The sequence below is a fragment of the Megalopta genalis genome, unplaced genomic scaffold, assembly GCF_051020955.1.
Source record: "Megalopta genalis isolate 19385.01 unplaced genomic scaffold, iyMegGena1_principal scaffold0065, whole genome shotgun sequence".
Classification (NCBI taxonomy): domain Eukaryota; kingdom Metazoa; phylum Arthropoda; class Insecta; order Hymenoptera; family Halictidae; genus Megalopta; species Megalopta genalis.
Window position 1 is genome coordinate 445102 of NW_027476134.1, and position 142227 is coordinate 587328.

Below are 142227 nucleotides of genomic sequence, written 5' to 3' on the forward strand. Positions count from 1 at the left end.
GGCGGGCAATGAAACCAGCATGTTCTGGTACACCTGCCGCCCGCCTACTCTCAGCTGCCCGGGGTTTCTCTGCGTGGGCGCGCATGCCGTCCCCGGGCACGTCGGGCGGGATCGGTTAGCTCCCGATCCCGCTCGGCAGCCTCCTTCCGCGACATAACCTCCTCGCAGAAAGAGATTGCTGCCGCCCACTTCCCCGGGCTCTCCAGCATGGCCCCAACTAGGCTGGAGAGTGCGAGGTCGTGGCCGACTTCTCGTTTTAGGACTCGGCGCAGCGCTGAAAAGGCGGGACATTCCTCCAGCGTGTGCTGCGCCGAGTCTTCCACCGCGCCACAGTGGTGGCACACCGTCGTCGCTTCTCGCCCGATGCGACACAGGTAGACACCGAAGCAGCCATGCCCGGTGAACACCTGCGTCGCTCGGTAGGAGAGCCTGCCATGCCGTCTCTCCCGCCACGAGGTGAAGTGCGGCAGGAGAGCCCCGGGGACGCGCTCGCCGGCGTGGGAGCAAAGCTCGGCACGCCATCTGGCGAGCGCTAGTCTCCGGGCCTGGAGCTCGAAGCCCTCGACCGTCTCTCGCTCCGGCGGGGCCCCTCGAGCACGGCTGGCGATGCTTGTGCGCCCATAAACGTAGGCGCGCACCGCCGCCTGAAGCTCGAAGGGAAGTTCTCCCGCCAGAGCAAGCGCCGCCACGGTAGACGTGGTGCGGTAACCTCTTATGAGGCGGATGGCCATCCGCCTCTGCATCCGGCGCAACAACAGCGTGTTGCGGCGGCTGGTCATCACGTACGGCGCCCAGATTGGGGCACCGTATAAGGCCATAGACCGCACCACGCCCAGGTATAGGCGGCGCACCAAATCTCCCGGTCCCCCGAGGTTGGGCAGCAGGCGGCCCAAAGAGGCCGCCTCCTTTTCGACACGGGGGACGAGACGGTCGAGATGCGCATCGAAGCACCAGTGGCTGTCGAGGATCAGTCCGAGATATTTCAACTCGGACTTCACCTCGACGCAGGCTTCTCCAACCCGGATCCACGATCTGGCCGGTGGCCGAGACCGAGGCCGTCCGTGAAACCAGACAGCCTCGGCCTTCTCCGGGGCTATTTTCAGCCCCAGATCGCGGATCCTCGCGACGACGGCTGCCACCGCAACCTCTGCTCGACGGATGGTCCTCTCGAAGGTACTCCCGACGGCGACCACCAACGTGTCGTCCGCGTAGCAGACGAGGGTGGCACCGTCGGGCAGGGAGGCCTTTTCCAGGACCGCGTTGTAACCTAGGTCCCACAGGAGCGGTCCTAAAACGGACCCCTGCGGGACCCCGCGGTCCACTTCCCTCCGTATCATCCCGCACCGGCCCGGGTATTCAACCCACCTGTCCCGCAGGTAGGCCCCGATCACCCGCCTCAGATAGGGAGGCACCTGGTGATCGACGAGGGCCTCCCTAATGGCGGACCAGGGCAGGGTGTTGAACGCATTGACGATGTCAATGGACACCGCCAAGCACACCCCGCCCCTTGCCACGGCATTGTCCGACAGGGACTTGAGACGGTTGATAGCGTCGACCGTCGATCGCCCCTCCCGGAAGCCAAACTGGCAGTCCGCCAGATCGGGGCCGTCGCGGGACAGGTGTCTGGAGAGGCGGGCAACAATGATCTTCTCGAAGATCTTGCCCGCCTCATCCAGCAGACAAATGGGCCGGTACGCGGAGGGAGAATCCCCCGGCCTCCCATCCTTCCTCAAGAGGACCATCCGACTTTCTCTCCATAGGTCGGGGAACGTCCCCGACCTCAGGAGCCCAGAGTAGAGGCTCCTCAGCCTCTCCCCCAGGACGCTCGCGGCGAGCAACCAGACCCGGCCGGGGATACCGTCCGGCCCCGGGGCGGTATTCTTGCCCCGGAGCCATTTGACGACCCCGGCCATCTCCTCCGGCGCGACCTCAAGATCCGGGGACCACTCATGTTCCTCTGGATCAGGGACGGGCAGAGACGCCTCCCCGCTAACGGGGAATAAAGCGTCCACGACCCGCCCGAGCAGCCCCGGATCCATGCTCTCCGTCACGGGGGGCGCCCAGGGACGCAATCGTCCCAATGCCATCTTGTATGGGCGCCCCCACGGATCTCGGTTCAGAGAGCCGAGGAGATCGCGCCAAGCCTGGTCCTTCGCCCGCCTGATGGCCAGCTGCAGGGCGACCACCTTCTCCCGATATCGCCCGTACAGTTGGGCAGCCAGCACGTCGTCCGTACGTCGTCGTCGACGGGCGCGAGCGTACTGGCGTCGCGCGCGAACGCACTCGGTGCGTAATTCCGCTATCTCGCGCGACCACCAGTACACCGCCTTCCTCGGGAAGACCATGGCCCGTGGCATGGCGACGTCGCAAACCGACGTCATTGCGCCCCGGAACCAATGGGCCTCCCCATTCCCGTCGACTGGCCCGGTCGGTGTTGCTGGCCAGGCCACGACGTGGGCTGCCGCCATCAGAGCGTCCTGGTCGAGGCGCTTCAGCGCCCACCGCGGTCGAGGCGAACCTTCATCGGCGGGGCGACGACGGAGTGTCGACGGTGGGACGGCGGAGAGGTCGAGAACTATGTATCTGTGGTCAGACAACGTCTCGACCCCTTCCGCCACCCTCCACCCCGTAATACGGCGCGCGGCCGGGGGCGTTGCCCACGAAAGGTCAACGATGGACCCCCCGTTATGCCGCACGCACGTGTGGACCGAACCCGTGTTCAGGAGACGGAGCTCCAGTCCCGCCGCCCAATCCAGCACCTCCCGGCCCCTCGAGTCAGTCCCGGGGGAACCCCAAGCCGTGGCCTTGGCATTGAAGTCCCCCAGGACCAGCACCGGACGGGGATGGCAGCGGGAGACGCATCTCCCTACCCCGTCCAGATACTGCTCAAACTCTTCGAGGGACCACCTTGGAGGTGCGTATACCGCCACAACCGCGGTGCCGCCCCAATCAACGGCCACGTATCCCAGGCCGCGCTCGATAAGCGAGCACGGCGGGGACCCCGGCCTCCCAGCCCAAATAATCGCGGCGGAGCCAATCGAGTCTCCCATCCAATGTGGATGTTTGGGGACCCTGTGCGGCTCCGCCACGACTGCCAACCCGGCACCCCGCTCGGCCAGGCATTGAAACAGGAGATCCTGCGCTCTGGCCGAGCAGTTGAGGTTAACTTGTATTATCGGGCCCGGGGGCCCCATTACACAGCCGTGTCCATCGCCGTCACGGCCGCGGATGCGGTGGCGTCAGGGACTTTAGTGGCCCCATTCGCCCCCGCGGGTGCGGCGGTAGCATCAGGCGGTGCCGCCTTTTCGTTGCTGGCTACGGTGGTCGCTGCCTTGGCCATCGTGGTTTCCTTCCCTTTTTTATTGAATCTGGCAGACGACCTTTGGCCGCCTACCTTGCCTCGCCTCGCACTGGCAGGACACGCCCGGCCGCCGAGGCGGTGACCAGACGGCCTGCCCGCGCCCGCACAAAGCGGACAATTGGGCGAGGCCGTACAGGCTGCCACCTTGTGGTCACGACTGCCGCATCTATAACAGCAGTCGGACCTATCCTCGGCAGAGGTGCACCGCTGACTGGTGTGGCCAACACCAAGGCAACGGTAACACTGCAGAGGCCGGGCACTCAGGGCCTCCACGGCTGCCTGGGTCCAGCCGACGGTTATCCGGCCCGCGACAGCAACCTTGCGAGCGGCTGCGGCAGGACATCGGACCCAGAGGGTGCCCAATCCCGAGGGGGAAGACCGGATTTCGCCGGTATTGATGTCCCCCTCGCTGCACCCGCCCACGCGGGCAACAGCCGCAGCGACCTCCGCCGGCGTGGTCGAATCGACCAGGCCGCGCACCCTAAGGTCAGCTTTTTTGACCGGACGCGCGACCTTTACGACGGTGCCTGCCAGCGCTTCTGCCACTTTTGTGGCGAGGACGGTGGCCTTGGCGGCCCCATCGGTGCCAGTGACCTCCAAAATTAACCCCCCAGTCACCGCCCTTCGCGGCCTCAGCGAGGCGATGCCAATTTCTGCCAGGTCCACCTTGGACCTGGCAGTGGCCATCGCCTGCGCGTAAGTAATGTCCACGCCAGACGGAACCGTTATGGTAACCGCTGCTGTGCGTGGCGGTCGAGGAGGCAGGGGTGTCTTCCTGGGGGCCGCCGGGACCACCCGTCCTTTTTTATTATTCGACGCCGCAGTGGCAACCTTGACATAACCTTTTTTTTTTTTTTATTTTACGTGGAGGAAATCTGCTCGCCAGACACCCCCGCCCCGCCCGGGGGAGCGGGACGAGGGTAGTGTGGGGATCGACCCACTAAAACCTCCACGGCGACCTGAGGACGCAGGACCGATCGCTGGCGATTCAACGGGGGAGCCACGGGAACTCTTGAAGAACACTACCGCGGCTCCCCCTCGCCTGGCCGGCCACTAATATGGTAACGATGGCCGGCCGCGTCCCGGTGGGGAGATATAATCCTCCCCCCTAGAATCCATTTAAATTCGGCGGCGCGAGGGGTCGCACCCCGCACCGCCCCGACACGGCGACCGCGCGATAGGTGACCAGGGCCCCCGCCCTGATCACAGCGGCCGCCGGGGGGGGCGACGAGTATATTGGAGGAGGATCACAGTTAACCCTCGCCTCCTTCAGGCGACTCGTCATCCCCCACTCCCAACAGTGGACGTCCTCCTCTGTTGGCGGGCGGCGGGCAATGAAACCAGCATGTTCTGGTACACCCGCCGCCCGCCTACTCTCAGCTGCCCGGGGTTTCTCGGCGTGGGCGCGCACGCCGTCCCCGGGCACGTCGGGCGGGATCTGTAAGCTCCCGATCCCGCTCGGCAGCCTCCTTCCGCGACATAACCTCCTCGCAGAAAGAGATTGCTGCCGCCCACTTCCCCGGGCCCTCCAGCATGGCCCCAACTAGGCTGGAGAGTGCGAGGTCGTGACCGACTTCTCGTTTTAGGACTCGGCGCAGCGCTGAAAAGGCGGGACATTCCTCCAGCGTGTGCTGCGCCGAGTCTTCCTCCGCGCCACAATGGTGGCACACCGTCGTCGCTTCCCGCCCGATGCGACACAGGTAGACACCGAAGCAGCCATGCCCGGTGAACACCTGCGTCGCTCGGTAGGAGAGCCTGCCATGCCGTCTCTCCCGCCACGAGGTGAAGTGCGGCAGGAGAGCCCCGGGGACGCGCTCGCCGGCGTGGGAGCAAAGCTCGGCACGCCATCTTGCGAGCGCTAGTCTCCGGGCCTGGAGCTCGAAGCCCTCGACCGTCTCTCGCTCCGGCGGGGCCCCTCGAGCACGGCTGGCGATGCTTGTGCGCCCATAAACATAGGCGCGCACCGCCGCCTGAAGCTCGAAGGGAAGTTCTCCCGCCAGAGCAAGCGCCGCCACGGTAGACGTGGTGCGGTAACCTCTTATGAGGCGGATGGCCATCCGCCTCTGCAGCCGGCGCAACAACAGCGTGTTGCGCCGGCTGGTCATCACGTACGGCGCCCATATTGGGGCACCGTATAAGGTCATAGACCGCACCACGCCCAGGTATAGGCGGCGCACCAAATCTCCCGGTCCCCCGAGGTTGGGCAGCAGGCGGCCCAAAGAGGCAGCCGCCTTTTCGACTCGGGGGACGAGACGGTCGAGATGCGCATCGAAGCTCCAGCGGCTGTCGAGGATCAGTCCGAGATATTTCAACTCGGACTTCACCTCGACGCAGGCTTCTCCAACCCGGATCCACGATCTGGCCGGTGGCCGAGACCGAGGCCGTCCGTGAAACCAGACAGCCTCGGCCTTCTCCGGGGCTATTTTCAGCCCCAGATCGCGGATCCTCGCGACGACGGCTGCCACCGCAACCTCTGCTCGTCGGATGGTCCTCTCGAAGGTACTCCCGACGGCGACCACCAACGTGTCGTCCGCGTAGCAGACGAGGGTGGCACCGTCGGGCAGGGAGGCCTTCTCCAGGACCGTGTTGTAACCCAGGTCCCACAGGAGCGGTCCTAAAACGGACCCCTGCGGGACCCCGCGGTCCACTTCCCTCCGTATCATCCCGCACCGGCCCGGGTATTCAACCCACCTGTCCCGCAGGTAGGCCCCGATCACCCGCCTCAGATAGGGAGGCACCTGGTGATCGACGAGGGCCTCCCTAATGGCAGACCAGGGCAGGGTGTTGAACGCATTGACGATGTCAATGGACACCGCCAAGCACACCCCGCCCCTTGCCAAGGCATTGTCCGAGAGGGACTTGAGGCGGTCGATTGCGTCGACCGTCGATCGCCCCTCCCGGAAGCCAAACTGGCAGTCCGCCAGATCTGGGCCGTCGCGGGACAGGTGTCTGGAGAGGCGGGCAACAATGATCTTCTCGAAGATCTTGCCCGCCTCATCCAGGAGACAAATGGGCCGGTACGCGGAGGGAGAATCCCCCGGCCTCCCATCCTTCCTCAAGAGGACCATCCGACTTTCTCTCCATAGGTCGGGGAACGTCCCCGACCTCAGGAGCCCAGAGTAGAGGCTCCTCAGCCTCTCCCCCAGGACGCTCGCGGCGAGCAACCAGACCCGGCCGGGGATACCGTCCGGCCCCGGGGCGGTATTCTTGCCCCGGAGCCATTTGACGACCGCGGCCATCTCCGCCGGCGCGACCTCAAGATCCGGGGACCACTCATATTCATCTGGCTCAGGGACGGGCCGGGACGCCTCCCCGCTAACTGGGAACAAAGCGTCCACGACCCGTCCGAGCAGCCCCGGATCCAGGCTCTCCGTCACGGGGGGCGCCCAGGGACGCAATCGTCCCAAAGCCATCTTGTATGGACGCCCCCACGGATCTCGGTTCAGAGAGCCGAGGAGATCGCGCCAGGCCTGGTCCTTCGCTCGCCTGATGGCCAGCTGCAGGGCGACCACCTTCTCCCGATATCGCCCGTACAGCTGGGCAGCCAGCATGTCGTCCGTTCGTCGTCGTCGACGGGCGCGAGCGTACTGGCGTCGCGCGCGAACGCACTCGGTGCGTAATTCCGCTATCTCGCGCGACCACCAGTACACCGCCTTCCTCGGGAAGACCCTGGCCCGTGGCATGGCGACGTCGCAAACCGACGTCATTGCGCCCCGGAACCAATGGGCCTCCCCATTCCCGTCGACTGGCCCGGTCGGTGTTGCTGGCCAGGCCACGACGTGGGCTGCCGCCATCAGAGCGTCCTGGTCGAGGCGCTTCAGCGCCCACCGCGGTCGAGGCGAACCTTCATCGGCGGGGCGACGACGGAGTGTCGACGGTGGGGCGGCGGAGATGTCGAGAACTATGTATCTGTGGTCAGACAACGTCTCGACCCCTTCCGCCACCCTCCACCCCGTAATACGGCGCGCGGCCGGGGGCGTTGCCCACGAAAGGTCAACGATGGACCCCCCGTTATGCCGCACGCACGTATGGACCGAGCCCGTGTTCAGGAGACGGAGCTCGAGTCCCGCCGCCCAATCCAGCACCTCCCGTCCCCTCGAGTCAGTCCCGGGGGAACCCCAAGCCGTGGCCTTGGCATTGAAGTCCCCCAGGACCAGCACCGGACGGGGATGGCAGCGGGAGACGCATCTCCCTACCCCGTCCAGATTCTGCTCAAACTCCTCGAGGGACCACCTTGGAGGTGCGTATATCGCCACAACCGCGGTGCCGCCCCAATCGATGGCCACGTATCCCAGGCCGCGCTCGATAAGCGAGCACGGCGGGGACCCCGACCTCCCAGCCCAAATAATCGCGGCGGAGCCAATCGAATCCCCCATCCAGTGTGGATGTTTGGGGACGTTGTGCGGCTCCGCCACGACTGCCAACTCGGCACCCCGCTCGGCCAGGCATTGAAACAGGAGATCCTGCGCTCTGGCCGAGCAGTTGAGGTTCACTTGTATTATCGGGCCCGGGGGCCCCATTACACAGCCGTGTCCATCGCCGTCACGGCCGCGCATGCGGTGGCGTCTGGGACTATAGTGGCCCCATCCGCCCACGCGGGCGCGGCGGTAGCATCAGGCGATGCTACCTTTTCGTTGCTGGCGACGGTGGTCGCTGCCTTGGCCATCGTGGTTTCCCTCCCCCTTTTATTATACCTGGCAGACGGCCTTTGGCCGCCTCCCCTGCCCCGCCTCGCACTGGCAGGACATGCCCGGCTGCCGAGGCGGTGACCAGACGGCTTGCCCGCGCCCGCACAAAGCGGACAATTGGGCGTGGCCGTACAGGCTGCCACCTTGTGGTCACGACTGCCGCATCTATAACAGCAGTCGGACCTATCCTCGGCAGAAGTGCACCGCTGACTGGTGTGGCCAACACCAAGGCAACGGTAACACTGCAGAGGCCGGGCACTCAGGGCCTCCACGGCTGCCTGGGTCCAGCCGACAGTTATCCGGCCCGCGACAGCAACCCTGCGAGCGGCCGCGGCAGGACATCGGACCCAGAGGGTGCCCAATCCCGAGGGGGAAGACCGGATTTCGCCGGTATTGATGTCCCCCTCGCTGCAACCGCCCACGCGGGCAACAGCCGCAGCGACCTCCGCCGACGTGATCGAATCGACCAGGCCGCGCACCCTAAGGTCAGCTTTTTTGACCGGACGCGCGACCTTTACGCCGGTGCCAGCCAGCGCTTCCGCCACTTTTGTGGCGAGGACGGTGGCCTTGGCGGCCCCATCGGTGCCAGGGACCTCCAAAATTAACCCCCCAGTCACCGCCCTTCGCGGCCTCAGCGAGGCGATGCCAATTTCTGCCAGGTCCACCTTGGACCTGGCAGTGGCCATCGCCTGCGCGTAGGTCATCTCCACGCCAGTCGGGACCGTTATGGTAACCGCTGCTGTGCGTGGCGGTCGTGGAGGCAGGGGTGTCTTCCTGGGGGCCACCGGGACCACACGTCCTCTTTTATTCGCGGCCGCAGTGGCCTTGGCTGCCGCCTTTTTGGCCTTCCGGCCAACCACCTGAGACCACGCCTCCTGGGGTGGAGGCGCGGCGGAGGGTGGGGCCAATTCTGCTCGCGGTCGAGCGGGCTTCGACTGGGCCGCTTTAGCCGCCCCAGCTTTCTCACCTTTCTTTTTCTTCTTCGCCCTCCGCCCCACCCTGTCCGAATACTGTGAGGGGACGGACGGCCCAGGGGCCACCGATCGTAGGGCCGAGTCCGTTCGCGGCGCGAGCTCCTTCCTGAATGACGCCAATTTGGCGTCTATCAGGGCGCCTATTTGCGCCAGAAAATCTGCGGGCGCAGCCGCAGGTGGTGGCGAGGACTTTTCTTGCCCGGAGCGATGGCAATCCCGGGCGTCGACGATCGGCAGCGATACTGAGCCCTTTCCCGGGCCTGGCGGCGGGGGCATTGCAGCAGCAGCCGTTCTCGCCTCCACCACCTGCCGGAGCCGGGCCACCTCCGCCCGCAGTTCCGTCATTTGCCCCCTGAGGACGGCATTCTCGGCCTCCAGGGCACGCGTGGCGTCGGTAGCTGACCTAACCGCAAGCTCGGACACCCCCACCCTGCCGTTTGAGGCGGCCACCCTTAGGGCGCGGGCCAAATTGCCCTTCAGCCCCTTTGACACGCCGGAGATCCTGGCCACTTCATCCAGGCTCTCCAATATAGCGGCCGCGACATCCCGCGTTGGACGGTTGCGGAAATTTTCCGCTATATCCGTCTCGTCCGGGAGCGGGACGCTCGACCGCGATGGTCTCGGCACGGGGGCTCCCGGGTCGAATATCGCCGCCACCTCCCTTGCCTCGGCCTCCAGCTGCGAAGCCTCGGCCAGCCTAAGTTTGGCCTCTGCGAGGCCAACATATTCGCCGGTCGTCGGCGGCCGTCCTCTTTTCCTCGCCGACGACGAGCCCGGGACACTCTGCGATGAGTGGTTTGAGGAGACAGAGAAATCTGACTCCTCCCCCTCATCGCACTCACCAAGGCCCGCTGCGGTCCTCTTTTTGCCGCGTGTTGCAGAATGCCTCCGCGACACCGGCTCTGTACATCTTTGGAGGCGCACGATGGGCCCGCGCACCTCCACCTCACGCTCGTTTCCCCCCTCCCCGGTTATTTGTGAAAAAGAATCCATAATTGGTCCCACGAGTGTGGTCGGAAAGAAGGTCACCCCGGGCAGAGCCGCCATACCCGGGGAAGGCTAATACACCCGGGGGTCGCCAGGTACCCCGGGGTTGTCCGCTAACGATTGGTGCACCCACCAACCATAGCTGGCGCCTACTCCAGCTACGCCCTCTTCACCGCGCAACACTGCTTGGGGCTAGGGATTTTTTAGAGAGGTTGTCATCCTCGCGGCCCGGCCGGTTAAGGCAAGACCCCCGTTCCTGTAAAACATGACCACAGGTTTACGGTATGTGTCCGACTTTAGTTGGCCCCTCAGCTCAAGCCACTCCGGCATGGTAGAACCTGCCAGGGAATAAATTCCCCGCCGGCACAGCCTTGAGGATCATTAGGGCACGAAGACCCCCACCACGACAAGGTAGCGGACACGGGGGGGGGCACGGGGGGGACCTTTTTTTTTTTTTTTTTTTATTTTACGTGGAGGAAATCTGCTTGCCAGACACCCCCGCCCCGCCCGGGGGAGCGGGACGAGGGTAGTGTGGGGTTTGACCCACTAAAACCTCCACGGCGACCTGAGGACGCAGAACCGATCGCTGGCGATTCAACGGGGGAGCCACGGGAACTCTTGAAGAACACTACCGCGGCTCCCCCTCGCCTGGCCGGCCATCAAGATGGTAACGATGGCCGGCCGCGTCCCGGGGGGAAATAAAATAAGTCCTCCCCCCTAAAATCCATTTAAATTCGGCGGCGCGAGGGGTCGCAGCCCGAACCGCCCCGACACGGCGACAGCGCGATAGGTGACCAGGGCCCCCGCCCTGATCACAGCGGCCGCCGGGGGGACGACGAGTATATCGGAGGAGGATCACAGTTAACACTCGCCTCCCTCAGACGACTCGTCATCCCCCACTCCCAACAGTGGAGGTCCTCCTCTGTTGGCGGGCGGCGGGCAATGAAACCAGCATGTTCTGGTACACCCGCCGCCCGCCTACTCTCAGCTGCCCGGGGTTTCTCGGCGCGGGCGCGCACGCCGTCCCCGGGCACGTCGGGCGGGATCTGTAAGCTCCCGATCCCGCTCGGCAGCCTCCTTCCGCGACATAACCTCCTCGCAGAAAGAGATTGCTGCCGCCCACTTCCCCGGGCCCTCCAGCATGGCCCCAACTAGGCTGGAGAGTGCGAGGTCGTGGCCGACTTCCCGTTTTAGGACTCGGCGCAGCGCTGAAAAGGCGGGACATTCCTCCAGCGTGTGCTGCGCCGAGTCTTCCTCCGCGCCACAGTGGTGGCACACCGTCGTCGCTTCCCGCCCGATGCGACACAGGTAGACACCGAAGCAGCCATGCCCGGTGAACACCTGCGTCGCTCGGTAGGAGAGCCTGCCATGCCGTCTCTCCCGCCACGAGGTGAAGTGCGGCAGGAGAGCCCCGGGGACGCGCTCGCCGGCGTGGGAGCAAAGCTCGGCACGCCATCTGGCGAGCGCTAGTCGCCGGGCCTGGAGCTCGAAGCCCCCGACCGTCTCTCGCTCCGGCAGGGCCCCTCGAGCACGGCTGGCGATGCTTGTGCGCCCATAAACATAGGCGCGCACCGCCGCCTGAAGCTCGAAGGGAAGTTCTCCCGCCAGAGCAAGCGCCGCCACGGTAGACGTGGTGCGGTAACCTCTTATGAGGCGGATGGCCATCCGCCTCTGCAGCCGGCGCAACAACAGCGTGTTGCGCCGGCTGGTCATCACGTACGGCGCCCAGATTGGGGCACCGTATAAGGCCATAGACCGCACCACGCCCAGGTATAGGCGGCGCACCAAATCTCCCGGTCCCCCGAGGTTGGGCAGCAGGCGGCCCAAAGAGGCCGCCGCCTTTTCGACTCGGGGGACGAGACGGTCGAGATGCGCATCGAAGCTCCAGCGGCTGTCGAGGATCAGTCCGAGATATTTCAACTGGGACTTCACCTCGACGCAGGCTTCTCCAACCCGGATCCACGATCTGGCCGGTGGCCGAGACCGAGGCCGTCCGTGGAACCAGACAGCCTCGGCCTTCTCCGGGGCTATTTTCAGCCCCAGATCGCGGATCCTCGCGACGACGGCTGCCACCGCAACCTCTGCTCGTCGGATGGTCCTCTCGAAGGTACTTCCGACGGCGACCACCAACGTGTCGTCCGCGTAGCAGACGAGGGTGGCACCGTCGGGCAGGGAGGCCTTTTCCAGGACCGCGTTGTAACCCAGGTCCCACAGGAGCGGTCCTAAAACAGACCCCTGCGGGACCCCGCGGTCCACTTCCCTCCGTATCATCCCGTACCGGCCCGGGTATTCGACCCACCTGTCCCGCAGGTAGGCCCCGATCACCCGCCTCAGATAGGGAGGCACCTGGTGATCGACGAGGGCCCCCCTAATGGCGGACCAGGGCAGGGTGTTGAACGCATTGACGATGTCAATGGACACCGCCAAGCACACCCCGCCCCTTGCCACGGAATTGTCCGAGAGGGACTTGAGACGGACGATAGCGTCGACCGTCGATCGCCCCTCCCGGAAGCCAAACTGGCAGTCCGCCAGATCTGGGCCGTCGCGGGACAGGTGCCTGGAGAGGCGGGCAACAATGATCTTCTCGAAGATCTTGCCCGCCTCATCCAGGAGACAAATGGGCCGGTACGCGGAGGGAGAATCCCCCGGCCTCCCATCCTTCCTCAAGAGGACCATCCGACTTTCTCTCCATAGGTCGGGGAACGTCCCCGACCTCAGGAGCCCAGAGTAGAGGCTCCTCAGCCTCTCCCCCAGGACGCTCGTGGCGAGCAACCAGACCCGGCCGGGGATACCGTCCGGCCCCGGGGCGGTATTCTTGCCCCGGAGCCATTTGACGACCCCGGCCATCTCCTCCGGCGCGACCTCAAGATCCGGGGACCACTCATGTTCCTCTGGCTCAGGGACGGGCCGGGACGGCCCCTCGCTAACGGGGAATAAAGCGTCCACGACCCGCCCGAGCAGCCCCGGATCCAGGCTCTCCGTCACGGGGGGCGCCCAGGGACGCAATCGTCCCAATGCCATCTTGTATGGGCGCCCCCACGGATCTCGGTTTAGAGAGCCGAGGAGATCGCGCCAGGCCTGGTCCTTCGCTCGCCTGATGGCCAGCTGCAGGGCGACCACCTTCTCCCGATATCGCCCGTACAGCTGGGCAGCCAGCACGTCGTCCGTACGTCGTCGTCGACGGGCGCGAGCGTACTGGCGTCGCGCGCGGACGCACTCGGTGCGTAATTCAGCTATCGCACGCGACCACCAGTACACAGCCTTCCTCGGGAAGACCCTGGCCCGGGGCATGGCGACGTCGCAAACCGACGTCATTGCGCCCCGGAACCAACGGGCCTCCCCATTCCCGTCGACTGGCCCGGCCGGTGTTGCTGGCCAGGCCACGACGTGGGCTGCCGCCATCAGAGCGTCCTGGTCGAGGCGCTTCAGCGCCCACCGCGGTTGAGGCGATCCTTCATCAGCGGGGCGACGACGGGGTGTCGATGGTGGGGCGGCGGAGAGGTCGAGAATTATGTATCTGTGGTCAGACAACGTCTCGACCCCTTCCGCCACCCTCCACCCCGTAATACGGCGCGCGGCCGGGGGCGTTGCCCACGAAAGGTCAACGATGGACCCCCCGTTATGCCGCACGCACGTATGGACCGAGCCCGTGTTCAGGAGACGGAGCTCCAGTCCCGCCGCCCAATCCAGCACCTCCCGGCCCCTCGAGTCAGTCCCGGGGGAACCCCAAGCCGTGGCCTTGGCATTGAAGTCCCCCAGGACCAGCACCGGACGGGGATGGCAGCGGGAGACGCATCTCCCTACCCCGTCCAGATACTGCTCAAACTCTTCGAGGGACCACCTTGGAGGTGCGTATATCGCCACAACCGCGGTTCCGCCCCAATCAACGGCCACGTATCCCAGGCCGCGCTCGATAACCGAGCACGGTGGGGACCCCGGCCTCCCAGCCCAAATAATCGCGGCGGTGCCAATCGAGTCCCCCATCCAGTGTGGATGTTTGGGGACCCTGTGCGGCTCCGCCACGACTGCCAACCCGGCACCCCGCTCGGCCATGCATTGAAACAGGAGATCCTGCGCTCTGGCCGAGCAGTTGAGGTTAACTTGTATTATCGGGCCCGGGGGCCCCATTACACAGCCGTGTCCATCGCCGTCACGGCCGCGGATGCGGTGGCGTCTGGGACTTTAATGGCCCCATCCGCCCCAGCGGGCGCGGCGGTAGCATCAGGCGATGCTGCCTTTCCGTTGCTGGCCACGGTGGTTGCTGCCTTGGCCATCGTGGTTTCCTTCCCTTTTTTATTGAATCTGGCAGACGACCTTTGGCCGCCTACCTTGCCTCGCCTCGCACTGGCAGGACACGCCCGGCCGCCGAGGCGGTGACCAGACGGCCTGCCCGCGCCCGCACAAAGCGGACAATGGGGCGTGGCCGTACAGGCTGCCACCTTATGGTCCCGACTGCCGCATCTATAGCAGCAGTCGGACCTATCCTCGGCAGAAGTGCACCCCTGACTGGTGTGGCCAACACCAAGGCAACGGTAACACTGCAGAGGCCGGGCACTCAGGGCCTCCACGGCTGCCTGGGTCCAGCCGACGGTTATCCGGCCCGCGACAGCAACCTTGCGAGCGGCCGCGGCAGGACATCGGACCCAGAGGGTGCCCAATCCCGAGGGGGAAGACCGGATTTCGCCGGTATTGATGTCCCCCTCGCTGCACCCGCCCACGCGGGCAACAGCCGCAGCGACCTCCGCCGGCGTGGTCGAATCGACCAGGCCGCGCACCCTAAGGTCAGCTTTTTTGACCGGACGCGCGACCTTTACGCCGGTGCCTGCCAGTGCTTCCGCCACTTTTGTGGCGAGGACGGTGGCCTTGGCGGCCCCATCGGTGCCAGGGACCTCCAAAATTAACCCCCCAGTCACCGCCCTCCGCGGCCTCAGCGAGGCGATGCCAATTTCTGCCAGGTCCACCTTGGACCTGGCAGTGGCCATCGCCTGCGCGTAAGTAATGTCCACGCCAGACGGAACCGTTATGGTAACCGCTGCTGTGCGTGGCGGTCGAGGAGGCAGGGGTGTCTTCCTGGGGGCCGCCGGGACCACCCGTCCTTTTTTATTCGCGGCCGCAGTGGCCTTGGCAGCCGCCTTTTTGGCCTTCCGGCCAACCACCTGGGACCACGCCTCCTGGGGTGGAGGCGCGGCGGAGGGTAGCGCCGATTCTGATCGCGGTCGAGCGGGCTCCGTCTGGGCCGCTATAGCCGCCCCAGCTTTCCCACCTTTCTTCTTCTTCTTCGCCCTGCGCCCCACCCTGTCCGAAGACTGTGAGGGGACGGACGGCCCAGGGGCCACCGATCGCAGGGCCGAGTCCGTTCGCGGCGCGAGCTCCCTCCTGAATGACGCCAATTTGGCGTCTATCAGGGCGCCTATTTGCGCCAGAAAATCTGCGGGCGCAGCCGCAGGTGGTGGCGAGGACTTTTCTTGCCCGGAGCGATGGCAATCCCGAGCGCCGACGAACGGCGGCGATACTGAGCCCTCTCCCGGGCGTGGCGGCGGAGGCATTGCGGCAGCAGCCGTTCTCGCCTCCACCACCTGCCGGAGCCGGGCCACCTCCGCCTGCAGCTCCGTCATTTGCCCCCTGAGGACGGCATTCTCGGCCTCCAGGACACGCGTGGCGTCGGTAGCCGACCTCACTGCCAGCTCGGACACCCCCACCCTGCCGTTTAAGGCGGCCACCCTCAGGGCGCGGGCCAAGTTGCCCTTCAGCCCCTTTGACACGCCGGAGATCCTGGCCACCTCATCCAGGCTCTCCAATATAGCGGCCGCGACATCCCGCGTCGGACGGTTGCGGAAATTTTCCGCGATATCCGTCTCGTCCGGGAGCGGGACGCTCGACCGCGATGGTCTCGGCACGGGGGCACCCGGGTCGAATATCGCCGCCACCTCCCTTGCCTCGGCCTCCAACTGCGAGGCCTCGGCCAGCCTAAGTTTGGCCTCTGCGAGGCCAACATATTCGCCGGTCGTCGGCGGCCGTCCTCTCTTCCTCGCTGACGACGAGCCCGGAACACTCTGCGATGAGTGGTGGGAGGAGACAGAGAAATCTGACTCCTCCCCCTCATCGCACTCACCAAGGCCCGCTGCGGTCCTCTTTTTGCCGCGTGTCGCCGAATGCCTCCGCGACACCGGCTCTGTGCATCTTTTGAGGCGCACGATAGGCCCGCGCACCTCCCCCACACGCTCGTTTCCCCCCTCCCCGGTTGTTTGTGAAAAAGTAGACTCCATACTTAATCCCACGAGTGTGGTCGGAAAGGAGGTCACCCCGGGTAGAGCCGCCATACCCGGGGAAGGCTAATACGCCCGGGGGGTCGCCAGGTACCCCGGGGTTGTCCGCTAACGATTGGTGCACCCACCAACCATAGCTGGCGCTTACTCCAGCTACGCTCTCTTCACCGCGCAACACTGCTTGGGGCTAGGGATTTTTTAGAGAGGTTGTCATCCTCGCGGCCCGGCCGGTTAAGGCAAGACCCCCGTTCCTGTAAAACATGACCACAGGTTTACGGTATGTGTCCGACTTTAGTTGGCCCCTCACCTCAAGCCACTCCGGCATGGTAGAACCTGCCAGGGAATAAATTCCCCGCCGGCACAGCCTTGAGGATCATTAGGGCACGAAGCCCCCCCACCACGACAAGGTAGCGGACACGGGGGGGGAACCTTGACATAACCTTTTTTTTTTTTTTTTTTTTTTTTTTTTTTTTTATTTTACGTGGAGGAAATCTGCTCGCCAGACACCCCCGCCCCGCCCGGGGGAGCGGGACGAGGGTAGTGTGGGGTTTGACCCACTAAAACCTCCACGGCGACCTGAGGACGCAGGATCGATCGCTGGCGATTCAACGGGGGAGCCACGGGAACTCTTGAAGAACACTACCGCGGCTCCCCCTCGCCTGGCCGGCCATCAGGATGGTAACGATGGCCGGCCGCGTCCCGGGGGGAAATAAAATAAATCCTCCCCCCTAAAATCCATTTAAATTCGGCGGCGCGAGGGGTCGCTCCCCGCACCGCCCCGACACGGCGACCGCGCGATAGGTGACCAGGACCCCCGCCCTGATCACAGCGGACGCCGGGTGGACGACGAGTATATTGGAGGAGGATTACAGTTAACCCTCGCCTCCTTCAGGCGACTCGTCATCCCCCACTCCCAACAGTGGAGGTCCTCCTCTGTTGGCGGGCGGCGGGCAATGAAACCAGCTTGTTCTGGTACACCCGCCGCCCGCCTACTCTCAGCTGCCCGGGGTTTCTCGGCGCGGGCGCGCACGCCGTCCCCGCGCACGTCGGGCGGGATCTGTAAGCTCCCGATCCCGCTCGGCAGCCTCCTTCCGCGACATAACCTCCTCGCAGAAAGAGATTGCTGCCGCCCACTTCCCCGGGCCCTCCAGCATGGCCCCAACTAGGCTGGAGAGTGCGAGGTCGTGGCCGACTTCCCGTTTTAGGACTCGGCGCAGCGCTGAAAAGGCGGGACATTCCTCCAGCGTGTGCTGCGCCGAGTCTTCCTCCGCGCCACAGTGGTGGCACACCGTCGTCGCTTCCCGCCCGATGCGACACAGGTAGACACCGAAGCAGCCATGCCCGGTGAACACCTGCGTCGCTCGGTAGGAGAGCCTGCCATGCCGTCTCTCCCGCCACGAGGTGAAGTGCGGCAGGAGAGCCCCGGGGACGCGCTCGCCGGCGTGGGAGCAAAGCTCGGCACGCCATCTGGCGAGCGCTAGTCGCCGGGCCTGGAGCTCGAAGCCCCCGACCGTCTCTCGCTCCGGCAGGGCCCCTCGAGCACGGCTGGCGATGCTTGTGCGCCCATAAACATAGGCGCGCACCGCCGCCTGAAGCTCGAAGGGAAGTTCTCCCGCCAGAGCAAGCGCCGCCACGGTAGACGTGGTGCGGTAACCTCTTATGAGGCGGATGGCCATCCGCCTCTGCAGCCGGCGCAACAACAGCGTGTTGCGCCGGCTGGTCATCACGTACGGCGCCCAGATTGGGGCACCGTATAAGGCCATAGACCGCACCACGCCCAGGTATAGGCGGCGCACCAAATCTCCCGGTCCCCCGAGGTTGGGCAGCAGGCGGCCCAAAGAGGCCGCCGCCTTTTCGACTCGGGGGACGAGACGGTCGAGATGCGCATCGAAGCTCCAGCGGCTGTCGAGGATCAGTCCGAGATATTTCAACTGGGACTTCACCTCGACGCAGGCTTCTCCAACCCGGATCCACGATCTGGCCGGTGGCCGAGACCGAGGCCGTCCGTGGAACCAGACAGCCTCGGCCTTCTCCGGGGCTATTTTCAGCCCCAGATCGCGGATCCTCGCGACGACGGCTGCCACCGCAACCTCTGCTCGTCGGATGGTCCTCTCGAAGGTACTTCCGACGGCGACCACCAACGTGTCGTCCGCGTAGCAGACGAGGGTGGCACCGTCGGGCAGGGAGGCCTTTTCCAGGACCGCGTTGTAACCCAGGTCCCACAGGAGCGGTCCTAAAACAGACCCCTGCGGGACCCCGCGGTCCACTTCCCTCCGTATCATCCCGTACCGGCCCGGGTATTCGACCCACCTGTCCCGCAGGTAGGCCCCGATCACCCGCCTCAGATAGGGAGGCACCTGGTGATCGATGAGGGCCTCCCTAATGGCGGACCAGGGCAGGGTGTTGAACGCATTGACGATGTCAATGGACACCGCCAAGCACACCCCGCCCCTTGCCACGGCATTGTCCGAGAGGGACTTGAGACGGACGATAGCGTCGACCGTCGATCGCCCCTCCCGGAAGCCAAACTGGCAGTCCGCCAGATCTGGGCCGTCGCGGGACAGGTGTCTGGAGAGGCGGGCAACAATGATCTTCTCGAAGATCTTGCCCGCCTCATCCAGGAGACAAATGGGCCGGTACGCGGAGGGAGAATCCCCCGGCCTCCCATCCTTCCTCAAGAGGACCATCCGACTTTCCCTCCATAGGTCGGGGAACGTCCCCGACCTCAGGAGCCCAGAGTAGAGGCTCCTCAGCCTCTCCACCAGGACGCCCGTGGCGAGCAACCAGACCCGGCCGGGGATACCGTCCGGCCCCGGGGCGGTATTCTTGCCCCGGAGCCATTTGACGACCCCGGCCATCTCCTCCGGCGCGACCTCAAGATCCGGGGACCACTCATGTTCCTCTGGCTCAGGGATGGGCCGGGATACCTCCCCGCTAACGGGGAATAAAGCGTCCACGACCCGCCCGAGCAGCCCCGGATCCAGGCTCTCCGTCACGGGTGGCGCCCAGGGACGTAATCGCCCCAATGCCATCTTGTATGGGCGCCCCCACGGATCTCGGTTCAGAGAGCCGAGGAGATCGCGCCAGGCTTGGTCCTTCGCTCGCCGACCTTGACATAACCTTGACATAACCTTTTTTTTTTTTTTTTTTTTTATTTTACGTGGAGGAAATCTGCCCGCCAGACACCCCCGCCCCACCCGGGGGAGCGGGACGAGGGTAGTGTGGGGTTTGACCCACTAAAACCTCCACGGCGACCTGAGGACGCAGGACCGATCGCTGGCGATTCAACGGGGGAGCCACGGGAACTCTTGAAGAACACTACCGCGGCTCCCCCTCGCCTGGCCGGCCATCATGATGGTAACGATGGCCGGCAGCGTCCCGGGGGGAGATAAATCCTCCCCCCTAAAATCCATTTAAATTCGGCGGCGCGAGGGGTTGCACCCCGCACCGCCCCGACTCGGTGACCGCGCGACAGGTGACCAGGGCCCCCGCCCTGATCACAGCGGCCGCCGGGGGGACGACGAGTATATTGGAGGAGGATCACAGTTAACCCTCGCCTCCCTCAGGCGACTCGTCATCCCCCACTCCCAACAGTGGACGTCATCCTCTGTTGGCGGGCGGCGGGCAATGAAACCAGCATATTCTGGTACACCCGCCGCCCGCCTACTCTCAGCTGCCCGGGGTTTCTCGGCGTGGGCGCGCACGCCGTCCCCGGGCACGTCGGGCGGGATCTGTAAGCTCCCGATCCCGCTCGGCAGCCTCCTTCCGCGACATAACCTCCTCGCAGAAAGAGATTGCTGCCGCCCACTTCCCCGGGCCCTCCAGCATGGCCCCAACTAGGCTGGAGAGTGCGAGGTCGTGGCCGACTTCTCGTTTTAGGACTCGGCGCAGCGCTGAAAAGGCGGGACATTCCTCCAGCGTGTGCTGCGCCGAGTCTTTCTCCGCGCCACAATGGTGGCACACCGTCGTCGCTTCCCGCCCGATGCGACACAGGTAGACACCGAAGCAGCCATGCCCGGTGAACACCTGCGTCGCTCGGTAGGAGAGCCTGCCATGCCGTCTCTCCCGCCACGAGGTGAAGTGCGGCAGGAGAGCCCCGGGGACGCGCTCGCCGGCGCGAGAGCAAAGCTCGGCACGCCATCTGGCGAGCGCTAGTCGCCGGGCTTGGAGCTCGAAGCTCTCGACCGTCTCTCGCTCCGGCGGGGCCCCTCGAGCACGGCTGGCGATGCTTGTGCGCCTATAAACATAGGCGCGCACCGCCGCCTGAAGCTCGAAGGGAAGTTCTCCCGCCAGAGCAAGCGCCGCCACGGTAGACGTGGTGCGGTAACCTCTTATGAGGCGGATGGCCATCCGCCTCTGCAGCCGGCGCAACAACAGCGTGTTGCGTCGACCGGACATCACGTACGGCGCCCATATTGGGGCACCGTATAAGGCCATAGACCGCACCACGCCCAGGTATAGGCGGCGCACCAAATCTCCCGGTCCCCCGAGGTTGGGCAGCAGGCGGCCCAAAGAGGCCGCCGCCTTTTCGACTCGGGGGACGAGACGGTCGAGATGCGCACCGAAGCTCCAGCGGCTGTCGAGGATCAGTCCGAGATATTTCAACTCGGACTTCACCTCTACGCAGGCTTCTCCAACCCGGATCCACGATCTGGCCGGTGGCCGAGACCGAGGCCGTCCGTGGAACCAGACAGCCTCGGCCTTCTCCGGGGCTATTTTCAGCCCCAGATCGCGGATCCTCGCGACGACGGCTGCCACCGCAACCTCTGCTCGTCGGATGGTCCTCTCGAAGGTACTCCCGACGGCGACCACCAACGTGTCGTCCGCGTAGCAGACGAGGGTGGCACCGTCGGGCAGGGAGGCCTTTTCCAGGACCGCGTTGTAACCCAGGTCCCACAGGAGTGGTCCTAAAACGGACCCCTGCGGGACCCCGCAGTCCACTTCCCTCCGTATCATCCCGTACCGGCCCGGGTATTCGACCCACCTGTCCCGCAGGTAGGCCCCGATCACCCGCCTCAGATAGGGAGGCACCTGGTGATCGACGAGGGCCTCCCTAATGGCGGACCAGGGCAGGGTGTTGAACGCATTGACGATGTCAATGGACACCGCCAAGCACACCCCGCCCCTTGCCACGGCATTGTCCGAGAGGGACTTGAGACGGTCGATAGCGTCGACCGCCGATCGCCCCTCCCGGAAGCCAAACTGGCAGTCCGCCAGATATGGGCCGTCGCGGGACAGGTGTCTGGAGAGGCGGGCAACAATGATCTTCTCGAAGATCTTGCCAGCCTCATCCAGGAGACAAATGGGCCGGTACGCGGAGGGAGATTCCCCCGGCCCCCCATCCTTCCTCAAGAGGACCATCCGACTTTCTCTCCATAGGTCGGGGAACGTCCCCGCCCTCAGGAGCCCAGAGTAGAGGCTCCTCAGCCTCTCCCCCAGGACGCTCGCGGCGAGCAACCAGACCCGGCCGGGGATACCGTCCGGCCCCGGGGCGGTATTCTTGCCCCGGAGCCATCTGACGACCGCGGCCATCTCCTCCGGCGCGACCTCAAGATCCGGGGACCACTCATGTTCCTCTGGCTCAGGGACGGGCCGGGACGCCTCCCCGCTAACGGGGAATAAAGCGTCCACGACCCGCCCGAGCAGTCCGGGATCCAGGCTCTCCGTCACGGGGGGCGCCCAGGGACGTAATCGTCCCAAAGCCATCTTGTATGGGCGCCCCCACGGATCTCGGTTCAGAGAGCCGAGGAGATCGCGCCAGGCCTGGTCCTTTGCCCGCCTGATGGCCAGCTGCAGGGCGACCACCTTCTCCCGATATAGCCCGTATAGCTGGGCAGCCAGCACGTCGTCTGTTCGTCGTCGTCGACGGGCGCGAGCGTACCGGCGTCGCGCGCGAACGCACTCGGTGCGTAATTCCGCTATCTCGCGCGACCACCAGTACACCGCCTTCCTCGGGAAGACCCTGGCCCGGGGCATGGCGACGTCGCAAACCGATGTCATTGCGCCCCGGAACCAACGGGCCTCCCCATTCCCGTCGACTGGCCCGGCCGGTGTTGCTGGCCAGGCCACGACGTGTGCTGCCGCCATCAGAGCGTCCTGGTCGAGGCGCTTCAGCGCCCACCGCGGTCGAGGCGAACCTTCATCGGCGGTGCTACGACGGGGTGTAGATGGTGGGGCGGCGGAGAGGTCGAGAACTATGTATCTGTGGTCAGACAACGTCTCGACTCCTTCCGCCACCCTCCACCCCGTAATACGGCGCGCGGCCGGGGGCGTTGCCCACGAAAGGTCAACGATGGACCCCCCGTTATGCCGCACGCACGTATGGACCGAGCCCGTGTTCAGGAGACGGAGCTCCAGTCCCGCCGCCCAATCCAGCACCTCCCGGCCCCTCGAATCAGTCCCGGGGGAACCCCAAGCCGTGGCCTTGGCATTAAAGTCCCCCAGGACCAGCACCGGACGGGGATGGCAGCGGGAGACGCATCTCCCTACCCCGTCCAGATACTGCTCAAACTCTTCGAGGGACCACCTTGGAGGTGCGTATATCGCCACAACCGCGGTTCCGCCCCAATCAACGGCCACGTATCCCAGGCCGCGCTCGATAAGCGAGCACGGCGGGGACCCCGGCCTCCCAGCCCAAATAATCGCGGCGGAGCCAATCGAGTCCCCCATCCAGTGTGGATGTTTGGGGACCCTGTGCGGCTCCGCCACGACTGCCAACCCGGCACCCCGCTCGGCCAGGCATTGAAACAGGAGATCCTGCGCTCTGGCCGAGCAGTTGAGGTTAACTTGTATTATCGGGCCCGGGGGCCCCATTACACAGCCGTGTCCATCGCCGTCACGGCCGCGGATGTGGTGGCGTCAGGGACTTTAGTGACCCCATTCGCCACCGCGGGTGCGGCGGTAGCATCAGGCGGTGCCGACTTTTCGTTGCGGGCCACGGTGGTCGCTGCCTTGGCCATCGTGGTTTCCCTCCCCTTTTTATTATACCTGGCAGACGGCCTTTGGCCGCCTCCCCTGCCCCGCCCCGCACTGGCAGGGCATGCCCGGCTGCAGAGGCGGTGACCAGACGGCTTGCCGGCGCCCGCACAAAGCGGACAATTGGGCGTGGCCGTACCGGCTGCCACCTTATGGTCCCTACTGCCGCATCTATAGCAGCAGTCGGACCTATCCTCGGCAGAAGTGCACCGCTGACTGGTGTGGCCAACACCAAGGCAACGGTAACACTGAAGAGGCCGGGCACTCAGGGCCTCCACGGCTGCCTGGGTCCAGCCGACGGTTATCCGGCCCGCGACAGCAACCTTGCGAGCGGCCGCGGCAGGACAACCTTTTTTTTTTTTTTTTTTTTTTTATTTTACGTGGAGGAAATCTGCTCGCCAGACACCCCCGCCCCGCCCGGGGGAGCGGGACGAGGGTAGTGTGGGGATTGACCCACTAAAACCTCCACGGCGACCTGAGGACGCAGGACCGATCGCTGGCGATTCAACGGGGGGGAAGCCACGGGAACTCTTGAAGAACACTACCGCGGCTCCCCCTCGCCTGGCCGGCCATCAACATGGTAACGATGGCCGGCCGCGTCCCGGGGGGAGATAAATCCTCCCCCCTAAAATCCATTTAAATTCGGCGGCGCGAGGGGTCGCACCCCGCACCGCCCCGACACGGCGACCGCGCGATAGGTGACCAGGGCCCCCGCCCTGATCACAGCGGCCGCCGGGGGGACGACGAGTATATTGGAGGAGGATTACAGTTAACCCTCGCCTCCTTCAGGCGACTCGTCATCCCCCACTCCCAACAGTGGAGGTCCTCCTCTGTTGGCGGGCGGCGGGCAATGAAACCAGCATGTTCTGGTACACCCGCCGCCCGCCTACTCTCAGCTGCCCGGGGTTTCTCGGCGTGGGCGCGCACGCCGTCCCCGGGCACGTCGGGCGGGATCTGTAAGCTCCCGATCCCGCTCGGCAGCCTCCTTCCGCGACATAACCTCCTCGCAGAAAGAGATTGCTGCCGCCCACTTCCCCGGGCCCTCCAGCATGGCCCCAACTAGGCTGGAGAGTGCGAGGTCGTGGCCGACTTCTCGTTTTAGGACTCGGCGCAGCGCTGAAAAGGCGGGACATTCCTCCAGCGTGTGCTGCGCCGAGTCTTCCTCCGCGCCACAGTGGTGGCACACCGTCGTCGCTTCCCGCCCGATGCGACACAGGTAGACACCGAAGCAGCCATGCCCGGTGAACACCTGCGTCGCTCGGTAGGAGAGCCTGCCATGCCGTCTCTCCCGCCACGAGGTGAAGTGCGGCAGGAGAGCCCCGGGGACGCGCTCGCCGGCGTGGGAGAAAAGCTCGGCACGCCATCTGGCGAGCGCTAGTCGCCGGGCCTGGAGCTCGAAGCCCTCGACCGTCTCACGCTCCGGCGGGGCCCCTCGAGCACGGCTGGCGATGCTAGTGCGCCTATAAACATAGGAGCGAACCGCCGCCTGAAGCTCGAAGGGAAGTTCTCCCGCCAGAGCAAGCGCCGCCACGGTAGACGTGGTGCGGTAACCTCTTATGAGGCGGATGGCCATCCGCCTCTGCAGCCGGCGCAACAACAGCGTGCTGCGCCGGCTGGTCATCACGTACGGCGCCCATATTGGGGCACCGTATAAGGCCATAGACCGCACCACGCCCAGGTATAGGCGGCGCACCAAATCTCCCGGTCCCCCGAGGTTGGGCAGCAGGCGGCCCAAAGAGGCCGCCGCCTTTTCGACTCGGGGGACGAGACGGTCGAGATGCGCATCGAAGCTCCAGCGGCTGTCGAGGAACAGTCCGAGATATTTCAACTCGGACTTCACCTCTACGCAGGCTTCTCCAACCCGGATCCACGATCTGGCCGGTGGCCGTGACCGAGGCCGGCCGTGAAACCAGACAGCCTCGGCCTTCTCCGGGGCTATTTTCAGCCCCAGATCGCGGATCCTCGCGACGACGGCTGCCACCGCAACCTCTGCTCGCCGGATGGTCCTCTCGAAGGTACTCCCGACGGCGACCACCAACGTGTCGTCCGCGTAGCAGACGAGGGTGGCACCGTCGGGCAGGGAGGCCTTCTCCAGGACCGCGTTGTAACCCAGGTCCCACAGGAGCGGTCCTAAAACGGACCCCTGCGGGACCCCGCGGTCCACTTCCCTCCGTATCATCCCGCACCGGCCCGGGTATTCAACCCACCTGTCCCGCAGGTAGGCCCCGATCACCCGCCTCAGATAGGGAGGCACCTGGTGATCGACGAGGGCCTCCCTAATGGCGGACCAGGGCAGGGTGTTGAACGCATTGACGATGTCAATGGACACCGCCAAGCACACCCCGCCCCTTGCCACGGCATTGTCCGAGAGGGACTTGAGACGGTCGATAGCGTCGACCGTCGATCGCCCCTCCCGGAAGCCAAACTGGCAGTCCGCCAGATCTGGGCCGTCGCGGGACAGGTGTCTGGAGAGGCGGGCAACAATGATCTTCTCGAAGATCTTGCCCGCCTCATCCAGGAGACAAATGGGCCGGTACGCGGAGGGAGAATCCCCCGGCCTCCCATCCTTCCTCAAGAGGACCATCCGACTTTCTCTCCATAGGTCGGGGAACGTCCCCGTCCTCAAGAGCCCAGAGTAGAGGCTCCTCAGCCTCTCCCCCAGGACGCTCGTGGCGAGCAACCAGACCCGGCCGGGGATACCGTCTGGCCCCGGGGCGGTATTCTTGCCCCGGAGCCATTTGACGACCCCGGCCATCTCCTCCGGCGCGACCTCAAGATCCGGGGACCACCCATGTTCCTCTGGCTCAGGGACGAGCCGGGACGCCTCCCCGCTAACGGGGAATAAAGCGCCCACGACCCGCCCGAGCAGCCCCGGATCCAGGCTCTCCGTCACGGGGGGCGCCCAGGGACGTAATCGTCCCAATGCCATCTTGTATGGGCGCCCCCACGGATCTCGGTTCAGAGAGCCGAGGAGATCGCGCCAGGCCTGGTCCTTTGCCCGCCTGATGGCCAGCTGCAGGGCGACCACCTTCTCCCGATATAGCCCGTACAGCTGGGCAGCCAGCACGTCGTCCGTTCGTCGTCGTCGACGGGCGCGAGCGTACTGGCGTCGCGCGCGAACGCACTCGGTGCGTAATTCCGCTATCTCGCGCGACCACCAGTACACCGCCTTCCTCGGGAAGACCCTGGCCCGGGGCATGGCGACGTCGCAAATCGACGTCATTGCGCACCGGAACCAATGGGCCTCCCCATTCCCGTCGACTGGCCCGGCCGGTGTTGCTGGCCAGACCACGACGTGGGCCGCCGCCATCAGAGCGTCCTGGTCGAGGCGCTTCAGCGCCCACCGCGGTTGAGGCGAACCCTCATCGGCGGGACGACGACGGGGTGTCGATGGTGGGACGGCGGAGAGGTCGAGAACTATGTATCTGTGGTCAGACAACGTCTCGACCCCTTCCGCCACCCTCCACCCCGTAATACGGCGCGCGGCCGGGGGCGTTGCCCACGAAAGGTCAACGATGGACCCCCCGTTATGCCGCACGCACGTATGGACCGAGCCCGTATTCAGGAGACGGAGCTCCAGTCCCGCCGCCCAATCCAGCACCTCCCGGCCCCTCGAGTCAGTCCCGGGGGAACCCCAAGCCGTGGCCTTGGCATTGAAGTCCCCCAGGACCAGCACCGGACGGGGATGGCAGCGGAAGACGCATCTTCCTACCCCGTCCAGATACTGCTCAAACTCTTCAAGGGACCACCTTGGAGGTGCGTATATCGCCACGACCGCGGTGCCGCACCAATCAACGGCCACGTATCCCAAGCCGCGCTCGATAAGCGAGCACGGCGAGGACCCCGGCCTCCCAGCCCAAATAATCGCGGCGGAGCCAATCGAGTCCCCCATCCAGTGTGGATGTTTGGGGACCCTGTGCGGCTCCGCCACGACTGCCAACCCGGCACCCCGCTCGGCCAAGCATTGAAACAGGAGATCCTGCGCTCTGGCCGAGCAGTTGAGGTTCACTTGTATTATCGGGCCCGGGGGCCCCATTACACAGCCGTGTCCATCGCCGTCACGGCCGCGGATGCGGTGGCGTCTGGGACTATAGTGGCCCCATCCGCCTCCGCGGGCGCGGCGGTAGCATCAGGCGGTGCCGCCTTTTCGTTGCTGGCCACGGTGGTCGCTGCCTTGGCCATCGTGGTTTCCCTCCCCTTTTTATTAAACCTGGCAGACGGTCTTTGGCCGCCTCCCTTGCCTCGCCCCGAACTGGCAGGACATGCCCGGCTGCAGAGGCGGTGACCAGACGGCTTGCCCGCGCCCGCACAAAGCGGACAATTGGGCGTGGCCGTACAGGCTGCCACCTTATGGTCCCGACTGCCGCATCTATAGCAGCAGTCGGACCTATCCTCGGCAGAAGTGCACCGCTGACTGGTGTGGCCAACACCAAGGCAACGGTAACACTGCAGAGGCCGGGCACTCAGGGCATCCACGGCTGCCTGGGTCCAGCCGACGGTTATCCGGCCCGCGACAGCAATCTTGCGAGCGGCCGCGGCAGGACATCGGACCCAGAGGGTGCCCAATCCCGAGGGGGAAGACCGGATTTCGCCGGTATTGATGTCCCCCTCGCTGCAACCGCCCACGCGGGCAACAGCCGCAGCGACCTCCGCCGGCGTGGTCGAATCGACCAGGCCGCGCACCCTAAGGTCAGCTTTTTTGACCGGACGCGCGACCTTTACGCCGGTTCCTGCCAGCGCTTCTGCCACTTTTGTGGCGAGGACGGTGGCCTTGGCGGCCCCATCGGTGCCAGGGACCTCCAAAATTAACCCCCCAGTCACCGCCCTTCGCGGCCTCAGCGAGGCGATGCCAATTTCTGCCAGGTCCACCTTGGACCTGGCAGTGGCCATCGCCTGCGCGTAAGTAATGTCCACGCCAGATGGAACCGTTATGGTAACCGCTGCTGTGCGTGGCGGTCGAGGAGGCAGGGGTGTCTTCCTGGGGGCCGCCGGGACCACCCGTCCTTTTCTATTCGAGGCCGCAGTGGCCTTGGCAGCCGCCTTTTTGGCCTTCCGGCCAACCACCTGGGACCACGCCTCCTGGGGTGGAGGCGCGGCGGAGTGTGGGGCCAATTCTGCTCGAGGTCGAGCGGGCTCCGTCTGGGCCACCTTAGCCGCCCCAGCTTTCCCACCTTTCTTCTTCTTCTTCGTCTTCCGCCCCACCCTGTCCGAAGACTGTGAGGGGACGGACGGCCCAGGTGCCACCGATCGCAGGGCCGAGTCCGTTCGCGGCGCGAGCTCCCTCCTGAATGACGCCAATTTGGCGTCTATCAGGGCGCCTATTTGCGCCAGAAAATCTGCGGGCGCAGCCGCAGGTTGTGGCGAGGACTTTTCTTGCCCGGAGCGATGGCAATCCCGGGCGCCGACGAACGGCGGCGATACTGAGCCCTCTCCCGGGCGTGGCGGCGGAGGCATTGCGGCAGCAGCCGTTCTCGCCTCCACCACCTGCCGGAGCCGGGCCACCTCCGCCTGCAGCTCCGTCATTTGCCCCCTGAGGACGGCATTCTCGGCCTCCAGGACACGCGTGGCGTCGGTAGCCGACCTCACTGCCAGCTCGGACACCCCCACCCTGCCGTTTAAGGCGGCCACCCTCAGGGCGCGGGCCAAGTTGCCCTTCAGCCCCTTTGACACGCCGGAGATCCTGGCCACCTCATCCAGGCTCTCCAATATAGCGGCCGCGACATCCCGCGTCGGACGGTTGCGGAAATTTTCCGCGATATCCGTCTCGTCCGGGAGAGGGACGCTCGACCGCGATGGTCTCGGCACGGGGGCACCCGGGTCGAATATCGCCGCCACCTCCCTTGCCTCGGCCTCCAACTGCGAGGCCTCGGCCAGCCTAAGTTTGGCCTCTGCGAGGCCAACATATTCGCCGGTCGTCGGCGGCCGTCCTCTCTTCCTCGCCGACGAAGAGCCCGGGACACTCTGCGATGAGTGGTGGGAGGAGACAGAGAAATCTGACTCCTCCCCGTCATCGCACTCACCAAGGCCCGCTGCGGTCCTCTTTTTACCGCGTGTTGCAGAATGCCTCCGCGACACCGGCTCTGCACATCTTTTGAGGCGCACGATAGGCCCGCGCACCTCCATCTCACGCTCGTTTCCCCCCTCCCCGGTTATTTGTTTAAAAGAATCCATAATTGGTCCCACGCGGCAGGACAACCTTTTTTTTTTATTTTACGTGGAGGAAATCTGCTCGCCAGACACCCCCGCCCCGCCCGGGGGAGCGGGACGAGGGTAGTGTGGGGTTTGACCCACTAAAACCTCCACGGCGACCTGAGGACGCAGGACCGATCGCTGGCGATTCTACGGGGGAGCCACGGGAACTCTTGAAGAACACTACCGCGGCTCCCCCTCGCCTGGCCGGCCATCAGGATGGTAACGATGGCCGGCCGCGTCCCGGGGGGAAATAAAATAAATCCTCACCCCTAAAATCCAATTAAATTCGGCGGCGCGAGGGGTCGCACCCCGCACCGCCCCGACACGGCGACCGCGCGATAGGTGACCAGGGCCCCCGCCCTGATCACAGCGGCCGCCGGGGGGATGACGAGTATATTGGAGGAGGATCACAGTTAAACCTCGCCTCCTTCACGCGACTCGTCATCCCCCACTCCCAACAGTGGACGTCCTCCTCTGTTGGCGAGCGGCGGACAATGAAACCAGCATATTCTGGTACACCCGCCGCCCGCCTACTCTCAGCTGCCCGGGGTTTCTCGGCGTGGGCGCGCACGCCGTCCCCGGGCACGTCGGGCGGGATCTGTAAGCTCCCGATCCCGCTCGGCAGCCTCCTTCCGCGACATAACCTCCTCGCAGGAAGAGATTGCTGCCGCCCACTTCCCCGGGCCCTCCAGCATGGCCCCAACTAGGCTGGAGAGTGCGAGGTCGTGACCGACTTCCCGTTTTAGGACTCGGCGCAGCGCTGAAAAGGCGGGACATTCCTCCAGCGTGTGCTGCGCCGAGTCTTCCTCCGCGCCACAATGGTGGCACACCGTCGTCGCTTCCCGCCCGATGCGACACAGGTAGACACCGAAGCAGCCATGCCCGGTGAACACCTGCGTCGCTCGGTAGGAGAGCCTGCCATGCCGTCTCTCCCGCCACGAGGTGAAGTGCGGCAGGAGAGCCCCGGAGACGCGCTCGCCGGCGTGGGAGCAAAGCTCGGCACGCCATCTGGCGAGCGCTAGTCGCCGGGCCTGGAGCTCGAAGCCCTCGACCGCCTCACGCTCCGGCGGGGCCCCTCGAGCACGGCTGGCGATGCTAGTGCGCCTATAAACATAGGCGCGAACCGCCGCCTGAAGCTCGAAGGGAAGTTCTCCCGCCAGAGCAAGCGCCGCCACGGTAGACGTGGTGCGGTATCCTCTTATGAGGCGGATGGCCATCCGCCTCTGCAGCCGGCGCAACAACAGCGTGCTGCGCCGGCTGGTCATCACGTACGGCGCCCATATTGGGGCACCGTACAAGGCCATAGACCGCACCACGCCCAGGTATAGGCGGCGCACCAAATCTCCCGGTCCCCCGAGGTTGGGCAGCAGGCGGCCCAAAGAGGCCGCCGCCTTTTCGACTCGGGGGACGAGACGGTCGAGATGCGCATCGAAGCTCCAGCGGCTGTCGAGGATCAGTCCGAGATATTTCAACTCGGACTTCACCTCGACGCAGGCTTCTCCAACCCGGATCCACGATCTGGCCGGTGGCCGAGACCGAGGACGTCCGTGAAACCAGACAGCCTCGGCCTTCTCCGGGGCTATTTTCAGCCCCAGATCGCGGATCCTCGCGACGACGGCTGCCACCGCAACCTCTGCTCGTCGGATGGTCCTCTCGAAGGTACTCCCGACGGCGACCACCAACGTGTCGTCCGCGTAGCAGACGAGGGTGGCACCGTCGGGCAGGGAGGCCTTTTCCAGGACCGCGTTGTAACCCAGGTCCCACAGGAGCGGTCCTAAAACGGACCCCTGCGGGACCCCGCGGTACACTTCCCTCCGTATCATCCCGTACCGGCCCGGGTATTCAACCCACCTGTCCCGCAGGTAGGCTCCGATCACCCGCCTTAGATAGGGAGGCACCTGGTGATCGACGAGGGCCTCCCTAATGGCGGACCAGGGCAGGGTGTTGAACGCATTGACGATGTCAATGGACACCGCCAAGCACACCCCGCCCCTTGCCACGGCATTGTCCGAGAGGGACTTGAGACGCTCGATAGCGTCGACCGTCGATCGCCCCTCCCGGAAGCCAAACTGGCAGTCCGCTAGATCGGGGCCGTCGCGGGACAGGTGTCTGGAGAGACGGGCAACAATGATCTTCTCGAAGATCTTGCCCGCCTCATCCAGGAGACAAATGGGCCGGTACGCGGAGGGAGAATCCCCCGGCCTCCCATCCTTCCTCAAGAGGACCATCCGACTTTCTCTCCATAGGTCGGGGAACGTCCCCGACCTCAGGAGCCCAGAGTAGAGGCTCCTCAGCCTCTCCCCCAGGACGCTCGCGGCGAGCAACCAGACCCGGCCGGGGATACCGTCCGGCCCCGGGGCGGTATTCTTGCCCCGGAGCCATTTGACGACCCCGGCCATCTCCTCCGGCGCGACCTCAAGATCCGGGGACCACTCATGTTCCTCTGGCTCAGGGACGGGCCGGGACGCCTCCCCGCTAACGGGGAATAAAGCGTCCACGACCCGCCCGAGCAGCCCCGGATCCAGGCTCTCCGTCACGGGGGGCGCCCAGGGACGCAATCGTCCCAAAGCCATCTTGTATGGGCGCCCCCACGGATCTCGGTTCAGAGAGCCGAGGAGATCGCGCCAGGCCTGGTCCTTCGCTCGCCTGATGGCCAGCTGCAGGGCGACCACCTTCTCCCGATATAGCCCGTACAGCTGGGCAGCCAGCACGTCGTCCGTTCGTCGTCGTCGACGGGCGCGAGCGTACTGGCGTCGCGCGCGAACGCACACGGTGCGTAATTCCGCTATCTCGCGCGACCACCAGTACACCGCCTTCCTCGGGAAGATCCTGGCCCGGGGCATGGCGACGTCGCAAACCGATGTCATTGCGCCCCGGAACCAACGGGCCTCCCCATTCCCGTCGACTGGCCCGGCCGGTGTTGCTGGCCAGGCCACGACGTGGGCCGCCGCCATCAGAGCGTCCTGGTCGAGGCGCTTCAGCGCCCACCGCGGTCGAGGCGAACCTTCATCGGCGGGGCGACGACGGAGTGTCGATGGTGGGGCGGCGGAGAGGTCGAGAACTATGTATCTGTGGTCAGACAACGTCTCGACCCCTTCCGCCACCCTCCACCCCGTAATACGGCGCGCGGCCTGGGGCGTTGCCCACGAAAGGTCAACGATGGACCCCCCGTTATGCCGCACGCACGTATGGACCGAGCCCGTGTTCAGGAGACGGAGCTCCAGTCCCGCCGCCCAATCCAGCACCTCCCGGCCCCTCGAATCAGTCCCGGGGGAACCCCAAGCCGTGGCCTTGGCATTAAAGTCCCCCAGGACCAGCACCGGACGGGGATGGCAGCGGGAGACGCATCTCCCTACCCCGTCCAGATACTGCTCAAACTCTTCGAGGGACCACCTTGGAGGTGCGTATATCGCCACGACCGCGGTGCCGCCCCAATCGACGGCCACGTATCCCAGGCCGCGCTCGATAAGCGAGCACGGCGGGGACCCCGGCCTCCCAGCCCAAATAATCGCGGCGGAGCCAATCGAGTCCCCCATCCAGTGTGGATGTTTGGGGACCCTGTGCGGCTCCGCCACGACTGCCAACCCGGCACCCCGCTCGGCCAGGCATTGAAACAGGAGATCCTGCGCTCTGGCCGAGCAGTTGAGGTTAACTTGTATTATCGGGCCCGGGGGCCCCATTACACAGCCGTGTCCATCGCCGTCACGGCCGCGGATGCGGTGGCGTCTGGGACTATAGTGGCCCCATCCGCCCCCGCGGGCGCGGCGGTAGCATCAGGCGGTGCCGCCTTTTCGTTGCTGGCCACGGTGGTCGCTGCCTTGTCCATCGTGGTTTCCCTTCCCTTTTTATTATACCTGGCAGACGGCCTTTGGCCGCCTACCTTGCCTCGCCTCACACTGGCAGGACATGCCCGGCTGCCGAGGCGGTGACCAGACGGCTTGCCCGCGCCCGCACAAAGCGGACAATTGGGCGTGGCCGTACAGGCTGCCACCTTATGGTCCCGATTGCCGCATCTATAGCAGCAGTCGGACCTATCCTCGGCAGAAGTGCACCGCTGACTGGTGTGGCCAACACCAAGGCAACGGTAACACTGCAGAGGCCGGGCACTCAGGGCCTCCACGGCTGCCTGGGTCCAGCCGACAGTTATCCGGCCCGCGACAGCAACCCTGCGAGCGGCCGCGGCAGGACATCGGACCCAGAGGGTGCCCAATCCCGAGGGGGAAACCCGGATTTCGCCGGTATTGATGTCCCCCTCGCTGCACCCGCCCACGCGGGCAACAGCCGCAGCGACCTCCGCCGGCGTGGTCGAATCGACCAGGCCGCGCACCCTAAGGTCAGCTTTTTTGACCGGACGCGCGACCTTTACGCCGGTGCCTGCCAGCGCTTCCGCCACTTTTGTGGCGAGGACGGCGGCCTTGGCGGCCCCATCGGTGCCAGGGACCTCCAAAATTAACCCCCCAGTCACCGCCCTTCGCGGCCTCAGCGAGGCGATGCCAATTTCTGCCAGGTCGACCTTGGACCTGGCAGTGGCCATCGCCTGCGCGTAAGTAATGTCCACGCCAGACGGAACCGTTATGGTAACCGCTGCTGTGCGTGGCGGTCGAGGAGGCAGGGGTGTCTTCCTGGGGGCCGCCGGGACCACCCGTCCTTTTTTATTCGCGGCCGCAGTGGCCTTGGCAGCCGCCTTTTTGGCCTTCCGGCCAACCACCTGGGACCACGCCTCCTGGGGTGGAGGCGCGGCGGAAAGTGGGGCCAATTCTGCTCGAGGTCGAGCGGGCTCCGTCTGGGCCGCTATAGCCGCCCCAGCTTTCCCACCTTTCTTCTGCTTCCTCGTCTTCCGCCGCACACTGTCCGAAGACTGTGAGGGGACGGACGGCCCAGGGGCCACCGATCGTAAGGCCGAGTCCGTTCGCGGCGCGAGCTCCTTCCTGAATGACGCCAATTTGGCGTCTATCAGGGCGCCTATTTGTGCCAGAAAATCTGCGGGCGCAGCCGCAGGTGGTGGCGAGGACTTTTCTTGCCCGGAGCGATGGCAATCCCGGGCGCCGACGATCGGCGGCGATACTGAGCCCTCTCCCGGGCGCCGTGGCGGAGGCATTGCGGCAGCAGCCGTTCTCGCCTCCACCACCTGCCGCAGCCGGGCCACCTCCGCCTGCAGCTCCGTCATTTGCCCCCTGAGGACGGCATTTTCGGCCTCCAGGACACGCGTTGCGTCGGTAGCTGACCTCACTGCCAGCTCCGACACCCCTACCCTGCCGTTTAAGGCGGCCACCCTCAGGGCGCGGGCCAAGTTGCCCTTCAGCCCCTTTGACACACCGGAGATCCTGGCCACCTCATCCAGGCTCTCCAATATAGCGGCCGCGACATCCCGCGTCGGACGGTTGCGGAAATTTTCCGCGATATCCGTCTCGTCCGGGAGCGGGACGCTCGATCGCGATGGTCTCGGCACGGGGGCACCCGGGTCGAATATCGCCGCCACCTCCCTTGCCTCGGCCTCCAGCTGCGAAGACTCGGCCAGCCTAAGTTTGGCCTCTGCGAGGCCAACATATTCGCCGGTCGTCGGCGGCCGTCCTCTCTTCCTCGCTGACGACGAGCCTGGGACACTCTGCGATGAGTGGTGGGAGGAGACAGAGAAATCTGACTCCTCCCCCTCATCGCACTCACCAAGGCCCGCTGCGGTCCTCTTTTTGCCGCGTGTCGCCGAATGCCTCCGCGACACCGGCTCTGTGCATCTTTTGAGGCGCACGATAGGCCCGCGCACCTCCACCTCACGCTCGTTTCCCCCCTCCCCGGTTGTTTGTGAAAAAGTAGACTCCATACTTAATCCCACGAGTGTGGTCGGAAAGGAGGTCACCCCGGGTAGAGCCGCCATACCCGGGGAAGGCTAATACGCCCGGGGGGTCGCCAGGTACCCCGGGGTAGTCCGCTAACGATTGGTGCACCCACCAACCATAGCTGGCGCTTACTCCAGCTACGCCCTCTTCACCGCGCAACACTGCTTGGGGCTAGGGATTTTTTAGTGAGGTTGTCATCCTCGCGGCCCGGCCGGTTAAGGCAAGACCCCCGTTCCTGTAAAACATGACCACAGGTTTACGGTATGTGTCCGACTTTAGTTGGCCCCTCACCTCAAGCCACTCCGGCATGGTAGAACCTGCCAGGGAATAAATTCCCCGCCGGCACAGCCTTGAGGATCATTAGGGCACGAAGCCCCCCCACCACGACAAGGTAGCGGACACGGGGGGGAACCTTGACATAACCTTTTTTTTTTCCATTTTACGTGGAGGAAATCTGCTCTCCAGACACCCCCGCCCCGCCCGGGGGAGCGGGACGAGGGTAGTGTGGGGTTTGACCCACTAAAACCTCCACGGCGACCTGAGGACGCAGGACCGATCGCTGGCGATTCAACGGGGGAGCCACGGGAACTCTTGAAGAACACTACCGCGGCTCCCCCTCGCCTGGCCGGCCATCAAGATGGTAACGTTGGCCGGCCGCGTCCCGGGGGTAGATAAATCCTCCCCCCTAAAATCCATTTAAATTCGGCGGCGCGAGGGGTCGCATCCCGCACCGCCCCGACACGGCGACCGCGCGATAGGTGACCAGGGCCCCCGCCCTGATCACAGCGGCCGCCGGGGGGACGACGAGTATATTGGAGGAGGATCACAGTTAAACCTCGCCTCCTTCAGGCGACTCATCATCCCCCACTCCCAACAGTGGACGTCCTCCTCTGTTGGCGGGCGGCGGGCAATGAAACCAGCATGTTCTGGTACACCCGCCGCCCGCCTACTCTCAGCTGCCCGGGGTTTCTCGGCGTGGGCGCGCACGCCGTCCCCGGGCACGTCGGGCGGGATCTGTAAGCTCCCGATCCCGCTCGGCAGCCTCCTTCCGCGACATAACCTCCTCGCAGAAAGAGATTGCTGCCGCCCACTTCCCCGGGCCCTCCAGCATGGCCCCAACTAGGCTGGAGAGTGCAAGGTCGCGACCGACTTCCCGTTTTAGGACTCGACGCAGCGCTGAAAAGGCGGGACATTCCTCCAGCGTGTGCTGCGCCGAGTCTTCCTCCGCGCCACAATGGTGGCACACCGTCGTCGCTTCCCGCCCGATGCGACACAGGTAGACACCGAAGCAGCCATGCCCGGTGAACACCTGCGTCGCTCGGTAGGAGAGCCTGCCATGCCGTCTCTCCCGCCACGAGGTGAAGTGCGGCAGGAGAGCCCCGGGGACGCGCTCGCCGGCGTGGGAGCAAAGCTCGGCACGCCATCTGGCGAGCGCTAGTCGCCGGGCCTGGAGCTCGAAGCCCTCGACCGTCTCTCGCTCCGGCGGGGCCCCTCGAGCACGGCTGGCGATGCTTGTGCGCCTATAAACATAGGCGCGCAACGCCGCCTGAAGCTCGAAGGGAAGTTCTCCCGCCAGAGCAAGCGCCGCCACGGTAGACGTGGTGCGGTAACCTCTTATGAGGCGGATGGCCATCCGCCTCTGCAGCCGGCGCAACAACAGCGTGTTGCGTCGACTGGACATCACGTACGGCGCCCATATTGGGGCACCGTATAAGGCCATAGACCGCACCACGCCCAGGTATAGGCGGCGCACCAAATCTCCCGGTCCCCCGAGGTTGGGCAGCAGGCGGCCCAAAGAGGCCGCCGCCTTTTCGACTCGGGGGACGAGACGGTCGAGATGCGCATCGAAGCTCCAGCGGCTGTCGAGGATCAGTCCGAGATATTTCAACTCGGACTTCACCTCTACGCAGGCTTCTCCAACCCGGATCCACGATCTGGCCGGTGGCCGAGACCGAGGCCGTCCGTGGAACCAGACAGCCTCGGCCTTCTCCGGGGCTATTTTCAGCCCCAGATCGCGGATCCTCGCGACGACGGCTGCCACCGCAACCTCTGCTCGTCGGATGGTCCTCTCGAAGGTACTCCCGACGGCGACCACCAACGTGTCGTCCGCGTAGCAGACGAGGGTGGCACCGTCGGGCAGGGAGGCCTTTTCCAGGACCGCGCTGTAACCCAGGTCCCACAGGAGCGGTCCTAGCACGGACCCCTGCGGGACCCCGCAGTCCACCTCCCTCCGAATCATCCCGTACCGGCCGGGGTATTCTACCCACCTATCCCGCAGGTAGGCCCCGATCACCCGCCTCAGATAGGGAGGCACCTGGTGATCGACGAGGGCCCCCCTGATGGCGGACCAGGGCAGGGTGTTGAACGCATTGACGATGTCAATGGACACCGCCAAGCACACCCCGCCCCTTGCCACGGCATTGTCCGAGAGGGACTTGAGACGGTCGATAGCGTCGACCGTCGATCGCCCCTCCCGGAAGCCAAACTGGCAGTCCGCTAGATCTGGGCCGTCTCGGGACAGGTGTCTGGAGAGGCGGGCAACAATGATCTTCTCGAAGATCTTGCCCGCCTCATCCAGGAGACAAATGGGCCGGTACGCGGAGGGAGAATCCTCCGGCCTCCCATCCTTCCTCAAGAGGACCATCCGACTTTCTCTCCATAGGTCGGGGAACGTCCCCGACCTCAGGAGACCCGAGTAGAGGCTCCTCAGCCTCTCCCCCAGGACGCTCGTGGCGAGCAACCAGACCCGGCCGGGGATACCGTCCGGCCCCGGGGCGGTATTCTTGCCCCGGAGCCAATTGACGACCCCGGCCATCTCCTCCGGCGCGACCTCAAGATCCGGGGACCACTCATGTTCCTCTGTCTCAGGGACGGACCGGGACGCCTCCCCGCTAACGGGGAATAAAGCGTCCACGACCCGCCCGAGCAGCCCCGGATCCAGGCTCTCCGTCACGGGGGGCGCCCAGGGACGCAATCGTCCCAGGGCCATCTTGTATGGGCGCCCCCACGGATCTCGGTCCAGAGAGCCGAGGAGATCGCGCCAGGCCTGGTCCTTTGCCCGCCTGATGGCCAGCTGCAGGGCGACCACCTTCTCCCGATATAGCCCGTACAGCTGGGCAGCCAGCACGTCGTCCGTTCGTCGTCGTCGACGGGCGCGAGCGTACTGGCGTCGCGCGCGGACGCACTCGGTGCGTAATTCCGCTATTTCGCGCGACCACCAGTACACCGCCTTCCTCGGGAAGACCCTGGCCCGGGGCATGGCGACGTCGCAAATCGACGTCATTGCGCCCCGGAACCAATGGGCCTCCCCATTCCCGTCGACTGGCCCGGCCGGTGTTGCTGGCCAGGCCACGACGTGGGCTGCCGCCATCAGAGCGTCCTGGTCGAGGCGCTTCAGCGCCCACCGCGGCTGAGGCGAACCGTCATCGGCGGGGCGACGACGGGGTGTCGATGGTGGGGCGGCAGTTGAGGTTAACTTGTATTATCGGGCCCGGGGGCCCCATTACACAGCCGTGTCCATCGCCGTCACGGCCGCGGATGCGGTGGCGTCTGGGAATTTAGTGGCCCCATCCGCCCCCGCGGGCGCGGCGGTAGCATCAGGCGATGCTACCTTTTCGTTGCTGGCCACGGTGGTCGCTGCCTTGGCCATCGTGGTTTCCCTCCCCTTTTTATTATACCTGGCAGACGGCCTTTGGCCGCCTCCCCTGCCCCGCCCCGCACTGGCAGGACAAGCCCGGCTGCCGAGGCGGTGACCAGACGGCTTGCCCGCGCCCACACAAAGCGGACAATTGGGCGTGGCCGTACAGGCTGCCGCCTTATGGTCCCGACTGCCGCATCTATAGCAGCAGTCGGACCTATCCTCGGCAGAAGTGCACCGCTGACTGGTGTGGCCAACACCAAGGCAACGGTAACACTGCAGAGGCCGGGCACTCAGGGCCTCCACGGCTGCCTGGGTCCAGCCGACGGTTATCCGGCCCGCGACAGCAACCCTGCGAGCGGCCGCGGCAGGACATCGGACCCAGAGGGTGCCCAATCCCGAGGGGGAAGACCGGATTTCGCCGGTATTGATGTCCCCCTCGCTGCACCCGCCCACGCGGGCAACAGCCGCAGCGACCTCCGCCGGCGTGGTCGAATCGACCAGGCCGCGCACCCTAAGGTCAGCTTTTTTGACCGGACGCGCGACCTTTACGCCGGTGCCAGCCAGCGCTTCCGCCACTTTTGTGGCGAGGACGGTGGCCTTGGCGGCCCCATCGGTACCAGGGACCTCCAAAATTAACCCCCCAGTCACCGCCCTTCGCGGCCTCAGCGAGGCGATGCCAATTTCTGCCAGGTCCACCTTGGACCTGGCAGTGGCCATCGCCTGCGCGTAAGTAATGTCCACGCCAGACGGAACCGTTATGGTAACCGCTGCTGTGCGTGGCGGTCGAGGAGGCAGGGGTGTCTTCCTGGGCGACGCCGGGACCACCCGTCCTTTTCTATTCGCGGCCGCAGTGGCCTTGGCAGTCGCCTTTTTAGCCTTGCGGCCAACCACCTGGGACCACGCCTCCTGGGGTGGAGGCGCGGCAGAGGGTAGCGCCGATTCCGCTCGCGGTCGAGCGGGCTCCGTCTGGGCCGCTATAGCCGCCCCAGCTTTCCCACCTTTCTTCTTCTTCTTCGTCTTCCGCCCCACCCTGTCCGAAGACTGTGAGGGGACGGACGGCCCAGGTGCCACCGATCGCAGGGCCGAGTCCGTTCGCGGCGCGAGCTCCCTCCTGAATGACGCCAATTTGGCGTCTATCAGGGCGCTTATCTGCGCCAGAAAATCTGCGGGCGCAGTCGCATGTGGGGGCGAGGACTTTTCTTGCCCGGAGCGTTGGCAGTCCCGGGCGGCGACGATCGGCGGCGATACTGAGCCCTCTCCCGGGCGCGGCGGCGGAGGCATTGCGGCAGCAGCCGTACTCGCCTCCACCACCTGCCGGAGCCGAGCCACCTCCGCCCGCAGCTCCGTCATTTGCCCCCTGAGGACGGCATTCTCTGCCTCCAGGGCACGCGTGGCGTCGGTAGCCGACCTAACCGCAAGCTCGGACACCCCCACCCTGCCGTTTAAGGCGGCCACCCTTAGGGCGCGGGCCAAATTGCCCTTCAGCCCCCTTGACACGCCGGAGATCCTGGCCACTTCATCCAGGCTCTCCAATATAGCGGCCGCGACATCCCGCGTTGGACGGTTGCGGAAATTTTCCGCTATATCCGTCTCGTCCGGGAGCGGGACGCTCGACCGCGATGGTCTCGGCACGGGGGCTCCCGGGTCGAATATCGCCGCCACCTCCCTTGCCTCGGCCTCCAGCTGCGAAGCCTCGGCCAGCCTAAGTTTGGCCTCTGCGAGGCCAACATATTCGCCGGTCGTCGGCGGCCGTCCTCTTTTCCTCGCTGACGACGAGCCCGGGACACTCTGCGATGAGTGGTGGGAGGAGACAGAGAAATCTGACTCCTCCCCCTCATCGCACTCACCAAGGCCCGCTGCGGTCCTCTTTTTGCCGCGTGTTGCCGAATGCCTCCGCGACACCGGCTCTGTGCATCTTTTGAGGCGCACGATAGGCCCGCGCACCTCCACCTCACGCTCGTTTCCCCCCTCCCCGGTTGTTTGTGAAAAAGTAGACTCCATACTTAATCCCACGAGTGTGGTCGGAAAGGAGGTCACCCCGGGTAGAGCCGCCATACCCGGGGAAGGCTAATACGCCCGGGGGGTCGCCAGGTACCCCGGGGTTGTCCGCTAACGATTGGTGCACCCACCAACCATAGCTGGCGCTTACTCCAGCTACGCCCTCTTCACCGCGCAACACTGCTTGGGGCTAGGGATTTTTTAGAGAGGTTGTCATCCTCGCGGCCCGGCCGGTTAAGGCAAGACCCCCGTTCCTGTAAAACATGACCACAGGTTTACGGTATGTGTCCGACTTTAGTTGGCCCCTCACCTCAAGCCACTCCGGCATGGTAGAACCTGCCAGGGAATAAATTCCCCGCCGGCACAGCCTTGAGGATCATTAGGGCACGAAGCCCCCCCACCACGACAAGGTAGCGGACACGGGGGGGAACCTTGACATAACCTTTTTTTTTTTTTTTTTATTTTACGTGGAGGAAATCTGCTCGCCAGACACCCCCGCCCCGCCCGGGGGAGCGGGACGAGGGTAGTGTGGGGTTTGACCCACTAAAACCTCCACGGCGACCTGAGGACGCAGGACCGATCGCTGGCGATTCAACGGGGGAGCCACGGGAACTCTTGAGGAACACTACCGCGGCTCCCCCTCGCCTGGCCGGCCATCAAGATGGTAACGATGGCCGGCCGCGTCCCGGGGGGAGATAAATCCTCCCCCCTTAAATCCATTTAAATTCGGCGGCACGAGGGGTCGCACCCCGCACCGCCCCGACACGGCGACCGCGCGATAGGTGACTAGGGCCCCCGCCCTGATCACAGCGGCCGCCGGGGGGACGACGAGTATATTGGAGGAGGATCACAGTTAACCCTCGCCTCCCTCAGGCGACTCGTCATCCCCCACTCCCAACAATGGACGTCATCCTCTGTTGGCGGGCGGCGGGCAATGAAACCAGCATATTCTGGTACACCCGCCGCCCGCCTACTCTCAGCTGCCCGGGGTTTCTCGGCGTGGGCGCGCACGCCGTCCCCGGGCACGTCGGGCGGGATCTGTAAGCTCCCGATCCCGCTCGGCAGCCTCCTTCCGCGACATAACCTCCTCGCAGAAAGAGATTGCTGCCGCCCACTTCCCCGGGCCCTCCAGCATGGCCCCAACTAGGCTGGAGAGTGCGAGGTCGTGGCCGACTTCTCGCTTTAAGACTCGGCGCAGCGCTGAAAAGGCGGGACATTCCTCCAGCGTGTGCTGCGCCGAGTCTTCCTCCGCGCCACAGTGGTGGCACACCGTCGTCGCTTCCCGCCCGATGCGACACAGGTAGACACCGAAGCAGCCATGCCCGGTGAACACCTGCGTCGCTCGGTAGGAGAGCCTGCCATGCCGTCTCTCCCGCCACGAGGTGAAGTGTGGCAGGAGAGCCCCGGGGACGCGCTCGCCGGCGTGGGAGCAAAGCTCGGCACGCCATCTGGCGAGCGCTAGTCTCCGGGCCTGGAGCTCGAAGCCCTCGACCGTCTCTCGCTCCGGCGGGGCCCCTCGAGCACGGCTGGCGATGCTTGTGCGCCCATAAACATAGGCGCGCACCGCCGCCTGAAGCTCGAAGGGAAGTTCTCCCGCCAGAGCAAGCGCCGCCACGGTAGACGTGGTGCGGTAACCTCTTATGAGGCGGATGGCCATCCGCCTCTGCAGCCGGCGCAACAACAGCGTGTTGCGTCGACCGGACATCACGTACGGCGCCCATATTGGGGCACCGTATAAGGCCATAGACCGCACCACGCCCAGGTATAGGCGGCGCACCAAATCTCCCGGTCCCCCGAGGTTGGGCAGCAGGCGGCCCAAAGAGGCCGCCGCCTTTTCGACTCGGGGGACGAGACGGCCGAGATGCGCATCGAAGCTCCAGCGGCTATCGAGGATCAGTCCGAGATATTTCAACTCGGAATTCACCTCTACGCAGGCTTCTCCAACCCGGATCCACGATCTGGCCGGTGGCCGAGACCGAGGCCGTCCGTGGAACCAGACAGCCTCGGCCTTCTCCGGGGCTATTTTCAGCCCCAGATCGCGGATCCTCGCGACGACGGCTGCCACCGCAACCTCTGCTCGTCGGATGGTCCTCTCGAAGGTACTCCCGACGGCGACCACCAACGTGTCGTCCGCGTAGCAGACGAGGGTGGCACCGTCGGGCAGGGAGGCCTTTTCCAGGACCGCGTTGTAACCCAGGTCCCACAGGAGCGGTCCTAAAACGGACCCCTGCGGGACCCCGCGGTCCACTTCCCTCCGTATCATCCCGCACCGGCCCGGGTATTCAACCCACCTGTCCCGCAGGTAGGCCCCGATCACCCGCCTCAGATAGGGAGGCACCTGGTGATCGACGAGGGCCTCCCTAATGGCGGACCAGGGCAGGGTGTTGAACGCATTGACGATGTCAATGGACACCGCCAAGCACACCCCGCCCCTTGCCACGGCATTGTCCGAGAGGGACTTGAGACGGTCGATAGCGTCGACCGTCGATCGCCCCTCCCGGAAGCCAAACTGGCAGTCCGCCAGATCTGGGCCGTCGCGGGACAGGTGTCTGGAGAGGCGGGCAACAATGATCTTCTCGAAGATCTTTCCCGCCTCATCCAGGAGACAAATGGGCCGGTACGCGGAGGGAGAATCCCCCGGCCTCCCATCCTTCCTCAAGAGGACCATCCGACTTTCTCTCCATAGGTCGGGGAACGTCCCCGACCTCAGGAGCCCAGAGTAGAGGCTCCTCAGCCTCTCGCCCAGGACGCTCGCGGCGAGCAGCCAGACCCGGCCGGGGATACCGTCCGGCCCCGGGGCGGTATTCTTGCCCCGGAGCCATTTGACGACCCCGGCCATCTCCTCCGGCGCGACCTCAAGATCCGGGGACCACTCATGTTCCTCTGGCTCAGGGACAGGCCGGGACGCCTCCCCGCTAACGGGGAATAAAGCGTCCACGACCCGCCCGAGCAGCCCCGGATCCAGGCTCTCCGTCACGGGGGGCGCCCAGGGACGCAATCGTCCCAATGCCATCTTGTATGGGCGCCCCCAAGGATCTCGGTTTAGAGAGCCGAGGAGATCGCGCCAGGCCTGGTCCTTCGCTCGCCTGATGGCCAGCTGCAGGGCGACCACCTTCTCCCGATATCGCCCGTACAGCTGGGCAGCCAGAACGTCGTCCGTACGTCGTCGTCGACGGGCGCGAGCGTACTGGCGTCGCGCGCGGACGCACTCGGTGCGTAACTCCGCTATCGCGCGCGACCACCAGTACACCGCCTTCCTCGGGAAGACCCTGGCCCGGGGCATGGCTACGTCGCAAATGGACGTCATTGCGCCACGGAACCAATGGGCCTCCCCATTCCCGTCGACTGGCCCGGCCGGTGTTGCTGGCCAGGCCACGACGCGGGCCGCCGCCATCAGAGCGTCCTGGTCGAGGCGCTTCAGCGCCCACCGCGGTCGAGGCGAACCTTCATCGGCGGGGCGACGACGGAGTGTCGATGGTGGGGCGGCGGAGAGGTCGAGAACTATGTATCTGTGGTCAGACAACGTCTCGACCCCTTCCGCCACCCTCCACCCCGTAATACGGCGCGCGGCCTGGGGCGTTGCCCACGAAAGGTCAACGATGGACCCCCCGTTATGCCGCACGCACGTATGGACCGAGCCCGTGTTCAGGAGACGGAGCTCCAGTCCCGCCGCCCAATCCAGCACCTCCCGGCCCCTCGAATCAGTCCCGGGGGAACCCCAAGCCGTGGCCTTGGCATTGAAGTCCCCCAGGACCAGCACCGGACGGGGATGGCAGCGGGAGACGCATCTCCCTACCCCGTCCAGATACTGCTCAAACTCTTCGAGGGACCACCTTGGAGGTGCGTATACCGCCACAACCGCGGTGCCGCCCCAATCAACGGCCACGTATCCCAGGCCGCGCTCGATAAGCGAGCACGGCGGGGACCCCGACCTCCCAGCCCAAATAATCGCGGCAGAGCCAATCGAGTCCCCCATCCAGTGTGGATGTTTGGGTACCCTGTGCGGCTCCGCCACGACTGCCAACCCGGCACCCCGCTCGGCCAGGCATTGAAACAGGAGATCCTGCGCTCTGGCCGAGCAGTTGAGGTTCACTTGTATTATCGGGCCCGGGGGCCCCATTACACAGCCGTGTCCATCGCCGTCACGGCCGCGGATGCGGTGGCGTCAGGGACTTTAGTGGCCCCATCCGCCCCCGCGGGTGCGGCGGTAGCATCAGGCGGTGCCGCCTTTTCGTTGCTGGCCACGGTGGTCGCTGCCTTGGCCATCGTGGTTTCCTTCCCTTTTTTATTGAATCTGGCAGACGACCTTTGGCCGCCTACCTTGCCTCGCCTCGCAATGACAGGACACGCCCGGCCGCCGAGGCGGTGACCAGAAGGCCTGCCCGCGCCCGCACAAAGCGGACAATTGGGCGTGGCCGTACAGGCTGCCACCTTATGGTCTCGACTGCCGCATCTATAGCAGCAGTCGGACCTATCCTCGGCAGAAGTGCACCGCTGACTGGTGTGGCCAACACCAAGGCAACGGTAGCACTGCAGAGGCCGGGCACTCAGGGCCTCCACGGCTGCCTGGGTCCAGCCGACAGTTATCCGGCCCGCGACAGCAACCCTGCGAGCGGCAGCGGCAGGACATCGGACCCAGAGGGTGCCCAATCCCGAGGGGGAAGACCGGATTTCGCCGGTATTGATGTCCCCCTCGCTGCACCCGCCCACGCGGGCAACAGCCGCAGCGACCTCCGCCGGCGTGGTCGAATCGACCAGGCCGCGCACCCTAAGGTCAGCTTTTTTGACCGGACGCGCGACCTTTACGCCGGTGCCTGCCAGCGCTTCCGCCACTTTTGTGGCGAGGACGGTGGCCTTGGCGGCCCCATCGGTGCCAGGGACTTCCAAAATTAACCCCCCAGTCACCGCCCTTCGCGGCCTCAGCGAGGCGATGCCAATTTCTGCCAGGTCCACCTTGGACCTGGCAGTGGCCATCGCCTGCGCGTAAGTAATGTCCACGCCAGACGGAACCGTTATGGTAACCGCTGCTGTGCGTGGCGGTCGCGGAGGCAGGGGTGTCTTCCTGGGGGCCGCCGGGACCACCCGTCCTTTTTTATTATTCGCCGCCGCAGTGGCCTTGGCAGCCGCCTTTTTAGCCTTGCGGCCAACCACCTGGGACCACGCCTCCTGGGGCGGAGGCGCGGCAGAGGGTAGCGCCGATTCTGCTCGCGGTCGAGCGGGCTCCGTCTGGGCCGCTATAGCCGCCCCAGCTTTCCCACCTTTCTTCTTCTTCTTCGTCTTCCGTCCCACCCTGTCCGAAGACTGTGAGGGGACGGACGGCCCAGGTGCCACCGATCGCAGGGCCGAGTCCGTTCGCGGCGCGAGCTCCCTCCTGAATGACGCCAATTTGGCGTCTATCAGGGCGCTTATCTGCGCCAGAAAATCTGCGGGCGCAGTCGCATGTGGGGGCGAGGACTTTTCTTGCCCGGAGCGTTGGCAGTCCCGGGCGGCGACGATCGGCGGCGATACTGAGCCCTCTCCCGGGCGCGGCGGCGGAGGCATTGCGGCAGCAGCCGTACTCGCCTCCACCACCTGCCGGAGCCGAGCCACCTCCGCCCGCAGCTCCGTCATTTGCCCCCTGAGGACGGCATTCTCTGCCTCCAGGGCACGCGTGGCGTCGGTAGCTGACCTAACCGCAAGCTCGGACACCCCCACCCTGCCGTTTAAGGCGGCCACCCTTAGGGCGCGGGCCAAATTGCCCTTCAGCCCCTTTGACACGCCGGAGATCCTGGCCACTTCATCCAGGCTCTCCAATATAGCGGCCGCGACATCCCGCGTTGGACGGTTGCGGAAATTTTCCGCTATATCCGTCTCGTCTGGGAGCGGGACGCTCGACCGCGATGGTCTCGGCACGGGGGCTCCCGGGTCGAATATCGCCGCCACCTCCCTTGCCTCGGCTTCCAGCTGCGAAGCCTCGGCCAGCCTAAGTTTGGCCTCTGCGAGGCCAACATATTCGCCGGTCGTCGGCGGCCGTCCTCTTTTCCTCGCTGACGACGAGCCCGGGACACTCTGCGATGAGTGGTGGGAGGAGACAGAGAAATCTGACTCCTCCCCCTCATCGCACTCACCAAGGCCCGCTGCGGTCCTCTTTTTGCCGCGTGTCGCCGAATGCCTCCGCGACACCGGCTCTGTGCATCTTTTGAGGCGCACGATAGGCCCGCGCACCTCCACCTCACGCTCGTTTCCCCCCTCCCCGGTTGTTTGTGAAAAAGTAGACTCCATACTTAATCCCACGAGTGTGGTCGGAAAGGAGGTCACCCCGGGTAGAGCCGCCATACCCGGGGAAGGCTAATACGCCCGGGGGGTCGCCAGGTACCCCGGGGTTGTCCGCTAACGATTGGTGCACCCACCAACCATAGCTGGCGCTTACTCCAGCTACGCCCTCTTCACCGCGCAACACTGCTTGGGGCTAGGGATTTTTTAGAGAGGTTGTCATCCTCGCGGCCCGGCCGGTTAAGGCAAGACCCCCGTTCCTGTAAAACATGACCACAGGTTTACGGTATGTGTCCGACTTTAGTTGGCCCCTCACCTCAAGCCACTCCGGCATGGTAGAACCTGCCAGGGAATAAATTCCCCGCCGGCACAGCCTTGAGGATCATTAGGGCACCAAGCCCCCCCACCACGACAAGGTAGCGGACTCGGGGGGGAACCTTGACATAACCTTTTTTTTTTTTTTTTATTTTACGTGGAGGAAATCTGCTCGCCAGACACCCCCGCCCCGCCCGGGGGAGCGGGACGAGGGTAGTGTGGGGTTTGACCCACTAAAACCTCCACGGCGACCTGAAGACGCAGGACCGATCGCTGGCGATTCAACGGGGGAGCCACGGGAACTCTTGAAGAACACTACCGCGGCTCCCCCTCGCCTGGCCGGCCATCAATATGGTAACGATGGCCGGGCGCGTCCCGGGGGGAGATATAATCCTCCCCCCTAAAATCCATTTAAATTCGGCGGCGCGAGGGGTCGCACCCCGCACCGCCCCGACACGGCGACCGCGCGATAGGTGACCAGGGCCCCCGCCCTGATCACAGCGGCCGCCGGGGGGACGACGAGTATATTGGAGGAGGATTACAGTTAACCCTCGCCTCCCTCAGGCGACTCGTCATCCCCCACTCCCAACAGTGGACGTCCTCCTCTGTTGGCGGGCGGCGGGCAATGAAACCAGCATATTCTGGTACACCCGCCGCCCGCCTACTCTCAGCTGCCCGGGGTTTCTCGGCGTGGGCGCGCACGCCGTCCCCGGGCACGTCGGGCGGGATCTGTAAGCTCCCGATCCCGCTCGGCAGCCTCCTTCCGCGACATAACCTCCTCGCAGAAAGAGATTGCTGCCGCCCACTTCCCCGGGCCCTCCAGCATGGCCCCAACTAGGCTGGAGAGTGCGAGGTCGTGGCCGACTTCTCGTTTTAGGACTCGGCGCAGCGCTGAAAAGGCGGGACATTCCTCCAGCGTGTGCTGCGCCGAGTCTTCCTCCGCGCCACAATGGTGGCACACCGTCGTCGCTTCCCGCCCGATGCGACACAGGTAGACACCGAAGCAGCCATGCCCGGTGAACACCTGCGTCGCTCGGTAGGAGAGCCTGCCATGCCGTCTCTCCCGCCACGAGGTGAAGTGCGGCAGGAGAGCCCCGGGGACACGCTCGCCGGCGTGGGAGCAAAGCTCGGCACGCCATCTGGCGAGCGCTAGTCGCCGGGCCTGGAGCTCGAAGCCCTCGACCGTCTCTCGCTCCGGCGGGGCCCCTCCAGCACGGCTGGCGATGCTTGTGCGCCCATAAACATAGGCGCGCACCGCTGCCTGAAGCTCGAAGGGAAGTTCTCCCGCCAGAGCAAGCGCCGCCACGGTAGACGTGGTGCGGTAACCTCTTATGAGGCGGATGGCCAACCGCCTCTGCAGCCGGCGCAACAACAGCGTGCTGCGCCGGCTGGTTATCACGTACGGCGCCCATATTGGGGCACCGTATAAGGCCATAGACCGCACCACGCCCAGGTATAGGCGGCGCACCAAATCTCCCGGTCCCCCGAGGTTGGGCAGCAGGCGGCCCAAAGAGGCCGCCGCCTTTTCGACTCGGGGGACGAGACGGTCGAGATGCGCACCGAAGCTCCAGCGGCTGTCGAGGATCAGTCCGAGATATTTCAACTCGGACTTCACCTCTACGCAGGCTTCTCCAACTCGGATCCACGATCTGGCCGGTGGCCGAGACCGAGGCCGTCCGTGAAACCAGACAGCCTCGGCCTTCTCCGGGGCTATTTTCAGCCCCAGATCGCGGATCCTCGCGACGACGGCTGCCACCGCAACCTCTGCTCGTCGGATGGTCCTCTCGAAGGTACTCCCGACGGCGACCACCAGCGTGTCGTCCGCGTAGCAGACGAGGGTGGCACCGTCGGGCAGGGAGGCCTTCTCCAGGACCGCGTTGTAACCCAGGTCCCACAGGAGCGGTCCTAAAACGGACCCCTGCGGGACCCCGCGGTCCACTTCCCTCCGTATCATCCCGTACCGGCCCGGGTATTCGACCCACCTGTCCCGCAGGTAGGCACCGATCACCCGCCTCAGATAGGGAGGCACCTGGTGAGCAACGAGGGCCTCCCTAATGGCGGACCAGGGCAGGGTGTTGAACGCATTGACGATGTCAATGGACACCGCCAAGCACACCCCGCCCCTTGCCACGGCATTGTCCGAGAGGGATTTGAGACGGTCGATAGCGTCGACCGTCGATCGCCCCTCCCGGAAGCCAAACTGGCAGTCCGCCAGATCGGGGCCGTCGCGGGACAGGTGCATGGAGAGGCGGGCAACAATGATCTTCTCGAAGATCTTGCCCGCCTCATCCAGGAGACAAATGGGCCGGTACGCGGAGGGAGAATCCCCCGGCCTCCCATCCTTCCTCAAGAGGACCATCCGACTTTCTCTCCATAGGTCAGGGAACGTCCCCGACCTCAGGAGCCCAGAGTAGAGGCTCCTCAGCCTCTCCCCCAGGACGCTCGCGGCGAGCAACCAGACCCGGCCGGGGATACCGTCCGGCCCCGGGGCGGTATTCTTACCCCGGAGCCATTTGACGACCGCGGCCATCTCCTCCGGCGCGACCTCAAGATCCGGGGACCACTCGTGTTCCTCTGGCTCAGGGACGGGCCGGGGCGCCTCCCCGCTAACGGGGAATAAAGCGTCCACGACCCGCCCGAGCAGCCCCGGATCCAGGCTCACCGTCACGGGGGGCGCCCAGGGACGTAATCGTCCCAATGCCATCTTGTATGGGCGCCCCCACGGGTCTCGGTTCAGAGAGCCGAGGAGATCGCGCCAGGCCTGGTCCTTTGCCCGCCTGATGGCCTGCTGCAGGGCGACCACCTTCTCCCGATATCGCCCGTACAGTTGGGCAGCCAGCACGTCGTCCGTACGTCGTCGTCGACGGGCGCGAGCGTACTGGCGTCGCGCGCGGACGCACTCGGTGCGTAATTCCGCCATCGCGCGCGACCACCAGTACACCGCCTTCCTCGGGAAGACCCTGGCCCGGGGCATGGCGACGTCGCAAATCGACGTCATTGCGCCCCGGAACCAATGGGCCTCCCCATTCCCGTCGACTGGCCCGGCCGGTGTTGCTGGCCAGGCCACGACGTGGGCTGCCGCCATCAGAGCGTCCTGGTCGAGGCGCTTCAGCGCCCACCGCGGCTGAGGCGAACCTTCATCGGCGGTGCGACGACGGGGTGTCGATGGGGGGGCGGCGGAGAGGTCGAGAACTATGTATCTGTGGTCAGACAAGGTCTCGACCCCTTCCGCCACCCTCCACCCCGTAATACGGCGCGCGGCCGGGGGCGTTGCCCACGAAAGGTCAACGATGGACCCCCCGTTATGCCGCACGCACGTATGGACCGAGCCCGTATTCAGGAGACGGAGCTCCAGTCCCGCCGCCCAATCCAGCACCTCCCGGCCCCTCGAGTCAGTCCCGGGGGAACCCCAAGCCGTGGCCTTGGCATTGAAGTCCCCCAGGACCAGCACCGGACGGGGATGGCAGCGGGAGACGCATCTCCCTACCCCGTCCAGATACTGCTCAAACTCTTCGAGGGACCACCTCGGAGGTGCGTATATCGCCACAACCGCGGTGCCGCCCCAATCGACGGCCACGTATCCCAGGCCGCGCTCGATAACCGAGCACGGCGGGGACCCCGGCCTCCCAGCCCAAATAATCGCGGCGGAGCCAATCGAGTCCCCCATCCAGTGTGGATGTTTGGGGACCTTGTGCGGCTCCGCCACGACTGCCAATCCGGCACCCCGCTCGGCCAGGCCTTGAAACAGGAGATCCTGCGCTCTGGCCGAGCAGTTGAGGTTAACTTGTATTATCGGGCCCGGGGGCCCCATTACACAGCCGTGTCCATCGCCGTCACGGCCGCGGATGCGGTGGCGTCTGGGACTTTAGTGGCCCCATCCGCCCTCGTGGATGCGGCGGTAGCATCAGGCGATGCTACCTTTTCGTTGCTGGCCACGGTGGTCGCTGCCTTGGCCATCGTGGTTTCCCTCCCCTTTTTATTATACCTGGCAGACGGCCTTTGGCCGCCTCCCCTGCCCCGCCCCGCACTGGCAGGACAAGCCCGGCTGCCGAGGCGGTGACCAGACGGCTTGCCCGCGCCCGCACAAAGCGGACAATTGGGCGTGGCCGTACAGGCTGCCACCTTATGGTCCCGACTGCCGCATCTATAGCAGCAGTCGGACCTATCCTCGGCAGAAGTGCACCGCTGACTGGTGTGGCCAACACCAAGGCAACGGTAACACTGCCGAGGCCGGGCACTCAGGGCCTCCACGGCTGCCTGGGTCCAGCCGACGGTTATCCGGCCCGCGACAGCAACCTTGCGAGCGGCCGCGGCAGGACATCGGACCCAGAGGGTGCCCAATCCCGAGGGGGAAGACCGGATTTCGCCGGTATTGATGTCCCCCTCGCTGCACCCGCCCACGCGGGCAACAGCCGCAGCGACCTCCGCCGGCGTAGTCGAATCGACCAGGCCGCGCACCCTAAGGTCAGCTTTTTTGACCGGTCGCGCGACCTTTACGCCGGTGCCTGCCAGCGCTTCCGCCACTTTTGTGGCGAGGACGGTGGCCTTGGCGGCCCCATCGGTGCCAGGGACCTCCAAATTTAACCCCCCAGTCACCGCCCTTCGCGGCCTCAGCGAGGCGATGCCAATTTCTGCCAGGTCCACCTTGGACCTGGCAGTGGCCATCGCCTGCGCGTAGGTCATCTCCACGCCAGTCGGGACCGTTATGGTAACCGCTGCTGTGCGTGGCGGTCGTGGAGGCAGGGGTGTCTTCCCGGGGGCCACCGGGACCACCCGTCCTCTTTTATTCGCGGCCGCAGTGGCCTTGGCTGCCGCCTTTTTGGCCTTCCGGCCAACCACCTGAGACCACGCCTCCTGGGGTGGAGGCGCGGCGGAGGGTGGGGCCAATTCTGCTCGCGGTCGAGCGGGCTTCGTCTGGGCCGCTTTAGCCGCCCCAGCTTTCTCACCTTTCTTTTTCTTCTTCGCCCTCCGCCCCACCCTGTCCGAAGACTGTGAGGGGACGGACGGCCCAGGGGCCACCGATCGTAGGGCCGAGTCCGTTCGCGGCGCGAGCTCCTTCCTGAATGACGCCAATTTGGCGTCTATCAGGGCGCCTAATTGCGCCAGAAAATCTGCGGGCGCAGCCGCAGGTGGTGGCGAGGACTTTTCTTGCCCGGAGCGATGGCAATCCCGGGCGTCGACGATCGGCAGCGATACTGAGCCCTTTCCCGGGCGTGGCGGCGGGGGCATTGCAGCAGCAGCCGTTCTCGCCTCCACCACCTGCCGGAGCCGGGCTACCTCCGCCTGCAGCTCCGTCATTTGCCCCCTGAGGACGGCATTTTCGGCCTCCAGGACACGCGTGGCGTCGGTAGCTGACCTCACTGCCAGCTCGGACACCCCTACCCTGCCGTTTAAGGCGGCCACCCTCAGGGCGCGGGCCAAGTTGCCCTTCAGCCCCTTTGACACACCGGAGATCCTGGCCACCTCATCCAGGCTCTCCAATATAGCGGCCGCGACATCCCGCGTCGGACGGTTGCGGAAATTTTCCGCGATATCCGTCTCGTCCGGGAGCGGGACGCTCGATCGCGATGGTCTCGGCACGGGGGCACCCGGGTCGAATATCGCCGCCACCTCCCTTGCCTCGGCCTCCAGCTGCGAAGCCTCGGCCAGCCTAAGTTTGGCCTCTGCGAGGCCAACATATTCGCCGGTCGTCGGCGGCCGTCCTCTCTTCCTCGCTGACGACGAGCCTGGGACACTCTGCGATGAGTGGTGGGAGGAGACAGAGAAATCTGACTCCTCGCCCTCATCGCACTCACCAAGGCCCGCTGCGGTCCTCTTTTTGCCGCGTGTTGCAGAATGCCTCCGCGACACCGGCTCTGTACACCTTTTGAGGCGCACGATAGGCCCGCGCACCTCCACCTCACGCTCGTTTCCCCCCTCCCCGGTTGTTTGTGAAAAAGTAGACTCCATACTTAATCCCACGAGTGTGGTCGGAAAGGAGGTCACCCCGGGTAGAGCCGCCATACCCGGGGAAGGCTAATACGCCCGGGGGGTCGCCAGGTACCCCGGGGTTGTCCGCTAACGATTGGTGCACCCACCAACCATAGCTGGCGCTTACTCCAGCTACGCCCTCTTCACCGCGCAACACTGCTTGGGGCTAGGGATTTTTTAGAGAGGTTGTCATCCTCGCGGCCCGGCCGGTTAAGGCAAGACCCCCGTTCCTGTAAAACATGACCACAGGTTTACGGTATGTGTCCGACTTTAGTTGGCCCCTCACCTCAAGCCACTCCGGCATGGTAGAACCTGCCAGGGAATAAATTCCCCGCCGGCACAGCCTTGAGGATCATTAGGGCACGAAGCCCCCCCACCACGACAAGGTAGCGGACACGGGGGGGAACCTTGACATAACCTTTTTTTTTTTTTTTTTATTTTACGTGGAGGAAATCTGCTCGCCAGACACCCCCGCCCCGCCCGGGGGAGCGGGACGAGGGTAGTGTGGGGTTTGACCCACTAAAACCTCCACGGCGACCTGAGGACGCAGGACCGATCGCTGGCGATTCAACGGGGGAGCCACGGGAACTCTTGAGGAACACTACCGCGGCTCCCCCTCGCCTGGCCGGCCATCAAGATGGTAACGATGGCCGGCCGCGTCCCGGGGGGAGATAAATCCTCCCCCCTTAAATCCATTTAAATTCGGCGGCACGAGGGGTCGCACCCCGCACCGCCCCGACACGGCGACCGCGCGATAGGTGACTAGGGCCCCCGCCCTGATCACAGCGGCCGCCAGGGGGACGACGAGTATGCTGGAGGAGGATGACAATTAGCCCTCGCCTCCTTCAGGCGACTCGCCATCCCCCACTCACAACAGGGGAGGTCCTCCTCTGTTGGCGGGCGGCGGGCAATGAAACCAGCATGTACTGGTACACCCGCCGCCCGCCTACTCTCAGCTGCCCGGGGTTTCTCGGCGTGGGTGCGCACGCCGTCCCCGGGCACGTCGGGCGGGATCTGTAAGCTCCCGATCCCGCTCGGCAGCCTCCTTCCGCGACATAACCTCCTCGCAGAAAGAGATTGCTGCCGCCCACTTCCCCGGGCCCTCCAGCATGGCCCCAACTAGGCTGGAGAGTGCGAGGTCGTGGCCGACTTCTCGTTTTAGGACTCGGCGCAGCGCTGAAAAGGCGGGACATTCCTCCAGCGTGTGCTGCGCCGAGTCTTTCTCCGCGCCACAATGGTGGCACACCGTCGTCGCTTCCCGCCCGATGCGACACAGGTAGACACCGAAGCAGCCATGCCCGGTGAACACCTGCGTCGCTCGGTAGGAGAGCCTGCCATGCCGTCTCTCCCGCCACGAGGTGAAGTGCGGCAGGAGTGCCCCGGGGACGCGCTCGCCGGCGTGGGAGCAAAGCTCGGCACGCCATCTGGCGAGCGCTAGTCTCCGGGCCTGGAGCTCGAAGCCCTCGACCGTCTCTCGCTCCGGCGGGGCCCCTCGAGCACGGCTGGCGATGCTAGTGCGCCTATAAACATAGGCGCGCACCGCCGCCTGAAGCTCGAAGGGATGTTCTCCCGCCAGAGCAAGCGCCGCCACGGTAGACGTGGTGCGGTAACCTCTTATGAGGCGGATGGCCAACCGCCTCTGCAGCCGGCGCAACAACAGCGTGCTGCGCCGGCTGGTTATCACGTACGGCGCCCATATTGGGGCACCGTATAAGGCCATAGACCGCACCACGCCCAGGTATAGGCGGCGCACCAAATCTCCCGGTCCCCCGAGGTTGGGCAGCAGGCGGCCCAAAGAGGCCGCCGCCTTTTCGACTCGGGGGACGAGACGGTCGAGATGCGCACCGAAGCTCCAGCGGCTGTCGAGGATCAGTCCGAGATATTTCAACTCGGACTTCACCTCTACGCAGGCTTCTCCAACTCGGATCCACGATCTGGCCGGTGGCCGAGACCGAGGCCGTCCGTGAAACCAGACAGCCTCGGCCTTCTCCGGGGCTATTTTCAGCCCCAGATCGCGGATCCTCGCGACGACGGCTGCCACCGCAACCTCTGCTCGTCGGATGGTCCTCTCGAAGGTACTCCCAACGGCGACCACCAACGTGTCGTCCGCGTAGCAGACGAGGGTGGCACCGTCGGGCAGGGAGGCCTTCTCCAGGACCGCGTTGTAACCCAGGTCCCACAGGAGCGGTCCTAAAACGGACCCCTGCGGGACCCCGCGGTCCACTTCCCTCCGTATCATCCCGTACCGGCCCGGGTATTCGACCCACCTGTCCCGCAGGTAGGCACCGATCACCCGCCTCAGATAGGGAGGCACCTGGTGAGCAACGAGGGCCTCCCTAATGGCGGACCAGGGCAGGGTGTTGAACGCATTGACGATGTCAATGGACACCGCCAAGCACACCCCGCTCCTTGCCACGGCATTGTCCGAGAGGGATTTGAGACGGTCGATAGCGTCGACCGTCGATCGCCCCTCCCGGAAGCCAAACTGGCAGTCCGCCAGATCGGGGCCGTCGCGGGACAGGTGCATGGAGAGGCGGGCAACAATGATCTTCTCGAAGATCTTGCCCGCCTCATCCAGGAGACAAATGGGCCGGTACGCGGAGGGAGAATCCCCCGGCCTCCCATCCTTCCTCAAGAGGACCATCCGACTTTCTCTCCATAGGTCAGGGAACGTCCCCGACCTCAGGAGCCCAGAGTAGAGGCTCCTCAGCCTCTCCCCCAGGACGCTCGCGGCGAGCAACCAGACCCGGCCGGGGATACCGTCCGGCCCCGGGGCGGTATTCTTACCCCGGAGCCATTTGACGACCGCGGCCATCTCCTCCGGCGCGACCTCAAGATCCGGGGACCACTCGTGTTCCTCTGGCTCAGGGACGGGCCGGGGCGCCTCCCCGCTAACGGGGAATAAAGCGTCCACGACCCGCCCGAGCAGCCCCGGATCCAGGCTCACCGTCACGGGGGGCGCCCAGGGACGTAATCGTCCCAATGCCATCTTGTATGGGCGCCCCCACGGGACTCGGTTCAGAGAGCCGAGGAGATCGCGCCAGGCCTGGTCCTTTGCCCGCCTGATGGCCAGCTGCAGGGCGACCACCTTCTCCCGATATCGCCCGTACAGTTGGGCAGCCAGCACGTCGTCCGTTCGTCGTCGTCGACGGGCGCGAGCGTACTGGCGTCGCGCGCGGACGCACTCGGTGCGTAATTCCGCTATTTCGCGCGACCACCAGTACACCGCCTTCCTCGGGAAGACCCTGGCCCGGGGCATGGCGACGTCGCAAATCGACGTCATTGCGCCCCGGAACCAATGGGCCTCCCCATTCCCGTCGACTGGCCCGGCCGGTGTTGCTGGCCAGGCCACGACGTGTGCTGCCGCCATCAGAGCGTCCTGGTCGAGGCGCTTCAGCGCCCACCGCGGCTGAGGCGAACCTTCATCGGCGGGGTGACGACGGGGTGTCGATGGTAGGGCGGCGGAGAGGTCGAGAACTATGTATCTGTGGTCAGACAACGTCTCGACCCCTTCCGCCACCCTCCACCCCGTAATACGGCGCGCGGCCGGGGGCGTTGCCCACGAAAGGTCAACGATGGACCCCCCGTTATGCCGCACGCACGTATGGACCGAGCCCTTGTTCAGGAGACGGAGCTCCAGTCCCGCTGCCCAATCCAGCACCTCCCGGCCCCTCGAGTCAGTCCCGGAGGAACTCCAAGCCGAGGCCTTGGCATTGAAGTCCCCCAGGACCAGCACCGGACGGGGATGGCAGCGGGAGACGCATCTCCCTACCCCGTCCAGATACTGCTCAAACTCTTCGAGGGACCACCTTGGAGGTGCGTATATCGCCACAACCGCGGTGCCGCCCCAATCAACGGCCACGTATCCCAGGCCGCGCTCGATAAGCGAGCACGGCGGGGACCCCGGCCTCCCAGCCCAAATAATCGCGGCGGAGCCAATCGAGTCCCCCATCCAGTGTGGATGTTTGGGGACCCTGTGCGGCTCCGCCACGACTGCCAACCCGGCACCCCGCTCGGCCAGGCATTGAAACAGGAGATCCTGCGCTCTGGCCGAGCAGTTGAGGTTAACTTGTATAATCGGGCCCGGGGGCCCCATTACACAGCCGTGTCCATCGCCGTCACGGCCGCGGATGCGGTGGCGTCAGGGACTTTAGTGGCCCCATTCGCCCCCGCGGGTGCGGCGGTAGCATCAGGCGGTGCCGCCTTTTCGTTGCTGGCCACGGTGGTCGCTGCGTTGGCCATCGTGGTTACCTTCCCTTTTTTATTGAATCTGGCAGACGACCTTTGGCCGCCTACCTTGCCTCGCCTCGCACTGACAGGACACGCCCGGCCGCCGAGGCGGTGACCAGAAGGCCTGCCCGCGCCCGCACAAAGCGGACAATTGGGCGTGGCCGTACAGGCTGCCACCTTATGGTCCCGACTGCCGCATCTATAGCAGCAGTCGGACCTATCCTCGGCAGAAGTGCACCGCTGACTGGTGTGGCCAACATCAAGGCAACGGTAACACTGCAGAGGCCGGGCACTCAGGGCCTCCACGGCTGCATGGGTCCAGCCGACGGTTATCCGGCCCGCGACAGCAACCTTGCGAGCGGCCGCGGCAGGACATCGGACCCAGAGGGTGCCCAATCCCGAGGGGGAAGACCGGATTTCGCCGGTATTGATGTCCCCCTCGCTGCACCCGCCCACGCGGGCAACAGCCGCAGCGACCTCCGCCGGCGTGGTCGAATCGACCAGGCCGCGCACCCTAAGGTCAGCTTTTTTGACCGGACGCGCGACCTTTACGCCGGTGCCTGCCAGCGCTTCCGCCACTTTTGTGGCGAGGACGGTGGCCTTGGCGGCCCCATCGGTGCCAGGGACTTCCAAAATTAACCCCCCAGTCACCGCCCTTCGCGGCCTCAGCGAGGCGATGCCAATTTCTGCCAGGTCCACCTTGGACCTGGCAGTGGCCATCGCCTGCGCGTAAGTAATGTCCACGCCAGACGGAACCGTTATGGTAACCGCTGCTGTGCGTGGCGGTCGCGGAGGCAGGGGTGTCTTCCTGGGGGCCGCCGGGACCACCCGTCCTTTTTTATTATTCGCCGCCGCAGTGGCCTTGGCAGCCGCCTTTTTAGCCTTGCGGCCAACCACCTGGGACCACGCCTCCTGGGGCGGAGGCGCGGCAGAGGGTAGCGCCGATTCTGCTCGCGGTCGAGCGGGCTCCGTCTGGGCCGCTATAGCCGCCCCAGCTTTCCCACCTTTCTTCTTCTTCTTCGTCTTCCGCCCCACCCTGTCCGAAGACTGTGAGGGGACGGACGGCCCAGGTGCCACCGATCGCAGGGCCGAGTCCGCTCGCGGCGCGAGCTCCCTCCTGAATGACGCTAATTTGGCGTCTATCAGGGCGCTTATCTGCGCCAGAAAATCTGCGGGCGCAGTCGCATGTGGGGGCGAGGACTTTTCTTGCCCGGAGCGTTGGCAGTCCCGGGCGGCGACGATCGGCGGCGATACTGAGCCCTCTCCCGGGCGCGGCGGCGGAGGCATTGCGGCAGCAGCCGTACTCGCCTCCACCACCTGCCGGAGCCGAGCCACCTCCGCCCGCAGCTCCGTCATTTGCCCCCTGAGGACGGCATTCTCTGCCTCCAGGGCACGCGTGGCGTCGGTAGCCGACCTAACCGCAAGCTCGGACACCCCCACCCTGCCGTTTAAGGCGGCCACCCTGAGGGCGCGGGCCAAATTGCCCTTCAGCCCCTTTGACACGCCGGAGATCCTGGCCACTTCATCCAGGCTCTCCAATATAGCGGCCGCGACATCCCGCGTTGGACGGTTGCGGAAATTTTCCGCTATATCCGTCTCGTCCGGGAGCGGGACGCTCGACCGCGATGGTCTCGGCACGGGGGCTCCCGGGTCGAATATCGCCGCCACCTCCCTTGCCTCGGCCTCCAGCTGCGAAGCCTCGGCCAGCCTAAGTTTGGCCTCTGCGAGGCCAACATATTCGCCGGTCGTCGGCGGCCGTCCTCTTTTCCTCGCTGACGACGAGCCCGGGACACTCTGCGATGAGTGGTGGGAGGAGACAGAGAAATCTGACTCCTCCCCCTCATCGCACTCACCAAGGCCCGCTGCGGTCCTCTTTTTGCCGCGCGTCGCCGAATGCCTCCGCGACACCGGCTCTGGGCATCTTTTGAGGCGCACGATAGGCCCGCGCACCTCCACCTCACGCTCGTTTCCCCCCTCCCCGGTTGTTTGTGAAAAAGTAGACTCCATACTTAATCCCACGAGTGTGGTCGGAAAGGAGGTCACCCCGGGTAGAGCCGCCATACCCGGGGAAGGCTAATACGCCCGGGGGGTCGCCAGGTACCCCGGGGTTGTCCGCTAACGATTGGTGCACCCACCAACCATAGCTGGCGCTTACTCCAGCTACGCCCTCTTCACCGCGCAACACTGCTTGGGGCTAGGGATTTTTTAGAGAGGTTGTCATCCTCGCGGCCCGGCCGGTTAAGGCAAGACCCCCGTTCCTGTAAAACATGACCACAGGTTTACGGTATGTGTCCGACTTTAGTTGGCCCCTCACCTCAAGCCACTCCGGCATGGTAGAACCTGCCAGGGAATAAATTCCCCGCCGGCACAGCCTTGAGGATCATTAGGGCACGAAGCCCCCCCACCACGACAAGGTAGCGGACACGGGGGGGAACCTTGACATAACCTTTTTTTTTTTTTTTTTATTTTACGTGGAGGAAATCTGCTCGCCAGACACCCCCGCCCCGCCCGGGGGAGCGGGACGAGGGTAGTGTGGGGTTTGACCCACTAAAACCTCCACGGCGACCTGAGGACGCAGGACCGATCGCTGGCGATTCAACGGGGGAGCCACGGGAACTCTTGAGGAACACTACCGCGGCTCCCCCTCGCCTGGCCGGCCATCAAGATGGTAACGATGGCCGGCCGCGTCCCGGGGGGAGATAAATCCTCCCCCCTTAAATCCATTTAAATTCGGCGGCACGAGGGGTCGCACCCCGCACCGCCCCGACACGGCGACCGCGCGATAGGTGACTAGGGCCCCCGCCCTGATCACAGCGGCCGCCAGGGGGACGACGAGTATGCTGGAGGAGGATGACAATTAGCCCTCGCCTCCTTCAGGCGACTCGCCATCCCCCACTCACAACAGGGGAGGTCCTCCTCTGTTGGCGGGCGGCGGGCAATGAAACCAGCATGTACTGGTACACCCGCCGCCCGCCTACTCTCAGCTGCCCGGGGTTTCTCGGCGTGGGTGCGCACGCCGTCCCCGGGCACGTCGGGCGGGATCTGTAAGCTCCCGATCCCGCTCGGCAGCCTCCTTCCGCGACATAACCTCCTCGCAGAAAGAGATTGCTGCCGCCCACTTCCCCGGGCCCTCCAGCATGGCCCCAACTAGGCTGGAGAGTGCGAGGTCGTGGCCGACTTCTCGTTTTAGGACTCGGCGCAGCGCTGAAAAGGCGGGACATTCCTCCAGCGTGTGCTGCGCCGAGTCTTCCTCCGCGCCACAATGGTGGCACACCGTCGTCGCTTCCCGCCCGATGCGACACAGGTAGACACCGAAGCAGCCATGCCCGGTGAACACCTGCGTCGCTCGGTAGGTGAGCCTGCCATGCCGTCTCTCCCGCCACGAGGCGAAGTGCGGCAGGAGAGCCCCGGGGACGCGCTCGCCGGCGTGGGAGCAAAGCTCGGCACGCCATCTGGCGAGCGCTAGTCGCCGGGCCTTGAGCTCGAAGACCTCGACCGTCTCTCGCTCCGGCGGGGACCCCCGAGCACGGCTGGCGATGCTAGTGCGCCTGTAAACATAGGCGCGCACCGCCGCCTGAAGCTCGAAGGGAAGTTCACCCGCCAGAGCAAGCGCCGCCACGGTAGACGTGGTGCGGTAACCTCTTATGAGGCGGATGGCCATCCGCCTCTGCAGCCAGCGCAACAACAGCGTGTTGCGCCGGCTGGTCATCACGTACGGCGCCCATATTGGGGCACCGTATAAGGCCATAGACCGCACCACGCCCAGATATAGGCGGCGCACCAAATCTCCCGGTCCCCCGAGGTTGGGCAGCAGGCGGCCCAAAGAGGCCGCCGCCTTTTCGACTCGGGGGACGAGACGGTCGAGATGCGCATCGAAGCTCCAGCGGCTGTCGAGGATCAGTCCGAGATATTTCAACTCGGACTTCACCTCTACGCAGGCTTCTCCAACCCGGATCCACGATCTGACCGGTGGCCGTGACCGAGGCCGGCCGTGAAACCAGACAGCCCCGGCCTTCTCCGGGGCTATTTTCAGCCCCAGATCGCGGATCCTCGCGACGACGGCTGCCACCGCAACCTCTGCTCGCCGGATGGTCCTCTCGAAGGTACTCCCGACGGCGACCACCAACGTGTCGTCCGCGTAGCAGACGAGGGTGGCACCGTCGGGCAGGGAGGCCTTCTCCAGGACCGCGTTGTAACCCAGGTCCCACAGGAGCGGTCCTAAAACGGACCCCTGCGGGACCCCGCGGTCCACTTCCCTCCGTATCATCCCGCACCGGCCCGGGTATTCAACCCACCTGTCCCGCAGGTAGGCCCCGATCACCCGCCTCAGATAGGGAGGCACCTGGTGATCGACGAGGGCCTCCCTAATGGCGGACCAGGGCAGGGTGTTGAACGCATTGACGATGTCAATGGACACCGCCAAGCACACCCCGCCCCTTGCCACGGCATTGTCCGAGAGGGACTTGAGACGGTCGATAGCGTCGACCGTCGATCGCCCCTCCCGGAAGCCAAACTGGCAGTCCGCCAGATCTGGGCCGTCGCGGGACAGGTGTCTGGAGAGGCGGGCAACAATGATCCTCTCGAAGATCTTGCCCGCCTCATCCAGGAGACAAATGGGCCGGTACGCGGAGGGAGAATCCCCCGGCCTCCCATCCTTCCTCAAGAGGACCATCCGACTTTCTCTCCATAGGTCGGGGAACGTCCCCGACCTCAGGAGCCCAGAGTAGAGGCTCCTCAGCCTCTCCCCCAGGACGCTCGCGGCGAGCAACCAGACCCGGCCGGGGATACCGTCCGGCCCCGGGGCGGTATTCTTGCCCCGGAGCCATTTGACGACCGCGGCCATCTCCTCCGGCGCGACCTCAAGATCCGGGGACCACTCGTGTTCCTCTGGCTCAGGGACGGGCCGGGACGCCTCCCCGCTAACGGGGAATAAAGCGTCCACGACCCGCCCGAGCAGCCCCGGATCCAGGCTCTCCGTCACGGGGGGCGCCCAGGGACGTAATCGTCCCAATGCCATCTTGTATGGGCGCCCCCACGGATCTCGGTTCAGAGAGACGAGGAGATCGCGCCAGGCCTGGTCCTTTGCCCGCCTGATGGCCAGCTGCAGGGCGACCACCTTCTCCCGATATAGCCCGTACAGCTGGGCAGCCAGCACGTCGTCCGTTCGTCGTCGTCGACGGGCGCGAGCGTACTGGCGTCGCGCGCGGACGCACTCGGTGCGTAATTCCGCTATCTCGCGCGACCACCAGTACACCGCCTTCCTCGGGAAGACCCTGGCCCGGGGCATGGCGACGTCGCAAATCGACGTCATTGCGCACCGGAACCAATGGGCCTCCCCATTCCCGTCGACTGGCCCGGCCGGTGTTGCTGGCCAGACCACGACGTGGGCCGCCGCCATCAGAGCGTCCTGGTCGAGGCGCTTCAGCGCCCACCGCGGTTGAGGCGAACCCTCATCGGCGGGACGACGACGGGGTGTCGATGGTGGGACGGCGGAGAGGTCGAGAACTATGTATCTGTGGTCAGACAACGTCTCGACCCCTTCCGCCACCCTCCACCCCGTAATACGGCGCGCGGCCGGGGGCGTTGCCCACGAAAGGTCAACGATGGACCCCCCGTTATGCCGCACGCACGTATGGACCGAGCCCGTATTCAGGAGACGGAGCTCCAGTCCCGCCGCCCAATCCAGCACCTCCCGGCCCCTCGAGTCAGTCCCGGGGGAACCCCAAGCCGTGGCCTTGGCATTGAAGTCCCCCAGGACCAGCACCGGACGGGGATGGCAGCGGGAGACGCATCTCCCTACCCCGTCCAGATACTGCTCAAATTCTTCGAGGGACCACCTTGGAGGTGCGTATATCGCCACAACCGCGGTTCCGCCCCAATCAACGGCCACGTATCCCAGGCCGCGCTCGATAACCGAGCACGGCGAGGACCCCGACCTCCCAGCCCAAATAATCGCGGCGGAGCCAATCGAGTCCCCCATCCAGTGTGGATGTTTGGGGACCCTGTGCGGCTCCGCCACGACTGCCAACCCGGCACCCCGCTCGGCCAGGCATTGAAACAGGAGATCCTGCGCTCTGGCCGAGCAGTTGAGGTTCACTTGTATTATCGGGCCCGGGGGCCCCATTACACAGCCGTGTCCATCGCCGTCACGGCCGCGGATGCGGTGGCGTCTGGGACTTTAATGGCCCCATCCGCCCCCGCGGGCGCGGCGTTAGCATCAGGCGATGCTGCCTTTCCGTTGCTGGCCACGGTGGTCGCTGCCTTGGCCATCGTGGTTTCCCTCCTTTTTTTATTCAATCTGGCAGACGGCCTTTGGCCGCCTCCCTTGCCTCGCCCCGCACTGGCAGGACATGCCCGGCTGCCGAGGCGGTGACCAGACGGCTTGCCCGCTCCCGCACAAAGCGGACAATTGGGCGTGCCCGTACAGGCTGCCACCTTATGGTCCCGACTGCCGCATCTATAGCAGCAGTCGGACCTATCCTCGGCAGAAGTGCACCGCTGACTGGTGTGGCCAACACCAAGGCAACGGTAACACTGCAGAGGCCGGGCACTCAGGGCCTCCACGGCTGCCTGGGTCCAGCCGACGGTTATCCGGCCCGCGACAGCAACCTTGCGAGCGGCCGCGGCAGGACATCGGACCCAGAGGGTGCCCAATCCCGAGGGGGAAGACCGGATTTCACCGGTATTGATGTCCCCCTCGCTGCACCCGCCCACGCGGGCAACAGCCGCCGCGACCTCCGCCGGCGTGGTCGAATCGACCAGGCCGCGCACCCTAAGGTCAGCTTTTTTGACCGGTCGCGCGACCTTTACGCCGGTGCCTGCCAGCGCTTCCGCCACTTTTGTGGCGAGGACGGTGGCCTTGGCGGCCCCATCGGTGCCAGGGACCTCCAAAATTAACCCCCCAGTCACCGCCCTTCGCGGCCTCAGCGAGGCGATGCCAATTTCTGCCAGGTCCACCTTGGACCTGGCAGTGGCCATCGCCTGCGCGTAAGTAATGTCCACGCCAGACGGAACCGTTATGGTAACCGCTGCTGTGCGTGGCGGTCGAGGAGGCAGGGGTGTCTTCCTGGGGGCCGCCGGGACCACCCGTCCTTTTTTATTCGCGGCCGCAGTGGCCTTGGCAGCCGCCTTTTTAGCCTTGCGGCCAACCACCTGGGACCACGCCTCCTGGGGCGGAGGCGCGGCAGAGGGTAGCGCCGATTCTGCTCGCGGTCGAGCGGGCTCCGTCTGGGCCGCTATAGCCGCCCCAGCTTTCCCACCTTTCTTCTTCTTCTTCGTCTTCCGCCCCACCCTGTCCGAAGACTGTGAGGGGACGGACGGCCCAGGTGCCACCGATCGCAGGGCCGAGTCCGCTCGCGGCGCGAGCTCCCTCCTGAATGACGCTAATTTGGCGTCTATCAGGGCGCTTATCTGCGCCAGAAAATCTGCGGGCGCAGTCGCATGTGGGGGCGAGGACTTTTCTTGCCCGGAGCGTTGGCAGTCCCGGGCGGCGACGATCGGCGGCGATACTGAGCCCTCTCCCGGGCGCGGCGGCGGAGGCATTGCGGCAGCAGCCGTACTCGCCTCCACCACCTGCCGGAGCCGAGCCACCTCCGCCCGCAGCTCCGTCATTTGCCCCCTGAGGACGGCATTCTCTGCCTCCAGGGCACGCGTGGCGTCGGTAGCCGACCTAACCGCAAGCTCGGACACCCCCACCCTGCCGTTTAAGGCGGCCACCCTTAGGGCGCGGGCCAAGTTGCCCTTCAGCCCCTTTGACACGCCGGAGATCCTGGCCACTTCATCCAGGCTCTCCAATATAGCGGCCGCGACATCCCGCGTTGGACGGTTGCGGAAATTTTCCGCTATATCCGTCTCGTCCGGGAGCGGGACGCTCGACCGCGATGGTCTCGGCACGGGGGCTCCCGGGTCGAATATCGCCGCCACCTCCCTTGCCTCGGCCTCCAGCTGCGAAGCCTCGGCCAGCCTAAGTTTGGCCTCTGCGAGGCCAACATATTCGCCGGTCGTCGGCGGCCGTCCTCTTTTCCTCGCTGACGACGAGCCCGGGACACTCTGCGATGAGTGGTGGGAGGAGACAGAGAAATCTGACTCCTCCCCCTCATCGCACTCACCAAGGCCCGCTGCGGTCCTCTTTTTGCCGCGTGTCGCCGAATGCCTCCGCGACACCGGCTCTGTGCATCTTTTGAGGCGCACGATAGGCCCGCGCACCTCCACCTCACGCTCGTTTCCCCCCTCCCCGGTTGTTTGTGAAAAAGTAGACTCCATACTTAATCCCACGAGTGTGGTCGGAAAGGAGGTCACCCCGGGTAGAGCCGCCATACCCGGGGAAGGCTAATACGCCCGGGGGGTCGCCAGGTACCCCGGGGTTGTCCGCTAACGATTGGTGCACCCACCAACCATAGCTGGCGCTTACTCCAGCTACGCCCTCTTCACCGCGCAACACTGCTTGGGGCTAGGGATTTTTTAGAGAGGTTGACATCCTCGCGGCCCGGCCGGTTAAGGCAAGACCCCCGTTCCTGTAAAACATGACCACAGGTTTACGGTATGTGTCCGACTTTAGTTGGCCCCTCACCTCAAGCCACTCCGGCATGGTAGAACCTGCCAGGGAATAAATTCCCCGCCGGCACAGCCTTGAGGATCATTAGGGCACGAAGCCCCCCCACCACGACAAGGTAGCGGACTCGGGGGGGACCTTGACATAACCTTTTTTTTTTTTTTTTTTTTTTTTTTTATTTTGCGTGGAGGAAATCTGCTCGCCAGACACCCCCGCCCCGCCCGGGGGTGCGGGACGAGGGTAGTGTGGGGTTTGACCCACTAAAACCTCCACGGCGACCTGAGGACGCAGGACCGATCGCTGGCGATTCAACGGGGGAGCCACGGGAACTCTTGAAGAACACTACCGCGGCCCCCCCTCGCCTGGCCGGCCATCAGGATGGTAACGATGGCCGGCCGCGTCCCGGGGGGAAATAAAATAAATCCTCCCCCCTAAAATCCATTTAAATTCGGCGGCGCGAGGGGTCGCACCCCGCACCGCCCCGACACGGCGACGGCGCGATAGGTGACCAGGGCCCCCGCCCTGATCACAGCGGCCGCCGGGGGGACGACGAGTATATTTGAGGAGGATTACAGTTAACCCTCGCCTCCTTCAGGCGACTCGTCATCCCCCACTCCCAACAGTGGAGGTCCTACTCTGTTGGCGGGCGGCGGGCAATGAAACCAGCATGTTCTGGTACACCCGCCGCCCGCCTACTCTCAGCTGCCCGGGGTTTCTCGGCGTGGGCGCGCACGCCGTCCCCGGGCACGTCGGGCGGGATCTGTAAGCTCCCGATCCCGCTCGGCAGCCTCCTTCCGCGACATAACCTCCTCGCAGAAAGAGATTGCTGCCGCCCACTTCCCCGGGCCCTCCAGCATGGCCCCAACTAGGCTGGAGAGTGCGAGGTCGTGGCCGACTACTCGTTTTAGGACTCGGCGCAGCGCTGAAAAGGCGGGACATTCCTCCAGCGTGTGCTGCGCCGAGTCTTCCTCCGCGCCACAATGGTGGCACACCGTCGTCGCTTCCCGCCCGATGCGACACAGGTAGACACCGAAGCAGCCATGCCCGGTGAACACCTGCGTCGCTCGGTAGGAGAGCCTGCCATGCCGTCTCTCCCGCCACGAGGTGAAGTGCGGCAGGAGAGCCCCGGGGACGCGCTCGCCGGCGTGGGAGCAAAGCTCGGCACGCCATCTTGCGAGCGCTAGTCTCCGGGCCTGGAGCTCGAAGCCCTCGACCGTCTCTCGCTCCGGCGGGGCCCCTCGAGCACGGCTGGCGATGCTTGTGCGCCCATAAACATAGGCGCGCACCGCCGCCTGAAGCTCGAAGGGAAGTTCTCCCGCCAGAGCAAGCGCCGCCACGGTAGACGTGGTGCGGTAACCTCTTATGAGGCGGATGGCCATCCGCCTCTGCAGCCGGCGCAACAACAGCGTGTTGCGCCGGCTGGTCATCACGTACGGCGCCCATATTGGGGCACCGTATAAGGTCATAGACCGCACCACGCCCAGGTATAGGCGGCGCACCAAATCTCCCGGTCCCCCGAGGTTGGGCAGCAGGCGGCCCAAAGAGGCAGCCGCCTTTTCGACTCGGGGGACGAGACGGTCGAGATGCGCATCGAAGCTCCAGCGGCTGTCGAGGATCAGTCCGAGATATTTCAACTCGGACTTCACCTCGACGCAGGCTTCTCCAACCCGGATCCACGATCTGGCCGGTGGCCGAGACCGAGGCCGTCCGTGGAACCAGACAGCCTCGGCCCTCTCCGGGGCTATTTTCAGCCCCAGATCGCGGATCCTCGCGACGACGGCTGCCACCGCAACCTCTGCTCGTCGGATGGTCCTCTCGAAGGTACTCCCGACGGCGACCACCAGCGTGTCGTCCGCGTAGCAGGCGAGGGTGGCACCGTCGGGCAGGGAGGCCTTCTCCAGGACCGCGTTGTAACCCAGGTCCCAACCTTGACATAACCTTTTTTTTTTTTTTTTTTATTTTACGTGGAGGAAATCTGCTCGCCAGACACCCCCGCCCCGCCCGGGGGAGCGGGACGAGGGTAGTGTGGGGATTGACCCACTAAAACCTCCACGGAGACCTGAGGACGCAGGACCGATCGCTGGCGATTCAGCGGGGGAGCCACGGGAACTCTTGAAGAACACTACCGCGGCTCCCCCTCGCCTGGCCGGCCATCAGGATGGTAACGATGACCGGCCGCGTCCCGGGGGGAGATAAATCCTCCCCCCTAAAATCCATTTAATTTCGGCGGCGCGAGGGGTCGCACCCCGCACCGCCCCGACACGGCGACCGCGCGAAAGGTGACCAGGGCCCCCGCCCTGATCACAGCGGCCGCTGGGGGGACGACGAGTATATTGGAGGAGGATTACAGTTAATCCTCGCCTCCTTCAGGCGACACGTCAACCCCCACTCCCAACAGTGGAGGTCCTCCTCTGTTGGCGGGCGGCGGGCAATGAAACCAGCATGTACTGGTACACCCGCCGCCAGCCTACTCTCAGCTGCCCGGGGTTTCTCGGCGTGGGAGCGCACGCCGTCCCCGGGCACGTCGGGCGGGATCTGTAAGCTCCCGATCCCGCTCGGCAGCCTCCTTCCGCGACATAACCTCCTCGCAGAAAGAGATTGCTGCCGCCCACTTCCCCGGGCCCTCCAGCATGGCCCCAACTAGGCTGGAGAGTGCGAGGTCGCGGCCGACTTCTCGTTTTAGGACTCGGCGCAGCGCTGAAAAGGCGGGACATTCCTCCAGCGTGTGCTGCGCCGAGTCTTCCTCCGCGCCACAGTGGTGGCACACCGTCGTCGCTTCCCGCCCGATGCGACACAGGTAGACACCGAAGCAGCCATGCCCGGTGAACACCTGCGTCGCCCGGTAGGAGAGCCTGCCATGCCGTCTCTCCCGCCACGAGGTGAAGTGCGGCAGGAGAGCCCCGGGGACGCGCTCGCCGGCGTGGGAGCAAAGCTCGGCACGCCATCTGGCGAGCGCTAGTCGCCGGGCCTGGAGCCCGAAGCCCTCGACCGCCTCTCGCTCCGGCGGGGCCCCTCGAGCACGGCTGGCGATGCTTGTTCGCCTATAAACATAGGCGCGCGCCGCAGCCTGAAGCTCGAAGGGAATTTCTCCCGCCAGAGCAAGCGCCGCCACGGTAGACGTGGTGCGGTAACCTCTTATGAGGCGGATGGCCATCCGCCTCTGCAGCCGGCGCAACAACAGCGTGTTGCGCCGGCTGGTCATCACGTACGGCGCCCATATTGGGGCACTGTATAAGGCCATAGACCGCACCACGCCCATGTATAGGCGGCGCACCAAATCTCCCGGTCCCCCGAGGTTGGGCAGCAGGCGACCCAAAGAGGCCGCCGCCTTTTCGACTCGGGGGACGAGACGGTCGAGATGCGCATCGAAGCTCCAGCGGCTGTCGAGGATCAGTCCGAGATATTTCAACTCGGACTTCACCTCGACGCAGGCTTCTCCAACCCGGATCCACGATCTGGCCGGTGGCCGAGACCGAGGCCGTCCGTGAAACCAGACAGCCTCGGCCTTCTCCGGGGCTATTTGCAGCCCCAGATCGCGGATCCTCGCGACGACGGCTGCCACCGCAACCTCTGCTCGTCGGATGGTCCTCTCGAAGGTACTCCCGACGGCGGCCACCAACGTGTCGTCCGCGTAGCAGACGAGGGTGGCACCGTCGGGCAGGGAGGCCTTTTCCAGGACCGCGTTGTAACCCAGGTCCCACAGGAGCGGTCCTAAAACGGACCCCTGCGGGACCCCGCGGTCCACTTCCCTCCGTATCATCCCGCACCGGCCCGGGTATTCAACCCACCTGTCCCGCAGGTAGGCCCCGATCACCCGCCTCAGATAGGAAGGCACCTGGTGATCGACGAGGGCCTCCCTAATGGCGGACCAGGGCAGGGTGTTGAACGCATTGACGATGTCAATGCACACCGCCAAGCACACCCCGCCCCTTGCCACGGCATTGTCCGAGAGGGACTTGAGACGGTCGATAGCGTCGACCGTCGATCGCCCCTCCCGGAAGCCAAACTGGCAGTCCGCCAGATCGGGGCCGTCGCGGGACAGGTGTCTGGACAGGCGCGCAACAATGATCTTCTCGAAGATCTTGCCCGCCTCATCCAGGAGACAAATGGGCCGGTACGCGGAGGGAGAATCCCCCGGCCTCCCATCCTTCCTCAAGAGGACCATCCGACTTTCTCTCCATAGGTCGGGGAACGTCCCCGACCTCAGGAGCCCAGAGTAGAGGCTCCTCAGCCTCTCGCCCAGGACGCTCGCGGCGAGCAGCCAGACCCGGCCGGGGATACCGTCCGGCCCCGGGGCGGTATTCTTGCCCCGGAGCCATTTGACGACCCCGGCCATCTCCTCCGGCGCGACCTCAAGATCCAGGGACCACTCATGTTCCTCTGGCTCAGGGACAGGCCGGGACGCCTCCCCGCTAACGGGGAATAAAGCGTCCACGACCCGCCCGAGCAGCCCCGGATCCAGGCTCTCCGTCACGGGGGGCGCCCAGGGACGCAATCGTCCCAATGCCATCTTGTATGGGCGCCCCCACGGATCTCGGTTTAGAGAGCCGAGGAGATCGCGCCAGGCCTGGTCCTTCGCTCGCCTGATGGCCAGCTGCAGGGCGACCACCTTCTCCCGATATCGCCCGTACAGCTGGGCAGCCAGAACGTCGTCCGTACGTCGTCGTCGACGGGCGCGAGCGTACTGGCGTCGCGCGCGGACGCACTCGGTGCGTAACTCCGCTATTTCGCGCGACCACCAGTACACCGCCTTCCTCGGGAAGACCCTGGCCCGGGGCATGGCGACGTCGCAAATGGACGTCATTGCGCCACGGATCCAATGGGGCTCCCCATTCCCGTCGACTGGCCCGGCCGGTGTTGCTGGCCAGGCCACGACGTGCGCTGCCGCCATCAGAGCGTCCTGGTCGAGGCGCTTCAGCGCCCACCGCGGTTGAGGCGAACCCGAATCGGCGGGGCGACGACGGGGTGTCGATGGTGGGGCGGCGGAGAGGTCGAGAACTATGTATCTGTGGTCAGACAACGTCTCGACCCCTTCCGCCACCCTCCACCCCGTAATACGGCGCGCGGCCGGGGGCGTTGCCCACGAAAGGTCAACGATGGACCCCCCGTTATGCCGCACGCACGTATGGACCGAGCCCGTGTTCAGGAGACGGAGCTCCAGTCCCGCCGCCCAATCCAGCACCTCCCGGCCCCTCGAATCAGTCCCGGGGGAACCCCAAGCCGTGGCCTTGGCATTGAAGTCCCCCAGGACCAGCACCGGACGGGGATGGCAGCGGGAGACGCATCTCCCTACCCCGTCCAGATACTGCTCAAACTCTTCGAGGGACCATCTCGGAGGTACGTATATCGCCACAACCGCAGTGCCGCCCCAATCGACGGCCACGTATCCCAGGCCGCGCTCGATAAGCGAGCACGGCGGGGACCCCGGTCTCCCAGCCCAAATAATCGCGGCGGAGCCAATCGAGTCCCCCATCCAGTGTGGATGTTTGGGGACCCTGTGCGGTTCCGCCACGACTGCCAACCCGGCACCCCGCTCGGCCAGGCATTGAAACAGGAGATCCTGCGCTCTGGCCGAGCAGTTGAGGTTAACTTGTATTATCGGGCCCGGGGGCCCCATTACACAGCCGTGTCCATCGCCGTCACGGCCGCGCATGCGGTGGCGTCTGGGACTTTAGTGGCCCCATCCGCCCACGCGGGCGCGGCGGTAGCATCAGGCGATGCTACCTTTTCGTTGCTGGCCACGGTGGTCGCTGCCTTGGCCATCGTGGTTACCTTCTCTTTTTTATTAAGTCTGGCAGACGGCCTTTGGCCGCCCACCTTGCCTCGCCTCACACTGGCAGGACATGACCGGCTGCCGAGGCGGTGACCAGACGGCTTGCCCGCGCCCGCACAAAGCGGACAATTGGGCGTGGCCGTACAGGCGGCCGCCTTATGGTCCCGACTGCCGCATCTATAGCAGCAGTCGGACCTATCCTCGGCAGAAGTGCACCGCTAACTGGTGTGGCCAACACCAAGGCAACGGTAACACTGCAGAGGCCGGACACTCAGGGCCTCCACGGCTGCCTGGGTCCAGCCGACGGTTATCCGGCCCGCGACAGCAACCTTGCGAGCGGCCGCGGCAGGACATCGGACCCAGAGGGTGCCCAATCCCGAGGGGGAAGACCGGATTTCGCCGGTATTGATGTCCCCCTCGCTGCACCCGCCCACGCGGGCAACAGCCGCGGCGACCTCCGCCGGCGTGGTCGAATCGACCAGGCCGCGCACCCTAAGGTCAGCTTTTTTGACCGGACGCGCGACCTTTACGCCGGTGCCTGCCAGCGCTTCCGCCACTTTTGTGGCGAGGACGGTGGCCTTTGCGGCCCCATCGGTACCAGGGACCTCCAAAATTAACCCCCCAGTTACCGCCCTTCGCGGCCTCAGCGAGGCGATGCCAATTTCTGCCAGATCCACCTTGGACCTGGCAGTGGCCATCGCCTGCGCGTAAGTAATGTCCACGCCAGACGGAACCGTTATGGTAACCGCTGCTGTGCGTGGCGGTCGAGGAGGCAGGGGTGTCTTCCTGGGGGCCGCCGGGACCACTCGTCCTTTTTTATTCGCGGCCGCAGTGGCCTTGGCAGCCGCCTTTTTGGCCTTCCGGCCAACCACCTGGGACCACGCCTCCCGGGGTGGAGGCGCGGCGGAGTGTGTTGTCAATTCTGCTCGAGGTCGAGCGGGCTCCGTCTGGGCCGCTATAGCCGCCCCAGCTTTCCCACCTTTCTTCTTCTTCTTCGTCTTCCTCCCCACCCTGTCCGAAGACTGTGAGGGGACGGACGGCCCAGGTGCCACCGATCGCAGGGCCGAGTCCGTTCGCGGCGCGAGCTCCCTCCTGAATGACGCCAATTTGGCGTCTATCAGGGCGCTTATCTGCACCAGAAAATCTGGGGGCGCAGCCGCAGGTGGGGGCGAGGACATTTCTTGCCCGGAGAGTTGGCAGTCCCGGGCGGCGACGATCGGCGGCGATACTGAGCCCTCTCCCGGGCGCGGCGGCGGAGGCATTGCGGCAGCAGCCGTTCTCGCCTCCACCACCTGCCGGAGCCGGGCCACCTCCGCCTGCAGCTCCGTCATTTGCCCCCTGAGGACGGCATTTTCGGCCTCCAGGACACGCGTGGCGTCGGTAGCTGACCTCACTGCCAGCTCGGACACCCCCACCCTGCCGTTTAAGGCGGCCACCCTCAGGGCGCGGGCCAAGTTGCCCTTCAGCCCCTTTGACACGCCGGAGATCCTGGCCACCTCATCCAGGCTCTCCAATATGGCGGCCGCGACATCCCGCGTCGGACGGTTGCGGAAATTTTCCGCGATATCCGTCTCGTCCGGGAGCGGGACGCTCGACCGCGATGGTCTCGGCACGGGGGCTCCCGGGTCGAATATCGCCGCCACCTCCCTTGCCTCGGCCTCCAGCTGCGAAGCCTCGGCCAGCCTAAGTTTGGCCTCTGCGAGGCCAACATATTCGCCGGTCGTCGGCGGCCGTCCTCTTTTCCTCGCTGACGACGAGCCCGGGACACTCTGCGATGAGTGGTGGGAGGAGACAGAGAAATCTGACTCCTCCCCCTCATCGCACTCACCAAGGCCCGCTGCGGTCCTCTTTTTGCCGCGTGTCGCCGAATGCCTCCGCGACACCGGCTCTGTGCATCTTTTGAGGCGCACGATAGGCCCGCGCACCTCCACCTCACGCTCGTTTCCCCCCTCCCCGGTTGTTTGTGAAAAAGTAGACTCCATACTTAATCCCACGAGTGTGGTCGGAAAGGAGGTCACCCCGGGTAGAGCCGCCATACCCGGGGAAGGCTAATACGCCCGGGGGGTCGCCAGGTACCCCGGGGTTGTCCGCTAACGATTGGTGCACCCACCAACCATAGCTGGCGCTTACTCCAGCTACGCCCTCTTCACCGCGCAACACTGCTTGGGGCTAGGGATTTTTTAGAGAGGTTGTCATCCTCGCGGCCCGGCCGGTTAAGGCAAGACCCCCGTTCCTGTAAAACATGACCACAGGTTTACGGTATGTGTCCGACTTTAGTTGGCCCCTCACCTCAAGCCACTCCGGCATGGTAGAACCTGCCAGGGAATAAATTCCCCGCCGGCACAGCCTTGAGGATCATTAGGGCACGAAGCCCCCCCACCACGACAAGGTAGCGGACACGGGGGGGAACCTTTTTTTTTTTTTTTTATTTTACGTGGAGGAAATCTGCTCGCCAGACACCCCCGCCCCGCCCGGGGGAGCGGGACGAGGGTAGTGTGGGGATCGACCCACTAAAACCTCCACGGCGACCTGAGGACGCAGGACCGATCGCTGGCGATTCAACGGGGGAGCCACGGGAACTCTTGAAGAACACTACCGCGGCTCCCCCTCGCCTGGCCGGCCATCAAGATGGTAACGATGCCCGGCCGCGTCCCGGGGGGAAATAAAATAAATCCTCCCCCCTAAAATCCATTTAAATTCGGCGGCGCGAGGGGTCGCACCCCGCACCGCCACGACACGGTGACCGCGCGATAGGTGACCAGGGCCCCCGCCCTGATCACAGCGGCCGCCGGGGGGACGACGAGTATGTTGGAGGAGGATCACAATTAGCCCTCGCCTCCTTCAGGCGACTCGCCATCCCCCACTCACAACAGGGGAAGTCCTCCTCTGTTGGCGGGCGGCGGGCAATGAAACCAGCATGTACTGGTACACCCGCCGCCCGCCTACTCTCAGCTGCCCGGGGTTTCTCGGCGTGGGCGCGCACGCCGTCCCCGGGCACGTCGGGCGGGATCTGTAAGCTCCCGATCCCGCTCGGCAGCCTCCTTCCGCGACATAACCTCCTCGCAGAAAGAGATTGCTGCCGCCCACTTCCCCGGGCCCTCCAGCATGGCCCCAACTAGGCTGGAGAGTGCGAGGTCGTGGCCGACTTCTCGTTTTAGGACTCGGCGCAGCGCTGAAAAGGCGGGACATTCCTCCAGCGTGTGCTGCGCCGAGTCTTCCTCCGCGCCACAGTGGTGGCACACCGTCGTCGCTTCCCGCCCGATGCGACACAGGTAGACACCGAAGCAGCCATGCCCGGTGAACACCTGCGTCGCTCGGTAGGAGAGCCTGCCATGCCGTCTCTCCCGCCACGAGGTGAAGTGTGGCAGGAGAGCCCCGGGAACGCGCTCGCCGGCGTGGGAGCAAAGCTCGGCACGCCATCTGGCGAGCGCTAGTCTCCGGGCCTGGAGCTCGAAGCCCTCGACCGTCTCTCGCTCCGGCGGGGCCCCCCGAGCACGGCTGGCGATGCTCGTGCGCCCATAAACATAGGCGCGCACCGCCGCCTGAAGCTCGAAGGGAAGCTCTCCCGCCAGAGCAAGCGCCGCCACGGTAGACGTGGTGCGGTAACCTCTTATGAGGCGGATGGCCATCCGCCTCTGCAGCCGGCGCAACAACAGCGTGTTGCGCCGGCTGGTCATCACGTACGGCGCCCATATTGGGGCACCGTATAAGGCCATAGACCGCACCACGCCCAGGTATAGGCGGCGCACCAAATCTCCCGGTCCCCCGAGGTTGGGCAGCAGGCGGCCCAAAGAGGCCGCCGCCTTTTCGACTCGGGGGACGAGACGGTCGAGATGCGCATCGAAGCTCCAGCGGCTGTCGAGGATCAGTCCGAGATATTTCAACTCGGACTTCACCTCTACGCAGGCTTCTCCAACCCGGATCCACGATCTGGCCGGTGGCCGAGACCGAGGCCGTCCGTGGAACCAGACAGCCTCGGCCTTCTCCGGGGCTATTTTCAGCCCCAGATCGCGGATCCTCGCGACGACGGCTGCCACCGCAACCTCTGCTCGTCGGATGGTCCTCTCGAAGGTACTCCCGACGGCGACCACCAACGTGTCGTCCGCGTAGCAGACGAGGGTGGCACCGTCGGGCAGGGAGGCCTTCTCCAGGACCGCGTTGTAACCCAGGTCCCACAGGAGCGGTCCTAAAACGGACCCCTGCGGGACCCCGCGGTCCACTTCCCTCCGTATCACCCCGTACCGGCCCGGGTATTCAACCCACCTGTCCCGCAGGTAGGCCCCGATCACCCGCCTCAGATAGGGAGGCACCTGGTGATCGACGAGGGCCTCCCTAATGGCGGACCAGGGCAGGGTGTTGAACGCATTGACGATGTCAATGGACACCGCCAAGCACACCCCGCCCCTTGCCACGGCATTGTCCGAGAGGGACTTGAGACGGTCGATAGCGTCGACCGTCGATCGCCGCTCCCGGAAGCCAAACTGGCAGTCCGCCAGATCTGGGCCGTCGCGGGACAGGTGTCTGGAGAGGCGGGCAACAATGATCTTCTCGAAGATCTTGCCCGCCTCATCCAGGAGACAAATGGGCCGGAACGCGGAGGGAGAATCCCCCGGCCTCCCATCCTTCCTCAAGAGGACCATCCGACTTTCTCTCCATAGGTCGGGGAACGTCCCCGACTTCAGGAGCCCAGAGTAGAGGCTCCTCAGCCTCTCCCCCAGGACGCTCGCGGCGAGCAACCAGACCCGGCCGGGGATACCGTCCGGCCCCGGAGCGGTATTCTTGCCCCGGAGCCATTTGACGACCCCGGCCATCTCCTCCGGCGCGACCTCAAGATCCGGGGACCACTCATGTTCCTCTGGCTCAGGGACGGGCCGGAACGCCTCCCCGCTAACGGGGAATAAAGCGTCCACGACCCGCCCGAGCAGCCCCGGATCCAGGCTCTCCGTCACGGGGGGCGCCCAGGGACGTAATCGTCCCAATGCCATCTTGTATGGGCGCCCCCACGGATCTCGGTTCAGAGAGCCGAGGAGATCGCGCCAGGCCTGGTCCTTCGCTCGCCTGATGGCCAGCTGCAGGGCGACCACCTTCTCCCGATATCTCCCATACAGCTGGGCAGCCAGCACGTCGTCCGTACGTCGTCGTCGACGGGCGCGAGCGTACTGGCGTCGCGCGCGGACGCACTCGGTGCGTAATTCCGCTATTTCTCGCGACCACCAGTACACCGCCTTCCTCGGGAAGACCCTGGCCCGGGGCATGGCGACGTCGCAAATCGACGTCATTGCGCCCCGGAACCACTGGGCCTCCCCATTCCCGTCGACTGGCCCAGCCGGTGTTGCTGGCCAGGCCACGACGTGTGCTGCCGCCATCAGAGCGTCCTGGTCGAGGCGCTTCAGCGCCCACCGCGGCTGAGGCGAACCCTCATCGGCGGGGCGACGACGGGGTGTCGATGGTGGGGCGCCGGAGAGGTCGAGAACTATGTATCTGTGGTCAGACAACGTCTCGACCCCTTCCGCCACCCTCCACCCCGTAATACGGCGCGCGGCCGGGGGCGTTGCCCACGAAAGGTCAACGATGGACCCCCCGTTATGCCGCACGCACGTATGGACCGAGCCCGTGTTCAGAAGACGGAGCTCCAGTCCCGCCGCCCAATCCAGCACCTCCCGGCCCCTCGAATCAGTCCCGGGGGAACCCCAAGCCGTGGCCTTGGCATTAAAGTCCCCCAGGACCAGCACCGGACGGGGATGGCAGCGGGAGACGCATCTCCCTACCCCGTCCAGATACTGCTCAAACACTTCGAGGGACCACCTTGGAGGTGCGTATATCGCCACAACCGCGGTGCCGCCCCAATCAACGGCCACGTATCCCAGGCCGCGCTCGATAAGCGAGCACGGCGGGGACCCCGGCCTCCCAGCCCAAATAATCGCGGCGGAGCCAATCGAGTCCCCCATCCAGTGTGGATGTTTGGGGACCCTGTGCGGCTCCGCCACGACTGCCAACCCGGCACCCCGCTCGGCCAGGCATTGAAACATGAGATCCTGCGCTCTGGCCGAGCAGTTGAGGTTAACTTGTATTATCGGGCCCGGGGGCCCCATTACACAGCCGTGTCCATCGCCGTCACGGCCGCGGATGCGGTGGCGTCTGGGACTTTATTGGTCCCATCCGCCCCCGCGGGTGCGGCGGTAGCATCAGGAGGTGCCGCCTTTTCGTTGCTGGCCACGGTGGTCGCTGCCTTGGCCATCGTGGTTCCCTTCCCTTTTTTATTAAATCTGGCAGACGACCTTTGGCCGCCCCCCTTGCCTCGCCCCGCACCGGCAGGACATGCCCGGCTCCCGAGGCGGTGACCAGACGGCTTGCCCGCGCCCGCACAAAGCGGACAATTGGGCGTGGCCGTACAGGCTGCCACCTTATGGTCCCGACTGCCGCATCTATAGCAGCAGTTGGACCTATCCTCGGCAGAAGTGCACCGCTGACTGGTGTGGCCAACACCAAGGCAACGGTAACACTGCAGAGGCCGGGCACTCAGGGCCTCCACGGCTGCCTGGGTCCAGCCGACGGTTATCCGGCCCGCGACAGCAACCTTGCGAGCGGCCGCGGCAGGACATCGGACCCAGAGGGTGCCCAATCCCGAGGGGGAAGACCGGATTTCGCCGGTATTGATGTCCCCCTCGCTGCACCCGCCCACGCGGGCAACAGCCGCAGCGACCTCCGCCGGCGTATTCGAATCGACCAGGCCGCGCACCCTAAGGACAGCTTTTTTGACCGGTCGCGCGACCTTTACGCCGGTGCCTGCCAGCGCTTCCGCCACTTTTGTGGCGAGGACGGTGGCCTTGGCGGCCCCATCGGTGCCAGGGACCTCCAAAATTAACCCCCCAGTCACCGCCCTTCGCGGCCTCAGCGAGGCGATGCCAATTTCTGCCAGGTCCACCTTGGACCTGGCAGTGGCCATCGCCTGCGCGTAAGTAATGTCCACGCCAGACGGAACCGTTATGGTAACCGCTGCTGTGCGTGGCGGTCGAGGAGGCAGGGGTGTCTTCCTGGGGGTCGCCGGGACCACCCGTCCTTTTCTATTCGCGGCCGCAGTGGCCTTGGCAGCCGCCTTTTTGGCCTTCCGGCCAACCACCTGGGACCACGACTCCTGGGGTGGAGGCGCGGCGGAGTGTGGGGCCAATTCTGCTCGAGGTCGAGCGGGCCCCGTCTGGGCCGCTATAGCCGCCCCAGCTTTCCCACCTTTCTTCTTCTTCTTCGCCCTGCGCCCCACCCTGTCCGAAGACTGTGAGGCGACGGACGGCCCAGGTGCCACCGATCGCAGGGCCGAGTCCGTTTGCGGCGCGAGCTCCCTCCTGAATGACGCCAATTTGGCGTCTATCAGGGCGCTTATCTGCACCAGAAAATCTGCGGGCGCAGCCGCAGCTGGGGGCGAGGACTTTTCTTGCCCGGAGCGATGGCAATCCCGGGAGCCGACGATCGGCGGCGATACTGAGCCCTCTCCCGGGCGCGGCGGCGGAGGCATTGCGGCTGCAGCCGTTCTCGCCTCCACCACCTGCTGGAGCCGGGCCACCTCCGCCCGCAGCTCCGTCATTTGCCCCCTGAGGACGGCATTCTCGGCCTCCAGGGCACGCGTGGCGTCGGTAGCCGACCTAACCGCAAGCTCGGACACCCCCACCCTGCCGTTTAAAGCGGCCACCCTCAGGGCGCGGGCCAAGTTGCCCTTCAGCCCCTTCGAAACGCCGGAGATCCTGGCCACCTCATCCAGGCTCTCCAATATAGCGGCCGCGACTTCCCGCGTCGGACGGTTGCGGAAATTTTCCGCGATATCCGTCTCGTCCGGGAGCGGGACGCTCGACCGCGATGGTCTCGGCACGGGGGCACCCGGGTCGAATATCGCCGCCACCTCCCTTGCCTCGGCCTCCAGCTGCGAAGCCTCGGCCAGCCTAAGTTTGGCCTCTGCGAGGCCAACATATTCGCCGGTCGTCGGCGGCCGTCCTCTCTTTCTCGCTGACGACGAGCCCGGGACACTCTGCGATGAGTGGTGGGAGGAGACAGAGAAATCTGACTCCTCCCCCTCATCGCACTCACCAAGGCCCGCTGCGGTCCTCTTTTTGCCGCGTGTTGCAGAATGCCTCCGCGACACCGGCTCTGTACATCTCTTGAGGCGCACGATAGGCCCGCGCACCTCCCCCTCACGCTCGTTTCCCCCCTCCCCGGTTGTTAGTGAAAAAGAATCCATAATTGGTCCCACGAGTGTGGTCGGAAAGAAGGTCACCCCGGGCAGAGCCGCCATACCCGGGGAAGGCTAATACACCCGGGGGTCGCCAGGTACCCCGGGGTTGTCCGATAAAGATTGGTGCACCCACCAACCATAGCTGGCGCTTACTCCAGCTACACCCTCATCACCGCGGAACACTGCTTGGGGCTAGGGATTTTTTAGAGAGGTTGTCATCCTCGCGGCCCGGCCGGTTAAGGCAAGACCCCCGTTCCTGTAAAACATGACCACAGGTTTACGGTATGTGTCCGACATTAGTTGGCCCCTCACCTCAAGCCACTCCGGCATGGTAGAACCTGCCAGGGAATAAATTCCCCGCCGGCACAGCCTTGAGGATCATTAGGGCACGAAGCCCCCCCACCACGACAAGGTAGCGGACACGGGGGGGGTCCTTGACATAACCTTTTTTTTTTTTTTTTATTTTACGTGGAGGAAATCTGCTCTCCAGACACCCCCGCCCCGCCCGGGGGAGCGGGACGAGGGTAGTGTGGGGTTTGACCCACTAAAACCTCCACGGCGACCTGAGGACGCAGGACCGATCGCTGGCGATTCAGCGGGGGAGCCACGGGAACTCTTGAAGAACACTACCGCGGCTCCCCCTCGCCTGGCCGGCCATCAAGATGGTAACGATGGCCGGCCGCGTCCCGGGGGGAGATAAATCCTCCCCCCTAAAATCCATTTAAATTCGGCGGCGCGAGGGGTCGCACCCCGCACCGCCCCGACTCGGCGACCGCGCGACAGGTGACCAGGGCCCCCGCCCTGATCACAGCGGCCGCCGGGGGGACGACGAGTATATTGGAGGAGGATCACAGTTAACCCTCGCCTCCTTCAGGCGACTCGTCATCCCCCACTCCCAACAGTGGAGGTCCTCCTCTGTTGGCGGGCGGCGGGCAATGAAACCAGCATGTTCTGGTACACCCGCCGCCCGCCTACTCTCAGCTGCCCGGGGTTTCTCGGCGTGAGCGCGCACGCCGTCCCCGGGCACGTCGGGCGGGATCTGTAAGCTCCCGATCCCGCTCGGCAGCCTCCTTCCGCGACATAACCTCCTCGCAGAAAGAGATTGCTGCCGCCCACTTCCCCGGGCCCTCCAGCATGGCCCCAACTAGGCTGGAGAGTGCGAGGTCGTGGCCGACTTCTCGTTTTAGGACTCGGCGCAGCGCTGAAAAGGCGGGACATTCCTCCAGCGTGTGCTGCGCCGAGTCTTCCTCCGCGCCACAGTGGTGGCACACCGTCGTCGCTTCCCGCCCGATGCGACACAGGTAGACACCGAAGCAGCCATGCCCGGTGAACACCTGCGTCGCTCGGTAGGAGAGCCTGCCATGCCGTCTCTCCCGCCACGAGGCGAAGTGCGGCAGGAGAGCCCCGGGGACGCGCTCGCCGGCGTGGGAGAAAAGCTCGGCACGCCATCTGGCGAGCGCTAGTCGCCGGGCCTGGAGCTCGAAGCCCTCGACCGTCTCACGCTCCGGCGGGGCCCCTCGAGCACGGCTGGCGATGCTAGTGCGCCTATAAACATAGGAGCGAACCGCCGCCTGAAGCTCGAAGGGAAGTTCTCCCGCCAGAGCAAGCGCCGCCACGGTAGACGTGGTGCGGTAACCTCTTATGAGGCGGATGGCCATCCGCCTCTGCAGCCGGCGCAACAACAGCGTGCTGCGCCGGCTGGTCATCACGTACGGCGCCCATATTGGGGCACCGTATAAGGCCATAGACCGCACCACGCCCAGGTATAGGCGGCGCACCAAATCTCCCGGTCCCCCGAGGTTGGGCAGCAGGCGGCCCAAAGAGGCCGCCGCCTTTTCGACTCGGGGGACGAGACGGTCGAGATGCGCATCGAAGCTCCAGCGGCTGTCGAGGAACAGTCCGAGATATTTCAACTCGGACTTCACCTCTACGCAGGCTTCTCCAACCCGGATCCACGATCTGGCCGGTGGCCGTGACCGAGGCCGGCCGTGAAACCAGACAGCCTCGGCCTTCTCCGGGGCCATTTTCAGCCCCAGATCGCGGATCCTCGCGACGACGGCTGCCACCGCAACCTCTGCTCGCCGGATGGTCCTCTCGAAGGTACTCCCGACGGCGACCACCAACGTGTCGTCCGCGTAGCAGACGAGGGTGGCACCGTCGGGCAGGGAGGCCTTCTCCAGGACCGCGTTGTAACCCAGGTCCCACAGGAGCGGTCCTAAAACGGACCCCTGCGGGACCCCGCGGTCCACTTCCCTCCTTATCATCCCGCACCGGCCCGGGTATTCAACCCACCTGTCCCGCAGGTAGGCCCCGATCACCCGCCTCAGATAGGGAGGCACCTGGTGATCGACGAGGGCCTCCCTAATGGCGGACCAGGGCAGGGTGTTGAACGCATTGACGATGTCAATGGACACCGCCAAGCACACCCCGCCCCTTGCCACGGCATTGTCCGAGAGGGACTTGAGACGGTCGATAGCGTCGACCGTCGATCGCCCCTCCCGGAAGCCAAACTGGCAGTCCGCCAGATCTGGGCCGTCGTGGGACAGGTGTCTGGAGAGGCGGGCAACAATGATCTTCTCGAAGATCTTGCCCGCCTCATCCAGGAGACAAATGGGCCGGTACGCGGAGGGAGAATCCCCCGGCCTCCCATCCTTCCTCAAGAGGACCATCCGACTTTCTCTCCATAGGTCGGGGAACGTCCCCGTCCTCAGGAGCCCAGAGTAGAGGCTCCTCAGCCTCTCCCCCAGGACGCTCGTGGCGAGCAACCAGACCCGGCCGGGGATACCGTCTGGCCCCGGGGCGGTATTCTTGCCCCGGAGCCATTTGACGACCCCGGCCATCTCCTCCGGCGCGACCTCAAGATCCGGGGACCACCCATGTTCCTCTGGCTCAGGGACGAGCCGGGACGCCTCCCCGCTAACGGGGAATAAAGCGCCCACGACCCGCCCGAGCAGCCCCGGATCCAGGCTCTCCGTCACGGGGGGCGCCCAGGGACGTAATCGTCCCAATGCCATCTTGTATGGGCGCCCCCACGGATCTCGGTTCAGAGAGCCGAGGAGATCGCGCCAGGCCTGTTCCTTTGCCCGCCTGATGGCCAGCTGCAGGGCGACCACCTTCTCCCGATATAGCCCGTACAGCTGGGCAGCCAGCACGTCGTCCGTTCGTCGTCGTCGACGGGCGCGAGCGTACTGGCGTCGCGCGCGAACGCACTCGGTGCGTAATTCCGCTATCTCGCGCGACCACCAGTACACCGCCTTCCTCGGGAAGACCCTGGCCCGGGGCATGGCGACGTCGCAAATCGACGTCATTGCGCACCGGAACCAATGGGCCTCCCCATTCCCGTCGACTGGCCCGGCCGGTGTTGCTGGCCAGACCACGACGTGGGCCGCCGCCATCAGAGCGTCCTGGTCGAGGCGCTTCAGCGCCCACCGCGGTTGAGGCGAACCTCATCGGCGGGACGACGACGGGGTGTCGATGGTGGGACGGCGGAGAGGTCGAGAACTATGTATCTGTGGTCAGACAACGTCTCGACCCCTTACGCCACCCTCCACCCCGTAATACGGCGCGCGGCCGGGGGCGTTGCCCACGAAAGGTCAACGATGGACCCCCCGTTATGCCGCACGCACGTATGGACCGAGCCCGTATTCAGGAGACGGAGCTCCAGTCCCGCCGCCCAATCCAGCACCTCCCGGCCCCTCGAGTCAGTCCCGGGGGAACCCCAAGCCGTGGCCTTGGCATTGAAGTCCCCCAGGACCAGCACCGGACGGGGATGGCAGCGGAAGACGCATCTTCCTACCCCGTCCAGATACTGCTCAAACTCTTCGAGGGACCACCTTGGAGGTGCGTATATCGCCACGACCGCGGTGCCGCACCAATCAACGGCCACGTATCCCAAGCCGCGCTCGATAAGCGAGCACGGCGAGGACCCCGGCCTCCCAGCCCAAATAATCGCGGCGGAGCCAATCGAGTCCCCCATCCAGTGTGGATGTTTGGGGACCCTGGCGGTGCCGCCTTTTCGTTGCTGGCCACGGTGGTCGCTGCCTTGGCCATCGTGGTTTCCCTCCCCTTTTTATTAAACCTGGCAGACGGTCTTTGGCCGCCTCCCTTGCCTCGCCCCGAACTGGCAGGACATGCCCGGCTGCAGAGGCGGTGACCAGACGGCTTGCCCGCGCCCGCACAAAGCGGACAATTGGGCGTGGCCGTACAGGCTGCCACCTTATGGTCCCGACTGCCGCATCTATAGCAGCAGTCGGACCTACCCTCGGCAGAAGTGCACCGCTGACTGGTGTGGCCAACACCAAGGCAACGGTAACACTGCAGAGGCCGGGCACTCAGGGCATCCACGGCTGCCTGGGTCCAGCCGACGGTTATCCGGCCCGCGACAGCAATCTTGCGAGCGGCCGCGGCAGGACATCGGACCCAGAGGGTGCCCAATCCCGAGGGGGAAGACCGGATTTCGCCGGTATTGATGTCCCCCTCGCTGCAACCGCCCACGCGGGCAACAGCCGCAGCGACCTCCGCCGGCGTGGTCGAATCGACCAGGCCGCGCACCCTAAGGTCAGCTTTTTTGACCGGACGCGCGACCTTTACGCCGGTGCCTGCCAGCGCTTCTGCCACTTTTGTGGCGAGGACGGTGGCCTTGGCGGCCCCATCGGTGCCAGGGACCTCCAAAATTAACCCCCCAGTCACCGCCCTTCGCGGCCTCAGCGAGGCGATGCCAATTTCTGCCAGGTCCACCTTGGACCTGGCAGTGGCCATCGCCTGCGCGTAAGTAATGTCCACGCCAGATGGAACCGTTATGGTAACCGCTGCTGTGCGTGGCGGTCGAGGAGGCAGGGGTGTCTTCCTGGGGGCCGCCGGGACCACCCGTCCTTTTCTATTCGAGGCCGCAGTGGCCTTGGCAGCCGCCTTTTTGGCCTTCCGGCCAACCACCTGGGACCACGCCTCCTGGGGTGGAGGCGCGGCGGAGTGTGGGGCCAATTCTGCTCGAGGTCGAGCGGGCTCCGTCTGGGCCACCTTAGCCGCCCCAGCTTTCCCACCTTTCTTCTTCTTCTTCGTCTTCCGCCCCACCCTGTCCGAAGACTGTGAGGGGACGGACGGCCCAGGTGCCACCGATCGCAGGGCCGAGTCCGTTCGCGGCGCGAGCTCCCTCCTGAATGACGCCAATTTGGCGTCTATCAGGGCGCCTATTTGCGCCAGAAAATCTGCGGGCGCAGCCGCAGGTTGTGGCGAGGACTTTTCTTGCCCGGAGCGATGGCAATCCCGGGCGCCGACGAACGGCGGCGATACTGAGCCCTCTCCCGGGCGTGGCGGCGGAGGCATTGCGGCAGCAGCCGTTCTCGCCTCCACCACCTGCCGGAGCCGGGCCACCTCCGCCTGCAGCTCCGTCATTTGCCCCCTGAGGACGGCATTCTCTGCCTCCAGGGCACGCGTGGCGTCGGTAGCCGACCTAACCGCAAGCTCGGACACCCCCACCCTGCCGTTTAAGGCGGCCACCCTTAGGGCGCGGGCCAAATTGCCCTTCAGCCCCTTTGACACGCCGGAGATCCTGGCCACTTCATCCAGGCTCTCCAATATAGCGGCCGCGACATCCCGCGTTGGACGGTTGCGGAAATTTTCCGCTATATCCGTCTCGTCCGGGAGCGGGACGCTCGACCGCGATGGTCTCGGCACGGGGGCTCCCGGGTCGAATATCGCCGCCACCTCCCTTGCCTCGGCCTCCAGCTGCGAAGCCTCGGCCAGCCTAAGTTTGGCCTCTGCGAGGCCAACATATTCGCCGGTCGTCGGCGGCCGTCCTCTTTTCCTCGCTGACGACGAGCCCGGGACACTCTGCGATGAGTGGTGGGAGGAGACAGAGAAATCTGACTCCTCCCCCTCATCGCACTCACCAAGGCCCGCTGCGGTCCTCTTTTTGCCGCGTGTCGCCGAATGCCTCCGCGACACCGGCTCTGTGCATCTTTTGAGGCGCACGATAGGCCCGCGCACCTCCACCTCACGCTCGCTTCCCCCCTCCCCGGTTGTTTGTGAAAAAGTAGACTCCATACTTAATCCCACGAGTGTGGTCGGAAAGGAGGTCACCCCGGGTAGAGCCGCCATACCCGGGGAAGGCTAATACGCCCGGGGGGTCGCCAGGTACCCCGGGGTTGTCCGCTAACGATTGGTGCACCCACCAACCATAGCTGGCGCTTACTCCAGCTACGCCCTCTTCACCGCGCAACACTGCTTGGGGCTAGGGATTTTTTAGAGAGGTTGTCATCCTCGCGGCCCGGCCGGTTAAGGCAAGACCCCCGTTCCTGTAAAACATGACCACAGGTTTACGGTATGTGTCCGACTTTAGTTGGCCCCTCACCTCAAGCCACTCCGGCATGGTAGAACCTGCCAGGGAATAAATTCCCCGCCGGCACAGCCTTGAGGATCATTAGGGCACGAAGCCCCCCCACCACGACAAGGTAGCGGACATGGGGGGGTCCTTGACATAACCTTTTTTTTTTTTTTTTTTTTTTTATTTTACGTGGAGGAAATCTGCTCTCCAGACACCCCCGCCCCGCCCGGGGGAGCGGGACGAGGGTAGTGTGGGGTTTGACCCACTAAAACCTCCACGGCGACCTGAGGACGCAGGACCGATCGCTGGCGATTCAGCGGGGGAGCCACGGGAACTCTTGAAGAACACTACCGCGGCTCCCCCTCGCCTGGCCGGCCATCAAGATGGTAACGATGGCCGGCCGCGTCCCGGGGGGAGATAAATCCTCCCCCCTAAAATCCATTTAAATTCGGCGGCGCGAGGGGTCGCACCCCGCACCGCCCCGACTCGGCGACCGCGCGACAGGTGACCAGGGCCCCCGCCCTGATCACAGCGGCCGCCGGGGGGACGACGAGTATATTGGAGGAGGATCACAGTTAACCCTCGCCTCCTTCAGGCGACTCGTCATCCCCCACTCCCAACAGTGGAGGTCCTCCTCTGTTGGCGGGCGGCGGGCAATGAAACCAGCATGTTCTGGTACACCCGCCGCCCGCCTACTCTCAGCTGCCCGGGGTTTCTCGGCGTGAGCGCGCACGCCGTCCCCGGGCACGTCGGGCGGGATCTGTAAGCTCCCGATCCCGCTCGGCAGCCTCCTTCCGCGACATAACCTCCTCGCAGAAAGAGATTGCTGCCGCCCACTTCCCCGGGCCCTCCAGCATGGCCCCAACTAGGCTGGAGAGTGCGAGGTCGTGGCCGACTTCTCGTTTTAGGACTCGGCGCAGCGCTGAAAAGGCGGGACATTCCTCCAGCGTGTGCTGCGCCGAGTCTTCCTCCGCGCCACAGTGGTGGCACACCGTCGTCGCTTCCCGCCCGATGCGACACAGGTAGACACCGAAGCAGCCATGCCCGGTGAACACCTGCGTCGCTCGGTAGGAGAGCCTGCCATGCCGTCTCTCCCGCCACGAGGCGAAGTGCGGCAGGAGAGCCCCGGGGACGCGCTCGCCGGCGTGGGAGAAAAGCTCGGCACGCCATCTGGCGAGCGCTAGTCGCCGGGCCTGGAGCTCGAAGCCCTCGACCGTCTCACGCTCCGGCGGGGCCCCTCGAGCACGGCTGGCGATGCTAGTGCGCCTATAAACATAGGAGCGAACCGCCGCCTGAAGCTCGAAGGGAAGTTCTCCCGCCAGAGCAAGCGCCGCCACGGTAGACGTGGTGCGGTAACCTCTTATGAGGCGGATGGCCATCCGCCTCTGCAGCCGGCGCAACAACAGCGTGCTGCGCCGGCTGGTCATCACGTACGGCGCCCATATTGGGGCACCGTATAAGGCCATAGACCGCACCACGCCCAGGTATAGGCGGCGCACCAAATCTCCCGGTCCCCCGAGGTTGGGCAGCAGGCGGCCCAAAGAGGCCGCCGCCTTTTCGACTCGGGGGACGAGACGGTCGAGATGCGCATCGAAGCTCCAGCGGCTGTCGAGGAACAGTCCGAGATATTTCAACTCGGACTTCACCTCTACGCAGGCTTCTCCAACCCGGATCCACGATCTGGCCGGTGGCCGTGACCGAGGCCGGCCGTGAAACCAGACAGCCTCGGCCTTCTCCGGGGCCATTTTCAGCCCCAGATCGCGGATCCTCGCGACGACGGCTGCCACCGCAACCTCTGCTCGCCGGATGGTCCTCTCGAAGGTACTCCCGACGGCGACCACCAACGTGTCGTCCGCGTAGCAGACGAGGGTGGCACCGTCGGGCAGGGAGGCCTTCTCCAGGACCGCGTTGTAACCCAGGTCCCACAGGAGCGGTCCTAAAACGGACCCCTGCGGGACCCCGCGGTCCACTTCCCTCCTTATCATCCCGCACCGGCCCGGGTATTCAACCCACCTGTCCCGCAGGTAGGCCCCGATCACCCGCCTCAGATAGGGAGGCACCTGGTGATCGACGAGGGCCTCCCTAATGGCGGACCAGGGCAGGGTGTTGAACGCATTGACGATGTCAATGGACACCGCCAAGCACACCCCGCCCCTTGCCACGGCATTGTCCGAGAGGGACTTGAGACGGTCGATAGCGTCGACCGTCGATCGCCCCTCCCGGAAGCCAAACTGGCAGTCCGCCAGATCTGGGCCGTCGCGGGACAGGTGTCTGGAGAGGCGGGCAACAATGATCTTCTCGAAGATCTTGCCCGCCTCATCCAGGAGACAAATGGGCCGGTACGCGGAGGGAGAATCCCCCGGCCTCCCATCCTTCCTCAAGAGGACCATCCGACTTTCTCTCCATAGGTCGGGGAACGTCCCCGTCCTCAGGAGCCCAGAGTAGAGGCTCCTCAGCCTCTCCCCCAGGACGCTCGTGGCGAGCAACCAGACCCGGCCGGGGATACCGTCTGGCCCCGGGGCGGTATTCTTGCCCCGGAGCCATTTGACGACCCCGGCCATCTCCTCCGGCGCGACCTCAAGATCCGGGGACCACCCATGTTCCTCTGGCTCAGGGACGAGCCGGGACGCCTCCCCGCTAACGGGGAATAAAGCGCCCACGACCCGCCCGAGCAGCCCCGGATCCAGGCTCTCCGTCACGGGGGGCGCCCAGGGACGTAATCGTCCCAATGCCATCTTGTATGGGCGCCCCCACGGATCTCGGTTCAGAGAGCCGAGGAGATCGCGCCAGGCCTGTTCCTTTGCCCGCCTGATGGCCAGCTGCAGGGCGACCACCTTCTCCCGATATAGCCCGTACAGCTGGGCAGCCAGCACGTCGTCCGTTCGTCGTCGTCGACGGGCGCGAGCGTACTGGCGTCGCGCGCGAACGCACTCGGTGCGTAATTCCGCTATCTCGCGCGACCACCAGTACACCGCCTTCCTCGGGAAGACCCTGGCCCGGGGCATGGCGACGTCGCAAATCGACGTCATTGCGCACCGGAACCAATGGGCCTCCCCATTCCCGTCGACTGGCCCGGCCGGTGTTGCTGGCCAGACCACGACGTGGGCCGCCGCCATCAGAGCGTCCTGGTCGAGGCGCTTCAGCGCCCACCGCGGTTGAGGCGAACCCTCATCGGCGGGACGACGACGGGGTGTCGATGGTGGGACGGCGGAGAGGTCGAGAACTATGTATCTGTGGTCAGACAACGTCTCGACCCCTTCCGCCACCCTCCACCCCGTAATACGGCGCGCGGCCGGGGGCGTTGCCCACGAAAGGTCAACGATGGACCCCCCGTTATGCCGCACGCACGTATGGACCGAGCCCGTATTCAGGAGACGGAGCTCCAGTCCCGCCGCCCAATCCAGCACCTCCCGGCCCCTCGAGTCAGTCCCGGGGGAACCCCAAGCCGTGGCCTTGGCATTGAAGTCCCCCAGGACCAGCACCGGACGGGGATGGCAGCGGAAGACGCATCTTCCTACCCCGTCCAGATACTGCTCAAACTCTTCGAGGGACCACCTTGGAGGTGCGTATATCGCCACGACCGCGGTGCCGCACCAATCAACGGCCACGTATCCCAAGCCGCGCTCGATAAGCGAGCACGGCGAGGACCCCGGCCTCCCAGCCCAAATAATCGCGGCGGAGCCAATCGAGTCCCCCATCCAGTGTGGATGTTTGGGGACCCTGGCGGTGCCGCCTTTTCGTTGCTGGCCACGGTGGTCGCTGCCTTGGCCATCGTGGTTTCCCTCCCCTTTTTATTAAACCTGGCAGACGGTCTTTGGCCGCCTCCCTTGCCTCGCCCCGAACTGGCAGGACATGCCCGGCTGCAGAGGCGGTGACCAGACGGCTTGCCCGCGCCCGCACAAAGCGGACAATTGGGCGTGGCCGTACAGGCTGCCACCTTATGGTCCCGACTGCCGCATCTATAGCAGCAGTCGGACCTACCCTCGGCAGAAGTGCACCGCTGACTGGTGTGGCCAACACCAAGGCAACGGTAACACTGCAGAGGCCGGGCACTCAGGGCATCCACGGCTGCCTGGGTCCAGCCGACGGTTATCCGGCCCGCGACAGCAATCTTGCGAGCGGCCGCGGCAGGACATCGGACCCAGAGGGTGCCCAATCCCGAGGGGGAAGACCGGATTTCGCCGGTATTGATGTCCCCCTCGCTGCAACCGCCCACGCGGGCAACAGCCGCAGCGACCTCCGCCGGCGTGGTCGAATCGACCAGGCCGCGCACCCTAAGGTCAGCTTTTTTGACCGGACGCGCGACCTTTACGCCGGTGCCTGCCAGCGCTTCTGCCACTTTTGTGGCGAGGACGGTGGCCTTGGCGGCCCCATCGGTGCCAGGGACCTCCAAAATTAACCCCCCAGTCACCGCCCTTCGCGGCCTCAGCGAGGCGATGCCAATTTCTGCCAGGTCCACCTTGGACCTGGCAGTGGCCATCGCCTGCGCGTAAGTAATGTCCACGCCAGATGGAACCGTTATGGTAACCGCTGCTGTGCGTGGCGGTCGAGGAGGCAGGGGTGTCTTCCTGGGGGCCGCCGGGACCACCCGTCCTTTTCTATTCGAGGCCGCAGTGGCCTTGGCAGCCGCCTTTTTGGCCTTCCGGCCAACCACCTGGGACCACGCCTCCTGGGGTGGAGGCGCGGCGGAGTGTGGGGCCAATTCTGCTCGAGGTCGAGCGGGCTCCGTCTGGGCCACCTTAGCCGCCCCAGCTTTCCCACCTTTCTTCTTCTTCTTCGTCTTCCGCCCCACCCTGTCCGAAGACTGTGAGGGGACGGACGGCCCAGGTGCCACCGATCGCAGGGCCGAGTCCGTTCGCGGCGCGAGCTCCCTCCTGAATGACGCCAATTTGGCGTCTATCAGGGCGCCTATTTGCGCCAGAAAATCTGCGGGCGCAGCCGCAGGTTGTGGCGAGGACTTTTCTTGCCCGGAGCGATGGCAATCCCGGGCGCCGACGAACGGCGGCGATACTGAGCCCTCTCCCGGGCGTGGCGGCGGAGGCATTGCGGCAGCAGCCGTTCTCGCCTCCACCACCTGCCGGAGCCGGGCCACCTCCGCCTGCAGCTCCGTCATTTGCCCCCTGAGGACGGCATTCTCGGCCTCCAGGACACGCGTGGCGTCGGTAGCCGACCTCACTGCCAGCTCGGACACCCCCACCCTGCCGTTTAAGGCGGCCACCCTCAGGGCGCGGGCCAAGTTGCCCTTCAGCCCCTTTGACACGCCGGAGATCCTGGCCACCTCATCCAGGCTCTCCAATATAGCGGCCGCGACATCCCGCGTCGGACGGTTGCGGAAATTTTCCGCGATATCCGTCTCGTCCGGGAGAGGGACGCTCGACCGCGATGGTCTCGGCACGGGGGCACCCGGGTCGAATATCGCCGCCACCTCCCTTGCCTCGGCCTCCAACTGCGAGGCCTCGGCCAGCCTAAGTTTGGCCTCTGCGAGGCCAACATATTCGCCGGTCGTCGGCGGCCGTCCTCTCTTCCTCGCCGACGAAGAGCCCGGGACACTCTGCGATGAGTGGTGGGAGGAGACAGAGAAATCTGACTCCTCCCCGTCATCGCACTCACCAAGGCCCGCTGCGGTCCTCTTTTTACCGCGTGTTGCAGAATGCCTCCGCGACACCGGCTCTGCACATCTTTTGAGGCGCACGATAGGCCCGCGCACCTCCATCTCACGCTCGTTTCCCCCCTCCCCGGTTATTTGTTTAAAAGAATCCATAATTGGTCCCACGAGTGTGGTCGGAAAGAAGGTCACCCCGGGCAGAGCCGCCATACCCGGGGAAGGCTAATACACCCGGGGGTCGCCAGGTACCCCGGGGTTGTCCGCTAAAAATTGGTGCACCCACCAACCATAGCTGGCGCTTACTCCAGCTACACCCTCATCACCGCGCAACACTGCTTGGGGCTAGGGATTTTTTAGAGAGGTTGTCATCCTCGCGGCCCGGCCGGTTAAGGCAAGACCCCCGTTCCTGTAAAACATGACCACAGGTTTACGGTATGTGTCCGACTTTAGTTGGCCCCTCACCTCAAGCCACTTCGGCATGGTAGAACCTGCCAGGGAATAAATTCCCCGCCGGCACAGCCTTGAGGATCATTAGGGCACGAAGCCCCCCCACCACGACAAGGTAGCGGACACGGAGGGGAACCTTGACATAACCTTTTTTTTTTTTTTATTTTACGTGGAGGAAATCTGCTTGCCAGACACCCCCGCCCCGCCCGGGGGAGCGGGACGAGGGTAGTGTGGGGTTTGACCCACTAAAACCTCCACGGCGACCTGAGGACGCAGAACCGATCGCTGGCGATTCAACGGGGGAGCCACGGGAACTCTTGAAGAACACTACCGCGGCTCCCCCTCGCCTGGCCGGCCATCAGGATGGTAACGATGGCCGGCCGCGTCCCGGGGGGAAATAAAATAAATCCTCCCCCCTAAAATCCAATTAAATTCGGCGGCGCGAGGGGTCGCACCCCGAACCGCCCCGACACGGCGACCGCGCGATAGGTGACCAGGGCCCCCGCCCTGATCACAGCGGCCGCCGGGGGGACGACGAGTATATCGGAGGAGGATCACAGTTAACACTCGCCTCCCTCAGACGACTCGTCATCCCCCACTCCCAACAGTGGAGGTCCTCCTCTGTTGGCGGGCGGCCGGCAATGAAACCAGCATGTTCTGGTACACCCGCCGCCCGCCTACTCTCAGCTGCCCGGGGTTTCTCGGCGCGGGCGCGCACGCCGTCCCCGGGCACGTCGGGCGGGATCTGTAAGCTCCCGATCTCGCTCGGCAGCCTCCTTCCGCGACATAACCTCCTCGCAGAAAGAGATTGCTGCCGCCCACTTCCCCGGGCCCTCCAGCATGGCCCCAACTAGGCTGGAGAGTGCGAGGTCGTGGCCGACTTCCCGTTTTAGGACTCGGCGCAGCGCTGAAAAGGCGGGACATTCCTCCAGCGTGTGCTGCGCCGAGTCTTCCTCCGCGCCACAGTGGTGGCACACCGTCGTCGCTTCCCGCCCGATGCGACACAGGTAGACACCGAAGCAGCCATGCCCGGTGAACACCTGCGTCGCTCGGTAGGAGAGCCTGCCATGCCGTCTCTCCCGCCACGAGGTGAAGTGCGGCAGGAGAGCCCCGGGGACGCGCTCGCCGGCGTGGGAGCAAAGCTCGGCACGCCATCTGGCGAGCGCTAGTCGCCGGGCCTGGAGCTCGAAGCCCTCGACCGTCTCTCGCTCCGGCAGGGCCCCTCGAGCACGGCTGGCGATGCTTGTGCGCCCATAAACATAGGCGCGCACCGCCGCCTGAAGCTCGAAGGGAAGTTCTCCCGCCAGAGCAAGCGCCGCCACGGTAGACGTGGTGCGGTAACCTCTTATGAGGCGGATGGCCATCCGCCTCTGCAGCCGGCGCAACAACAGCGTGTTGCGCCGGCTGGTCATCACGTACGGCGCCCAGATTGGGGCACCGTATAAGGCCATAGACCGCACCACGCCCAGGTATAGGCGGCGCACCAAATCTCCCGGTCCCCCGAGGTTGGGCAGCAGGCGGCCCAAAGAGGCCGCCGCCTTTTCGACTCGGGGGACGAGACGGTCGAGATGCGCATCGAAGCTCCAGCGGCTGTCGAGGATCAGTCCGAGATATTTCAACTGGGACTTCACCTCGACGCAGGCTTCTCCAACCCGGATCCACGATCTGGCCGGTGGCCGAGACCGAGGCCGTCCGTGGAACCAGACAGCCTCGGCCTTCTCCGGGGCTATTTTCAGCCCCAGATCGCGGATCCTCGCGACGACGGCTGCCACCGCAACCTCTGCTCGTCGGATGGTCCTCTCGAAGGTACTTCCGACGGCGACCACCAACGTGTCGTCCGCGTAGCAGACGAGGGTGGCACCGTCGGGCAGGGAGGCCTTTTCCAGGACCGCGTTGTAACCCAGGTCCCACAGGAGCGGTCCTAAAACGGACCCCTGCGGGATCCCGCGGTCCACTTCCCTCCGTATCATCCCGTACCGGCCCGGGTATTCGACCCACCTGTCCCGCAGGTAGGCTCCGATCACCCGCCTCAGATAGGGAGGCACCTGGTGATCGACGAGGGCCTCCCTAATGGCGGACCAGGGCAGGGTGTTGAACGCATTGACGATGTCAATGGACACCGCCAAGCACACCCCGCCCCTTGCCACGGCATTGTCCGAGAGGGACTTGAGACGGTCGATAGCGTCGACCGTCGATCGCCCCTCCCGGAAGCCAAACTGGCAGTCCGCTAGATCGGGGCCGTCGCGGGACAGGTGTCTGGAGAGGCGGGCAACAATGATCTTCTCGAAGATCTTGCCCGCCTCATCCAGGAGACAAATGGGCCGGTACGCGGAGGGAGAATCCCCCGGCCTCCCATCCTTCCTCAAGAGGACCATCCGACTTTCTCTCCATAGGTCGGGGAACGTCCCCGACCTCAGGAGCCCAGAGTAGAGGCTCCTCAGCCTCTCCCCCAGAACGCTCGCGGCGAGCAACCAGACCCGGCCGGGGATACCGTCCGGCCCCGGGGCGGTATTCTTGCCTCGGAGCCATTTGACTACCCCGGCCATCTCCTCCGGCGCGACCTCAAGATCCGGGGACCACTCATGTTCCTCTGGCTCAGGGACGGGCCGGGACGCCTCCCCGCTAACGGGGAATAAAGCGTCCACGACCCGCCCGAGCAGCCCCGGATCCAGGCTCTCCGTCACGGGGGGCGCCCAGGGACGTAGTCGTCCCAATGCCATCTTGTATGGGCGCCCCCACGGATCTCGGTTCAGAGAGCCGAGGAGATCGCGCCAGGCCTGGTCCTTCGCTCGCCTGATGGCCAGCTGCAGGGCGACCACCTTCTCCCGATATCGCCCGTACAGTTGGGCAGCCAGCACGTCGTCCCTACGTCGTCGTCGACGGGCGCGAGCGTACTGGCGTCGCGCGCGGACGCACTCGGTGCGTAATTCCGCTATCGCACGCGACCACCAGTACACAGCCTTCCTCGGGAAGACCCTGGCCCGGGGCATGGCGACGTCGCAAACCGACGTCATTGCGCCCCGGAACCAACGGGCCTCCCCATTCCCGTCGACTGGCCCGGCCGGTGTTGCTGGCCAGGCCACGACGTGGGCTGCCGCCATCAGAGCGTCCTGGTCGAGGCGCTTCAGCGCCCACCGCGGTTGAGGCGATCCTTCATCAGCGGGGCGACGACGGGGTGTCGATGGTGGGGCGGCGGAGAGGTCGAGAATTATGTATCTGTGGTCAGACAACGTCTCGACCCCTTCCGCCACCCTCCACCCCGTAATACGGCGCGCGGCCGGGGGCGTTGCCCACGAAAGGTCAACGATGGACCCCCCGTTATGCCGCACGCACGTATGGACCGAGCCCGTGTTCAGGAGACGGAGCTCCAGTCCCGCCGCCCAATCCAGCACCTCCCGGCCCCTCGAGTCAGTCCCGGGGGAACCCCAAGCCGTGGCCTTGGCATTGAAGTCCCCCAGGACCAGCACCGGACGGGGATGGCAGCGGGAGACGCATCTCCCTACCCCGTCCAGATACTGCTCAAACTCTTCGAGGGACCACCTTGGAGGTGCGTATATCGCCACAACCGCGGTTCCGCCCCAATCAACGGCCACGTATCCCAGGCCGCGCTCGATAACCGAGCACGGCGGGGACCCCGGCCTCCCAGCCCAAATAATCGCGGCGGAGCCAATCGATTCCCCCATCCAGTGTGGATGTTTGGGGACCCTGTGCGGCTCCGCCACGACTGCCAACCCGGCACCCCGCTCGGCCAGGCATTGAAACAGGAGATCCTGCGCTCTGGCCGAGCAGTTGAGGTTCACTTGTATTATCGGGCCCGGGGGCCCCATTACACAGCCGTGTCCATCGCCGTCACGGCCGCGGATGCGGTGGCGTCAGGGACTTTAGTGGCCCCATCCGCCCCCGCGGGCGCGGCGGTAGCATCAGGCGATGCTACCTTTTCGTTGCTGGCCACGGTGGTTGCTGCCTTGGCCATCGTGGTTTCCTTCCCTTTTTTATTGAATCTGGCAGACGACCTTTGGCCGCCTACCTTGCCTCGCCTCGCACTGGCAGGACACGCCCGGCCGCCGAGGCGGTGACCAGACGGCCTGCCCGCGCCCGCACAAAGCGGACAATTGGGCGAGGCCGTACAGGCTGCCACCTTGTGGTCACGACTGCCGCATCTATAACAGCAGTCGGACCTATCCTCGGCAGAGGTGCACCGCTGACTGGTGTGGCCAACACCAAGGCAACGGTAACACTGCAGAGGCCGGGCACTCAGGGCCTCCACGGCTGCCTGGGTCCAGCCGACAGTTATCCGGCCCGCGACAGCAACCTTGCGAGCGGCTGCGGCAGGACATCGCACCCAGAGGGTGCCCAATCCCGAGGGGGAAGACCGGATTTCGCCGGTATTGATGTCCCCCTCGCTGCACCCGCCCAAGCGGGCAACAGCCGCAGCGACCTCCGCCGGCGTGGTCGAATCGACCAGGCCGCGCACCCTAAGGTCAGCTTTTCTGACCGGACGCGCGACCTTTACGCCGGTGCCTGCCAGCGCTTCTGCCACTTTTGTGGCGAGGACGGTGGCCTTGGCGGCCCCATCGGTGCCAGGGACCTCCAAAATTAACCCCCCAGTCACCGCCCTTCGCGGCCTCAGCGAGGCGATGCCAATTTCTGCGAGGTCCACCTTGGACCTGGCAGTGGCCATCGCCTGCGCGTAAGTAATGTCCACGCCAGACGGAACCGTTATGGTAACCGCTGCTGTGCGTGGCGGTCGAGGAGGCAGGGGTGTCTTCCTGGGGGTCGCCGGGATCACCCGACCTTTTTTATTCGCCGCCGCAGTGGCCTTGGCAGCCGCCTTTTTGGCCTTCCGGCCAACCACCTGGGACCACGCCTCCTGGGGTGGAGGCGCGGCGGAGGGTGGGGCCAATTCTGCTCGAGGTCGAGCGGGCTCCGTCTGGGCCGCTATAGCCGCCCCAGCCTTCCCACCTTTCTTCTTCTTCTTCGCCCTCCGCCCCACCCTGTCCGAAGACTGTGAGGGGACGGACGGCCCAGGGGCCACGGATCGTAGGGCCGAGTCCGTTCGCGGCGCGAGCTCCTTCCTGAATGACGCCAATTTGGCGTCTATCAGGGCGCCTATTTGCGCCAGAAAATCTGCGGGCGCAGCCGCAGGTGGTGGCGAGGACTTTTCTTGCCCAGAGCGATGGCAATCCCGGGCGCCGACGATCGGCGGCGATACTGAGCCCTCTGCCGGGCGCGGCGGCGGAGGCATTGCGGCAGCAGCCGTTCACGCCTCCACCACCTGCCGGAGCCGGGCCACCTCCGCCTGCAGCTCCGTCATTTGCCCCCTGAGGACGGCATTCTCGGCCTCCAGGACACGCGTGGCGTCGGTAGCCGACCTCACTGCCAGCTCGGACACCCCCACCCTGCCGTTTAAGGCGGCCACCCTCAGGGCGCGGGCCAAGTTGCCCTTCAGCCCCTTTGACACGCCGGAGATCCTGGCCACCTCATCCAGGCTCTCCAATATAGCGGCCGCGACATCCCGCGTCGGACGGTTGCGGAAATTTTCCGCGATATCCGTCTCGTCCGGGAGCGGGACGCTCGACCGCTATGGTCTCGGCACGGGGGCACCCGGGTCGAATATCGCCGCCACCTCCCTTGCCTCGGCCTCCAACTGCGAGGCCTCGGCCAGCCTAAGTTTGGCCTCTGCGAGGCCAACATATTCGCCGGTCGTCGGCGGCCGTCCTCTCTTCCTCGCCGACGAAGAGCCCGGGACACTCTGCGATGAGTGGTGGGAGGAGACAGAGAAATCTGACTCCTCCCCGTCATCGCACTCACCAAGGCCCGCTGCGGTCCTCTTTTTACCGCGTGTTGCAGAATGCCTCCGCGACACCGGCTCTGCACATCTTTTGAGGCGCACGATAGGCCCGCGCACCTCCACCTCACGCTCGTTTCCCCCCTCCCCGGTTATTTGTTTAAAAGAATCCATAATTGGTCCCACGAGTGTGGTCGGAAAGAAGGTCACCCCGGGCAGAGCCGCCATACCCGGGGAAGGCTAATACACCCGGGGGTCGCCAGGTACCCCGGGGTTGTCCGCTAAAGATTGGTGCACCCACCAACCATAGCTGGCGCTTACTCCAGCTACACCCTCATCACCGCGCAACACTGCTTGGGGCTAGGGATTTTTTAGAGAGGTTGTCATCCTCGCGGCCCGGCCGGTTAAGGCAAGACCCCCGTTCCTGTAAAACATGACCACAGGTTTACGGTATGTGTCCGACTTTAGTTGGCCCCTCACCTCAAGCCACTCCGGCATGGTAGAACCTGCCAGGGAATAAATTCCCCGCCGGCACAGCCTTGAGGATCATTGGGGCACGAAGCCCCCCCACCACGACAAGGTAGCGGACACGGGGGGGAACCTTGACATAACCTTGACATAACCTCTTTTTTTTTTTTTTTATTTTACGTGGAGGAAATCTGCTCGCCAGACACCCCCGCCCCACCCGGGGGAGCGGGACGAGGGTAGTGTGGGGTTTGACCCACTAAAACCTCCACGGCGACCTGAGGACGCAGGACCGATCGCTGGCGATTCAACGGGGGAGCCACGGGAACTCTTGAAGAACACCTCCGCGGCTCCCCCTCGCCTGGCCGGCCATCAAGATGGTAACGATGGCCGGCAGCGTCCCGGGGGGAGATAAATCCTCCCCCCTAAAATCCATTTAAATTCGGCGGCGCGAGGGGTTGCACCCCGCACCGCCCCGACTCGGTGACCGCGCGACAGGTGACCAGGGCCCCCGCCCTGATCACAGCGGCCGCCGCGGGGACGACGAGTATATTGGAGGAGGATCACAGTTAACCCACGCCTCCTCAGGCGACTCGTCATCCCCCACTCACAACAGGGGAGGTCCTCCTCTGTTGGCGGGCGGCGGGCAATGAAACCAGCATATTCTGGTACACCCGCCGCCCGCCTACTATCAGCTGCCCGGGGTTTCTCGGGGTGGGCGCGCACGCCGTCCCCGGGCACGTCGGGCGGGATCTGTAAGCTCCCGATCCCGCTCGGCAGCCTCCTTCCGCGACATAACCTCCTCGCAGAAAGAGATTGCTGCCGCCCACTTCCCCGGGCTCTCCAGCATGGCCCCAACTAGGCTGGAGAATGCGAGGTCGTGACCGACTTCCCGTTTTAGGACTCGGCGCAGCGCTGAAAAGGCGGGACATTCCTCCAGCGTGTGCTGCGCCGAGTCTACCTCCGCGCCACAATGGTGGCACACCGTCGTCGCTTCCCGCCCGATGCGACACAGGTAGACACCGAAGCAGCCATGCCCGGTGAACACCTGCGTCGCTCGGTAGGAGAGCCTGCCATGCCGTCTCTCCCGCCACGAGGTGAAGTGCGGCAGGAGAGCACCGGGGACGCGCTCGCCGGCGTGGGAGCGAAGCTCGGCACGCCATCTGGCGAGCGCTAGTCTCCGGGCCTGGAGCTCGAAGCCCTCGACCGTTTCTCGCTCCGGCAGGGCCCCTCGAGCACGGCTGGCGATGCTTGTGCGCCCATAAACATAGGCGCACACCGCCGCCTGAAGCTCGAAGGGAAGTTCTCCCGCCAGAGCAAGCGCCGCCACGGTAGACGTGGTGCGGTAACCTCTTATGAGGCGGATGGCCATCCGCCTCTGCAGCCGGCGCAACAACAGCGCGTTGCGCCGGCTGGTCATCACGTACGGCGCCCATATTGGGGCACCGTATAAGGCCATAGACCGCACCACGCCCAGGTATAGGCGGCGCACCAAATCTCCCGGTCCCCCGAGGTTGGGCAGCAGGCGGCCCAAAGAGGCCGCCGCCTTTTCGACTCGGGGGACGAGACGGTCGAGATGCGCGTCGAAGCTCCAGCGGCTGTCGAGGATCAGTCCGAGATATTTCAACTCTGACTTCACCTCGACGCAGGCTTCTCCAACCCGGATCCACGATCCGGCCGGTGGCCGAGACCGAGGCCGTCCGTGGAACCAGACAGCCTCGGCCTTCTCCGGGGCCATTTTCAGCCCCAGATCGCGGATCCTCGCGACGACGGCTGCCACCGCAATCTCTGCTCGTCGGATGGTCCTCTCGAAGGTACTCCCGACGGCGACCACCAACGTGTCGTCCGCGTAGCAGACGAGGGTGGCACCGTCGGGCAGGGAGGCCTTCTCCAGGACCGCGTTGTAACCCAGGTCCCACAGGAGCGGTCCTAAAACGGACCCCTGCGGGACCCCGCAGTCCACTTCCCTCCGTATCATCCCGTACCGGCCCGGGTATTCGATCCACCTGTCCCGCAGGTAGGCCCCGATCACCCGCCTCAGATAGGGAGGCACCTGGTGATCAACAAGGGCCTCTCTAATGGCGGACCAGGGCAGGGTGTTGAACGCATTGACGATGTCAATGGACACCGCCAAGCACACCCCGCCCCTTGCCACGGCATTGTCCGAGAGGGACTTGAGACGGTCGATAGCGTCGACCGTCGATCGCCCCTCCCGGAAGCCAAACTGGCAGTCCGCCAGATCTGGGCCGTCGCGGGACAGGTGTCTGGAGAGGCGGGCAACAATGATCTTCTCGAAGATCTTGCCCGCCTCATCCAGGAGACAAATGGGCCGGTACGCGGAGGGAGAATCCCCCGGCCTCCCATCCTTCCTCAAGAGGACCATCCGACTTTCTCTCCATAGGTCGGGGAACGTCCCCGACCTCAGGAGCCCAGAGTAGAGGCTCCTCAGCCTCTCCCCCAGGACGCTCGCGGCGAGCAACCAGACCCGGCCGGGGATACCGTCCGGCCCCGGGGCGGTATTCTTGCCCCGGAGCCATTTGACGACCCCGGCCATCTCCTCCGGCGCGACCTCAAGATCCGGGGACCACTCATGTTCCTCTGGCTCAGGGACGGGCCGGGACGCCTCCCCGCTAACGGGGAATAAAGCGTCCACGACCCGCCCGAGCAGCCCCGGATCCAGGCTCTCCGTCACGGGGGGCGCCCAGGGACGTAATCGTCCCAATGCCATCTTGTATGGGCGCCCCCACGGATCTCGGTTCAGAGAGCCGAGGAGATCGCGCCAGGCTTGGTCCTTCGCTCGCCTGATGGCCAGCTGCAGGGCGACCACCTTCTCCCGATATCCCCCATACAGCTGGGCAGCCAGCACGTCGTCCGTACGTCGTCGTCGACGGGCGCGAGCGTACTGGCGTCGCGCGCGGACGCACTCGGTGCGTAATTCCGCTATTTCGCGCGACCACCAGTACACCGCCTTCCTCGGGAAGACCCTGGCCCGTGGCATGGCGACGTCGCAAACCGACGTCATTGCGCCCCGGAACCAACGGGCCTCCCCATTCCCGTCGACTGGCCCGGCCGGTGTTGCTGGCCAGGCCACGACGTGGGCTGCCGCCATCAGAGCGTCCTGGTCGAGGCGCTTCAGCGCCCACCGCGGCTGAGGCGAACCTTCATCGGCGGGGCGACGACGGGGTGTCGATGGTGGGGCGGCGGAGAGGTCGAGAACTATGTATCTGTGGTCAGACAACGTCTCGACTCCTTCCGCCACCCTCCACCCCGTAATACGGCGCGCGGCCGGGGGCGTTGCCCACGAAAGGTCAACGATGGACCCCCCGTTGTGCCGCACGCACGTATGGACCGAGCCCGTGTTCAGGAGACGGAGCTCCAGTCCCGCCGCCCAATCCAGCACCTCCCTGCCCCTCGAGTCAGACACGGGGGAACCCCAAGCCGTGGCCTTGGCATTGAAGTCCCCCAGGACCAGCACCGGACGGGGATGGCAGCGAGAGACGCATCTCCCTACCCCGTGCAGATACTGCTCAAACTCTTCGAGGGACCACCTTGGAGGTGCGTATATCGCCACAACCGCGGTGCCGTCCCAATCAACGGCCACGTATCCCAGGCCGCGCTCGATAAGCGAGCACGGCGGGGACCCCGACCTCCCAGCCCAAATAATCGCGGCGGAGCCAATCGAGTCCCCCATCCAGTGTGGATGTTTGGGGACCCTGTGCGGCTCCGCCACGACTGCCAACCCGGCACCCCGCTCGGCCAGGCATTGAAACAGGAGATCCTGCGCTCTGGCCGAGCAGTTGAGGTTCACTTGTATTATCGGGCCCGGTGGCCCCATTACACAGCCGTGTCCATCGCCGTCACGGCCGCGGATGCGGTGGCGTCAGGGACTTTAGTGGCCCCATTCGCCCCCGCGGGTGCGGCGGTAGCATCAGGCGGTGCCGCCTTTTCGTTGCTGGCTACGGTGGTCGCTGCCTTGGCCATCGTGGTTTCCTTCCCTTTTTTATTGAATCTGGCAGACGACCTTTGGCCGCCTACCTTGCCTCGCCTCGCACTGGCAGGACATGCCCGGCTGCTGAGGCGGTGACCAGACGGCTTGCCCGCGGCCGCACAAAGCGGACAATTGGGCGTGGCCGTACAGGCGGCCGCCTTATGGTCCCGACTGCCGCATCTATAGCAGCAGTCGGACCTATCCTCGGCAGAAGTGCACCGCTGACTGGTGTGGCCAACACCAAGGCAACGGTAACACTGCAGAGGCCGGACACTCAGGGCCTCCACGGCTGCCTGGGTCCAGCCGACGGTTATCCGGCCCGCGACAGCAACCTTGCGAGCGGCCGCGGCAGGACATCGGACCCAGAGGGTGCCCAATCCCGAGGGGGAAGACCGGATTTCGCCGGTATTGATGTCCCCCTCGCTGCACCCGCCCACGCGGGCAACAGCCGCGGCGACCTCCGCCGGCGTGGTCGAATCGACCAGGCCGCGCACCCTAAGGTCAGCTTTTTTGACCGGACGCGCGACCTTTACGCCGGTGCCTGCCAGCGCTTCCGCCACTTTTGTGGCGAGGACGGTGGCCTTTGCGGCCCCATCGGTACCAGGGACCTCCAAAATTAAACCTCCAGTCACCGCCCTTCGCGGCCTCAGCGAGGCGATGCCAATTTCTGCCAGATCCACCTTGGACCTGGCAGTGGCCATCGCCTGCGCGTAAGTAATGTCCACGCCAGACGGAACCGTTATGGTAACCGCTGCTGTGCGTGGCGGTCGAGGAGGCAGGGGTGTCTTCCTGGGGGCCGCCGGGACCACCCGTCCTTTTTTATTCGCGGCCGCAGTGGCCCTGGCAGCCGCCTTTTTGGCCTTCCGGCCAACCACCTGGGACCATGCCTCCTGGGGTGGAGGCGCGGCGGAGGGTGGGGCCAATTCTACTCGCGGTAGAGCGGGCTTCGTCTGGGCCGCTTTAGCCGCCCCAGCTTTCTCACCTTTCTTTTTCTTCTTCGTCCTCCGCCCCACCCTGTCCGAAGACTGTGAGGGGACGGACGGCCCGGGGGCCACCGATCGTAGGGCCGAGTCCGTTCGCGGCGCGAGCTCCTTCCTGAATGACGCCAATTTGGCGTCTATCAGGGCGCCTATTTGCGCCAGAAAATCTGCGGGCGCAGCCGCAGGTGGTGGCGAGGACTTTTCTTGCCTGGAGCGATGGCAATCCCGGGCGCCGACGATCGGCGGCGATACTGAGCCCTCTCCCGGGCACCGTGGCGGAGGCATTGCGGCAGCAGCCATTCTCGCCTCCACCACCTGCCGGAGCCGGGCCACCTCCGCCTGCAGCTCCGTCATTTGCCCCCTGAGGACGGCATTTTCGGCCTCCAGGACACGCGTGGCGTCGGTAGCTGACCTCACTGCCAGCTCCGACACCCCTACCCTGCCGTTTAAGGCGGCCACCCTCAGGGCGCGGGCCAAATTGCCCTTCAGCCCCTTTGACACGCCGGAGATCCTGGCCACTTCATCCAGGCTCTCCAATATAGCGGCCGCGACATCCCGCGTCGGACGGTTGCGGAAATTTTCCGCTATATCCGTCTCGTCCGGGAGCGGGACGCTCGACCGCGATGGTCTCGGCACGGGGGCACCCGGGTCGAATATCGCCGCCACCTCCCTTGCCTCGGCCTCCAACTGCGAGGCCTCGGCCAGCCTAAGTTTGGCCTCTGCGAGGCCAACATATTCGCCGGTCGTCGGCGGCCGTCCTCTTTTCCTCGCTGACGACGAGCCCGGGACACTTTGCGATGAGTGGTTTGAGGAGACAGAGAAATCTGACTCCTCCCCCTCATCGCACTCACCAAGGCCCGCTGCGGTCCTCTTTTTGCCGCGTGTTGCAGAATGCCTCCGCGACACCGGCTCTGTACATCTTTTGAGGCGCACGATAGGCCCGCGCACCTCCACCTCACGCTCGTTTCCCCCCTCGCCGGTTATTTGTGAAAAAGAATCCATAATTGGTCCCACGAGTGTGGTCGGAAAGAAGGTCACCCCGGGCAGAGCCGCCATACCCGGGGAAGGCTAATACACCCGGGGGTCGCCAGGTACCCCGGGGTTGTCCGCTAAAGATTGGTGCACCCACCAACCATAGCTGGCGCTTACTCCAGCTACACCCTCATCACCGCGCAACACTGCTTGGGGCTAGGGATTTTTTAGAGAGGTTTTCATCCTCGCGGCCCGGCCGGTTAAGGCAAGACCCCCGTTCCTGTAAAACATGACCACAGGTTTACGGTATGTGTCCGACTTTAGTTGGCCCCTCACCTCAAGCCACTCCGGCATGGTAGAACCTGCCAGGGAATAAATTCCCCGCCGGCACAGCCTTGAGGATCATTAGGGCACGAAGCCCCCCCACCACGACAAGGTAGCGGACATGGGGGGGAACCTTGACATAACCTTTTTTTTTTTTTTTTTTTATTTTTTTTTTTTTTTTTTTTATTTTACGTGGAGGAAATCTGCTCGCCAGACACCCCCGCCCCGCCCGGGGGAGCGGGACGAGGGTAGTGTGGGGTTTGACCCACTAAAACCTCCACGGCGACCTGAGGACGCAGGACCGATCGCTGGCGATTCAGCGGGGGAGCCACGGGAACTCTTGAAGAACACTACCGCGGCTCCCCCTCGCCTGGCCGGCCATCAAGATGGTAACGATGGCCGGCCGCGTCCCGGGGGGAGATAAATCCTCCCCCCTAAAATCCATTTAAATTCGGCGGCGCGAGGGGTCGCACCCCGCACCGCCCCGACACGGCGACCGCGCGATAGGTGACCAGGGCCCCCGCCCTGATCACATCGGCCGCCGGGGGGACGACGAGTATACCGGAGGAGGATTACAATTGGTCCTCGCCTCCTTCAGGCGAATCGCCATCCCCCACTCCCAACAGTGGACGTCCTCCTCTGTTGGCGGGCGGCGGGCAATGAAACCAGCATGTTCTGGTACACCCGCCGCCCGCCTACTCTCAGCTGCCCGGGGTTTCTCGGCGTGGGCGCGCACGCCGTCCCCGGGCACGTCGGGCGGGATCTGTAAGCTCCCGATCCCGCTCGGCAGCCTCCTTCCGCGACATAACCTCCTCGCAGAAAGAGATTGCTGCCGCCCACTTCCCCGGGCTCTCCAGCATGGCCCCAACTAGGCTGGAGAGTGCGAGGTCGTGACCGACTTCCCGTTTTAGGACTCGGCGCAGCGCTGAAAAGGCGGGACATTCCTCCAGCGTGTGCTGCGCCGAGTCTTCCTCCGCGCCACAATGGTGGCACACCGTCGTCGCTTCCCGCCCGATGCGACACAGGTAGACACCGAAGCAGCCATGCCCGGTGAACACCTGCGTCGCTCGGTAGGAGAGCCTGCCATGCCGTCTCTCCCGCCACGAGGTGAAGTGCGGCAGGAGAGCCCCGGGGACGCGCTCGCCGGCGTGGGAGCAAAGCTCGGCACGCCATCTGGCGAGCGCTAGTCGCCGGGCCTGGAGCTCGAAGCCCTCGACCGTCTCACGCTCCGGCGGGGCCCCTCGAGCACGGCTGGCGATGCTAGTGCGCCTATAAACATAGGCGCGCACCGCCGCCTGAAGCTCGAAGGGAAGTTCTCCCGCCAGAGCAAGCGCCGCCACGGTAGACGTGGTGCGGTAACCTCTTATGAGGCGGATGGCCATCCGCCTCTGAACCTTGACATAACCTTTTTTTTTTTTTTTTATTTTACGTGGAGGAAATCTGCTCGCCAGACACCCCCGCCCCGCCCGGGGGAGCGGGACGAGGGTAGTGTGGGGTTTGACCCACTAAAACCTCCACGGCGACCTGAGGACGCAGGACCGATCGCTGGCGATTCAACGGGGGAGCCACGGGAACTCTTGAAGAACACTACCGCGGCTCCCCCTCGCCTGGCCGGCCATCAAGATGGTAACGATGGCCGGCCGCGTCCCGGGGGGAGATACATCCTCCCCCCTAAAATCCATTTAAATTTAAATTCGGCGGCGCGAGGGGTCGCACCCCGCACCGCCCCGACACGGCGACCGCGCGATAGGTGACCAGGGCCCCCGCCCTGATCACAGCGGCCGCCGGGGGGACGACGAGAATATTGGAGGAGGATCACAGTTAACTCCCGCCTCCCTCAGGCGACTCGTCATCCCACACTCACAACAGGGGAGGTCCTCCTCTGTTGGCGGGCGGCGGGCAATGAAACCAGCATATTCTGGTACACCCGCCGCCCGCCTACTCTCAGCTGCCCGGGGTTTCTGGGCGTGGGCGCGCACGCCGTCCCCGGGCACGTCGGGCGGGATCTGTAAGCTCCCGATCCCGCTCGGCAGCCTCCTTCCGCGACATAACATCCTCGCAGAAAGAGATTGCTGCCGCCCACTTCCCCGGGCTCTCCAGCATGGCCCCAACTAGGCTGGAGAGTGCGAGGTCGTGACCGACTTCCCGTTTTAGGACTCGGCGCAGCGCTGAAAAGGCGGGACATTCCTCCAGCGTGTGCTGCGCCGAGTCTTCCTCCGCGCCACAATGGTGGCACACCGTCGTCGCTTCCCGCCCGATGCGACACAGGTAGACACCGAAGCAGCCATGCCCGGTGAACACCTGCGTCGCTCGGTAGGAGAGCCTGCCATGCCGTCTCTCCCGCCACGAGGTGAAGTGCGGCAGGAGAGCCCCGGGGACGCGCTCGCCGGCGTGGGAGCAAAGCTCGGCACGCCATCTGGCGAGCGCTAGTCTCCGGGCCTGGAGCTCGAAGCCCTCGACCGTCTCTCGCTCCGGCGGGGCCCTTCGAGCACGGCTGGCGATGCTTGTGCGCCCATAAACATAGGCGCGCACCGCCGCCTGAAGCTCGAAGGGAAGTTCTCCCGCCAGAGCAAACGCCGCCACGGTAGACGTGGTGCGGTAACCTATTATGAGGCGGATGGCCATCCGCCTCTGCAGCCGGCGCAACAATAGCGTGTTGCGCCGGCTGGTCATCACGTACGGCGCCCATATTGGGGCACCGTATAAGGCCATAGACCGCACCACGCCCAGGTATAGGCGGCGCACCAAATCACCCGGTCCCCCGAGGTTGGGCAGCAGGCGGCCCAAAGAGGCCGCCGCCTTTTCGACTCGGGGGACGAGACGGTCGAGATGCGCATCGAAGCACCAGTGGCTGTCGAGGATCAGTCCGAGATATTTCAACTCGGACTTCACCTCGACGCAGGCTTCTCCAACCCGGATCCACGATCTGGCCGGTGGCCGAGACCGAGGCCGTCCGTGAAACCAGACAGCCTCGGCCTTCTCCGGGGCTATTTTCAGCCCCAGATCGCGGATCCTCGCGACGACGGCTGCCACCGCAACCTCTGCTCGACGGATGGTCCTCTCGAAGGTACTCCCGACGGCGACCACCAACGTGTCGTCCGCGTAGCAGACGAGGGTGGCACCGTCGGGCAGGGAGGCCTTTTCCAGGACCGCGTTGTAACCTAGGTCCCACAGGAGCGGTCCTAAAACGGACCCCTGCGGGACCCCGCGGTCCACTTCCCTCCGTATCATCCCGCACCGGCCCGGGTATTCAACCCACCTGTCCCGCAGGTAGGCCCCGATCACCCGCCTCAGATAGGGAGGCACCTGGTGATCGACGAGGGCCTCCCTAATGGCGGACCAGGGCAGGGTGTTGAACGCATTGACGATGTCAATGGACACCGCCAAGCACACCCCGCCCCTTGTCACGGCATTGTCCGAGAGGGACTTGAGACGGTCGATTGCGTCGACCGTCGTTCGCCCCTCCCGGAAGCCAAACTGGCAGTCCGCCAGATCTGGGCCGTCGCGGGACAGGTGTCTGGAGAGGCGGGCAACAATGATCTTCTCGAAGATCTTGCCCGCCTCATCCAGGAGACAAATGGGCCGGTACGCGGAGGGAGAATCCCCCGGCCTCCCATCCTTCCTCAAGAGGACCATCCGACTTTCTCTCCATAGGTCGGGGAACGTCCCCGACCTCAGGAGCCCAGAGTAGAGGCTCCTCAGCCTCTCCCCCAGGACGCTCGCGGCGAGCATCCAGACCCGGCCGGGAATACCGTCCGGCCCCGGGGCGGTATTCTTGCCCCGGAGCCATTTGACGACCCCGGCCATCTCCTCCGGCGCGACCTCAAGATCCGGGGACCACTCATGTTCCTCTGGCTCAGGGACGGGCCGGGACACCTCCCCGCTAACGGGGAATAACGCGTCCACGACCCGCCCGAGCAGCCCCGGGTCCAGGCTCTCCGTCACGGGGGGCGCCCAAGGACGCAATCGTCCCAATGCCATCTTGTATGGGCGCCCCCACGGATCTCGGTTCAGAGAGCCGAGGAGATCGCGCCAGGCCTGGTCCTTCGCTCGCCTGATGGCCAGCTGCAGGGCGACCACCTTCTCCCGATATCGCCCGTACAGCTGGGCAGCCAGAACGTCGTCCGTACGTCGTCGTCGACGGGCGCGAGCGTACTGGCGTCGCGCGCGGACGCACTCGGTGCGTAACTCCGCTATCGCGCGCGACCACCAGTACACCGCCTTCCTCGGGGACCTTGACATAACCTTGACATAACCTTGACATAACCTTTTTTTTTTTTTTTTTTTTTTTTTATTTTACGTGGAGGAAATCTGCTCGTCAGACACCCCCGCCCCGCCCGGGGGAGCGGGACGAGGGTAGTGTGGGGATTGACCCACTAAAACCTCCACGGCGACCTGAGGACGCAGGACCGATCGCTGGCGATTCAACGGGGGAGCCACGGGAACTCTTGGAGAACACTACCGCGGCTCCCCCTCGCCTGGCCGGCCATCAAGATGGTAACGATGGCCGGCCGCGTCCCGGGGGGGAAATAAATCCTCCCCCCTAAAATCCATTTAAATTCGGCGGCGCGAGGGGTCGCACCCTGCACCGCCCCGACACGCCGACCGCGCGATAGGTGACCAGGGCCCCCGCCCTGATCACAGCGGCCGCCGGGGGGACGACGAGTATATTGGAGGAGGATCACAGTTAACCCTCGCCTCCCTCAGGCGACTCGTCATCCCCCACTCCCAACAGTGGACGTCATCCTCTGTTGGCGGGCGGCGGGCAATGAAACCAGCATGTTCTGGTACACCCGCCGCCCGCCTACTCTCAGCTGCCCGGGGTTTCTCGGCGTGGGCGCGCACGCCGTCCCCGGGCACGTCGGGCGGGATCTGTAAGCTCCCGATCCCGCTCGGCAGCCTCCTTCCGCGACATAACCTCCTCGCAGAAAGAGATTGCTGCCGCCCACTTCCCCGGGCCCTCCAGCATGGCCCCAACTAGGCTGGAGAGTGCAAGGTCGCGACCGACTTCCCGTTTTAGGACTCGACGCAGCGCTGAAAAGGCGGGACATTCCTCCAGCGTGTGCTGCGCCGAGTCTTCCTCCGCGCCACAATGGTGGCACACCGTCGTCGCTTCCCGCCCGATGCGACACAGGTAGACACCGAAGCAGCCATGCCCGGTGAACACCTGCGTCGCTCGGTAGGAGAGCCTGCCATGCCGTCTCTCCCGCCACGAGGTGAGGTGCGGCAGGAGAGCCCCGGGAACGCGCTCGCCGGCGTGGGAGCAAAGCTCGGCACGCCATCTGGCGAGCGCTAGTCTCCGGGCCTGGAGCTCGAAGCCCTCGACCGCCTCTCGCTCCGGCGGGGCCCCTCGAGCACGGCTGGCGATGCTTGTGCGCCCATAAACATAGGCGCGCACCGCCGCCTGAAGCTCGAAGGGAATTTCTCCCGCCAGAGCAAGCGCCGCCACGGTAGACGTGGTGCGGTACCTTGACATAACCTTGACATAACCTTGACATAACCTTGACATGACCTTTTTTTCTTTTTTTTTTTTTTTTATTTTTTTTTTTTCATTTTACGTGGAGGAAATCTGCTCGCCAGACACCCCCGCCCCGCCCGGGGGAGCGGGACGAGGGTAGTGTGGGGATTGACCCACTAAAACCTCCACGGCGACCTGAGGACGCAGGACCGATCGCTGGCGATTCAACGGGGGAGCCACGGGAACTCTTGAAGAACACTACCGCGGCTCCCCCTCGCCTGGCCGACCATCAAGATGGTAACGATGGCCGGCCGCGTCCCGGGGGGAAATAAAATAAATCCTCCCCCCTAAAATCCAATTAAATTCGGCGGCGCGAGGGGTCGCACCCCGCACCGCCCCGACACGGCGACCGCGCGATAGGTGACCAGGGCCCCCGCCCTGATCACAGCGGCCGCCGGGGGGACGACGAGTATACTGGAGGAGGACCACAGTTAACCCTCGCCCCCTTCAGGCGACTCGTCTTCCCCCACTCCCAACAGTGGACGTCCTCCTCTGTTGGCGGGCGGCGGGCAATGAAACCAGCATGTACTGGTACACCCGCCGCCCGCCTACTGTCAGCTGCCCGGGGTTTCTCGGCGCGGGCGCGCACGCCGTCCCCGGGCACGTCGGGCGGGATCTGTAAGCTCCCGATCCCGCTCGGCAGCCTCCTTCCGCGACATAACCTCCTCGCAGAAAGAGATTGCTGCCGCCCACTTCCCCGGGCCCTCCAGCATGGCCCCAACTAGGCTGGAGAGTGCGAGGTCGTGGCCGACTTCTCGTTTTAGGACTCGGCGCAGCGCTGAAAAGGCGGGACATTCCCCCAGCGTGTGCTGCGCCGAGTCTTCCTCCGCGCCACAATGGTGGCACACCGTCGTCGCTTCCCGCCCGATGCGACACAGGTAGACACCGAAGCAGCCATGCCCGGTGAACACCTGCGTCGCTCGGTAGGAGAGCCTGCCATGCCGTCTCTCCCGCCACGAGGTGAAGTGCGGCAGGAGAGCCCCGGGGACGCGCTCGCCGGCGCGAGAGCAAAGCTCGGCACGCCATCTGGCGAGCGCTAGTCTCCGGGCCTGGAGCTCGAAGCCCTCGACCGCCTCTCGCTCCGGCGGGGCCCCTCGAGCACGGCTGGCGATGCTTGTGCGCCCATAAACATAGGCGCGCACCGCCGCCTGAAGCTCGAAGGGAATTTCTCCCGCCAGAGCAAGCGCCGCCACGGTAGACGCGGTGCGGTAACCTCTTATGAGGCGGATGGCCATCCGCCTCTGCAGCCGGCGCAACAATAGCGTGTTGCGCCGGCTGGTCATCACGTACGGCGCCCATATTGGGGCACCGTATAAGGCCATAGACCGCACCACGCCCAGGTATAGGCGGCGCACCAAATCTCCCGGTCCCCCGAGGTTGGGCAGCAGGCGGCCCAAAGAGGCCGCCGCCTTTTCGACTCGGGGGACGAGACGGTCGAGATGCGCATCGAAGCTCCAGCGGCTGTCGAGGATCAGTCCGAGATATTTCAACTCGGACTTCACCTCGACGCAGGCTTCTCCAACCCGGATCCACGATCTGGCCGGTGGCCGAGACCGAGGCCGTCCGTGAAACCAGACAGCCTCGGCCTTCTCCGGGGCTATTTTCAGCCCCAGATCGCGGATCCTCGCGACGACGGCTGCCACCGCAACCTCTGCTCGACGGATGGTCCTCTCGAAGGTACTCCCGACGGCGACCACCAACGTGTCGTCCGCGTAGCAGACGAGGGTGGCACCGTCGGGCAGGGAGGCCTTTTCCAGGACCGCGTTGTAACCTAGGTCCCACAGGAGCGGCCCTAAAACGGACCCCTGCGGGACCCCGCGGTCCACTTCCCTCCGTATCATCCCGCACCGGCCCGGGTATTTAACCCACCTGTCCCGCAGGTAGGCCCCGATCACCCGCCTCAGATAGGGAGGCACCTGGTGATCGACGAGGGCCTCCCTAATGGCGGACCAGGGCAGGGTGTTGAACGCATTGACGATGTCAATGGACACCGCCAAGCACACCCCGCCCCTTGCCACGGCATTGTCCGAGAGGGACTTGAGACGGTCGATTGCGTCAGGGCCGCTATAGCCGCCCCAGCTTTCCCACCTTTCTTCTTCTTCTTCGTCTTCCGCCCCACCCTGTCCGAAGACTGTGAGGGGACGGACGGCCCAGGTGCCACCGATCGCAGGGCCGAGTCCGTTCGCGGCGCGAGCTCCCTCCTGAATGACGCCAATTTGGCGTCTATCAGGGCGCTTATCTGCGCCAGAAAATCTGCGGGCGCAGTCGCATGTGGGGGCGAGGACTTTTCTTGCCCGGAGCGTTGGCAGCCCTCTCCCGGGCGCGGCGGCGGAGGCATTGCGGCAGCAGCCGTACTCGCCTCCACCACCTGCCGGAGCCGAGCCACCTCCGCCCGCAGCTCCGTCATTTGCCCCCTGAGGACGGCATTCTCTGCCTCCAGGGCACGCGTGGCGTCGGTAGCTGACCTAACCGCAAGCTCGGACACCCCCACCCTGCCGTTTAAGGCGGCCACCCTTAGGGCGCGGGCCAAATTGCCCTTCAGCCCCCTTGACACGCCGGAGATCCTGGCCACTTCATCCAGGCTCTCCAATATAGCGGCCGCGACATCCCGCGTTGGACGGTTGCGGAAATTTTCCGCTATATCCGTCTCGTCCGGGAGCGGGACGCTCGACCGCGATGGTCTCGGCACGGGGGCTCCCGGGTCGAATATCGCCGCCACCTCCCTTGCCTCGGCCTCCAGCTGCGAAGCCTCGGCCAGCCTAAGTTTGGCCTCTGCGAGGCCAACATATTCGCCGGTCGTCGGCGGCCGTCCTCTTTTCCTCGCTGACGACGAGCCCGGGACACTCTGCGATGAGTGGTGGGAGGAGACAGAGAAATCTGACTCCTCCCCCTCATCGCACTCACCAAAGCCCGCTGCGGTCCTCTTTTTGCCGCGTGTCGCCGAATGCCTCCGCGACACCGGCTCTGTGCATCTTTTGAGGCGCACGATAGGCCCGCGCACCTCCACGTCACGCTCGTTTCCTCCCTCCCCGGTTGTTTGTGAAAAAGTAGACTCCATACTTAATCCCACGAGTGTGGTCGGAAAGGAGGTCACCCCGGGTAGAGCCGCCATACCCGGGGAAGGCTAATACGCCCGGGGGGTCGCCAGGTACCCCGGGGTTGTCCGCTAACGATTGGTGCACCCACCAACCATAGCTGGCGCTTACTCCAGCTACGCCCTCTTCACCGCGCAACACTGCTTGGGGCTAGGGATTTTTTAGAGAGGTTGTCATCCTCGCGGCCCGGCCGGTTAAGGCAAGACCCCCGTTCCTGTAAAACATGACCACAGGTTTACGGTATGTGTCCGACTTTAGTTGGCCCCTCACCTCAAGCCACTCCGGCATGGTAGAACCTGCCAGGGAATAAATTCCCCGCCGGCACAGCCTTGAGGATCATTAGGGCACGAAGCCCCCCCACCACGACAAGGTAGCGGACACGGGGGGGAACCTTGACATAACCTTTTTTTTTTTTTTTTTATTTTACGTGGAGGAAATCTGCTCGCCAGACACCCCCGCCCCGCCCGGGGGAGCGGGACGAGAGTAGTGTGGGGATCGACCCACTAAAACCTCCACGGCGACCTGAGGACGCAGGACCGATCGCTGGCGATTTAACGGGGGAGCCACGGGAACTCTTGAAGAACACTACCGCGGCTCCCCCTCGCCTGGCCGGCCATCAGGATGGTAACGATGGCGGGCCGCGTCCCGGGGGGAAATAAAATAAATCCTCCCCCCTAAAATCCATTTAAATCCGGCGGCGCGAGGGGTCGCACCCCGCACCGCCCCGACACGGCGACCGCGCGATAGGTGACCAGGGCCCCCGCCATGATCACAGCGGCCGCCGGGGGGACGACGAGTATATTGGAGGAGGATCACAGTTAACCCTCCCCTCCATCAGGCGACTCGTCATCCCCCACTCCCAACAGTGGAGGTCCTCCTCTGTTGGCGGGCGGCGGGCAATGAAACCAGCATGTTCTGGTACACCCGCCGCCCGCCTACTCTCAGCTGCCCGGGGTTTCTCGGCGTGGGCGCGCACGCCGTCCCCGGGCACGTCGGGCGGGATCTGTAAGCTCCCGATCCCGCTCGGCAGACTCCTTCCGCGACATAACATCCTCGCAGAAAGAGATTGCTGCCGCCCACTTCCCCGGGCTCTCCAGCATGGCCCCAACTAGGCTGGAGAGTGCGAGGTCGTGACCGACTTCCCGTTTTAGGACTCGGCGCAGCGCTGAAAAGGCGGGACATTCCTCCAGCGTGTGCTGCGCCGAGTCTTCCTCCGCGCCACAATGGTGGCACACCGTCGTCGCTTCCCGCCCGACGCGACACAGGTAGACACCGAAGCAGCCATGCCCGGTGAACACCTGCGTCGCTCGGTAGGAGAGCCTGCCATGCCGTCTCTCCCGCCACGAGGTGAAGTGCGGCAGGAGAGCCCCGGGGACGCGCTCGCCGGCGTGGGAGCAAAGCTCGGCACGCCATCTGGCGAGCGCTAGTCGCCGGGCCTGGAGCTCGAAGCCCTCGACCGTCTCACGCTCCGGCGGGGCCCCTCGAGCACGGCTGGCGATGCTTGTGCGCCTATAAACATAGGCGCGCACCGCCGCCTGAAGCTCGAAGGGAAGTACTCCCGCCAGAGCAAGCGCCGCCACGGTAGACGTGGTGCGGTAACCTCTTATGAGGCGGATGGCCATCCGCCTCTGCAGCCGGCGCAACAACAGCGTGTTGCGCCGGCTGGTCATCACGTACTGCGCCCATATTGGGGCACCGTATAAGGCCATAGACCGCACCACGCCCAGGTATAGGCGGCGCACCAAATCTCCCGGTTCCCCGAGGTTGGGCAGCAGGCGGCCCAAAGAGGCCGCCGCCTTTTCGACTCGGGGGACGAGACGGTCGAGATGCGCATCGAAGCTCCAGCGGCTGTCGAGGATCAGTCCGAGATATTTCAACTGGGACTTCACCTCTACGCAGGCTTCTCCAACCCGGATCCACGATCTGGCCGGTGGCCGAGACCGAGGCCGTCCGTGAAACCAGACAGCCTCGGCCTTCTCCGGGGCTATTTTCAACCCCAGATCGCGGATCCTCGCGACGACGGCTGCCACCGCAACCTCTGCTCGTCGGATGGTCCTCTCGAAGGTACTCCCGACGGCGACCACCAACGTGTCGTCCGCGTAGCAGACGAGGGTGGCACCGTCGGGCAGGGAGGCCTTTTCCAGGACCGCGTTGTAACCCAAGTCCCACAGGAGCGGTCCTAAAACGGACCCCTGCGGGACCCCGCGGTCCACTTCCCTCCGTATCATCCCGTACCGGCCCGGGTATTCAACCCACCTGTCCCGCAGGTAGGCCCCGATCACCCGCCTCATATAGGCAGGCACCTGGTGATCAACGAGGGCCCCCCTAATGGCGGACCAGGGCAGGGTGTTGAACGCATTGACGATGTCAATGGACACCGCCAAGCACACCCCGCCCCTTGCGACGGCATTGTCCGAGAGGGACTTGAGACGGTCGATAGCGTCGACCGTCGATCGCCCCTCCCGGAAGCCAAACTGGCAGTCCGCCAGATCTGGGCCGTCGCGGGACAGGTGTCTGTAGAGGCGGGCAACAATGATCTTCTCGAAGATCTTGCCCGCCTCATCCAGGAGACAAATGGGCCGGTACGCGGAGGGAGAATCCCCCGGCCTCCCATCCTTCCTCAAGAGGACCATCCGACTTTCTCTCCATTGGTCGGGGAACGTTCCCGACCTCAGGAGCCCAGAGTAGAGGCTCCTCAGCCTCTCCCCCAGGACGCTCGCGGCGAGCAACCAGACCCGGCCGGGGATACCGTCCGGTCCCGGGGCGGTATTCTTGCCCCGGAGCCATTTGACGACCGCGGCCATCTCCTCCGGCGCGACCTCAAGATCCGGGGACCAATCATGTTCCTCTGGCTCAGGGCCGGGCCGGGACGCCTCCCCGCTAACGGGGAATAAAGCGTCCACGACCCGCCCGAGCAGCCCCGGATCCAGGCTCTCCGTCACGGGGGGAGCCCAGGGACGCAATCGTCCCAAAGCCATCTTGTATGGGCGCCCCCACGGATCTCGGTTCAGAGAGCCGAGGAGATCGCGCCAGGCCTGGTCCTTTGCCCGCCTGATGGCCAGCTGCAGGGCGACCACCTTCTCCCGATATAGCCCGTACAGCTGGGCAGCCAGCACGTCGTCCGTTCGTCGTCGTCGACGGGCGCGAGCGTACTGGCGTCGCGCGCGAACGCACTCGGTGCGTAATTCCGCTATCTCGCGCGACCACCAGTACACCGCCTTCCTCGGGAAGACCCTGGCCCGTGGCATGGCGACGTCGCTAACCGACGTCATTGCGCCCCGGAACCAATGGGCCTCCCCATTCCCGTCGACTGGCCCGGTCGGTGTTGCTGGCCAGGCCACGACGTGGGCTGCCGCCATCAGAGCGTCCTGGTCGAGGCGCTTCAGCGCCCACCGCGGTCGAGGCGAACCTTCGTCGGCGGGGCGACGACGGAGTGTCGACGGTGGGGCGGCGGAGAGGTCGAGAAATATGTATCTGTGGTCAGACAACGTCTCGACCCCTTCCGCCACCCTCCACCCCGTAATACGGCGCGCGGCCGGGGGCGTTGCCCACGAAAGGTCAACGATGGACCCCCCGTTATGCCGCACGCACGTATGGACCGAGCCCGTGTTCAGGAGACGGAGCTCCAGTCCCGCCGCCCAATCCAGAACCTCCCGGCCCCTCGAGTCAGTCCCGGGGGAACCCCAAGCCGTGGCCTTGGCATTGAAGTCCCCCAGGACCAGCACCGGACGGGGATGGCAGCGGGAGACGCATCTCCCTACCCCGTCCAGATACTGCTCAAACTCTTCGAGGGACCACCTTGGAGGTGCGTATATCGCCACAATCGCGGTGCCGCCCCAATCAACGGCCACGTATCCCAGGCCGCGCTCGATAACCGAGCACGGCGGGGACCCCGGCCTCCCAGCCCAAATAACCGCGGCGGAGCCAATCGAGTCCCCCATCCAGTGTGGATGTTTGGGGACCCTGTGCGGCTCCGCCACGACTGCCAACCCGGCACCGCGCTCGGCCAGGCATTGAAACAGGAGATCCTGCGCTCTGGCCGAGCAGTTGAGGTTCACTTGTATTATCGGGCCCGGGGGCCCCATTACACAGCCGTGTCCATCGCCGTCACGGCCGCGGATGCGGTGGCGTCTGGGACTTTAATGGTCCCATCCGCCCCCGCGGGCGCGGCGGCAGCATCAGGCGATGCTGCCTTTCCGTTGCTGGCCACGGTGGTCGCTGCCTTGGCCATCGTGGTTACCTTCCCTTTCTTATAAAGTCTGGCAGACGGCCTTTGGCCGCCTACCTTGCCTCGCCTCACACTGGCAGGACATGCCCGGCTGCCGAGGCGGTGACCAGACGGCTTGCCCGCGCCCGCACAAAGCGGACAATTGGGCGTGGCCGTACAGGCTGCCACCTTATGGTCCCGACTGCCGCATCTATAGCAGCAGTCGGACCTATCCTCGGCAGATGTGCACCGCTGACTGGTGTGGCCAACACCAAGGCAACGGTAACACTGCAGAGGCCGGGCACTCAGGGCCTCCACGGCTGCCTGGGTCCAGCCGACGGTTATCCGGCCCGCGACAGCAACCTTGCGAGCGGCCGCGGCAGGACATCGTACCCAGAGGGTGCCCAATCCCGAGGGGGAAGACCGGATTTCGCCGGTATTGATGTCCCCCTCGCTGCACCCGCCCACGCGGGCAACAGCCGCGGCGACCTCCGCCGGCGTGGTCGAATCGACCAGGCCGCGCACCCTAAGGTCAGCTTTCTTGACCGGACGCGCGACCTTTACGCCGGTGCCTGCCAGTGCTTCTGCCACTTTTGTGGCGAGGACGGTGGCCCTGGCGGCCCCATCGGTGCCAGGGACCTCCAAAATTAACCCCCCAGTCACCGCCCTTCGCGGCCTCAGCGAGGCGATGCCAATTTCTGCCAGGTCCACCTTGGACCTGGCAGTGGCCATCGCCTGCGCGTAGGTCATCTCCACGCCAGTCGGGACCGTTATGGTAACCGCTGCTGTGCGTGGCGGTCGCGGAGGCAGGGGTGTCTTCCTGGGGGCCGCCGGGACCACCCGTTCTTTTTTATTATTCGCCGCCGCAGTGGCCTTGGCAGCCGCCTTTTTAGCCTTGCGGCCAACCACCTGGGACCACGCCTCCTGGGGCGGAGGCGCGGCAGAGGGTAGCGCCGATTCTGCTCGCGGTCGAGCGGGCTCCGTCTGGGCCGCTATAGCCGCCCCAGCTTTCCCACCTTTCTTCTTCTTCTTCGTCTTCCGCCCCACCCTGTCCGAAGACTGTGAGGGGACGGACGGCCCAGGTGCCACCGATCGCAGGGCCGAGTCCGTTCGCGGCGCGAGCTCCCTCCTGAATGACGCCAATTTGGCGTCTATCAGGGCGCTTATCTGCGCCAGAAAATCTGCGGGCGCAGTCGCATGTGGGGGCGAGGACTTTTCTTGCCCGGAGCGTTGGCAGTCCCGGGCGGCGACGATCGGCGGCGATACTGAGCCCTCTCCCGGGCGCGGCGGCGGAGGCATTGCGGCAGCAGCCGTACTCGCCTCCACCATCTGCCGGAGCCGAGCCACCTCCGCCCGCAGCTCCGTCATTTGCCCCCTGAGGACGGCATTCTCTGCCTCCAGGGCACGCGTGGCGTCGGTAGCTGACCTAACCGCAAGCTCGGACACCCCCACCCTGCCGTTTAAGGCGGCCACCCTTAGGGCGCGGGCCAAATTGCCCTTCAGCCCCCTTGACACGCCGGAGATCCTGGCCACTTCATCCAGGCTCTCCAATATAGCGGCCGCGACATCCCGCGTTGGACGGTTGCGGAAATTTTCCGCTATATCCGTCTCGTCCGGGAGCGGGACGCTCGACCGCGATGGCCTCGGCACGGGGGCTCCCGGGTCGAATATGGCCGCCACCTCCCTTGCCTCGGCCTCCAGCTGCGAAGCCTCGGCCAGCCTAAGTTTGGCCTCTGCGAGGCCAACATATTCGCCGGTCGTCGGCGGCCGTCCTCTTTTCCTCGCTGACGACGAGCCCGGGACACTCTGCGATGAGTGGTGGGAGGAGACAGAGAAATCTGACTCCTCCCCCTCATCGCACTCACCAAGGCCCGCTGCGGTCCTCTTTTTGCCGCGTGTCGCCGAATGCCTCCGCGACACCGGCTCTGTGCATCTTTTGAGGCGCACGATAGGCCCGCGCACCTCCACCTCACGCTCGTTTCCCCCCTCCCCGGTTGTTTGTGAAAAAGTAGACTCCATACTTAATCCCACGAGTGTGGTCGGAAAGGAGGTCACCCCGGGTAGAGCCGCCATACCCGGGGAAGGCTAATACGCCCGGGGGGTCGCCAGGTACCCCGGGGTTGTCCGCTAACGATTGGTGCACCCACCAACCATAGCTGGCGCTTACTCCAGCTACGCCCTCTTCACCGCGCAACACTGCTTGGGGCTAGGGATTTTTTAGAGAGGTTGTCATCCTCGCGGCCCGGCCGGTTAAGGCAAGACCCCCGTTCCTGTAAAACATGACCACAGGTTTACGGTATGTGTCCGACTTTAGTTGGCCCCTCACCTCAAGCCACTCCGGCATGGTAGAACCTGCCAGGGAATAAATTCCCCGCCGGCACAGCCTTGAGGATCATTAGGGCACGAAGCCCCCCCACCACGACAAGGTAGCGGACACGGGGGGGAACCTTGACATAACCTTGACATAACCTTTTTTTTTTTTTTTTTATTTTACGTGGAGGAAATCTGCTCGCCAGACACCCCCGCCCCGCCCGGGGGAGCGGGACGAGGGTAGTGTGGGGTTTGACCCACTAAAACCTCCACGGCGACCTGAGGACGCAGGACCGATCGCTGGCGATCTAACGGGGGAGCCACGGGAACTCTTGAAGAACACTACCGCGGCCCCCCCTCGCCTGGCCGGCCATCAATATGGTAACGATTGCCGGCCGCGTCCCGGGGGGAGATATAATCCTCCCCCCTAAAATCCATTTAAATTCGGCGGCGCGAGTGGTCGCACCCCGCACCGCCCCGACACAGCGACCGCGCGATTGGTGACCAGGGCCCCCGCCCTGACCACAACGGCCGCCGGGGGGACGACGAGTATACTGGAGGAGGATTACAGTTAAACCTCGCCTCCTTCAGGCGACTCGTCGTCCCCCACTCCCAACAGTGGACGTCCTCCTCTGTTGGCGGGCGGCGGGCAATGAAACCAGCATGTTCTGGTACACCCGCCGCCCGCCTACTCTCAGCTGCCCGGGGTTTCTCGGCGTGGGCGCGCACGCCGTCCCCGGGCACGTCGGGCGGGATCTGTAAGCTCCCGATCCCGCTCGGCAGCCTCCTTCCGCGACATAACCTCCTCGCAGAAAGAGATTGCTGCCGCCCACTTCCCTGGGCTCTCCAGCATGGCCCCAACTAGGCTGGAGAGTGCGAGGTCGTGGCCGACTTCTCGTTTTAGGACTCGGCGCAGCGCTGAAAAGGCGGGACATTCCTCCAGCGTGTGCTGCGCCGAGTCTTCCTCCGCGCCACAATGGTGGCACACCGTCGTCGCTTCCCGCCCGATGCGACACAGGTAGACACCGAAGCAGCCATGCCCGGTGAACACCTGCGTCGCTCGGTAGGAGAGCCTGCCATGCCGTCTCTCCCGCCACGAGGTGAAGTGCGGCAGGAGAGCCCCGGGGACGCGCTCGCCGGCGTGGGAGCAAAGCTCGGCACGCCATCTGGCGAGCGCTAGTCTCCGGGCCTGGAGCTCGAAGCCCTCGACCGTCTCTCGCTCCGGCGGGGCCCCTCGAGCACGGCTGGCGATGCTTGTGCGCCCATAAACATAGGCGCGCACCGCCGCCTGAAGCTCGAAGGGAAGTTCTCCCGCCAGAGCAAGCGCCGCCACGGTAGACGTGGTGCGGTAACCTCTTATGAGGCGGATGGCCATCCGCCTCTGCAGCCGGCGCAACAACAGCGTGTTGCGCCGGCTGGTCATCACGTACGGCGCCCATATTGGGGCACCGTATAAGGCCATAGACCGCACCACGCCCAGGTATAGGCGGCGCACCAAATCTCCCGGTCCCCCGAGGTTGGGAAGCAGGCGGCCCAAAGAGGCCGCCGCCTTTTCGACTCGGGGGACGAGACGGTCAAGATGCGCATCGAAGCTCCAGCGGCTGTCGAGGATCAGTCCGAGATATTTCAACTCGAACTTCACCTCTACGTAGGCTTCTCCAACCCGGATCCACGATCTGGCCGGTGGCCGAGACCGAGGCCGTCCGTGAAACCAGACAGCCTCGGCCTTCTCCGGGGCTATTTTCAGCCCCAGATCGCGGATCCTCGCGACGACGGCTGCCACCGCAACCTCTGCTCGTCGGATGGTCCTCTCGAAGGTACTCCCGACGGCGACCACCAACGTGTCGTCCGCGTAGCAGACGAGGATGGCACCGTCGGGCAGGGAGGCCTTTTCCAGGACCGCGTTGTAACCTAGGTCCCACAGGAGCGGTCCTAAAACGGACCCCTGCGGGACCCCGCGGTCCACTTCCCTCCGTATCATCCCGCACCGGCCCGGGTATTCAACCCACCTGTCCCGCAGGTAGGCCCCGATCACCCGCCTCAGATAGGGAGGCACCTGGTGATCGACGAGGGCCTCCCTAATGGCGGACCAGGGCAGGGTGTTGAACGCATTGACGATGTCAATGGACACCGCCAAGCACACCCCGCCCCTTGCCACGGCATTGTCCGAGAGGGACTTGAGACGGTCGATTGCGTCGACCGTCGATCGCCCCTCCCGGAAGCCAAACTGGCAGTCCGCCAGATCTGGGCCGTCGCGGGACAGGTGTCTGGAGAGGCGGGCAACAATGATCTTCTCGAAGATCTTGCCCGCCTCATCCAGGAGACAAATGGGCCGGTACGCGGAGGGAGAATCCCCCGGCCTCCCATCCTTCCTCAAGAGGACCATCCGACTTTCTCTCCATAGGTCGGGGAACGTCCCCGACCTCAGGAGCCCAGAGTAGAGGCTCCTCAGCCTCTCGCCCAGGACGCTCGCGGCGAGCAGCCAGACCCGGCCGGGGATACCGTCCGGCCCCGGGGCGGTATTCTTGCCCCGGAGCCATTTGACGACCCCGGCCATCTCCTCCGGCGCGACCTCAAGATCCGGGGACCACTCATGTTCCTCTGGCTCAGGGACAGGCCGGGACGCCTCCCCGCTAACGGGGAATAAAGCGTCCACGACCCGCCCGAGCAGCCCCGGATCCAGGCTCTCCGTCACGGGGGGCGCCCAGGGACGCAATCGTCCCAATGCCATCTTGTATGGGCGCCCCCACGGATCTCGGTTTAGAGAGCCGAGGAGATCGCGCCAGGCCTGGTCCTTCGCTCGCCTGATGGCCAGCTGCAGGGCGACCACCTTCTCCCGATATCGCCCGTACAGCTGGGCAGCCAGAACGTCGTCCGTACGTCGTCGTCGACGGGCGCGAGCGTACTGGCGTCGCGCGCGGACGCACTCGGTGCGTAACTCCGCTATCGCGCGCGACCACCAGTACACCGCCTTCCTCGGGAAGACCCTGGCCCGGGGCATGGCTACGTCGCAAATGGACGTCATTGCGCCACGGAACCAATGGGCCTCCCCATTCCCGTCGACTGGCCCGGCCGGTGTTGCTGGCCAGGCCACGACGCGGGCCGCCGCCATCAGAGCGTCCTGGTCGAGGCGCTTCAGCGCCCACCGCGGTCGAGGCGAACCTTCATCGGCGGGGCGACGACGGAGTGTCGATGGTGGGGCGGCGGAGAGGTCGAGAACTATGTATCTGTGGTCAGACAACGCCTCGACCCCTTCCGCCACCCTCCACCCCGTAATACGGCGCGCGGCCTGGGGCGTTGCCCACGAAAGGTCAACGATGGACCCCCCGTTATGCCGCACGCACGTATGGACCGAGCCCGTGTTCAGGAGACGGAGCTCCAGTCCCGCCGCCCAATCCAGCAACTCCCGGCCCCTCGAATCAGTCCCGGGGGAACCCCAAGCCGTGGCCTTGGCATTAAAGTCCCCCAGGACCAGCACCGGACGGGGATGGCAGCGGGAGACGCATCTCCCTACCCCGTCCAGATACTGCTCAAACTCTTCGAGGGACCACCTTGGAGGTGCGTATATCGCCACAACCGCGGTGCCGCCCCAATCGACGGCCACGTATCCCAGGCCGCGCTCGATAAGCGAGCACGGCGGGGACCCCGGCCTCCCAGCCCAAATAATCGCGGCGGAGCCAATCGAGTCCCCCATCCAGTGTGGATGTTTGGGGACCCTGTGCGGCTCCGCCACGACTGCCAACCCGGCACCCCGCTCGGCCAGGCATTGAAACAGGAGATCCTGCGCTCTGGCCGAGCAGTTGAGGTTAACTTGTATTATCGGGCCCGGGGGCCCCATTACACAGCCGTGTCCATCGCCGTCACGGCCGCGGATGCGGTGGCGTCAGGGACTTTAGTGGCCCCATTCGCCCCCGCGGGTGCGGCGGTAGCATCAGGCGGTGCCGCCTTTTCGTTGCTGGCCACGGTGGTCGCTGCCTTGGCCATCGTGGTTTCCTTCCCTTTTTTATTGAATCTGGCAGACGACCTTTGGCCGCCTACCTTGCCTCGCCTCGCACTGACAGGACACGCCCGGCCGCCGAGGCGGTGACCAGAAGGCCTGCCCGCGCCCGCACAAAGCGGACAATTGGGCGTGGCCGTACAGGCTGCCACCTTATGGTCCCGACTGCCGCATCTATAGCAGCAGTCGGACCTATCCTCGGCAGAAGTGCACCGCTGACTGGTGTGGCCAACACCAAGGCAACGGTAACACTGCAGAGGCCGGGCACTCAGGGCCTCCACGGCTGCCTGGGTCCAGCCGACAGTTATCCGGCCCGCGACAGCAACCTTGCGAGCGGCCGCGGCAGGACATTGGAGCCAGAGGGTGCCCAATCCCGAGGGGGAAGACCGAATTTCGCCGGTATTGATGTCCCCCTCGCTGCACCCGCCCACGCGGGCAACAGCCGCAGCGACCTCCGCCGGCGTGGTCGAATCGACCAGGCCGCGCACCCTAAGGTCAGCTTTTTTGACCGGACGCGCGACCTTTACGCCGGTGCCTGCCAGCGCTTCCGCCACTTTTGTGGCGAGGACGGTGGCCTTGGCGGCCCCATCGGTGCCAGGGACCTCCAAAATTAACCCCCCAGTCACCGCCCTTTGCGGCCTCAGCGAGGCGATGCCAATTTCTGCCAGGTCCACCTTGGACCTGGCAGTGGCCATCGCCTGCGCGTAAGTAATGTCCACGCCAGACGGAACCGTTATGGTAACCGCTGCTGTGCGTGGCGGTCGAGGAGGCAGGGGTGTCTTCCTGGGGGCCGCCGGGACCACCCGTCCTTTTTTATTCGCGGCCGCAGTGGCCTTGGCAGCCGCCTTTTTGGCCTTCCGGCCAACCACCTGGGACCACGCCTCCTGGGGTGGAGGCGCGGCGGAGTGTGGGGCCAATTCCGCTCGCGGTCGAGCGGGCTCCGTCTGGGCCGCTATAGCCGCCCCAGCTTTCCCACCTTTCTTCTTCTTCTTCGCCCTCCGCCCCACCCTGTCCGAAGACTGTGAGGGGACGGATGGCCCAGGGGCCACCGATCGCAGGGCCGAGTCCGTTCGCGGCGCGAGCTCCTTCCTGAATGACGCCAATTTGGCGTCTATCAGGGCGCCTATTTGCGCCAGAAAATCTGCGGGCGCAGCCGCAGGCGGTGGCGAGGACTTTTCTTGCCAGGAGCGATGGCAATCCCGGGCGCCGACGATCGGCGGCGATACTGAGCCCTCTCCCGGGCGCGGTGGCGGAGGCATTGCGGCAGCAGCCGTTCTCGCCTCCACCACCTGCCGGAGCCGTGCCACCTCCGCCTGCAGCTCCGTCATTTGTCCCCTGAGGACGGCATTTTCGGCCTCCAGGACACGCGTGGCGTCGGTTGCTGACCTCACTGCCAGCTCCGACACCCCTACCCTGCCGTTTAAGGCGGCCACCCTCAGGGCGCGGGCCAAGTTGCCCTTCAGCCCCTTCGAAACACCGGAGATCCTGGCCACCTCATCCAGGCTCTCCAATATAGCGGCCGCGACATCCCGCGTCGGACGGTTGCGGAAATTTTCCGCGATATCCGTCTCGTCCGGGAGCGGGACGCTCGACCGCGATGGTCTCGGCACAGGGGCTCCCGGGTCGAATATCGCCGCCACCTCCCTTGCCTCGGCCTCCAGCTGCGAAGCTTCGGCCAACCTAAGTTTGGCCTCTGCGAGGCCAACATATTCGCCGGTCGTCGGCGGCCGTCCTCTCTTCCTCGCCGACGAAGAGCCCGGGACACTCTGCGATGAGTGGTGGGAGGAGACAGAGAAATCTGACTCCTCCCCGTCATCGCACTCACCAAGGCCCGCTGCGGTCCTCTTTTTGCCGCGTGTTGCAGAATGCCTCCGCGACACCGGCTCTGTACATCTTTGGAGGCGCACGATAGGCCCGCGCACCTCCACCTCACGCTCGTTTCCCCCCTCCCCGGTTGTTTGTGAAAAAGAATCCATAATTGGTCCCACGAGTGTGGTCGGAAAGGAGGTCACCCCGGGTAGAGCCGCCATACCCGGGGAAGGCTAATACGCCCGGGGGGTCGCCAGGTACCCCGGGGTTGTCCGCTAACGATGGGTGCACCCACCAACCATAGCTGGCGCTTACTCCAGCTACGCCCTCTTCACCGCGCAACACTGCTTGGGGCTAGGGATTTTTTAGAGAGGTTGTCATCCTCGCGGCCCGGCCGGTTAAGGCAAGACCCCCGTTCCTGTAAAACATGACCACAGGTTTACGGTATGTGTCCGACTTTAGTTGGCCCCTCACCTCAAGCCACTCCGGCATGGTAGAACCTGCCAGGGAATAAATTCCCCGCCAGCACAGCCTTGAGGATCATTAGGGCACGAAGCCCCCCCACCACGACAAGGTAGCGGACACGGGGGGGACCTTGACATAACCTTTTTTTTTTTTTTTTTTTTTTTAATTTTACGTGGAGGAAATCTGCTCGCCAGACACCCCCGCCCCGCCCGGGGGAGCGGGACGAGGGTAGTGTGGGGTTCGACCCACTAAAACCTCCACGGCGACCTGAGGACGCTACACCGATCGCTGGCGATTCAACGGGGGAGCCACGGGAACTCTTGAAGAACACTACCGCGGCTCCCCCTCGCCTGGCCGGCCATCAAGGTGGTAACGATGGCCGGCCGCGTCCCGGGGGGAAATAAAATAAATCCTACCCCCCAAAATCCATTTAAATTCGGCGGCGCGAGGGGTCGCACCCCGCACCGCCCCGACACGGCGACCGCGCGATAGGTGACCAGGGCCCCCGCCATGATCACAGCGGCCGCCGGGGGGACGACGAGTATATTGGAGGAGGATCACAGTTAACCCTCCCCTCCATCAGGCGACTCGTCATCCCCCACTCCCAACAGTGGAGGTCCTCCTCTGTTGGCGGGCGGCGGGCAATGAAACCAGCATGTTCTGGTACACCCGCCGCCCGCCTACTCTCAGCTGCCCGGGGTTTCTCGGCGTGGGCGCGCACGCCGTCCCCGGGCACGTCGGGCGGGATCTGTAAGCTCCCGATCCCACTCGGCAGCCTCCTTCCGCGACATAACATCCTCGCAGAAAGAGATTGCTGCCGCCCACTTCCCCGGGCTCTCCAGCATGGCCCCAACTAGGCTGGAGAGTGCGAGGTCGTGACCGACTTCCCGTTTTAGGACTCGGCGCAGCGCTGAAAAGGCGGGACATTCCTCCAGCGTGTGCTGCGCCGAGTCTTCCTCCGCGCCACAATGGTGGCACACCGTCGTCGCTTCCCGCCCGATGCGACACAGGTAGACACCGAAGCAGCCATGCCCGGTGAACACCTGCGTCGCTCGGTAGGAGAGCCTGCCATGCCGTCTCTCCCGCCACGAGGTGAAGTGCGGCAGGAGAGCCCCGGGGACGCGCTCGCCGGCGTGGGAGCAAAGCTCGGCACGCCATCTGGCGAGCGCTAGTCTCCGGGCCTGGAGCTCGAAGCCCTGGACCGTCTCTAGCTCCGGCGGGGCCCCTCGAGCACGGCTGGCGATGCTTGTGCGCCCATAAACATAGGCGCGCGCCGCCGCCTGAAGCTCGAAGGGAAGTTCTCCCGCCAGAGCAAGCGCCGCCACGGTAGACGTGGTGCGGTAACCTCTTATGAGGCGGATGGCCATCCGCCTCTGCAGCCGGCGCAACAATAGCGTGTTGCGCCGGCTGGTCATCACGTACGGCGCCCATATTGGGGCACCGTATAAGGCCATAGACCGCACCACGCCCAGGTATAGGCGGCGCACCAAATCTCCCGGTCCCCCGAGGTTGGGCAGCAGGCGGCCCAAAGAGGCTGACGCCTTTTCGACTCGGGGGACGAGACGGTCGAGATGCGCATCGAAGCACCAGTGGCTGTCGAGGATCAGTCCGAGATATTTCAACTCGGACTTCACCTCGACGCAGGCTTCTCCAACCCGGATCCACGATCTGGCCGGTGGCCGAGACCGAGGCCGTCCGTGAAACCAGACAGCCTCGGCCTTCTCCGGGGCTATTTTCAGCCCCAGATCGTGGATCCTCGCGACGACGGCTGCCACCGCAACCTCTGCTCGACGGATGGTCCTCTCGAAGGTACTCCCGACGGCGACCACCAACGTGTCGTCCGCGTAGCAGACGAGGGTGGCACCGTCGGGCAGGGAGGCCTTTTCCAGGACCGCGTTGTAACCTAGGTCCCACAGGAGCGGTCCTAAAACGGACCCCTGCGGGACCCCGCGGTCCACTTCCCTCCGTATCATCCCGCACCGGCCCGGGTATTCAACCCACCTGTCCCGCAGGTAGGCCCCGATCACCCGCCTCAGATAGGGAGGCACCTGGTGATCGACGAGGGCCTCCCTAATGGCGGACCAGGGCAGGGTGTTGAACGCATTGACGATGTCAATGGACACCGCCAAGCACACCCCGCCCCTTGCCACGGCATTGTCCGAGAGGGACTTGAGACGGTCGATTGCGTCGACCGTCGATCGCCCCTCCCGGAAGCCAAACTGGCAGTCCGCCAGATCTGGGCCGTCGCGGGACAGGTGTCTGGAGAGGCGGGCAACAATGATCTTCTCGAAGATCTTGCCCGCCTCATCCAGGAGACAAATGGGCCGGTACGCGGAGGGAGAATCCCCCGGCCTCCCATCCTTCCTCAAGAGGACCATCCGACTTTCTCTCCATAGGTCGGGGAACGTCCCCGACCTCAGGAGCCCAGAGTAGAGGCTCCTCAGCCTCTCGCCCAGGACGCTCGCGGCGAGCAGCCAGACCCGGCCGGGGATACCGTCCGGCCCCGGGGCGGTATTCTTGCCCCGGAGCCATTTGACGACCCCGGCCATCTCCTCCGGCGCGACCTCAAGATCCGGGGACCACTCATGTTCCTCTGGCTCAGGGACAGGCCGGGACGCCTCCCCGCTAACGGGGAATAAAGCGTCCACGACCCGCCCGAGCAGCCCCGGATCCAGGCTCTCCGTCACGGGGGGCGCCCAGGGACGCAATCGTCCCAATGCCATCTTGTATGGGCGCCCCCACGGATCTCGGTTCAGAGAGCCGAGGAGATCGCGCCAGGCCTGGTCCTTCGCTCGCCTGATGGCCAGCTGCAGGGCGACCACCTTCTCCCGATATCGCCCGTACAGCTGGGCAGCCAGCACGTCGTCCGTACGTCGTCGTCGACGGGCGCGTGCGTACCGGCGTCGCGCGCCGACGCACTCGGTGCGTAATTCCGCTATCGCGCGCGACCACCAGTACACCGCCTTCCTCGGGAAGACCCTGGCCCGGGGCATGGCTACGTCGCAAATGGACGTCATTGCGCCACGGAACCAATGGGCCTCCCCATTCCCGTCGACTGGCCCGGCCGGTGTTGCTGGCCAGGCCACGACGTGGGCCGCCGCCATCAGAGCGTCCTGGTCGAGGCGCTTCAGCGCCCACCGCGGTCGAGGCGAACCTTCATCGGCGGGGCGACGACGGAGTGTCGATGGTGGGGCGGCGGAGAGGTCGAGAACTATGTATCTGTGGTCAGACAACGTCTCGACCCCTTCCGCCACCCTCCACCCCGTAATACGGCGCGCAGCCTGGGGCGTTGCCCACGAAAGGTCAACGATGGACCCCCCGTTATGCCGCACGCACGTATGGACCGAGCCCGTGTTCAGGAGACGGAGCTCCAGTCCCGCCGCCCAATCCAGCACCTCCCGGCCCCTCGAATCAGTCCCGGGGGAACCCCAAGCCGTGGCCTTGGCATTAAAGTCCCCCAGGACCAGCACCGGACGGGGATGGCAGCGGGAGACGCATCTCCCTACCCCGTCCAGATACTGCTCAAACTCTTCGAGGGACCACCTTGGAGGTGCGTATATCGCCACAACCGCGGTGCCGCCCCAATCGACGGCCACGTATCCCAGGCCGCGCTCGATAAGCGAGCACGGCGGGGACCCCGGCCTCCCAGCCCAAATAATCGCGGCGGAGCCAATCGAGTCCCCCATCCAGTGTGGATGTTTGGGGACCCTGTGCGGCTCCGCCACGACTGCCAACCCGGCACCCAGCTCGGCCAGGCATTGAAACAGGAGATCCTGCGCTCTGGCCGAGCAGTTGAGGTTAACTTGTATTATCGGGCCCGGGGGCCCCATTACACAGCCGTGTCCATCGCCGTCACGGCCGCGGATGCGGTGGCGTCTGGGACTTTAGTGGCCCCATCCGCCCCCGCGGGCGCGGCGGTAGCATCAGGCGGTGCCGCCTTTTCCTTGCTGGCCACGGTGGTCGCTGCCTTGGCCATCGTGGTTACCTTCCCTTTTTTATTAAGTCTGGAAGACGGTCTTTGGCCGCCTACCTTGCCTCGCCTCACACCGGCAGGACATGCTTGGCTGCCGAGGCGGTGACCAGACGGCTTGCCCGCGCCAGCACAAAGCGGACAATTGGGCGAGGCCGTACAGACTGCCACCTTGTGGTCACGACTGCCGCATCTATAACAGCAGTCGGATCTATCCTCGGCAGAAGTGCACCGCTGACTGGTGTGGCCAACACCAAGGCAACGGTAACACTGCAGAGGCCGGGCACTCAGGGCCTCCACGGCTGCCTGGGTCCAGCCGACGGTTATCCGGCCCGCGACAGCAGCCTTGCGAGCGGCCGCGGCAGGACATCGGACCCAGAGGGTGCCCAATCCCGAGGGAGAAGACCGGATTTCGCCGGTATTGATGTCCCCCTCGCTGCACCCGCCCACGCGGGCAACAGCCGCAGCGACCTCCGCCGGCGTGGTCGAATCGACCAGGCCGCGCACCCTAAGGTCAGATTTTTTGACCGGACGCGCGACCTTTACGCCGGTGCCTGCCAGCGCTTCTGCCACTTTTGTGGCGAGGACGGTGGCCTTGGCGGCCCCATCGGTGCCAGGGACCTCCAAAATTAACCCCCCAGTCACCGCCCTTCGCGGCCTCAGCGAGGCGATGCCAATTTCTGCCAGGTCAACCTTGGACCTGGCAGTGACCATCGCCTGCGCGTAGGTAATGTCCACGCCAGACGGAACAGTAATGGTAACCGCTGCTGTGCGTGGCGGTCGAGGAGGCAGGGATGTCTTCCTGGGGGCCGCCGGGACCACCCGTCCTTTTTTATTCGCGGCCGCTGTGGCCTTGGCAGCCGCCTTTTTGGCCTTCCGGCCAACCACCTGGGACCACGCCTCCTGGGGTGGAGGCGCAGCAGAGGGTAGCGCCGATTCTGCTCGCGGTCGAGCGGGCTCCGTCTGGGCCGCTATAGCCGTCCCAGCTTTCCCACCTTTCTTCTTCTTCTTCGTCTTCCGCCGCACCCTGTCCGAAGACTGTGAGGGGACGGACGGCCCAGGGGCCACCGATCGCAGGGCCGAGTCCGTTCGCGGCGCGAGCTCCCTCCTGAAGCACGCCAATTTGGCGTCTATCAGGGCGCCTATCTGTGCCAGAAAATCTGCGGGCGCAGCCGCAGGTGGTGGCGAGGACTTTTCTTGCCCGGAGCGATGGCAATCCCGGGCGCCGACGATCGGCGGCGATACTGAGCCCTCTCCCGGTCGCGGCGGAGGAGGCATTGCGGCAGCAGCCGTTCTCGCCTCCACCACCTGCCGGAGCCGGGCCACCTCCGCCCGCAGCTCCGTCATTTGCCCCCTGAGGACGGCATTCTCGGCCTCCAGGGCACGCGTGGCGTCGGTAGCTGACCTAACCGCAAGCTCGGACACCCCCACCCTGCCGTTTAAAGCGGCCACCCTCAGGGCGCGGGCCAAGTTGCCCTTCAGCCCCTTCGAAACGCCGGAGATCCTGGCCACCTCATCCAGGCTCTCCAATATAGCGGCCGCGACATCCCGCGTCGGACGGTTGCGGAAATTTTCCGCTATATCCGTCTCGTCCGGGAGCGGGACGCTCGACCGCGATGGTCTCGGCACGGGGGCTCCCGGGTCGAATATCGCCGCCACCTCCCTTGCCTCGGCCTCCAGCTGCGAAGCCTCGGCCAGCCTAAGTTTGGCCTCTGCGAGGCCAACATATTCGCCGGTCGTCGGCGGCCGTCCTCTCTTTCTCGCTGACGACGAGCCCGGGACACTCTGCGATGAGTGGTTTGAGGAGACAGAGAAATCTGACTCCTCCCCCTCATCGCACTCACCAAGGCCCGCTGCGGTCCTCTTTTTGCCGCGTGTTGCAGAATGCCTCCGCGACACCGGCTCTGTACATCTTTTGAGGCGCACGATAGGCCCGCGCACCTCCACCTCACGCTCGTTTCCCCCCTCCCCGGTTATTTGTGAAAAAGAATCCATAATTGGCCCCACGAGTGTGGTCGGAAAGAAGGTCACCCCGGGCAGAGCCGCCATACCCGGGGAAGGCTAATACACCCGGGGGTCGCCAGGTACCCCGGGGTTGTCCGCTAAAGATTGGTGCACCCACCAACCATAGCTGGCGCTTACTCCAGCTACACCCTCATCACCGCGCAGCACTGCTTGGGGCTAGGGATTTTTTAGAGAGGTTGTCATCCTCGCGGCCCGGCCGGTTAAGGCAAGACCCCCGTTCCTGTAAAACATGACCACAGGTTTACGGTATGTGTCCGACTTTAGTTGGCCCCTCACCTCAAGCCACTCCGGCATGGTAGAACCTGCCAGGGAATAAAGTCCCCGCCGGCACAGCCTTGAGGATCATTAGGGCACGAAGCCCCCCCACCACGACAAGGTAGCGGACACGGGGGGGACCTTGACATAACCTTTTTTTTTTTTTTTTTTTTTATTTTACGTGGAGGAAATCTGCTCGCCAGACACCCCCGCCCCGCCCGGGGGAGCGAGACGAGGGTAGTGTGGGGATTGACCCACTAAAACCTCCACGGCGACCTGAGGACGCAGGACCGATCGCTGGCGATTCAACGGGGGAGCCACGGGAACTCTTGAAGAACACTACCGCGGCTCCCCCTCGCCTGGCCGGCCATCAGGATGGTAACGATGGCCGGCCGCGTCCCGGGGGGAAATAAAATAAATCCTCCCCCCTAAAATCCAATTAAATTTGGCGGCGCGAGGGGTCGCACCCCGCACCGCCCCGACACGGCGACCGCGCGATAGGAGACCAGGGCCCCCGCCCTGATCACAGCGGCCGCCGGGGGGACGACGAGTATATTGGAGGAGGATAACAGTTAAACCTCGCCTCCTTCAGGCGACTCGTCATCCCCCACTCCCAACAGTGGACGTCCTCCTCTGTTGGCGGGCGGCGGGCAATGAAACCAGCATGTACTGGTACACCCGCCGCCCGCCTACTCTCAGCTGCTCGGGGTTTCTCGGCGTGGGCGCGCACGCCGTCCCCGGGCACGTCGGGCGGGATCGGTTAGCTCCCGATCCCGCTCGGCAGCCTCCTTCCGCGACATAACCTCCTCGCAGAAAGAGATTGCTGCCGCCCACTTCCCCGGGCTCTCCAGCATGGCCCCAACTAGGCTGGAGAGTGCGAGGTCGTGACCGACTTCCCGTTTTAGGACTCGGCGCAGCGCTGAAAAGGCGGGACATTCCTCCAGCGTGTGCTGTGCCGAGTCTTCCTCCGCGCCACAGTGGTGGCACACCGTCGTCGCTTCCCGCCCGATGCGACACAGGTAGACACCGAAGCAGCCATGCCCGGTGAACACCTGCGTCGCTCGGTAGGAGAGCCTGCCATGCCGTCTCTCCCGCCACGAGGTGAAGTGCGGCAGGAGAGCCCCGGGGACGCGCTCGCCGGCGTGGGAGCAAAGCTCGGCACGCCATCTGGCGAGCGCTAGTCGCCGGGCCTGGAGCTCGAAGCCCTCGACCGTCTCACGCTCCGGCGGGGCCCCTCGAGCACGGCTGGCGATGCTTGTGCGCCTATAAACATAGGCGCGCACCGCCGCCTGAAGCTCGAAGGGAAGTTCTCCCGCCAGAGCAAGCGCCGCCACGGTAGACGTGGTGCGGTAACCTCTTATGAGGCGGATGGCCATCCGCCTCTGCAGCCGGCGCAACAACAGCGTGTTGCGCCGGCTGGTCATCACGTACGGCGCCCATATTGGGGCACCGTATAAGGCCATAGACCGCACCACGCCCAGGTATAGGCGGCGCACCAAATCTCCCGGTCCCCCGAGGTTGGGCAGCAGGCGGCCCAAAGAGGCCGCCGCCTTTTCGACTCGGGGGACGAGACGGTCGAGATGCGCACCGAAGCTCCAGCGGCTGTCGAGGATCAGTCCGAGATATTTCAACTGGGACTTCACCTCGACGCAGGCTTCTCCAACCCGGATCCACGATCTGGCCGGTGGCCGAGACCGAGGCCGTCCGTGGAACCAGACAGCCTCGGCCTTCTCCGGGGCTATTTTCAGCCCCAGATCGCGGATCCTCGCGACGACGGCTGCCACCGCAACCTCTGCTCGTCGGATGGTCCTCTCGAAGGTACTCCCGACGGCGACCACCAACGTGTCGTCCGCGTAGCAGACGAGGGTGGCACCGTCGGGCAGGGAGGCCTTCTCCAGGACCGCGTTGTAACCCAGGTCCCACAGGAGCGGTCCTAAAACGGACCCCTGCGGGACCCCGCGGTCCACTTCCCTCCGTATCATCCCGCACCGGCCCGGGTATTCAACCCACCTGTCCCGCAGGTAGGCCCCGATCACCCGCCTCAGATAGGGAGGCACCTGGTGATCGACGAGGGCCTCCCTAATGGCGGACCAGGGCAGGGTGTTGAACGCATTGACGATGTCAATGGACACCGCCAAGCACACCCCGCCCCTTGCCACGGCATTGTCCGAGAGGGACTTGAGACGGTCGATAGCGTCGACCGTCGATCGCCCCTCCCGGAAGCCAAACTGGCAGTCCGCTAGATCGGGGCCGTCGCGGGACAGGTGTCTGTAGAGGCGGGCAACAATGATCTTCTCGAAGATCTTGCCCGCCTCATCCAGGAGACAAATGGGCCGGTACGCGGAGGGAGAATCCCCCGGCCTCCCATCCTTCCTCAAGAGGACCATCCGACTTTCTCTCCATAGGTCGGGGAACGTTCCCGACCTCAGGAGCCCAGAGTAGAGGCTCCTCAGCCTCTCCCCCAGGACGCTCGCGGCGAGCAACCAGACCCGGCCGGGGATACCGTCCGGCCCCGGGGCGGTATTCTTGCCCCGGAGCCATTTGACGACCCCGGCCATCTCCTCCGGCGCGACCTCAAGATCCGGGGACCACTCATGTTCCTCTGGCTCAGGGACGGGCCGGGGCGCCTCCCCGCTAACGGGGAATAAAGCGTCCACGACCCGCCCGAGCAGCCCCGGATCCAGGATCTCCGTCACGGGGGGCGCCCAGGGACGTAACCGTCCCAATGCCATCTTGTATGGGCGCCCCCACGGATCTCGGTTCAGAGAGCCGAGGAGATCGCGCCAGGCCTGGTCTTTTGCCCGCCTGATGGCCAGCTGCAGGGCGACCACCTTCTCCCGATATAGCCCGTACAGCTGGGCAGCCAGCACGTCGTCCGTTCGTCGTCGTCGACGGGCGCGAGCGTACTGGCGTCGCGCGCGAACGCACTCGGTGCGTAATTCCGCTATTTCGCGCGACCACCAGTACACCGCCTTCCTCGGGAAGACCCTGGCCCGGGGCATGGCGACGTCGCAAATCGACGTCATTGCGCCCCGGAACCAATGGGCCTCCCCATTCCCGTCGACTGTCCCGGCCGGTGTTGCTGGCCAGGCCACGACGTGTGCTGCGGCCATCAGAGCGTCCTGGTCGAGGCGCTTCAGCGCCCACCGCGGCTGAGGCGAACCTTCATCGGCGGGGCGACGACGGTGTGTCGATGGTGGGGCGGCGGAGAGGCCGAGAACTATGTATCTATGGTCAGACAACGTCTCGACCCCTTCCGCCACCCTCCACCCCGTAACACGGCGCGCGGCCGGGGGCGTTGCCCACGAAATGTCAACGATGGACCCCCCGTTATGCCGCACGCACGTATGGACCGAGCCCGTGTTCAGGAGACGGAGCTCCAGTCCCGCCGCCCAATCCAGCACCTCCCGGCCCCTCGAGTCAGTCCCGGGGGAACCCCAAGCCGTGGCCTTGGCATTGAAGTCCCCCAGGACCAGCACCGGACGGGGATGGCAGCGGGAGACGCATCTCCCTACCCCGTCCAGATACTGCTCAAACTCTTCGAGGGACCACCTTGGAGGTGCGTATACCGCCACAACCGCGGTGCCGCCCCAATCAACGGCCACGTATCCCAGGCCGCGCTCGATAAGCGAGCACGGCGGGGACCCCGACCTCCCAGCCCAAATAATCGCGGCAGAGCCAATCGAGTCCCCCATCCAGTGTGGATGTTTGGGGACCCTGTGCGGCTCCGCCACGACTGCCAACCCGGCACCCCGCTCGGCCATGCATTGAAACAGGAGATCCTGCGCTCTGGCCGAGCAGTTGAGGTTAACTTGTATTATCGGGCCCGGGGGCCCCATTACACAGCCGTGTCCATCGCCGTCACGGCCGCGCATGCGGTGGCGTCTGGGACCTTAGTGGCCCCATCCGCCCACGCGGGCGCGGCGGTAGCATCAGTCGGTGCCGCCTTTTCGTTGCTGGCCACGGTGGTCGCTGCCTTGGCCATCGTGGTTTCCTTCCCTTTTTTAAGAAATCTGGCAGACGACCTTTGGCCGCCTACCTTGCCTCGCCTCGCACTGGCAGGACATGCCCGGCTGCCGAGGCGGTGACCAGACGGCTTGCCCGCGCCCGCACAAAGCGGACAATTGGGCGTGGCCGTACAGGCTGCCGCCTTATGGTCCCGACTGCCGCATCTATAGCAGCAGTCGGACCTATCCTCGGCAGAAGTGCACCGCTGACTGGTGTGGCCAACACCAAGGCAACGGTAACACTGCAAAGGCCGGGCACTCAGGGCCTCCACGGCTGCCTGGGTCCAGCCGACGGTTATCCGGCCCGCGACAGCAACCTTGCGAGCGGCCGCGGCAGGACATCGGACCCAGAGGGTGCCCAATCCCGAGGGGGAAGACCGGATTTCGCCGGTATTGATGTCCCCCTCGCTGCACCCGCCCACGCGGGCTACAGCCGCAGCGACCTCCGCCGGCGTGGTCACCTTGACATAACCTTTTTTTTTTTTTTTATTTTACGTGGAGGAAATCTGCTCGCCAGACACCCCCGCCCCGCCCGGGGGAGCGGGACGAGGGTAGTGTGGGGTTTGACCCACTAAAACCTCCACGGCGACCTGAGGACGCAGGACCGATCGCTGGCGATTCAACGGGGGAGCCACGGGAACTCTTGAAGAACACTACCGCGGCTCCCCCTCGCTTGGCCGGCCATCAGGATGGTAACGATGGCCGGCCGCGTCCCGGGGGGAAATAAAATAAATCCTCCCCCCTAAAATCCATTTAAATTCGGCGGCGCGAGGGGTCGCACCCCGCACCGCCCCGACACGGCGACCGCGCGATAGGTGACCAGGGCCCCCGCCCTGATCACAGCGGCCGCCGGGGGGACGACGAGTATATTGGAGGAGGATCACAATTAGTCCTCGCCTCCCTCAGGCGACTCGTCATCCCCCACTCACAACAGGGGAGGTCCTCATCTGTTGGCGGGCGGCGGGCAATGAAACCAGCATGTACTGGTACACCCGCCGCCCGCCTACTCTCAGCTGCCCGGGGTTTCTCGGCGTGGGCGCGCACGCCGTCCCCGGGCACGTCGGGCGGGATCTGTAAGCTCCCGATCCCGCTCGGCAGCCTCCTTCCGCGACATAACATCCTCGCAGAAAGAGATTGCTGCCGCCCACTTCCCCGGGCTCTCCAGCATGGCCCCAACTAGGCTGGAGAGTGCGAGGTCGTGACCGACTTCCCGTTTTAGGACTCGGCGCAGCGCTGAAAAGGCGGGACATTCCTCCAGCGTGTGCTGCGCCGAGTCTTCCTCCGCGCCACAATGGTGGCACACCGTCGTCGCTTCCCGCCCGATGCGACACAGGTAGACACCGAAGCAGCCATGCCCGGTGAACACCTGCGTCGCTCGGTAGGAGAGCCTGCCATGCCGTCTCTCCCGCCACGAGGTGAAGTGCGGCAGGAGAGCCCCGGGGACGCGCTCGCCGGCGTGGGAGCAAAGCTCGGCACGCCATCTGGCGAGCGCTAGTCTCCGGGCCTGGAGCTCGAAGCCCTCGACCGTCTCTCGCTCCGGCGGGGCCCCTCGAGCACGGCTGGTGATGCTTGTGCGCCCATAAACATAGGCGCGCACCGCCGCCTGAAGCTCGAAGGGAAGTTCTCCCGCCAGAGCAAGCGCCGCCACGGTAGACGTGGTGCGGTAACCTCTTATGAGGCGGATGGCCATCCGCCTCTGTAGCCGGCGCAACAGCAGCGTGCTGCGCCGGCTGGTCATCACGTACGGCGCCCATAATGGGGCACCGTATAAGGCCATAGACCGCACCACGCCCAGGTATAGGCGGCGCACCAAATCTCCCGGTCCCCCGAGGTTGGGCAGCAGGCGGCCCAAAGAGGCCGCCGCCTTTTCGACTCGGGGGACGAGACGGTCGAGATGCGCATCGAAGCACCAGTGGCTGTCGAGGATCAGTCCGAGATATTTCAACTCGGACTTCACCTCGACGCAGGCTTCTCCAACCCGGATCCACGATCTGGCCGGTGGCCGAGACCGAGGCCGTCCGTGAAACCAGACAGCCTCGGCCTTCTCCGGGGCTATTTTCAGCCCCAGATCGCGGATCCTCGCGACGACGGCTGCCACCGCAACCTCTGCTCGACGGATGGTCCTCTCGAAGGTACTCCCGACGGCGACCACCAACGTGTCGTCCGCGTAGCAGACGAGGGTGGCACCGTCGGGCAGGGAGGCCTTTTCCAGGACCGCGTTGTAACCTAGGTCCCACAGGAGCGGTCCTAAAACGGACCCCTGCGGGACCCCGCGGTCCACTTCCCTCCGTATCATCCCGCACCGGCCCGGGTATTCAACCCACCTGTCCCGCAGGTAGGCCCCGATCACCCGCCTCAGATAGGGAGGCACCTGGTGATCGACGAGGGCCTCCCTAATGGCGGACCAGGGCAGGGTGTTGAACGCATTGACGATGTCAATGGACACCGCCAAGCACACCCCGCCCCTTGCCACGGCATTGTCCGAGAGGGACTTGAGACGGTCGATTGCGTCGACCGTCGATCGCCCCTCCCGGAAGCCAAACTGGCAGTCCGCCAGATCTGGGCCGTCGCGGGACAGGTGTCTGGAGAGGCGGGCAACAATGATCTTCTCGAAGATCTTGCCCGCCTCATCCAGGAGACAAATGGGCCGGTACGCGGAGGGAGAATCCCCCGGCCTCCCATCCTTCCTCAAGAGGACCATCCGACTTTCTCTCCATAGGTCGGGGAACGTCCCCGACCTCAGGAGCCCAGAGTAGAGGCTCCTCAGCCTCTCGCCCAGGACGCTCGCTGCGAGCAGCCAGACCCGGCCGGGGATACCGTCCGGCCCCGGGGCGGTATTCTTGCCCCGGAGCCATTTGACGACCCCGGCCATCTCCTCCGGCGCGACCTCAAGATCCGGGGACCACTCATGTTCCTCTGGCTCAGGGACAGGCCGGGACGCCTCCCCGCTAACGGGGAATAAAGCGTCCACGACCCGCCCGAGCAGCCCCGGATCCAGGCTCTCCGTCACGGGGGGCGCCCAGGGACGTAATCGTCCCAATGCCATCTTGTATGGGCGCCCCCACGGATCTCGGTTCAGAGAGCCGAGGAGATCGCGCCAGGCCTGGTCCTTCGCTCGCCTGATGGCCGGCTGCAGGGCGACCACCTTCTCCCGATATCGCCCGTACAGCTGGGCAGCCAGCACGTCGTCCGTACGTCGTCGTCGACGGGCGCGAGCGTACTGGCGCCGCGCGTGGACGCACTCGGTGCGTAATTCCGCTATTTCGCGCGACCACCAGTACACGGCCTTCCTCGGGAAGACCCTGGCCCGGGGCATGGCGACGTCGCAAATCGACGTCATTGCGCCCCGGAACCAATGGGCCTCCCCATTCCCGTCGACTGGCCCGGCCGGTGTTGCTGGCCAGGCCACGACGTGGGCCGCCGCCATCAGAGCGTCCTGGTCGAGGCGCTTCAGCGCCCACCGCGGTCGAGGCGAACCTTCATCGGCGGGGCGACGACGGAGTGTCGATGGTGGGGCGGCGGAGAGGTCGAGAACTATGTATCTGTGGTCAGACAACGTCTCGACCCCTTCCGCCACCCTCCACCCCGTAATACGGCGCGCGGCCTGGGGCGTTGCCCACGAAATGTCAACGATGGACCCCCCGTTATGCCGCACGCACGTATGGACCGAGCCCGTGTTCAGGAGACGGAGCTCCAGTCCCGCCGCCCAATCCAGCACCTCCCGGCCCCTCGAATCAGTCCCGGGGGAACCCCAAGCCGTGGCCTTGGCATTAAAGTCCCCCAGGACCAGCACCGGACGGGGATGGCAGCGGGAGACGCATCTCCCTACCCCGTCCAGATACTGCTCAAACTCTTCGAGGGACCACCTTGGAGGTGCGTATATCGCCACAACCGCGGTGCCGCCCCAATCGACGGCCACGTATCCCAGGCCGCGCTCGATAAGCGAGCACGGCGGGGACCCCGGCCTCCCAGCCCAAATAATCGCGGCGGAGCCAATCGAGTCCCCCATCCAGTGTGGATGTTTGGGGACCCTGTGCGGCTCCGCCACGACTGCCAACCCGGCACCCCGCTCGGCCAGGCATTGAAACAGGAGATCCTGCGCTCTGGCCGAGCAGTTGAGGTTAACTTGTATTATCGGGCCCGGGGGCCCCATTACACAGCCGTGTCCATCGCCGTCACGGCCGCGGATGCGGTGGCGTCTGGGAGTTTAATGGACCCATCCGCCCCCGCGGGCGCGGCGGCAGCATCAGGCGATGCTGCCTTTTCGTTGCTGGCCACGGTGGTCGCTGCCTTGGCCATAGTGGTTTCCCTCCCCTTTTTATTAAATCTGGCAGACGGCCTTTGGCCGCCTCCCCTGCCCCACCCCGCACTGGCAGGACAAGCCCGGCTGCCGAGGCGGTGACCAGATGGCTTGCCCGCGCCCGCACAAAGCGGGCAATTGGGCGTGGCCGTACAGGCTGCCACCTTATGGTCCCGACTGCCGCATCTATAACAGCAGTCGGACCTATCCTCGGCAGCAGTGCACCGCTGACTGGTGTGGCCAACACCAAGGCAACGGTAACACTGCAGAGGCCGGGCACTCAGGGCCTCCACGGCTGCCTGGGTCCAGCCGACGGTTATGCGGCCGGCGACAGCGACCCTGCGAGCGGCCGCGGCAGGACATCGGAGCCAGAGGGTGCCCAATCCCGAGGGGGAAGACCGAATTTCGCCGGTATTGATGTCCCCCTCGCTGCACCCGCCCACGCGGGCAACAGCCGCAGCGACCTCCGCCGGCGTGGTCGAATCGACCAGGCCGCGCACCCTAAGGTCAGCTTTTTTGACCGGACGCGCGACCTTTACGCCGGTGCCTTCCAGCGCTTCTGCCACTTTTGTGGCGAGGACGGTGGCCTTGGCGGCCCCATCGGTGCCAGGGACCTCCAAAATTAACCCCCCAGTCACCGCCCTTCGCGGCCTCAGCGAGGCGATGCCAATTTCTGCCAGGTCCACCTTGGACCTGGCAGTGGCCATCGCCTGCGCGTAAGTAATGTCTACGCCAGACGGAACCGTTATGGTAACCGCTGCTGTGCGTGGCGGTCGAGGAGGCAGGGGTGTCTTCCTGGGGGCCGCCGGGACCACCCGTCCTTTTTTATTCGCGGCCGCAGTGGCCTTGGCAGCCGCCTTTTTGGCCTTCCGTCCAACCACCTGGGACCACGCCTCCTGAGGTGGAGGCGCGGCGGAGGGTGGGGCCAATTCTGCTCGCGGTCGAGCGGGCTTCGTCTGGGCCGCTTTAGCCGCCCCAGCTTTCTCACCTTTCTTTTTCTTCTTCGCCCTCCGGCCCACCCTGTCCGAAGACTGTGAGGGGACGGACGGCCCAGGGGCCACCGATCGTAGGGCCGAGTCCGTTCGCGGCGCGAGCTCCCTCCTGAATGACGCCAATTTGGCGTCTATCAGGGCGCTTATCTGCGCCAGAAA